This window comes from Carassius gibelio, chromosome B8 (assembly GCF_023724105.1).
Source record: "Carassius gibelio isolate Cgi1373 ecotype wild population from Czech Republic chromosome B8, carGib1.2-hapl.c, whole genome shotgun sequence".
NCBI classification, from domain to species: Eukaryota; Metazoa; Chordata; class Actinopteri; order Cypriniformes; family Cyprinidae; genus Carassius; species Carassius gibelio.
In genome coordinates, this window is record NC_068403.1 from 23,884,068 (window position 1) to 24,028,246 (window position 144,179).

The window sequence follows — 144,179 nt, forward strand, 5'->3', positions numbered from 1 at the left end:
ATACTGTTAATAAACATACTAGACGACTAGTTAGCTTTGGTCTTTATGTTCAGCAGCCTTTTAGTCAGCACTGCCATTGTTAAGTAAACATGCTAATTTGGCAATTTGTATTAATGAGAGACAAGGATAAAGGCATAAAGAGTTCTGATACAGTAGCTAAATTATACGATCACTTACAAACACAGCCAACAATCCTCTTGGTGGTTATGGAGGGGACGATGTGAGGGTCCTGTTTGGAGCCTGCATACTCCTTCGGTTTCAAGATGTTATACGGATCCTAGTGGAGAAGACACCATTGATTGTTGTTAACTCACACAGCACTCTTTATTTCACAAGATGCCACAACAGAACAATAGAGCACGTTACAAGACACTCACAGTTCCTCTCTTGGACGCCTCCAACACAACCTTCTCCAGACCGGTGGCCTGCTCATCATCTGTGGGGATGCCTGAACACAAGTTCCCCAATTAATCTTACTACAGACAAAGAGTGCAAGGTGTACTGATGTTCCACAAGCATTTTATTTTTGTTGTTTTCACAATTTTTGGCAAATCATTTGGCTTGACCTACTTAAAGGTCAAGCCAAACTCGTAAGCAATATATAATCACGCATAGTGTATGAAATAAGTTGAAATTATAACAAACCTATGAGAAAGCCATAGTAAAGACACAAAACATCATAAAGATGTTCTGCTCCTAATTTTCATATACTTGTGACTTTATTTCAATGACAAAAGTATTGTTAGAATTATTGGTATATATTGTAAATTTATGACATAAAACAATATAAATATAATTGAAAATATCAACTCTTTTGTCATAATTTCACGTTAAACATTCGCATTTCATTATTATGGCTTTTGTACTAATTACGACTCACAATTTAGAGCTAATTTTATAACTTCGCACTTTTTTTCTCGCGATTTCTATTTTTCTTTGATCGCATTTACACTTGATCATACACTTCAATTATACTGTTAGTATGCAACAAACCTGCAAGTGTAACTGCGACTAAATTAGCGACTAAGAGGATTAGACTTAGTACGAGCACACTGACAACTCTTCAAGGAGGAAATAACGCTGAAGCATTTCGACGAAAATGATGCAATAGTTGCATTCAAGCCCGTGTGTGTGTGTATAAGTTATATATAAATATATATAACGTTAGTTGAGAGATGCTGTCACTACACAAACAGGCGATATCACTCTCGATCTAAGCTGTATTTTTCAGCGCAAACCGTTCAAACACGCACTCAAAATAAAGGCATTGCTCGAGCAATAGTACCTCCAGACGCCAGTCCCCTGACTAGAGCTTGAGCTGGCCGAGGCTGACGGCTGTAAACGGCAGAAGCAGCACGGGTCGCTGATCTCAAGAGAAGCCTGGCCGCCATTCTGACTGATACACTGCGCATGCGCCATTGCGCCACAGCTTCAGATGAAGAGCGCCGCGGGAAAAGCGCAATGACGCCATCTAGCGGTCTGACGAAAACAGAAAAATAGTAACTTTTATTTCATCAGAAATGTTAAAGTATTTTATTAATACTATAAAAAAACATTTAATTATTTAATAATTTATTATTAAAGTGTCATATTATTATTTAGAAAACAACATAAGCAATAAACAAAAATGTAATCTCGGGTTACAGTCACGTGGAGATAGTCTAAAACAACCTCTTAAATGTACAAAATACAATTAGTTCACACTAAGTGGTAATACACTAATTCACAATGTTCACATTTACACATGATTTCCTGATTACACACAATTCACAGTGTACACATAGAGTTTACAAAATTACAGAATTGTGGAATGAGACTGACGCAAGAGTCCTTACACTGGTTAAAGGGGTCATATGATGTGATTAAAATTTGTCCTTTCTCTTTGGAGTGTTACAAGCTCTTGGTGCATAAAGAAAATCTGTAAAGTTGCGAAGACTAAAGTCTCAGATCCAAAGAGATATTCTTTATAAAAGTTAAGACTCATCCACGCCCTCCTAAAATGGCTCATTTTAATACGCCCCCACATCTCTGTGTCACTGTGTGTAAAGATTTGCATAACACCACCCAGATGTTGTGGAGATGCTGTGTGTTTCATTGTGAAAGCGAATCTACTTTGTTTGGCCTTCAAGGACACAACTAGAAATCAGTGGATAAGTTGTATTTACAATACTTGTGCAGAACAGTTCAAACCAAATATTTAGATGTGTGCATCTCATTTTATGAAGGACTATTTCCTGATCCTGGGAGAGAAGACTACAATGACGGCTGTTCTAACTATTTCTCAGATCACAAATGCAGACATGGTTTTATGTTTGCGCACCATGATGTAGCGCAACGCAACACAATGGCATTATGTCCCATGGATGCAACAAATGCCTCATTTGTCATGGGTTTCATTGTTATTGTCTTGTCGCGCCAGTGGTTCTGACCAGGACACATATTAAAGGATGGTAAGGGGCGTAACATTTCCGTCACACACTTGAGGTATTCGGCCAATCACAACACACTGGATAGCCAATCAGAGCACATCTCGCTTTTCAGAACGATTAGTTTTGTACAGATCAACGCGTTTCAGAAAGACGGCGCATAGAGGAGCAACAATAATGTACAGTATGTGGGAAATAATGTGTTTTTTAACCTTAAACTACATAAACACATTTCATTATACCAAATACACAACATAATGTTCTTTTTAGCAACATCATATGACCCCTTTATAATCAATTACTGGTGCAGAATGTGAACTGGAGAAAAATATCAGGCAGCTAACATCAGTACACTGTAATAAAGAAAGAGGAAAATAGAAGAGGAGAGTGAAAAGAAGAAAAATAGCAAAGCTGCAGAGAACAACGTAATATGAAACATTCACAAATACTGAGATTCTTATTCAAACAGCCTCTTATATATAGCATGACTATATATACCTAATTTCACAGAAACTGAATTCTCTAAATCTTGGTGATTGAGAACTTAAATTATATTCACATTTACATTTATCAGACGCTTTTATCCAAAGCGACTTACAGTGCATTAAGGCTATACATTTTTTTTTTACCAGTGTGTATATTAAATATTTAGATATTGTTAACTTTTAATATATTAATACTATTAACTATATTAAAAATACACTAAGTATATATATATATATATATATATATATATATATATATATATATATATATATATATATATATATATATATGTGTGTGTGTGTATGTATATATATATGTATGTATGTATATATATATATATATATATATGTATGTATATATATATATATATATATAATTATTATATCAAGTATATCACTAAAAAAGTGTATTTTCTTTTATATTGTCTCTATGCTCAATTTTCTTAATTCTAGTTTTATTAACAATATCAATAAAAAGAGACACGTAAACTTTAGAACAAGAACATGTGGTGGATACATAAAAACTAAAAAATATTTACATAATTTAAAATAATACTATTAATACAAATTAGAAACATCATAAACATAGAGTCATAAAATAATTTTACAATCATAAAAGTTACAACTTATTTATGAGTTTTTCTATAAGATTGGATGTAAGCTTCTCTTCTCAGCTTTATTTTGGTGCGCATTGCACAGACTAGCGCGACTTTAACCGGCTTGAGCACGCGCTGACGTCATGACAGTCGACACGTCGTAGGTTTTTTGGCGCGAAATTCCTCATCCGAAGGATCCGTAGTGAACGCGCGTGAGAATGTAAACAGCGCTGAGTTTGGGATCTAGTTTAGCATTTCTTGTGAAGTTTGATTGTCCGGAGTGCCAGTCGCCGAGCTGCTTCCCTGTACAGTTGTCTTGTTACAGCGTCTGTTTGTCGTGTTGAGTGTGTTTGAATGGCAGACGCCAGTGAATTAAGCGGAGGAGAGGAGAGCCAGGAGGAGCTGATGACCCCCGCCGAGCTCATCGCCAAACTAGAGGAGGTTAGACATCTATCCCGAGCTCCAACCGACACTAACACTATCTTCATATACACTCTCGAAGAAGCGGAGAGAAACGACCGAATAAAGTCTAAGTATACAGTAACGTTAACAGTCAGAAGTTTGCACACATCTGTACATATCTACAGGACTAGTGACGTAATCAAAACTATGATAAGACACACAAACTCGTTAAACTTAACATTTTGTGGTCACTACAGTACAAACGTCTGTAAACATTATCATTTTATGTTTTTAATGAAGTCTCGGGATCAGGAAAAAAAAGATTTGAAATAGCCATTTTTATAGTCATATAATTCAAAGTGTTATTTATTTTTGTATACTTTCAACATCATTATTTACTCCAATCTTAAGTGTCACAGGATCCTTCAGAAATCCGTATAATATAGGGCTGCACGATTTTGACAAAAATTATAATTGTCGATTATTCCTTTTATGAATTTTGATTATTTTATTTTATTTATTAATTACGATTATCACTATTTACACTGAATGATGTTTACACCTTTGTTTGATGCAACTGCATGCCGTATTTTTTTATGAAAATAAACAAGCTGAAAACACTTCAGTGCTTTTCTATAGTGTCAAGCCTCAAATGTCAACTATTCATTGGATTGGTTGCTTCTTTAAATTATTTATTTATTTATTTATATATATAAACAATGGTATTATAATGATGTACTAAAATTAAAACAATTGAAAAACCCTTAAGATAACATGCCAAAAGAAAAAAAAAACCTCTTAGGGACACAGAATAACATATAAGTGCACTTTGAACGATTATGTAATTGTGGCATCAGTAATTGTAATTGCAATTAGAAACTCGCAATTAGAAACTTAGTGTTTTATGCTCAGACTTTAGTATTGTTAGTATTTAATAAGTGCTGCACATTATGGGAACAGTGCATGTGTAAAATGAATGCATGCATTAGATCAAGTCTATAATATGAGTCTTCATGCAGAGCAGACAAATGATATGAGGAACAGTGTTTTTGAATGTGTTTCAGGCTTGGCTGAATGAGAAGTTTTCTCCAGAACTGTTGGAGAACAAGTCCGAGTTGGTGGAGTGTGTGATGGAGCAGATCACACACATGGTATGGATCTGTGTTCTCTGCTCAAACATTGCATGTTATATTTAGGTAGCTGACAAATAAAATTTGTAATAATTTTTAGTCACATATTTACTTAAATTGTTAAATGGTTTGTGTCCCAATATATGTATGCACAATAATGCTAAAATCACAAAATTACTTTAGAACAAGTAATTTAAATATACTTTTAATTAGTTTTTACAGTGAGAAAAACGCCCCAGAATATTTCCTCAGCCAGTTACATAAAATGTATATATTTTTATATACATTTATTTAAATTTCTTATCAGTAAGTCATTTATATTTGTTTACGCAGGAGGAAAATCTGCAGCGGGTGAAGAAAGGTGATGTGAAGGCCAGTGTGCATCGCATGGAGATCGATCGCATCCGCTTCGTTCTGAGCAGCTACCTGCGCTCAAGACTTCAGAAGGTATCCTGAACACCACTACCACTACATGACTTCAACTCCACATATTACACACATTAAAGTGATATGTGTCTTTCTCACAGACACAGTTATGATCTAGACCCTGTCAAATATCCAGCTGTCCTTACAGATATATTATAATTCACATTACACACACCGCACGCGAGCACAAAAGAGGATTAGAGCCTGTAGTCGGTGAAGTTGTAACCCTTTGACTCGGATAACTCGTTAAATCCATGAAATAAAAGAGATAGAAATCGAGGAGTTGGTGTCCCACACATTTAATGGCCGCTACACGAAAACGCGCTCTTCTCAAACATGAGAGATTAACTCTTTCTTGGCTTACAAATCAAGTAAAGACAAAATAATAACAAGGCGGCAGAGCGAATTTATCCATAGTGGTTCTCACGTAGTCCTTCTATGGATAAGTTCGCGCTGCCGCCTTGTTATTTTCATGCACACCGTACTATAATGTGATGCATGTAAAATACATAGTTTCAGCCGTTACAAAGTCTCCATCCACAAACAGCCATACATCGTCTGCAGATAAAGAATTTTATTGCACTTTAACAAGTAATCTTTTATTATATATGTGCAGTATTTTAAACAAGCCCTCACTAACTGAGTTTAATGCCACAGTTATGTTAGAGTGCATCTCATTCTTGTTTCTGTGGCGGTGCGTCGGTCTCGTCATGAGGTGCACGTGCCAGAGCGCTGTATGACTGATGCAGCAATTCATTTCAACTTTACTCCAAATATATGAACTTACCCGTTTTAAAGTACTTTATATTTAATGTGTTCATTTATGTACAATAATCGTGTTAAACTGTTGAACTTTAAATCTACTATTGATTTTCACCGTTGACTGATTCTGCAGAACATTTAGACTGTTAACTTCCGTGCGCAGATGCGGCAAATTTGTCACAGGATGAGCGATATGGAAGTTGCATCCAACTATATATAAACCAGCTGTTTTAAATACAGTATTTTGATATTTAATTTTAATTTATCAGTATGTTTGAAAGTATATATTTTTGATTATTGGTGATTCCATAGGCTCTCTCTTGCGCACATGTATGGTTTAAAACACCAAACGGTTATGCTATGACAGGAGCAAAGAGTCTCTCTCTTGCTCCACACACGCACGATAATATCGTGTAGCGTCGATCTCATGGACTGAGGATATGACGATCTGAAAAATGACCATATAGCCCAACACTACTGCAAAGTTTTAGAAAATAAACATACATTGATGCAGGTCCTTGAAAGTGCTTGAATTTATTTTGTGCATGAAGTTTTCTGGATTAAATTCCATATTATTCCCTCTGGTCCGCTAATGTGTTATTTTGGCAACAATTTGTGGCCTATGCATAGAAGCTTGCTTGATTTACATTAGTTACACGCATTTACGAATTACGTTAAGAGTTTGCGCGTGTAGTATTTTGTGTTGTACATTGCCATGATGTTAGAGTGACCATATTTCCTATTTTCCGGACATGTCCTCTTTTTGGACCTATTTTTTGTATTCGAGCACTGTGAGGGACTGTTTTCTTAATCCCGCTCCCACTGAATTCCTGACCATTATTGCCCACTCCCGTGATTTTTTTGTGTCCCTGCAATCATTATAATACGCAGAGTATTAAAACTAACTCAGCCATCTCTCTCTCCTCAACCCGCCAAGTCCACTTTTTTTTCTTCTATGGCTACTTTTAAATTGTTAATGTGTTGATTTTCCCCATTGGTTAGAGGTTTGAAATGTAGATTTAATTGCATTTGACTAAAATGTATTGAAACATTTTGCATTCTGCCTGTGATAAAACTGTTCTAGATGTTAAGTTTTGTGAAGGAGGGCCACTGGCTTGTGTTTATGATAAATATGCATAATAGTGACTGTAAAATATGTATTTTAGGTATGGAAATTACATTTTCACCAGCCAACCACACCCCAGCCCCAACTGTAAAACTGTAACAATGTATCTTACAAGACAACACAATGTAACCTCTTTCTCTCTTGAAATCTGTCCCCACAATTTGAGGGTATTGGACCTAGAAAGTCCTTGAATTTGAAGTTAATCAAGGTGTGGGAACCCTGTATATTCATATATTGGTGTTGTCTCATCTGCAGATAGAGAAGTTTTTCCCTCATGTTTTGGAGAAAGAGAAGTCACGTGCTGATGGAGATCCTTCATTTCTTTCTCCTGAAGAGTTTGCCTTCGCTAAAGAGTGAGTTCACTCTGAATCCTTTCTCTTGTCTGTATCAGAGAGACCATGTGCTAAAGTACAAACAGATCCAGAACAGTCTTTTAATCCCCAGGAGAATGACTGTTCTTGCCTGTGTTTGTGTCATCTAATTCACACAATGCACATTGTGACGTGTGTGGTCTCCAAACCTTATATGTTGTGTGTTTAGGTATCTGGCCAACACAGAGGTGTACCTCCGAAACGTGGCTCTGAAACACATGCCCCCGAACCTGCAGAGCATTGACATGCTGAAGGCTGGTGAGAAACATTTCCTAGAGACAGATAGTTAACCAACATTACTTTTTTCTTGTATGGTGTATATTTATTAGTGTATTTTTCAAAATGTTACTAGCCAGAAAATACTAGAAGTCAAGATCAGCAAGTTGTTTCCCAGAAGGTGTGCTCAATTATAAAAAAAAAAAAAAATCACACACATTATTGTCCTCAAGATACTAGTCGTACGTACCATTTCACTACTTTGAGCTGGTAAATAAGGTACAAAGGTGTACTTTTTGAAAGAGTAGCACTCCAGTGACAGCTTTTTGACCGCTTTTTCTGAGAGTGAAAAACTAGGATGTTTCCACAGCCCGATCAGTCACATAAAATTAATATATTTTATAACCCCTGGATGATGATTACATCTTAATCGAGTCTAAACAGTCCAGAGTGTGCATATATTCACATCTGCATTTATATAAAGAAATGTATCAGAAAAGCATGAACACTAAATTTTTTGTTGAAAGAAATGTATAATTTTATTCAGCAAGGATGCATTAAATGGATAAAAAAAGTAAAACAGTGAAGTCTTTAAAGTCTTTAAATGTTGTCATGAATCACTTAGCCCCATGTCGCTCCAAACCTGTAAAAGCTTTGTTCGTCTTCAGAACACAATTTGATATTTTGGATGAAAACCAGGAGGCTTGTGACTGTCCCATAGACTGCCAAGTAACTTACACTGTCAAGTAGTGCTGTGTGATTAATAGGAATTGTCCTAAAATCGTGATTTGAGCATGCAGGATTTCTAAATTACTTTATAGCTTATTTTTATCCATGCCCCTGACCTCCCACAGTATGTTATACGAACCAATCAGAATGCAGCACGCCAAACATGGATTACACTATAAATGCATTTAATTAATGTCTACTGTTTCACAGTCAACACATGGATTTTGGCTATATTTAAAACAAGGAAAAGTGCACTTTTAGATATACAAGGCAATATATTTGAGTTTAAAGGTGTCTATGAAAGATTGTAAAATTGTACTGTGATCAAATAGAATCATAATGCTGAAAAAGCTTTTTTTTTAAATATATATAACGTTTGGATTTGAAATCAAAATAATGGATAAATGTTTTTGTGGTAAACAGCCGCAGACCAGGAGTCAATGCTGGTTCTGCAACACATGCACATACTGTAGACGCACTGCAGACGGAGTACGTGTGAACATTGTGCAACAAATCTATTTCAACACCCGAGGCTCTATGACCAATGCATTGCAAAAAAATAAATAAATCCCTGGACACAGGATTTTTTGCCATGTCTAGACATTTTGTCACACCTTTACTTAGTGATTATTTTGACTTATGTCTGTTCTAGAGACATGTTACAACTTTTTCATAAAGCTCTAATTGATTTTTCTTTTGGAAATTATTTGATCAATGGAATTATGATTTTATTTTTTATGAAATTTTTTTGTCCATATAGCACAGCTCTACTGTCAAGGTCCAGAAAAGTATATGTAAAACATCGTCAGAATAGTGCACCTGAATCTGTGTATCATCTGATAATTTTAATGAAAAGCAAGAATTCAGCTTAAATTTTAGTTTTTCGTTCAGGGGTAGAAAAATGAATACACAGCTTGGATATATGATTTCTACACATGGGCGGGAATTGAACGCTCCTTTCTGCTGATTGGTCATCTTGAGATCAAATCATGCAGTCCTCAGTTCTTCCGCAGTATCATGCAGCAGAAATATTTTAAACACCAACAAAAAAGGAAATAAAATGATAATAGAATTGTATACGCAATGAGATGCATCAGATTATTTGATTATTAATTAAATTGGCAAGTGCGAGCAGGACATTTTTGTGTTAAGTAATAAGCCTTTAGAACAACATCAAGGTGAGAAGTCACTCCAGTTCACACAGTTCCAATAAATTACGATAGGTTAAATTACGATAGGTTAAATAAACTCAATCTGCAGACAGAATGCGGTGCTTTAGCGCATGGGTCTCAGTCTCCTCGAGCATCTTTCTGGCGCATGCCACAAACATGAACCACAGCGAATACTTGTCTTTTATAAGGCATAATTTAGATCAGGGGTGACCAACCCTGTTCCTGAAGATCTACCTTCCTGCAAAGTTCAGTTACAACCCTGATCAAACACAGCTGTCTGTCATCATCAAGTGCTCCTTCAGACCCTAATTAGTTGGCTCAGTTTGATCAGGATTAGAGCTGAACTCTGCAGGAAGGTTTATCTCCAGCTACAGGGTTCGGCACCCCTGATTTCGATTATTTGACATTTTAAATGCATCATATAAGTCACTTTGCAATAAATCACAGTAGGCATATGTTAATTCATTATGATAAAATAGTGACTTTACAGTCTGGAAACTTTAGACTATAGCTAATTATTTCGGGGACCCCTATCACTTTAAGAACTGCTGGTCTACACAGAAGAAAGCCCTGTCTAGACTCTTCCCCGGTACGAGTTGTGTTAGACTGTTTGCTTAGAAAAATGTAGTTGCAATAAAATGGGTTATTAATCCGTACAACTGCAGCAGTGAAAGATGCATGATACTGCGGAAGAACTGATGACTGCACGGTTTGATCTTCGGCTGACCAATCAGCAGACAGGGGCGTTAAATCAAATATTCAAGCGGTTTATTGATTGAAAAATGAAAATTTAAGCTGAATTGAAAAAACAAACTTTTCTTCACATCCAAAAAGTATTCTAGTTGCTTCATAACGTTACAGTTGAACCACTGATGGCAGATGGACTATTCTGATGACGTCTTTCATACTTTTCATACCTTTCATACTGGTTGTTGTTTAATTGGTGTATGGGTTTGTTTGTTTGTGTGAAGTTCCTGAGCCGTGTCTGGACTCGTTTGTCTTCTTGAGAGTGAAAGAGAGGCAGGAGAATATCCTGGTGGAGCCTGAGACCGATGAGCAGAGGTAAGGCCATTTTCGTTCAGCTCAAACCAGTCACACACTAAGTTTGGGAATCCATCAAACCCATACTGGTTGATGACCACTAATCTGATAATCCAGTAATCAGGTTACAGCCTAGTTAGGATGTGGTGTGGGAGGCCAATAGTTTCTGGAACAATGTTGGTTGTCTCATAACCTATCAATAAACTGAATGATACTTAATAAAATGCCTTGGTTTTTTTAATCAAAATTTACAATGTCCTATAGGGGCAGCATTGCTGTTCATTTTAATGAGCAAATTCAAGCGAATTCATAAATCTATTCCTAAACCGTATTTATTTGGACATCTTTGCTGTTGTCTCTCTCAGGGAGTACGTTGTGGACTTGGATGAAGGTTCGCAGCACCTGATGCGTTACCGTACTATAGCGCCTCTAGTGGCCAGCGGTGCAGTGCAACTCATTTAAACCTGCAGAGAGAGCCTCAGGAACTGAATGAAGACACCACAGAGGAACAGATTGCCTGTGTACTTTATCCTTGCATGCTAAATAGCCAGCTGTTAACATCTGTCAGCCTCTCAACACCTTGAACACATCCATATCTTTGAATCCAAAAGCATTTATATCTTAAAATGCTTAATTCTCATCATGAAACTGAATTAAAAGCAGTATGGATTATTATTATTATTATTATTGAGTTAAAAAAGAAAAGAAAATGCTAACAATCTTTAAAGTATTCCGGAAAATGGATATGTAACCAAACACAGATAGGACGTTCATCTGGATTGTTTTTAATTTGTTGATGTCCAGCAAAATTTCATCACTTATTTACAGCTCAGTTATTGCAGTCTGATCAGAAACTGGTGAACCTGACACTCTTGCTCTGAAACGGAAGCTGTGGTTTTCTCTGTAAGAGGGAAGTTGTTGGTTTGGGCGTATTTGGTCGTTTAAATGGTCATTGGGTTTTTGCTGGTGGTAATGGAATAAATTTGTATTATTTATGTTTCTATTTGGTCCTGTTTTTTATTGTGTTGCCTGCTGCATGTTTTGTAGTGTGTTATATCTAGCTGTCTTGCATGTTAAACTCTTAAGTTTGTCCACAGGATATATGGCATAATGTCAGTTACCACATAAAATAATTTTGTTCCTCGGTTTCCCGAAAAACTAATTTATAGCGACATACTTGAACATAAACCGGGTCAGGCATGTCTATCTTGTATTTTATTACAGGAGTTATTCAGTAAAATCAGTTTTTTTGTGTTTCTAAATCAAAATTCTGTCATTCTGTTCTCATGCCAACATTTATATTTTCAAAGAGTTTCTGTTTTTAAAAAAGAATCAGCATTTTCATGTTTGTTTTGATATGTACCACCTTTTTAAGAGCCTTACAGTTTAAAAGTTCAATTTCAGGAAGACTATAAAACAGTATTTCTAATATTGTTATGAATAACACTATAAAGCCTAGTGTATCATGTTAGATGCATATGTTTCGATGTTCTCTAATTTACCTACATGATCAAAACCGGAAGAAATACTTTTATATTATTAATAATATTTCAGGATGAGCACTTAACTTGGTTATGAGGTTAACTTGATTATGAATACATTAATTTTTAGAAAAAATCTTGACTATGATTCACCAGGCTTCTGAGGATTTGTTAATCTCTCAATCACTGTTTTGCATTATATTATGTGTTTGATCACATAATTGAAAGTACCTCAAATTGGGCAATGTAGAGGGGTTATTTTTATGCCTTTTATTGTACGCAGTCTCTTATACTGTTACAAAAGCTACCACAATATTTAATTTTTTGGTCCTATAAATAATGTGTACACCAAATTGCATATTTTTGCAGTTTGGGCCTCTGAATAAAACACCATTAGCTCTATATTTTCTTATGTGCCATAAAAGCCAGATTAAAAACAAACAAACATATTTTCGTTTCTTCATATGCCAGGTGTTAGGATTAAAATGCCCAGATTTTAGTGGGCCCAAAATTATGAGTTAAAACTATTTATTCAATATAAAATTTTCAATCAACAAGTGCCATCAGTTCTAATAAAATCACACGTACGCCCTGCGTTCACATTGTGACCTGACTCTACTGATTACATTGCTTAATCTCACTCCTATTCCACCTTGAGAAACAAACCTATTGCTCCATATCCTGGGTTGACCCTCTGGTGTTGTGTACAAGATCATTCCTCGGCGTTTACGTGAATTATACACCTGTGGTTATGTGGCAGCTTCACGTGTTGAAACTTCTGTCTACAGGCTTGAACCAACATTAAAAGTATTTTCATTGTAGTTCCAGTATTACGAAATGTGTGATTCACTAAATACCGGTAAAATCAGACTGGAATCTCAACTAAAATTCTGATTCACAACAAGATTAGCCTCTGAATCCTGGAAATGTGGCCAGCTAACAACTGAAGCATGTGTAAACGACACCTGTAATGCAGTAGAAACCGGTTGTTACAATACTTTAACAGATCACTGGTGTAACACAATCTTCAGTCGATGCTATTTTGCAAAAAAAGGTCCATTGTCAATAGTGTAGCGATGTATGAAGCACAGTTCACATCCAAGTAGCTTTCTTTTGCTCAATATGGCGAATTTGAAAGACCAACTGGAAAGCAACCAAACTTATTTGCCCTTGTGCAAAATCCCAGAACGGACTGTTTGCATTAGGCTCTGAATTATGGGTAATACTGTTGTAAATGTTCACTTTCTTGCACAAACTTATCATTTCACTTCATTAGACCTCAATATATCATTAGGTAGCCATTTACTTGTATTTATCAATAACCAAGGACTGTGGTTTCCGATAAAAATCTTCTACTGTTCTACTGAAGAAAAAACGACGAGGAGGACACGAAAGGTTAAGTAGTAACTTTAATGGTTATTGTCATGGTGTAAAGAACAGAAACTGCTATTTGTTAATAATTGGAATCTTCTCTGGGAGCGTCCTAGGCTGTTTCGCGCTGATGGCCTGCACCCCAGCAGAGTCGGAGCGGAGCTTCTCTCTGACAACATCTCCAGGACACTTCGCTCCATGTGACTAGTAAGACAATTCTCAAATAACTATTATGATGACTTTTGTTCTACACACACAAATGATAGAAGTACTTGTGCTGTCCTATCTATTAAGACAATCTATTATTAAAAATATTAAGAAAAAATCTTGTCGTGATTAAACCAGAAACATAAAATAAAATGAACAAAAACTTTTCTTTTTTTTAGTTTTGGCTCGTAAACATTATATCACTCCCACCCAAAGCAGGTATTGTAAATTAAATGATCACAGCTAATAGTTTTGATGTACTCTGCTTGACTGAAATTTGGCTAAAACCAAATGATTATATTGCTCTAAATGAGTCTAATTGAGACTGGTTGTGGCGTTGGTGTTGCAACAATATATAGTGATATTTTCAATTTTACCCAGAAAACAGGATGTTACCCTGTCAGATATGCAAAAGAAATCTATTGTGTCTCTTGCTCTGGCTACTGTGTATAGACCACCAGGGCCGTATGCTGAATTCCTAAAAGATTTTGCAGATTTCCTCTCAGACCTTTTGGTTACAGTTGATAAAGCGCTAATCATGGGAGATTTTAATATTCACATTAATAACACAAATGATGCATTAGGACCTGCGTTTATGACCTAATAAACTCTTTTGGAGTCAAGCAAAATGTCACCGGGCCCACTCATTGTCTTAATCATACACTAAATTAATTATATCACATGGAATTGATCTCCTTGATATAGATATTGTACCTCAAAGTGATGATGTTACAGACCATTTCCTTGTATCGTGCATGCCGCGTATCACTGATATTAACTATATGGCTCAGCGTTACCGTCTGGGAAGAACTATTGCTCCAGCCACCAAAGAAGACCGATTCACAAATATCCTGCCTGATCTATCTCAACTGCTATTTGTACCCAAAAATACACATGAATTAGACGAAATGACTGACAACATGGGCACTACTTTCTCTAATACATTAGAAACTGTTGCCCCCATCAAACTGAAAAAGCTTTAGAGAAAAACGTACTGTGCCATGGTATAACAGTAATACTCACTCTCTCAATAAAGAAACAAATAGTCTTGAATGCAAATGGAGAAAAACTAAATTGGAAGTTTTTAGAATTGCGTGGAAAAACAGTATGTCCAGCTATAGACAGGCTCTAAAAACTGCCAGCGGCGAGCATATAAAATTCATTGAAAATAACCAGAACAATCCAATGTTTTTATTTAGCACAGTTGCTAGATTAACAAATGACCAGATGCCACCTGATTCAAATATTGCATCAACGTTTAATAGCATTGAATTTTATGAATTTCTTCACTGATAAAATAGATAACATCAGAAATACAATAACAAATGTAAATTCAACAGCGTCTAATACTTCAGTTTCATTCATCGCACCCAAAGATAAACTGCAATGCTTTACAACTATAGGACAGGAAGAGCTAAATAAACTTATCACTGCATCTAAACCAACAACATGTTTATTAGATCCTGTACCCACTAAATTAATGAAAGAGTTATAACCTGTAGCCGAAGAACCGCTTCTCAATTTTATTAATTCGTCGTTATCTTTTATGTCACATCCCAAAACCATTTAAGCTGGCGGTTATTAAGCCTCTTTTTAAGATATCACAACTAGATCCTAGTGAACTGGCAAATTATAGGCCTATTTCAAATCTTCCATTTATGTCTAAAATTTTAGGAAAAGTTGTGTCTGCTCAGTTGTGCTCCTTCCTCCAAAAAAATTATCTGTATGAATAATTTCAGTTAGGTTTCAAGCCCCACAATAGCACAGAAACTGCACTTGTTAAAGGCGAGGGAGTGAAATGCTATTTCATGCATACTGAGTTTTTTACACTGTTATAGAGTTGGATTCCCATGCTAAACATGGACAAAGTTTCAGAAATTAAGTTTTTTTTCCCAAAATACTCCTTCCGGTTTGTCACAAGTTTCGGAAAGTTTTTTTCGAGTATGGCTCTGTGTGACGTTAGATGGAGCGGAATTTCCTTATATGGGTCCTGAGGGCACGTCTGCCGGAAGAGCGCGCGCTCCCGTATAGCAGAGCACAGCACAGACATTTCACTGATCAGAGCGAGAGCGTCGCGAAATGTCACAAAAGGAGTGTGTTTTTGGTTGCCAGGGCAAGACAACCCTGCACAGATTACCAAAAGAGAAACAGCATTAAGGGACCAGTGGATGGAGTTTATTTTTACAGAGCATCAACGGAGTTGTGCAAGTGTTTGTGTTTGTTCCCTGCATTTCGAAGATGCTTGTTTTACAAACAAGGCCCAGTTTGACGACGGATTTGCGTATCGTTTATTTCTTAAGGATGATGCAATCCCAATGAAAAAGGGTCACGATCGTGTGTTGGAACCGCAGGCGGTGAGTAAAACTGCTTAAAATATCACTGCCTCCTTGTTAGTGTGTCCGCCTCCCATGCCGGAGACCCGGGTTCGAGCCCCGCTCGGAGCGAAGTCGTTGCTGATGCTGCTCTCGTTCAGTTTCAGCCTCGGGATCTGATTCTGGATCATAAATAAACGGCTGAATCTGACTGTAAGCCATGGTTTGTTTTGGATGATGTTTTTTCCCTCACGGTAATGTCACAGCTTCCACATGCTCTCAACGCAAAAGCCTACTGGCGCTTGTGATTCTTTAGCTCCGCCCACACGTCACGCCTCCAGCCGGTTGTGTTTTTCCGGGAAAAATCGGTACAGAATATCTTTCTCTTATGAATATAATAAAACTAAAGACTTTTTGGAGTTATGAAGGATGCAGTACTACTCTATAGGTACTCAAGATTAACAGGATATTGAGTGAAAACAAGCATTTCACCCCCCCTTTAAAATTACAAATGAATTGCTTCTTGTGTCAGACCAAGGCTGCATCTCATTGCTAGTTTTGCTTGATCTTAGTGTTAGTAATGACATACTCATAGATAGATTACAAAACTATACAGGTATTCAAGGGCAGGCTTTAAGATGGTTTAGATCCTACCTGTCTGATCACTACCATTTTGTTTATTTAAATGTGGAGTCATCTCATTTATCACCAGTAAAATATGGAGTGCCACAAGGATCTGTCCCAGGCCCTCTGCTATTTTCAATATACATGTTGCCCCTTGGTAATATCATAAAAAAAAACACGGGATTCGTTTCCACTGTTATGCTGATGATACTCAACTATACATCTCAATGATACCAGATGAAACTTCTAAATCAAATTTTAAAGACGGATGACCAATAATTTTCTCCTATTAAATTCGGAAGAGACCGAGATATTACTTATCTAAAAAGCTTCTAAAGAGCTTCTGGTAACCATTCCGGCTCTCTAGCCACAGCTGCCCCATCTTTTTAATCTAGATTAAAAACACATCTCTTTCACCAAGCATTCATTCATGCAAATGCGCATTAGTGGGTTAAACTAATTAATTTTACTTGTTTGGAACAGCAGCTACGCTAATTATGTCTCTATTTGTTTCTCTGTTTTGCCACAAGCTCCAGTCTGGATCCAGAACACCTGAGAAGAGATGACGCTGACCCTTCAGAGGACCTCAGATGATGCTAACCCTGAAACAACATACAAAACAAACAAATATTGCTACAAGTGTTATTGCATCATATAATAATTGCTGTTAATAATGTTTATCTTCTGGATGACTACATCTTGTATTAATTTTTCTGAAAATTCCTGTCATATGCGCACAAACTGACAGTCACCACTGATAAGCTACTACTAAATATTGTAGAAATAAAATTTTCTGTAAAGTTGCTTTGCAATGATTTATATTGTAAAAAGCACAATACAAATAAACTTTAATTTAATTTAGATGTCATTCCAAATCTTTATGAAAAATGTTAAATGTGAAATTCAATGGAGTCCATTACAAGATCTAGAACAACACCGCCTTTGATTGTTTTGAGAAAAAAACCTTTAATACGGGTTTTGAATGACATGTAACAATTTTTTTTTCTGTTAACTTTCCCTTCAAAAGATGCTGTAAAATTTTACTTTTTGTCAGACAGTCACGCCCAGAGTTCATTGACGTCAATTAACATAATTCTTGGTAATGTGGGTTTTTTGTAAACTTGATGATAGCTTATTGGCCTCTGTCACAGCTTCCGATTTCACAGTGACTTCCTTAACCCTGAGAGCGGCAGGAAGCCCACACTGTCCATCATCAGTCCTGGCAGAAATCATAGAGAACTGTTCATCTGTTTTCACAAACTATCCAGCTATTGGCTAATGCATTGTACAAATACTGGAATGAAAAGTGAAGTCTTTTGTTATGAAGCACAGGAAGCACACATCGACCGATAATCAGGAAACAAATGAGACATCTAAACTTGCATTACTGACATATAAAACATTGCTTCTGCTCTCCCCGAAATATCATGGATTTCGCTATTAAACTAAACGCAGTTACAAAGTGGGATTCTGTTCTTAAGTTTCAGTTCAAAAGTGAATCATTGCAGTAATGAGTATTATAATGGTGTTACTGATGCTAAATGATATCGATTATGAGTTAATATGAACATGTTTTTGGTTTGGTGATGATGAAGGGGTTCTTGAGTCTCGCTGATGAGTGCATGAGACCAAAATGGATTGGAAACACTGGTCTTGGATATTTTGTCTTTCTCTGAACCCCACAGATCCACTTGAAGTCATCGCAGTGGGATGCATTTAAAAGAGCATTTCTGCCAAAATCATTATTATGCGTTTCCACCACCGTACACCAAGTGTGCAATGTTTAGGTCCAGATCCGCTATTTAGTATTCATTTAATAAATATAAAATTGGACATATGGGCATTTTTGGCCCTGTGGACTTAAACTAAACTTCTGTAAGCATGAGTTTAAGCATAGACTTGGACTTAAAATGTATTTAGTGCCTTGAATGGTATATTCATATTCTGACATTCGCACTGCTTCTCACTACCAAGTTATTTTTGCTACTACTAACTAGAATTTGTTAAGCAAACTGACACTGAGTCAGCTTGCCATTTCTGTTTTTGAGAGACCAATTGGCACGAGTTCAAACCACATTCATGCTACGTGCCATACTACAGACCTGATATGGCAGCTATGGTTATTTTCTCTCTTTGTAAAACAAGCTCAAGCATGAAGAATGAAAGCCTAATGAGCTGAAAAAGCATGCTCACTGGGTTGTTTGGGTAGATGGCCTTGAGGAAATTTCATGCTTTTTCCCATCATCCTAAGGCATAATTATGTTAATTTCACTGTGTTACATAAATTGCATCAAATAGAAATATCATTACTGTCCATCCAGATTTGTCAGAAGTAGTAAAAAATTGCACAAGTGCCACTCATTATGTATAGTAAATGAACCATGTCACTACATTTTTCTTTATTCAGAAAACTATTTTTGTGTATATATATATATATATATATACACACACACACACACACAGACACAGAGAAAATAGATGATTTTAAAAATTTAAAATATATATATATTTTTTTTAAAGTGATGTTTTGCACTGTAATAAGATATAATAATGTACATGGTGTATTTACACCTTAAAAATAATTTAATTCGTCACGATGGACTATTTAAAACTACTTGAGTCACCTGAAATAAATAAATAAATAATTTAAAGAAAAATAAAGGACACAGGAAAAACAATATAGCTGTTTTCCCTAAGCACTCATATGAATGTTAACCTGATATTCATCCAGCTGAATGTTTCCTGATATTTGTCAAGTATCCAAATGTTTTTACCCTAGGATTTAGTCTCCTCCTCTTTAGCCCACAGATCAGGTCATAAATAGCTGGTTAAGTCCTATCTGGTCTTTGCAAAGCTCATTGGCTTGAATTTGGAGGAGGGTTCAATCTACTATAAAAGATGAAGTGACGCAAGATTTCACTCAATGCTTCCTGAAGCTCAGCTGAGCAGGTGGCACAAGACATCTCAAACTTGTCCTTCAATAAAAAAAATATATATAAAAAAGAGAGAGATTATTTTGGAAGGATTTCATCGGATAATCCAATGCTTGAAATTAAAGCACAGTAAGATTTGTTTGTTTTTTTCTCCCAAGTTTGATGAAGAATGTTAAAAATGTTTTAAATTATTAAAACCACTTATGTTTGTTTTTACAGCATCTGCTCACTTTAAAGTTTGTGACTGCTTTGGGAGGAAAAGGGGGGAAAAAAAAGAGTTCTGAAGGAAAATTTCACTATTATATTGCTGAAGATGACTTGTGCAAAGTAAGTTTGTCTTAATACAACTAGGGTTTCCACAGTGATGAAAAATCTGGAAATATTTCAAAAGTGTAGCCTAGTTTCCAGGTCTGAACAAGTCATTAAAAGTGATTTTTAAAATGCTATTTAGTCGTAGGAATTTCTGTAGTCAATATTTCTATTAAACCCTTGTTCTAAATGACTTCTTCAGCTAGAACTCACTGTTTGTGAGTGTAAACATTATATACGTTGGTCAAAAACTGTGGCAACAGAGACCGTGAAGTGTTAAAATGCTAATGTTGTCGTGTTTGTGCACCTCCAGTGTGATGTCGAGGTTTGGGCCACAGGTCTCCGTGAGGTCTATGGACATGACCGTGGGCTTCAGGTGCAGAGGATCGCCAAACATCACACACCTGCGTGGCGTGTCTTCCCCCAAACCCCTGCGGCCCTGCATCGCCCATCAGCCGGTGATTGAGTACAGACACTCCCCTTCCACAGGCCTCGTCAAAGCCAAGAGCAGCCGCAGGGAGAAACGCGTCGCGTTCGCGGACACCAAAGGACTCTCGCTCATCACGGTGCGCCTGTTCTCCGAGAAAGAGGATACAATCCCGCGCGAACCGGTGAAAACCCCACGGCTGAAGAAGCTGGGCTGCGCTAAAGAGACCGTCCATAATACTTCGAGGTTGAGGCTTGGGTTTGAGCAGCCTTGTGGAGACTTCCAGGCGTTCAGGACTCGGATTCAGGAAAGCATGGTGGCGTTGGAGAGCTGTAAAGTCACCAGGTGCTCCATCCTCGGCACCGTGCGCGTCAAGAACGTTTGTTTTGAGAAAGCGGTGCACATCCGGATAACTTTCGACGCCTGGCGCAGCTACCAGGACGTGGCGTGTAGGTACCTGGAGCAGAGTTATGGGGAGCCTGGAACCGACGTGTTTGAGTTCAACATCAGCGTCCCTGAGCGGTTAGAGCCGCGCGAGCGCGTCGAGTTCTGCGTGTCCTACTCGCCCGCTGCGTTCAGTGCTGCTCAATGGGACAATAACAACGGAAAAAACTACTGTATTTATGTGTGTGAAGTGTGACTGAATGTGCGGTTTTCTAACGACACTCGCACTGTTTGTGCAAACACACCAAAAACTACAAACGTTGCACTTTGTGACCTGTTTTCTGACCCGTTCAGCATATACTGACTAAAACATGCCAAGGAATGCTTTTCTGAGCACTCGACTATGCTGTTTTATACATTTTAAATGTATTGGAAATATTTGGCAAATCAACGCGTTTAAGTCTCCCATACTGTGGAAATGTATTGCCTTTTTATACCTTGCGTGCTGTGGGAAAACATTTTGGGATTTGTATCGAATAAATGTCATTTTTATATTTTCTTATACTTTTAAAGATGACTTTAGGAATGTGCCACTTGTTTTGGGAGTCTGCGCACTTTAACATGTTGATGAAACTCTTTCCATACTGTGGGTAATTTAATTTTTTTTTTTAAAGTATCTTATTAAATAAAATAAAGCTCATTGAACTTGCATCCTAATGATTGGTCATTCTCTCTTGCATTTATCTATTGCGTTTTTATATCAAAATTTCCTTTTTTTTTTTTTTTTTAATCTAGTCTAACAAATGTTATGAGCTAAAACGGTTTCGCATGGGACACAAACTATAGGATCAAAGAGGTTCATTCAAATCCCAGGACGTTTTTGTCTTGGACTCTATCAGTATAATCCATTTAAATCCATTAACTCCAAGGACTGGTGCCTGACAGGTCTTTGGATTGATGCAAGAACCCTTGATCGAAAACTGATGTCATTTATGTAGCTTGATTGTTTATCTGAGAATTATGTTTTTTATTGATGTTTTAGGTTTATGATATAACTATTTTAAGTGGGAAAACTAAACGCAATCGAGTTATTTCATTTGACCTCCAGGATATAGGACTGCTGCACAAAATGCTTTGCAGAAACCAAAGAAATCATCCCTGCCGGCAGGGAAATTTAGAGCTTATGTTGTAATTTGTCTTATTCATGTGAGTTTTAAGGATGTGCAATATAAATCCTGCTCTCAGCTGCAGACAGACAGACCTATAGAGATCAGTGCTTGTTCAGTCTGATTATGAATGGCCTGTTCATAATCAACCCTGATCAGATTATGTATTACATACACCAGCCACCTTCAGTGAGCAAATATCTAACATAATGACACAAGTGATTTAATGGCTTTCATATGCTCTGTGTATTATATTATGTTATTTAGAAATGTTTAATTTCAGGCAGTTCTTCCATTTCCTTTTTGGAACAAATTATTATATATTGTGGATTTCATTCAGTTTTTGGAGTTTGAAGCTCAAGCATTCTCACTATCACTCAAATATTGACAATTCGAGGCCTATCATATGTAATTCTGAAACAAAGATGTGAATGTATTTTTCTCCATGATACCTATGCAGTACTATGTTTGATAAGCATCTTGCAAGGTTTTTGTGTGTGTGTGTGTGTGTGTGCATCAAAACCACTAAAACTTGGTCATAGCTGTACTGAAACAACCATTTTCACGCACACAACCTACAACATGCAGAAACTCTCAAAAGTCTTTTATTTAATGTTAAAGCATTCAATACAGTTAATGTAACATATTTATGCATATACATGCACACAACGACACATGAAATGAATTACAGGTGACAATCCAAAAGACTTAATACAAAAAAAAAAAAACATAATCAATTACATAATTCAATAATGTAACCTTTATATACGGTTAGACTCACAAGCTATGGCTTCAGAAGACTTTAAAAATATAACACTAGTCCCATGGACCACTTTTATCGTGCTTTAAAATACAAGTTTTAAAAGACAGTAAGTAAATGATGAAATATTTTGGGGTGAACAGTCTCTTTAAGATCTGAATAGTTTCCTCACAGACCATATGGCTTTGATTCACGACAAGTGGCCAGACTATCATGGCCCCATTCATTTTTTTATATTTTTAATTGCCTCTTTTGTGCAATGCCTTTGGTGTATTTTCAAATTTTCATAAGTGAATATTTATTCAGATCCTCATTATGCCTTTGGGTCCATTTCCAGACCAGAGAGGTTCTCACGATCCGGTTTCCGGTTGCACTTCCAGTGATAGCTGCCATTCACAGCTCAGCGGCCCACGCTGATATTGCACACCTTACAGCTCGGGTCTTTTTTGGCGTTTGCGGTGGAAAGACTCATGAGCTGGTGACGGCCACTGATCTGAGAGAGTATGCCGTGCTCCAGAAGCAAGGGCTCTGTGTAGAGCACCTCCAGAATCACATCACTGGCGTGACAGAAGGCCGGTGCGTCTCCAGGGGTGAATGTCAGGAAGGGATTGCTTGACAGGTCCAGTCGTGGTAGGCGGCTGTTGCAAAAGCTATCCCCCTCCGATCCAGCAGGGGCCAGCACCAGCACTACATAATGGTACGCTGTGTACATGCAGTAGAAGTCAGCAAAGTAGAGGTTTGTACTCAGGGTGAGGACACGATCGGCAGATATTTGGAAACGCAGAGGGCCGTATGGGGAGTCTTTAGGAGGGAGGCCTGTGTCGAACTCTGTGCTGCAGCTGAGGAAGACGCCACGGAGCTTTCCGTTGATGGGGGAGCCGTGACTTCCACTGTTGTCTTTGAAAGATGGGAGCATTGCACCTCCACACTCTGACCTATGGAGAGAGATGTAGAATAATAAAAAATCTGCTGTTTTAATCACTAAAAAGTTGAAATGTTGACATTCAAAGGACAAATCACCTATCATCAGTGCGTGCCCTTATGAAACAAAAATATATTGCAGTATATTGGAAAATATCATGTAATATATTAGGCATATATTCTTATATATATATATATAGTTTTTTTTACAATATATTGCAATATATTGAAAGTGGCAATCATTTGTATATTTTGCAATATATTATATAATATATGTATCGTCAATATATTATTAAATGTATTCAAATATATAAAATATTAGAAAATAAAAAGGGAAAATAATATATTACAATATATCACAATATATTTTAAGAAATATATTGGTGAATATATTTTCCTTTCACAAGGGTGTTTTATTTTTATTTTTTACCTTACTCATTTTAATCAAAATATCATGTTTAATCAATATCAAATATCTTTACATTTTTCCCCGGGCAAAGTACGCTGGACTTCTCCAATCATTTAGTCCATTTAAATCCTGTCCCTTTCCTTACAGTCGACTGCAAGCTTACATTGAGATCTGCCTTCATCTAATCAACAACCAACGCAGTGAACCAAGTTATTGAACCTGCTATAAATATCTGTCACTCCTTCCATTTTTTCATGACTGTACGTGGGATTAGCAACTCATTTTATTTCTGAATGTGATGAACACAGGACTTCAGCATGACACAAATGAAGGACGGGGCTTGGTTTAAAGACCTCTTCAAAGAAATGACAATAACTAACAATTTATGTCAACACCAATGGATGATAACATTCTCACACACTATTATTGCATTTGGTGACTAAAATGCATGACATACTATATGACAAACTCCATGACAAACTGAAACTGCATGGCGAGATATTAAAAGGCAATTCTATTTTGATGTTATATTATGTATAAAGACTAACGTTTTTCAAGTAACATGCAATGAAGAATTCCATGCAATGATACAAGGAACATGAAAGAAGGAGATAGAGTCTGTTTTGATTTCATATCAAGTTCACTAGCCTTCTCAAATCACAAAAACACACAACAGATAAATCAGAAACTGCAGTCTCAGAGCTGTCAAGGAAAGATCTAGAGAGACTGAGGATGACAGATGACACTAACCTGACATATTGGAAGTATTCAGGACTCTGATTGCGGTAGAAGACGGAGAACCTGAGCAGCCTCCCCGCAGCAGCCTGAGCTTTATCTAACAGCTGCTGGAGATGCTCCATGGCATAATCTGCAGAAAAGAACCCATTTAAAACCATCACTATTGAACATAAAACACAAGTGCTTTCTATAAAACACTTATGACACTGAAGGCAAGAAAAAAGCAAGCAAGATGTGTCCAAATTGGTTGTGTCTTCAATCCGACGATAGGTATGTTAAGCCATATGTTCATGAGTTTTTTAGCATTAGTATTCAATAGCAAATGTGTGCGTTGAAGAATAATTTAAGATAATCATGATACTTTATACAGAGTGCTAGTGTGTCATTTTTATGCCAAGTAGTGCAGAAATTATGGTTGTTTCCGAACAGGTTTCCCCAAATAGTCTTCCTGTTTGTTATTGGTTGGAAAAAACTAGCCCCTCCCCTAAACTCACACCATTGGTTGAGCCTGTTGCTGTGTTGACAAATTATTTGATGGAGCTACAGAGTCACAGTGTTTAGCCCTTTTTTAGGGACAAATCTTTTGGTCAGTTGTCTTTGCATATTAAGCTGGAACAAGAGGAACGATTTTAACCCTGAAAACGCTCTGCTCACCTCCAGTGCAGAACTCTACTACTTGGCTCCATTCAGACACATGATAGTCTCCGTCCGGCTGTCTGATGGCAGTCTGAACAGCCACACAGTACTCTGTTCGAGGACTCAGGAACCAGTGGCCTCTCACAGCCATCGGCAGGGGTCCTGCTTTTGTCACTAGCTTGGTGGGGACATCCTGAAAAGCCAAACAACAGAGGGCCCTGATAGTTGATTGTTGGCTTAAAGGGTTTGTGTTCAGCCTTCAAGAAAACAACCAACCCTTTACAATACTTGACCATTTTTTGTTTGTTAAACCCCTACAAGTTGGGTATAAAGTATGGTAGTGTGTGATCCTCAAGCCTAGAGTTTCAAAAACTGTTCAAATTTGAAAAGTCATATAAAAGGATTTTTATACATAGTTTTTAATTGGATCAAAGAAGAGAGATCTGATAGAATCTGAAATTTGCACTGTAGAAACGTCTGGGGGAAAAAACTAAAAAACTAAAATGAACTAAAAAAGTTTTATGAATGGCATTTGATTGACACAAAATGGTAGTCAGATCAGGTCTGGTCTTTTTTATTGAAATTTGAGCTGAAATTAAATCAATTAAATATGAGAATTAGATGAAACTTAAACTTAAACGTTAAAATAAAATAAGTAAAATGTGTGTATATATATATATATATATATATATATATATATATATATATATATATATATATTTAATTAAAACTGTTTTAAAATAAATTAAAATTAAATAGAAATTAAGAAAAAACAAAAAGTTGACCAAAGCACATTTAAATATTAAAATGTTAAATATATTTGAAATTAAATTAAAATCTAAAAATAAAAGCCACTTCATAGTATTAAAAAATACATATTATAATAGTAGTATAATAAAATAACAGGCTAGTTGGATTTTTTTTAAGTTGACTGAAAAATGAACTATAAAAAAAAAAAAAAAAGAATATGAAGAAGAACCAACCAAAGACTGAAAAAATCAAGTATCTTTATAAACGCCAAAATATAATTTATTTGTTGTATATAGTTTAGTCGAATCAAATCAAAAATGATTTATAAAGCACAACAGAACAACAGAACTGTGCAAAATCATCCTAAAAGAGACATAAGAAGTGAATATAAAACAATACAGACCGCAATGCAATGAATTTAATTTAGTCTATAGTATATACGTCTGATTATGTATTTATAAATTTCTAGTGTTATAAAATCAAGTTTGTGATTGACGGATAATAGTTTACCAGTAAAATGAGTCATGGGAAACACTTATTGCCTGATAATTATGTATGCAGCCTAATCAGTGAGATAATATGATTTCTGAGCAGATAACATCTGCATCCGTCTCATCCAGTGCAGTAATCTTACGCCTGTTATCTGTTAGACGAATCTTCTTTCTGAGAGGTGACAGACATTTTCAAACTTCACTAAGCGTAAAGTATTTCCTCTCACATATAAGAGCTCGTTCACAGTTAATTAGTCTTGTTGTGGAGGCTCAAGATCCTGACGAGCAGAACCAATTATGAAATGCTCAGAGGGGCGGAACCATAGCAACTTCCTCAGCAAGTCCTTTCAGCCACAAATGCAATATTAGAGCCGTGGCAAAATCAGAAGTAATTTAGCAGCAATTCATGCCTGTATTATCTTTGGCAGCCAATGAGTGCAGAATAGATGCATGGTAATACTCCTACATTATAGCTTCATTTTGTCAGGAAGAATTTAAAAAACAAGAAACACAATGAAGATTTTCATTCATTCAACTCTGAATATCTCATCAGCATCCTCCTAGCACTTTCTAAATAGTGCACTAAATTGACAATTAAGTCTTGCAAGTGTTGTAGATGTTTCAGTCAAGCAGACTTTGAATGCAGCTTTCAATGAAATGAGTTGGATTTTTGATAATTAAGTTACAGTTATTGTAGATAAAAACAAATATATATATATATATATATATATATATATATATATATATATATATATATATATATATATATACAGTACAGACCAAAAGTCTGGTCACCTTCTCATTCAAAGAGTTTTCTTTATTTTCATGACTATGAAAATTGTAGATTCATACTGAAGGCATCAAAACTATGAATTAACACATCTGGAATTATATATGGAATTATATACATAACAAAAAAGTGTGAAACAACTGAAAATATGTCATATTCTAGGTTCTTCAAAGTAGCCACCTTTTGCTTTGATTACTGCTTTGCACACTCTTGGCTTTCTCTTGATGAGCTTCAAGAGGTAGTCACCTGAAATGGTCTTCCAACAGTCTTGAAGGAGTTCCCCGAGAGATGCTTAGCACTTGTTGTCTGCGGTCCAGCTCACCCCTAAACCATCTGGATTGGGTTCAGGTCCGGTGACTGTGGAGGACAGGTCATCTGGCGCAGCACCCCATCACTCTCCTTCTTGGTCAAATAGCCCTTGATGCCTTCAGTGTGACTCTACAATTTTCATAGTCATGAAAATAAAGAAAACTCTTTGAATGAGAAGGTGTGTCCAAATTTTGGTCTGTACTATATATATATTTCTTTCTTTTTTTTTGAAGACTGCTGCAGACTTTCATGTGTAAGTAGAGAGGAATACTCACAAAAGAAAAAAACTAAACAAATAAAAAATATGCACATGATTCCCAAAATTACTAGTGTACAATTTTTTTTTTCCAAAATAATGTCTAAATTTTATATATGTAGTACTGCTCAAAAATAAAGAGATACAAATTGTAAAACATAATTAAACAAATAATAATAATAATAAAAATACATTTTAGTAGTATCCAATTACTTTTTTTGTTAGTTTTTTTGTCGTCATTTTTCAACTATTGCATCTTTGTTATCTTTGTCTTATTTAGATTTTCTTTCATCATTATTATTATTATTATTAGTAGTAGTAGTAGTAGTAGTAGTAGTAGTAGTATCTATAATAGGCTGCCTGTTTTCGGTTGTTTGTGGAGGGTTTACGAATGTAAAAAAATATGATCTCTGTACAAACAATAGCATTTGTCTTTTGAATAAAAAAAAATAAGTGCATGATGATCAAAATACTAGTGCATTAAATTTAGATATTTGCAAAGCAGTATCTAAATTTTCATGTGTGAGTGTTGAGGACTCAATATAAAAATAATAAATAAAATAAAAAATAATAAAATAAAATAGTTGATTTTCATGTGCAGATGGTGAGGACTCCTACTCAACAATAAACAAATAGGTGCATAAAGCCACAAATTACTAGTAATTTATTATTTATTATTATTAATTTATGTGAAACAATATCCTAATTGTAATACATTTTTTTGTTTGGTTTATTATTTCTTTTTAATTGGTTGGCTATGTTTTTTTAAACACTGTTGTGGACTTTAATGTTCAGATGTGTGAACTTTTTACTGAAAAAATACTGAAAACAAATAAATATTAGGTGCATGATGCCCCAAATTATTAGTGCACTAAATAGTTTTTTTCCAAAGCAATATCCTAGTTTCATACATGCTCTTAAAGGGGTGCTTGGCCTGGGATTGGGGGGTTTGTGTTGTGGTGAGTCATTATCCGCTCATAGCAGCTTTGGTCAAGTTTCTCTGCTGCTGTATTAGAAGTGATGTGAGCATCACCGTAGCCCTGAAGCACTGTCCGATGTGCTCATTACAACACACCTACCACCTTTATCAGCCTGCATCTGCCTCTCCAGCGCCTGCTTTATTTCTCCTTTACTCAGGCAGGAAAGCAGGGGATGCTCCGCTTAAAGAAATATAACATGAAAACAGATCTTAACCCGTCCATTACACTGCAGGTCAATTTGACCGTGGCATACATTTTTGAGTTGTTGGAAATACTGGTTAATCTATGATTTTTCTTGAAGTTCTGTGACTTTTTCTCATTTTGTTTCATGAACATGCCTGCAAAGTTTCAATAGGCTACTCATATTAAATTTATATTAGGATTAGGATGTTCCCTTTCAGTCGGTCACGTTCGACGTTACGAATGGGGATCTCGCCCGAGAGCCCAATCACCTTCGAGTGGTACAAAACGAGCCAATGGTACACAAAGTACCTTGGTCTGTGGAATCTGCATCGCAAGCTCCGCCCCGCAGAGCGGGTATATAATGAGCAACGCGAGCAACTCGCATTCAAGCTTTCGCTTCGGAGCCGAGCACATCGCTTGCTGCAATCACCGGAGTGTTTACAAGCAAGTGCTGGTGTTGGTGTGACGGCGCGATTCAGCGGTTCGTCTGGGTTTCCTGCCACAGCTCCCGTGTTCCCCTGAGCGCTTCAACACCCCTAAAAGAGCAATTTCTCTCACAAAAGAGATACGGGCCGATTTGCGTCTTTTTAAAGATGTCATTTCGCCCGTGTGTTTCTGGGTGCGGTCGATATATCGCTCCTCGTGACGGTCATGATCGCTGTGTCACATGTTTGGGCTTCCAGCACGCTAAGACTGCGTTCGTGGATGGCTCATGTTCTCATTGCGGGGACATGACCATCTCGGCGTTGAGATCGAGACTCGATTACCTTAAAATGTATAGAGTCCCCTCTGCCACACCCCGTTCTAGCTCTTCTCGTAAGAGGGCTACTTCGGCTGGTGGCCAGGGTGATCTGAGGGTTACTGTGTGGGCTTCCCCGATGAGCGAACCTCCTCGGGCCACACCCCCCTCACATACGCCGCAGCCGGTTGAGTTCCCGGAATGAGTTTGCTGGACCCTCTCAGGCTCCTGACATCTCATTCGGGGCTCGCGAAGAGAACCGTATGTCGATCGGCGCATCACAAGGCGGGCTTGAGTCCTCGGGAGATGAGGGTTCGGCTGCGTTGCCTCCCTCGGGAGTGCCAGCATTGTCTGAGTCCGATCCCGAGCTGACGGCTGTGCTTTCCCGGGAAGCGGAGAGCATCGGGCTTGAGTGGAATCCTCCACCCTGTCCCGAGCGCTCAAGGCTGGATGATTGGTTCCTGGGGGCTGCTCATGCGGATCGCCAGCACCCCCCTCTGGTTCCTTTCTTCCCGGAAGTGCACCAGGAAGTAACTAGTTCATGGAAGGCACCTTTAACTGCCCGAAACCGTTCTGGTTCTTCCTCCGCCTTCACTGCTCTCGAAGGCGGGGCGGCCAAGGGGTATGCTGGGATTCCCCCAGTGGAGCGTTCTGTTGCGATGCAACTGTGTCCACATAGCGCCTCCGCTTGGTGTGGTGGTCCCAAGCTGCCCTCCAAAGCCTGTAAGTTTACATCCACGCTTGTGGCCAAGGCTTACAGAGTAGCGGGCCAGGCCGCTTCTGCCCTGCATGCCATGGCCTCACTGCAGGTCTATCAGGCCAAGCTGCTCCGGCAGCTGCACGAGGGCAGTGCTGACCCAGGGGTTTGCAGGAGGCGCGCACTGCTACCGACCTCGCTCTCCGGGCGACGAAGGTCACTGCGCTCCTTGGAACCTGGCAGACATGAGGGAGTCTGATCCGGCTCAGCTCCTCAACTCCCCGGTCTCCCAGGATGGCTTCTTCGGCGACACGGTAGAGAGCTTTGCCCAGCAGTTCTCTGCCGCCCAGAAGCAGTCTGAGGCCATTAGACACATCCTGCCCTGGCGGCCCACTGCTGCTTCCACCCCGCCGCTGGCAGAACCTCAGCCTGCTCGTCGCCGAGGGTGCCCCCCTGCGGCCTCCTCCACTCCCGCTCGGCCACAGCAGCAGCCTTCACCCCGGCCGCAGCGAGGAGATGGCCGCAGAAGGGCGGCGCAACCCGTCTCTGCCCCTAAACCTGCCAAACGCCAGGCCAAGCAGCGTTCCTGAGACGAGCGACCCGGAGTTGGAGACGTCAGCTCATCAGGAGGTGGTAGCAGGACCACTCCTTCCACTCCAAAGAATCCTTTGTTCTCGTTTTCTTTTTGTTCCGCCACTGGCCCTGCGGCCGGTGGTACCCAAACCTTCACTAAGAGCTGTTTCCTCTACCTCCGGGTCCCAAGAGGCCACGAACGACAGCTGGCGATGTGCTTCCTCGCCGCTCTCGTTCTCCTCTCCCCTTGCCAGTTTCCATGCAAAGACGGCTCAAGAACGCTTCGCCTTCTTATGCCCTCTTTGCCACTTGGAGTCAGACGAGTGCCCGCACTCCGCCCCCGCTAAGGGATGCTATGCCTCCCATGCCGGGGCTGTCTGCTCCACCACGCTGCCCCACTGTGGGTATGCCTGTAGTCCCCTTGACCCCGCTGGTTTGGTTCCTGGCTAGAGCTCCCCAGGCCTTCCCGCTGGCTCATCCGGACACTCAGGCTCGGCACGGACGCCCTTGCACACAGCTGGTCGCTGGGCCTGCGCAAGTATGCGTTTCCCCCAGTGAGCCTTCTTGCACAGACGTTGTGCAAGATCAGGGAGGACAAGGAGCAGGTCCTCATGGTTGCGCCTTTTTGGCCCGGCCGGACCTGGTTCCCCGAACTTGTACTCCTCGCAACAGCCCCTCCCTGGCCAATTCCTCTGAGGAAGGACCTTCTTTCTCAGAGACAGGGCACCCTCTGGCACCCACCAAGGTACTTTGTGTACCATTGGCTCGTTTTGTACCACTCGAAGGTGATTGGGCTCTCGGGCGAGATCCCCATTCGTAACGTCTCTGTTCCCTCCTACATACGTAACCAAGACGTTTTGTGTTGAAGACATGTTTAATAGTTCGTCATGTTATTTTTGCTATTTTGAACCGAACCCATTTCATGACGTTGCAAGCACCACTCCCTACTTATGTTGTTTAAAAAAAAAAATCAATCAAAAATCAAAAATTGTTACAGTATCATTTATAATATTCATAATTAAAGAGCCACACAGAAGGGAAATCAAAAATGACCTGTATTACAGTGTATGATGTAGCTGTCCATCAGTGTAAACAATGTGCAAAGTAATTAAACCAAAAAGTACACGATTTATAAAGTTATTGGCTTCTAAAGTAAGGAGTCGACTCTGAATCGCTGAAAGGAGTCGTTATAAATTTCAAATCTTTTGCCCATCTCTATGTACGTCACTAGGAACACTTTGCATAATAATCTCCGCCTAACGTCTTGGGAGAAACGGAACTCTGACCTGCCCCCCCCCCCCACACACACAGACGCTCTGGTTGGTGTGATAGCATCATGTCGAGGAGACAGTGTGTTTTTAATTGTAAAGGCAAGTTTGTTTTATTTTCACTGCCAAAGAATGAAGATCAGAAGAACCAATGGCATTTCACTGATGACTGCTTTTCTAATCTCGGTGAGTTCAAGGCGGGATTTTCAAAGCGTTTGGCCATAAAAGAGGGTTCATTACCAACTACATTTAGACCAACAAGCATCTCCGAATCACAACGCGAAGTATGATTATGAAGTTATGTGTTTGTTTTCTCCCGAGCGTCTTATCAGTATGTCGCGCCAGCACAAACAGTTATATGTTAAAATCCTCTGGAGTCGATTAACGCGGATACGCGTTATGAGTCATTTTCCCCGGAGTGTAACTCCGTGAATACTCAACGAAGAGACATGAGAGAGATATCTATAGAAAGCTTGACATGTTGTCTTTAAAACTAATTAAGTGCTGCCGAAAACAGATATTCGGTGATAAAGTAATCCATATGAAAACAACGTGATGTCCAATCTTTCACGTCTCCCTTCATTATATCTAATGTGACCACGGCCCCGCTCTGAACGCGCTATTCAGATTCAAACTGAAGCGCACGGCTTGAATACACCCACACAGAAGAAAAAGCAGCAAGACTGTTCAAGTTTTTTATTTTACTGTTTGCTTCGCGGTGAGAGGAATAAGACATAATTCACCCCAAAAAGATGCTAACGCATTGTTTACCGTGACGTTGTGTCAGGCCCGGCGCCACAAGGGGGCAGAAGGGGGCAATGCCCCCTCAGATCTGACTTGTGCCCCCTCTGTTTCATTTTTGTATTCATGGTTAAAAATAAAATGTTCAACCTTTTGAGTTAAATAATAATTTAACCTTATCCCCATGGGATTTAGAATGTTCAGTGTTGTAACTCGTGACATTACTGCCAGATTCAAACGTCTTTCGCGTTGGTTGGCGCTGTGCCAGATACGGACGAGCTCAACGCTGTCATTTATTACAACTATGCAGTGTTTTCAACATCATAATGTTTATTTTAGATTTCAGACATTTAAATACACATAAGCACTGGTAAAACAACAGCCTACATTTGGAGTTTGTAAAATACACACTGATGTCTGTGGAAGCAAGTGCTATTGTCGCGTTGGTTGGCGCTGAGCCAGAGACGGATGAGCTTTGCGCTGTCATATCACAACTATGCAGTGTTTTCAACCTCATAATGTTTATTTTAGATTTCATACATTTAAATAGGCTACACATAAGAACTGGTACAACAATAGCCTACATTTGGAGTCTGTGAAAGCAGCAAAAACAATCTATCCAAATATATTTTGCCGACGTGTGTTATTCATATCGGATAAACAAGGCTAACAATAAAGTTTACTCTATTGTTATAAAAAAATTTAAACGACCAAACACACTCACTTACACATATTTGAGAATCGGATAGTTGATGACATGGTAAGTAAGTTTGTGAATATTTCAAATAAAAAAGGAAAAACGAAATGAAGGATAGCCTACATCTGTTATACAGTGTTATTATTGTGGCTGCGGTGTTTCACGTGACAAATATGACGCGTTGCCATGGAAACATTAAGGGGGAACGTTCTAAAATAACTGTCGCCTTGAAAAAATCTTACTCTCGGGAGTCAGTTAGGATATTTTAAACTTAAGTGATTCAGTGCCAAATCAAGGAGACTGCAGCTCTTCTAAAAAGGTATAGGGCATGATCTATCATCATTACACTGTTTAAAATTTGCTAGTCTCTGGTTACCTGCAGTTGCATATGGAGTGTTTTAGAGAGCGCTGTATTTAAAAATCTGTCGTTGCAAAGCGAAATCTCTGTGTGTATTAATCATTGATGGTGTAATAAAGTTAAGCCCCCTTAACAATTTCACATGCCCCCTCAGTAATTTCATCCTGCAGGCGGGCCTGTGTTGTGTGCGGAACAACCAATCAAAACTGACTATGTTAGTTGACCAATCAGAACACAGTATGCTACCGAAAGGTGGGGTTTAAGGAAACTGAATCTTTTGAACAGCTTCGGGCGAACCGTTTGGGGATCTCTGAGAATTGAGGTAATTTTAAAATGATATTTTGACAAAATGACAATGTTTTTTAACCTTGGATGGATTTGAACCTGTTGTACATGACTTATAAACAGTGATAGAAAGCTTAGAATTTTCATCTTACTGGCTCTTTAAAAAAATACACTCGGGTCGACAGCTTATAAATAGTGTTGTGGGCGTGGCCTGAATGCGCGCTCTGTACAGTATATAAAACATGTTCAGGTTTCGTGTGTGGAGAATCATGCACGGGCTAAAATTAAATTATTGTTTGTTGATTCATTGTTTGTTTGTTTTTGTTTTTCATAGTGTGATTGTCCTGAACCCAATTCCAGTCAAATTGACTCACTCCTGAGGAAGAGTCATTAATAAACCTTAGGTGCTTTGGGTTCAATTGCTTATCAAAAATCTACTTAAAAATTGTTTATTAAAAGTAATAATGTCTTCTGACAATGAAAGTCAACAGGGTCCAGTGTTCTCAAGCACCAGTTATCAATCATCACCCTCACTATAGTGTCCTGGTTTAACCCCGGACTGTCCTGAGAGGATTGACCCTCAGTTCAAAGTAAGTTGACAGATTGCACTGACACTGAATCAGGGCTGTGTTTTCTCCTGTGAGATCAACAGGGAAGATACTGACTCTGTGCTTGAAGCGGTTGTGCTCGCTGCCCTCTTTGCGGCTCAAGTCGATGAAGTAATGCGTCACTCGGGACGCGTCCTCAGGGGTCATATCCCAGGTGATCCGGAACGAGTCGCAGGTCACATCGCTGATCTCAATATGATGGGGTGTGGAGAGCAGCTCCACCTCAGCCATCGCCTGCAGGAACACAACACAACACAACAACCTGTCAAACCGAAACATCACAGACGGTTAATGGAGAAAACACACATCTTCTGACTTTTGGCAGCACAGCAGTAGTTTCAGACACAGCCGACTGAATTACTTATTTTTTCATTAACCACCTGGTTTCTATACAAATGGAACAATTGAGGGGAAAATGTGCTTATGTTATGCTTGGAAACTTATGACATCTCCCAGCGACGTCATTATGGCCGACAATGCAACAAATTACACAAAACTGAGAGGTATATGCAAAAAAGTATACAAAAAGTATATCTATACAAAGTATAAATAATGTTGACTTTTATAGATGTTGTCAATACAGACATCTTTCTAAACAAATAAAAAGACCAATAAAATATTAAATATTAAAATATTAAATAATTTCTTTTGAGCGAAGATGCATTAAACTGGTCAAATGGTGACAGTAAAAACATTTATAATATTACAAAATATATTTTAAAACAAATGTTATTATTTTGGACCTTCTGTTAATCACTGGACAAAAATGTATCATGGCGTGCATGAAATATGAAGCAGCACAACTTTTTTCAACATTGAGAATAATCAGAAATGTTTCCTAAGCAGCAAATCATCATATTAAAATGATTTCTGAAGGATCATGGGACAATTGAAGACTGGGGGAATGATGCTGAAAATTATTTTAAAAATATTTTAAATAAATAAAAAATATTTTAAAATATATTCAAATAGGAAACAGTTATTCTGAACTGTAATAATATTTCAAAATGTTACTGTTTTACTTTTTTTTTATTATAGAAATGCAGCCTTGGTAAAATATTTTTTTTTTAAACATTCAAAAACTACGGAGCACATGACGCAGAACCTGATTTTACCAAGTGAGACATGTTCCTGGGACAACATCGTTGTTGACCCTGGAACAACATTGTGATTAACCAATCAGATTTGAAGAACCAGTTTATAGATTTTGTGAAGTTTACGCTTAAAATCAGTGTTTGGTGCTTGTACATCAGTGTCATTCATCTATCATATCCTCTGATTTTAGGGATTACTCATGGTTAAGGTTAGGTTTAGGTGTAGGGATATGGTTAAGAATATATTTTTGGAGTAAAATGTTGTTCCAGGGTCAACAAAATATGTTGACCTAGGAACACATCGGACTTGGCAAAATCAGGACGTGCGCACATGACATGCAGGAAAAAATATAAGGCTAAATCATGTGCATGATTTACTAATTCGTTCCCTCGATTTGCTAAATTGTGCACATGTTTTGGCAAATCGAGGGAATGCAATAGTAATCGTGTGCATGTTTTAGTAAATTGAGGCAACCAATTAGTAAATCGTGCGCACAATTTATTTATTTTTTCTTGCATGTCATGTGCGGGGCTCAGTAAAAAACAAAATTGTACTGACCACAAACTTTTCAACAGTAGCGAGTAGAGTTAAAATACAAAGAAAAAAGTTAAATAAACCACTTCTGGGTCACTGTTAAACCTGTTACCATATGGTACCATATATTATGAAGAAGAAAAAAAAACTATTTTTCCATAATTTGTTGACATGATGACATCGTAATTCTTTCGATAACTAATTGAATAACATCAACCCCATTACCATGATTTTGTACAGTAAACAAATGAACATTACAAAGTGGATACATAGAAAGATCAGAATTGAATTCTGAGTTGCTTTGTAACCATGCAATCTCTAATTAAACTCAACTTTGTTGCCATCCACCCCCATTACATTTAATGAAGACTTCTTTATATCACTAAGTTGAATAACAAAATATCTGAATTTAGCTGGAGACGGCACATTAACAGGTAAACACATTATCTAATCTAATCAAAGCGGTGAAGTATGGTTTGACAGATGCCTCTCAGAGGAGAGATAAGAAAGGTGCTCTCCTCAGAGTGTGATTACTGTCGTGAGTGTGTGTGTGTTTGATTAGCTGTCACTTCCTCTTCCTGTGAGTGCTGACCCTAGAGTAATGTGAAGTCACACCATCTATTATCAGCCCTTGTGCTCCGTGAAGCACTCACTACTCTGAGAGAGAGACGGCAGGGTGATTTATAAACACCTCGCTTTCTTGTCCTCCTTCAGTTTTTTTCCTCATAGCAGTTGTCCTCTTCGATATTTACTCTTTTGACATATACTTCTTAAGTGTCCAAATGCATTTAGGGGGTCAGTAAAATGTATGTGTAAGCTAAATTGTCAGAAATTTGGTGTATTTTGGTGTAAATCTCCCATATGGACAGAGTGCTGAGGCAGCGCAATGCCAAGAGCAATGCTGGACGGCATAAATGTGTGCATGCCAGAAAATGAGAATATGTTTTACAGCAAGTACTTCACACATGAATGCTTTGGCTTAGAGACATGGCATCCCTTGTGAAAGTGCAATAGACTTTAGCAATGTATTAGGAAACATTACACTAGAGTGTGTACTGAATTTAATGTTTTTGGATTCTTAAATGCATGTTATTTATAATGAAATGGATATGTATTATAGTTGACTTACTATTAAATCAGCTGAACTTAAAGAGTGATTTTTAAATGCATCTTTTCATGTAATTTCACAATTACTTTTTGCTGTTTAATACTGGCGAGCATTTATGCCCAACTATATTTCTATTGAAATATTTCTGTTGAACCTTGTATGTGATGCATTATATTTGTAAATGCACATTTGTCGTGATGACGTTGCAATTTAGTGGATTTAAAATATATGAACTTTAAATGTAATAACAAATTATCAAGTACTTTAAATGTGCATTTGTGTATTAGTCAACGCATCAAAATAAGTGTGCTTCTTTAAAATATAACACATATTATTAAAACATAATGGAGTTTTAGGTAAAATTGGTAATTTGACATTATTGCAAAGGGCACTTTTTAAAAATGTGAATAGAGGCAGACACTGTTCTAGTTCACTTAAGCAAACATTTATTTCAGTACAAATACAGATTTGAAGTTCACTATCCAATGCAATTAAGCGCACTCCTTTTTTTTCCACGGAGGACATGTTTAGGTGTGTGTGGCCTGAAGTGATCATCTGCTTTGCCTCAGGATGGAGCATAATTTAAAAAGTAATTTAAGATTAACGAACTGTGAGTTTTGAAATAACCGTCCATCTTACAGGAGGCAGTGACTAATGTCATGGAAACACTTCAGCTCCCCAGACGGCTGCCGCTCAGTCAAAGGCAATGTAGGCCATGACAAACACCCTCAAAGGACTTGAATCAAAGCTGCAAAACACACACACACACACACACACACATGCAGTGGAGCCGCTTGCTTACTATTTTAGAAAAACCTTTGAACATTTTTGAGTTTTGCTCTAGTGCTCAGTAAAAAATCAGGATGCTGCACGCTGTCTGTTATAAAATATGCTTAAAAAATGGCAAGCAAATCTTATGTTTAAGCTACATTTTACCTCATAATGAAAGAAAAAACTGTTATATTTTAAACATAAAAATATAGCATGTTTAAGAACCATAAAGTGTTTTTTTTTTTTTTTTGCATTGTTTTTTTTTTTTTAATGACAATTAAAAGTTATTTTTATGAAGTCTCATTTCAGTAATGTCTCATTACAGCCAGACATTTTACTTTTGGGTTTTTGTGTGTTGTGATTACAATTATTCTGAAAATAAAAACAATAGAGAAAAAAAGAAGTCAGCTAAAATGTATGTAATTATTTTAAAAACATATAATTTTTTTTTGATTCTCATTAAGGCTGATTTGATAATTTATTTCAAATTAAAATATACAAAAGTAACTGTCTGCTCTTCAATATTATACTTAACAAATACAAATGTATTACAAATATATTTTGAAAAAATCTAAATGTTAAATAAAATTTTTTATATTTTTAATGTACATTTAATATAAAAATGACTGTAATACAATATAAATAAAGACAATGTAAACATGCTTATAATCACTATAGAATAAGATTATACCATTTTTCATAATATATCGGCATTATAATAATATAATAAATAAATAATAATGCAAACTATAATTAGGCCTAATTTATTTGTTCAAGCAAACTGCACTATATACTGTATTTTGTTCTTTTGATTTTGGTCTTATGAGATTCACTCAGTGGTATAACAGAGCAGAACAGCATTAATAAACACTGCAGCATGTCAGGAAATTATTGAATGTGTAAATATGTATACACATTAACATATACAACATCACGCTTGTGTGCAGAACTACAGAGATGCAAATCTTAAGATGCAAACTGCTTTTACAGAGTTTTGTGAACTAAGAAACAATTTACCCAAAACTCTTTATCTCCACTTTGATAAGACCTCAACATAAGTGTATTGAGTGACCCATAATACACATAAACGTTCACCGGGTCAGTCTCAGAGAAGTGAATGTGATTCAGGGAGAAACGAGAGGCTGATTCGCACAGTATTAATGACTGTCATGCTTCAGATTTCTCTTCATGAGCGCTTCTCACATGTCTCTGCAATGCAGCTCCACCGTGGTGCCAGTGAAACTATTAAGAGCAACACTGTTCTACATTTCACTGTGATATACACACAACTACAAAAGAGAGAGAAACATAAAACATCAGCGCATGAAAGCACACTTCGGACAAAACGCTCTAATCTGATTATCTGTGCTTCTCTTCTGGACGGTGAACGTCTACAAGGCAGTCCTGACCTCAATTCACACTGCACTCCAGAGGAAAACAACAGTTTTGTGGAGAGAAAAGATATGCAAAAAAATACAAATGAATAATAATGATAAATAAGTAAATAAATGTATTATATTATAATATATTATGTTATAATGTTCATATTTTTCTGAATTCAGTGTTGCTTTTAATGAATAAAAGAGAAAGACGTACCTGTGTGTTCAGAAGCAGTGATGATGATGATGATGATGATAAAGAAGGGATATCTCCACTGACAGAAGCTGAAGAAATTAGTGTGGCTGTAATTCTTCTCTTTCACTGCTGCCAGCTCTTTAAACGAGGATGAAAACTGAGAGCGAGAGGTTTCTCGTTTGCCCACTCGTGCTCTCTCTCTCTCTCTCTCTCTCACTCTCTCTCTCTCTGTTTTTCTACAGCTGTATGCCGAGGGACGTGAACAGCTATGAGAAAGTGCAGCATCACTGAGCTGTAAAAGTGATGTAACGAGCTCCTCGCTCCACCTTCACAGAGACCACCACAGCATGCACTTTTACATCAGCGACAAACCAAGAGTCATGATCATCACACTCATCAGTGGGACTCAAAACCTGCACTTCCATATTCCTGATATTTAACAAAAATGAGTTTGAAGCCTAGAGTTTTAAGATTTCTGGTTGTTGTCTTCTGGTGTCTAAAGCTTTGATGCCTTTAAACTGAAGTTATATAATTTTTTCTCTAAGGGTTAAAAAAAGCTGCTAATGTTGCTAGTAGGTAACAAACTGTTTATCTTGGCAATTGCAAGAATAGTTATGATATAAATGACTTTGATTTTTTTTTATCTTAAAAAAATAGCATGAAGGCTAATGAACAGGATTTATTTAAATGAATGTTAAAAATAATAATAATTCTGTTCCTTCTTTTTCTTTTCTTACAAAACTACATGATGGTCAAAAAAAAAAAAAACTTAGTAAAGCAATGATATTATTAAGGATGATATGATATGATGATATGTATACATATGATATGTATACATATGCAAAATAAAAATTATTATTGTTATATGAAATAATATTAATGGTTTTCTGTATTAATATATTTTAAAATGTAATTTATTTCGGTGATCAAAGCTTTATTTTCTGCATCATTTATTCTGTATTCAGTATTTTGTGACGACTGGGTGAAGGAGGAGCTAGAAGCGAAAATGCGGGTTAACAATGTTTAATGAGAGAAGGCAGACAATACAAAACTGGAACACAAATAACGCTGGGATGAAGGTACTGTCCAAGATGGGGGCGGGAAGTGATGGATCCGGAAAACGGAGGTGAGTTGGCAGCAGGAGAGGGTGGCACAGGAACTGCGGGGAAGTGAGCCAAAGGTAAGTAGTGTTGCTTGATGGTGGTTGCGAAGAGTGGACGGGGTTCTGGGGAAAGACAATGACATCCCACGCAGAAACACGAGAAAGCAAGGCACGAGTTAACAAACAGGAAACAACGCTCGCACTAACACAAGACGTAAGACAAGCCATTATATAGGGATGAGTAATGAGTGACAGCTGTTGCTGATGAAAATTAATGGAGACGCCCACAAACTAATCAGTGCTTACGCGTAACACACAGACTTCACCCACAAAGTGCAAAACCCAGAGATCACGGTTTAACAACTGTGACAGTACCCCCCCCCCCCCAGAAGGGCCTACCTGCTGATTGTAATCATCAATAAGGGAGTGATCCAGTATGTCCCTAGCAGGTACCCAACTCCTCTCCTCCGGACCGTAACCTTCCCAGTTCACCAGGTACTGGAATCCTCATCCCCTCCGACTTGAGTCCAGAATACGATTAACTGAATAGGTCAGTTACCCATCTACGAGACGTGGCGGCGGGGGAACCTGAGTAGGCGGATTAAGATGTGAATAAAACATGGGTTTAATTTTGGACACATAAAAGGCGGGATGTATCCTCCTGTATGCTGGAGGTAGTTTGAGGTGGACTGTCACCGGACTAATGATCTTGGTGATAGTAAACGGGCCGATAAAATTTGGGAGCTAATTTTTTAGAGACGGAACGCAGAGGAATATTGTTTGTAGAAAGCCACACTTTTTGACCCACGATGTAAACGGGAGGCTTTGACTGGTGGCGATCGGCCTTGGCCTTAGTGCGCTCCCTCACCCGGAGTAGAGTCTCGCAGGCTCTGGTCCAGGTGCGGTGGCACCTCTGGACAAATGCGAGAGCGGAGGGGACCGTGACTTCAGATTCCAGACTGGGAAAAACTGGTGGCTGGTAACCTAAGCTGCACTGAAACGGAGAGAGGCCCGTGGCTGAGAGTTGTTGGCTTCAGGAAGAAGGATTCTTGGAGACCAAACGTCGCAACGTCCTCTCTAAATCTTGGTTGGCTCACTCAGACTGCCCATTACTCTGGGGATGATAACCCGAAGACAGGCTAACTGACGCTCTGTTTTGGATATAAAATTTGGATATAAATTGGGATCCCTGTCAGAAACCACGTCTACCGGGAGGCCATGTAGCCGGAAGACGTGATCTAGGACAGTGACGGCTGTCTCCTTGGTGGTCGTTATTTTGGGCAAGGGAATGAAATGTGCCGCCTTCGAGAATCGGTCCACTACGGTCAAAACGACCATCATGCCATTAGAGGGCAGGAGGGCGGTAACAAAATCTAGTGCAATGTGGGACCAGGGTCTCAAAGGGACAGACAGCGGTTGAAGGAGCCCATCAGGAGGCCGGTTAGATGACTTACCACTGGCGCAAACTGAGCAAGCCATAACAAAATTGTGGACGTCACGAGCAGGGTTCTAATTTAACACCCGCCAACCCACCAAATGCGGGTTAAAATTCATTTTGGCGGGTGTTAATTAAAACTTACTAGCCAGTTTGGCTGGTGATGCATGACATGAGGCTCTGTTCTCGGTCATTTATCCCCCTGGCAGCACTTCCTACATTTCCCATGAACACTGTGCTGTAATGCTATGTGATGACGTTTCATATTCCCATTGGCTGCACGCAGTTTGCAGTGAAACCAGTGCGAAAAAACATGGAAAGGAATAGAGAGTCCATCATAAAACACAAGGAAGAAAAACTAATGGAGCCAGAGCATGGAGCATAGACTGAAAGAGGAGGGAGTTAGCTATTAAAGAAAAAAATTAAGATTAAACTAAATGCGGCCTTGATTGGGACAGATTTCTGGGGGCGAAAAGAGGAACGAGGCAGGGGATGAGGATATTACGGAGCCCCGCACATCACCTGTAGGAGAAAAAAAATAAATCCGTGTCGACGGTTTTGCAATCCGTCCCCTCAGTTTATAAAACGTACTCACAAATTCATAAACTGTTCCCTCGGTTAAACAAATCGTACCCACGGATTAACAAACCGTGCCCACGAAATTCCCAATCCGTGCGCTCAGATTTTGTAAACCGTACCCTCGGTTTTTGAATCCGTACCCACGAATTCATATTAATCCGTGCGCACGCTTTCGCAATCCGTTCCCTCGGATTTGTAAACTGAATCGCATATGTAGCTCCGCCCCCACTGGCAGATTCATTTCTGTTTATTAAACATTATTTTTCATAGTATCCAATGAGTCTTTGAGCATTTATTTTACATTAATCACCAATAGGATAAGACACAGCCGCCTGTGTTTTATGGCCAAAAAAATAAACGCTAAAAAGAAGAAAATAAGGGTAAAATGCAAAACAAAACAAATAATATGCCGGTTATGTTTTCATTCCTTTTCTCTCTAACTGAATGCAATGTTATTTTCGGCCTCATTATTTATTAATAACATTAACAGTGAAACATGCATCTAACTCCAGCAGGTGGGGTGGATGGAGCTTAGTATAATAAAATCACAAAAGTAAGTCTTCATGCATATTAAGAAAGAATTGTACACAAGCATTTACAAAACTGTCAAAGTTTATTTAAAAATAAAGCAATTCATGAATTATTTTCTTGTACTCATTTATTTAGCCTACAAATTTAAATTATAAAAATAACTTTATTTTTATCAATAATATATATTATTATACAGGTTATGCATAAGAATCTTTTATCCAAAACAGTTTACAACCGAGGAAAAAATTACTCCAGAGTTAGTCACAATGCCAGGTTTATTGTACAATAATAATCAAGTGCTATTATAAGATTATTCTTTTATTATTATTAAACCTATTCCACATAATAATATTCAATAGAACTGTGTGTTAACAGGAGCTTGCTGCATGAATCCGTGAGTACGGTTTACAGATCCGTGGGAACGGATTGCAAAAGCGTGGGCATGGATTATGAATTTGTGGGTACGGATTCAAAAACCGAGGGTACGGTTAACAAAATCTGTACGCACGGATTGGAAATTCGTGGGCACGATTTGTTAAACCGAGGGAACTGTAACAATTCATCACTAGACGGGGAATCCATTTTGCAGGCTTTATTGAATAGCTCGTGGTCGTACAGGCAGGGATCAGTACCAGCAAACACAATAGTAGAGATAACCAGAATCGTCGTCAAACACATGCAGAAGATCGGGGTAGCAAGCAATATTCAGAATCCAATAAACAATCCAAGGTCAAGAGGCAGGCAGCAATGGTTCAAGAGACGGTTGACAAACAGAACTGGTAAACAGGAAATCAAACACGGGAAATAACGCTTGGAAATGTCAGCCGGAGCAAAACAAGACTTCGCAGTGAGTGAGAGTGAGTGTGCTGCTTATATGTGTGTGTAAATGAGGTGCAGGTGTGGCAAGGAGATTGATTGAGGAATGATGTGCAGGTGTGGCAGGGTGATTGTGATGCAGAGACTAATGGGAAATGTAGTTAGGGTGTGGTGCAACAGATAAGAGGTGCTAGAGTCCGAGTGACATCTGGTTGTGAGTGTGGAATAGTCCTGATTGGAGTGCCCTCTACAAAAGTTCATGGGCACTCCATGTAATGATCGTGACAGGAACAGTTTATAAATTCGTGAGTACGGTTTATAAACTGAGGGGATGGATTGCACAACCGTCGCCATGGATTGATTTTTTTTTCTCCTACAGGTGACGTGCGGGGCTCCGTATGATATCGACAGAGAAACAAACAAAATAAAATGTAATGCCAAATGGCTGACGGGTCATGAATGGCTTGTGTTTGATCACAAGAATGTCGTAATGCTTTGTCAGGATTGCCGCATGTAAGTTACGCCAAAGAAAAAAAACAAAAGAAGCAATTTCGTGGTGGGAACTAATCATTTTAAATTTGAGTCAGTGTATATTTTGTTGTATGCATTGTCCTTTATGTGTGTTTTTCATGCCAACAATGTTAATAAAATGGTCAAATTCATTCAGTGGCACTCATCATTTGTTATTTTTACAGAAAAAAAATGGCTAGTGGAAATTCTGATTGGCTGGTAACTTTAGAGTAAAATCAAAACGACCGAAAAAAAAAGTGCCCACCGAGCCTGCCTGGATTTGAGTCTTTTGGCAGTTCTAATGTACTCTAAATTCTTATGATCAGTCCAAATAATGAAAGGTACACCTGAACCTTCCAACCAGTGATGCCACTCCTCTAAAGCAAATTTGACGGCCAACAATTCTCTGTTTCCAATGTCATAGTTGCGTTCAGCAGGAGATAAACGATAGGAGAAAAACGTGCAGGGATGCATCTTATTGTCCGAGACAGCACGTTGGGAAAGCACTGCTCATACCCCCACCACTGATGCGTCGACCTCCACCACAAACTGCCATGTGGGATCAGGGGCCACAAGGATGGAAGCGGCTCTTGAGGTTGGTAAATGCCGTTTCGGCTGCATCTGACCACCTGAATGGAGTACTGGGGGAGGTCAAGGCCGTCAGAGGTGAGGCTAGTTGGCTGAAATTGCGAATGAAACGTCGATAGAAATTGGCGAACCCCAGAAACTGCTGTAGGGCCTTAAGGGAGTCTGGAGATGGCCAATCTATCACAGCCTTAACTTTGTCAGGGTCCATACGTATTCCCTCGGACGAGACGATATACCCTAGGAAGGGAACAGGCTGTGCATGGAATACGCATTTCTCCGCCTTGACAAAGAGCCAATTCTCAAGTAATCTCTGGAGCACTCGTCTGACGTGTTGAACGTGTTCCTGGAGAGATAAAGAAAAAAATCAGTATGTCATCCAGGTAAACATATATAAACTGATCTACCATGTCTCTCAACACGTCATTCACGAGTGCTTGGAAAACCCCTGGCGAGCCCCAACGGCATTCACCAAGTATTCAAAGTGCCCTCTGGGGGTGTTAAAGGTGGTTTTCCATTCATCCCCCTTCCTGATGCGGACCAAATGATAAGCGTTACGTAAATCAAATTTTGTGAATACGGATGCTCCCTGTAACCTCTCAAAAGCTGAAGATATCAACGGCAAAGGATAGGTGTTCTTTATTGCTCTTGGTAGTCAATACAAGGTCCCAGAGAACCATCCTTCTTACCCACAAAAAAGAATCCTGCCCCCGCTGGAGAAGAGGAAGGACGGATGAACCCAGATGCCAAGGAATCAGAAATGTATTTCTCCATGGCCTCTCTGGAATAGAAAGAGTAAAGTTTGCCTTTAGGCGGAGACTTACCTTGCACTAAATCGATCGCACAGTCGTAGGGACGATGTGGAGGAAGAGAAGCAGCATGGGACTTACTGTACACCTCCTTCAGGTCCAAGTACTCTGCGGGCACGTTTGATAACACCATGTTCTCTTTCTGAAAGACAGAAACAGGCACAACAGGACAAGCAGAAACCAAACAAGACTCATGACAACTTTCACTCCACAATGTGACAGTGTTGGAACCCCAATCCACTCGTGGATTATATTTGATTAACCAGGGGTGACCTTAAACAATGGGAGCTACGGGGGAGTCCATGAGGTAAAAGGATATGGTTTCACTGTGGTTGCCTGAGGTGAGCAGAGTGATGGGTTCAGTGTAGTGGGTGACATGTGGCAGTTCCTGGCCACTGAGTGCGGTGACATGGATGGGATGAGACACATGAAGGACAGGAATGTTCAAGTGACGTGCAATGAGAGATTCAATGAAATTACCTTTGGCTCCAGAGTCCAGAAGGGTGTGACAGTCGTGAGTGTGATTCTCCCACCGCAGTTTCACTGGAAGGAGAGCCAATGATGTTATTGAGGACTTCCCGGCGGAGATCCCACCCTATAGTAGCGTCATCTTTACTACCAGGCTGGCTCTTTTACCGGGCAGGGTTAGATGCAAGGTTAATTAGGCCATTGTGCGTTGGGGGGAAGCTCGAGGAGGTAGATCTCTTTCTGAACACGGTAGGCCGGCCCATGCAGGAATCGATCCCACTGCGCCGCCTCGTTCCACTGGCACGAGGCCGCCAGGGTGCGGAACTGAATGGAATAGTCCGTGACCGAAGATCTTACTTGTCGCAGGTCTGAGATCTCATCGGAGTTGAGATGACAATTAACGGAGACGCCCACAAACTAATCAGTGCTGACGCGTAACACTCAGACTTCACCCACAAAGTGCAAAACCCAGAGATCATATTTATTAACCGTGACATATTTATTTTCGAAACCTGTGATACCTTTTTTGAGGATTCTTTGATCAATTAAAATATGAAAAGAACAGCATTTATTTAAAACAGAAATCTTTTGTAACAATATAAGTCTTTACTATCACTTTTTATCTATTTAACACATCCTTGCTGAATAAAAGAATTCATTACGTTCAAAAAAAGAAAGAAAACAATTTATTGACCCCAAACTTTTGAACGGTAGTGCATATTGTAACAAAAGATTTATATTTTGAATAAATGCTTTTATTTTTCCAAAAAATAAATAAAAAATGAAGCAGCACAACAGTTTCCAACACTAATAAAAGATTCTGAAGGATCATGTGACACTGAAAACTGGAATAATGATGCTGAAAATACAGCTCTGGTTTACAGGAATAAATTATATTTTAATATATTTTCAAATAGAAACTAATATTTTAAATTGCAATAATATTTCACAAAATTACAGTTTTTTAAATGTATTTTTGATCAAATGAATACAGCCTTGATGAGAATAAGAAACCTTGTTAAAAACATTAAAAACATAAAATATTATTATTAAATACTTGTTCTCATTTTCACATAGTCTTACAATGGTGGTGATGTGAACATTGAGTGAGTGTGTGTTCATGTATCTCACACCCCTCTTGAGATGTAGATGGTCTGTAGAACAGGATTTACTGCGGGACCATTTTTATTTTAGGATTTAAAACCATATCTAATATTCTTGCTGTCAGACTCCGAATCTGAGTTTCATAAACAAACTCAAGAATAAGACTTAAAGAGCTCAGACTCTGCAGGAATACACACATGCACAAAGAAATCAAACTGGCTTGAGTCCAGAAGCAGCGAGCACACTATTGAGTGTGTCACCATTACACTGAGGGCCAGACTACACTGGTTCCACTGTGACGCACTATAACTCAAGAACATGCTCGTGTGGATCTGCTACACTGATATCAGTGTCCGCTCCAGCATGTTATTACTCAAGTACAGGACCATCTGATGCTCCAGCATACAGAGGAACTCACCAAATGCTGCACCATATGGTCACACACACACACACACACACACACACACACACACACACACACACACACACACACACACACACACAGCGACACGTCTGACTGAAGCTGTGTGAAGGTCAGATGATCCAGAGCCGTGTTTCTGACTCACTGTGATTGATGGATCACACAGATGACTTGAGTTTTCTCAGGATGGAGAGTAATTAAAGGACCACAGATCATTAAAACACAATAGACCCTGACACACATGCAAGGACAAGCTTCCTCAGAGATGTGCACATTCTGATTTGTCATTTGAAATGCTCTTCTTAGTAGTGGACATGATTGAGATTGTTTAGTATATTGTTATCATATAGACGTGTAGCAGAAATTAAAGGGGGGAGAAATGCTATTTCATGCATACTGAGTTTTTTACACTGTTAAAGAGTTGGATTCCCATGCTAAACATGGACAAAGTTTCAAAAATTAAGTTGTACGTTTGAAGGAGTATTTTTGTTCTGTACTCTGTATTTTTACAGAGTTTTTTTGGAGTATGGCTCTGTGTGACGTTAGATGGAGCGGAATTTCCTTATATGGGTCCTGAGGGCACTTTTGCCGGAAGAGCGCGCGCTCCCGTAGAGCAGAGCAAGGAGGCTGAGCAGCACAGACAATCACTGATCAGAGCGAGAGCGTCGCGAAATGTCACAAAAGGAGTGTGTTTTTGGTTGCCAGGGCAAGACAACCCTGCACAGATTACAAAAAAAAAAAAAAAAAAAACAGCATTAAGGGACCAGTGGATGGAGTTTATTTTTACAGAGCATCAACAGAGTTGTGCAAGTGTTTGTGTTTGTTCCCTGCATTTCGAAGATGCTTGTTTTACAAACAAGGCCCAGTTTGACGCCGGATTTGCACATCGTTTATTTCTTAAGGATAATGCAGTCCCAACGAAAAAGGGTCACGATTGTGTGTTGGAACCGCAAGCAGTGAGTAAAACTGCTTCAAATATCTCTGTGTTGTTAACTTAGCTATCTGCGCGTAAGCACATCAAGTAAACAACATGCGATGTTGTCATCAAACTGCACTCTCCACATGTACAGCTTAAAAAAAAAAAAAAAAAAGAAAAAAAAGAGGACATAAAGTGGAACTTAGTCATTTTCCAAAACCGCTAAGCAAATGTATACAGTTTCAGTACATACCACATAGAGACGTCGTTGCTGATGCTGCTCTTGTTAAATTTCAGCCTCTGGATCTGATTCTGGATCATAAATATACGCTGAATCTGACTGTTAGCCATGGTTTGTTTTGGTTGGTTTTGTCCTCAAGGTAATGTCACAGCTTCCAAACGCTCTCAACGCAAAAGCCTACCGGCGCTCGTGATTCTTTAGCTCCGCCCACACGTCACGCCTCCAGCCGGTCGTGTTTTTCTGGGAAAAAAATCGGTACAGACTATCTTTCTCTCATGAATATAATAAAACGAAAGACTTTTTGGAGTTATGAAGGATGCAGTAATACTCTATAGGTACTCAAGATTAACAGGATATTGAGTGAAAAACGAGCATTTCACCCCCCCCCCCCTTTTTACTGATTATATACAGTAATTATAAAATAATGTACTTGTTTAAGATTAATTTTCCTGTTCTGCCTGTATGTTAGTGATGTTTCTTTCTTTTATAGAACATAAAAGGAGATATTTTGAAGAATGTAATCAAACAGTTGATGGCAGCCATTGGCTTTTAATGGGGGGGGGGGGGGGGGGTTGATCAGTGGAAGTCAATAGTGTTTAATTACCCATCGAAATATTTAATATTCAACATTATGTTCATCGTCATCATTCAATTTTATTCTGAACCTGATTTTTATCCTCACTTTAAACATCTAAATGTGTATATATATATATGTGTGTGTGTGTGTGTAGTTTAATTATTTACTATAAAATTGATTGTGCTTGTTTGAAATGTGAGCGGTCCCGTGTTGGTTAGGCTTTTAAAAAACATCTGCGTAAAGTGGTGCAGAGTTGACGTTCACCAAACACAGCACTGTGTCACACGGGTCAAAGTGTCATTACCATAGACAGTAAAAGAAAGGTCATTACCTTTACTGTCTATGGTCATTACACGTGAAACTCCGCCTTAAATTTACACTAGATATCATCATCGTAAAATCTGGATTTCTTCTGTAGCTCGATTGTATTTTGCAGTAGCCTATTTAGTAAGCTGTGTTTGAGGAATCTCTGCACCAGAGGAAGCGCTCTGGTAAGAGTCCAGTCATGAGTCTGTGTTTGTCTCGCCATGTGTTCGGAAGCGTGAGAATACCGCTGTCTGCTGGACATGTGTGTAAATACATGTGTGGGACTGATGTTCACAGTAACGTGGCGTGTCATCATCTTAGACAAAACATCCGAATGCGATAAAGTTAACAATTAGTACAGAATATCTCTAATCATAATCTGGAACCAATCCAAAATGATCCTAATGGGGATTTTTACTGTGTGTGTGTGTGTGTGTGTGTGTGTGTGTGTGTGTGCGTGTATATATATATATATATATATATATATATATATATATATATATATATTAGTTCAGAAGTCTCTGAATAGGTTCTTTTCATTGCCATTAAAGTGAAATGACAGAACACAAACATAGCAGCCTCAGAAAAATGCTCACTTTAGAAGGAAATTTTAAAAGGTTTTGGACTGGAACGGAACAATGGCATTTAAGCATTTGCTAACAAACCGATGCTAGTTTCTCATAAAAAAAACATTTGCTTATAGATGATTTGAATATGCTTTTCTCAAAGCAAATAGAGTTTGCATGTCAAAATTGACTTGCTGTAACCCTCTCTCATTTTGTCAGTGAGGATGGAGAGCTCTGGTGACCCCAGTGGTCCTCCACGGACGCCGCATGTAGGGGGAGCTAGAGGGCTGCCGATGGGCCGTCGTCTGCCTGCTTCAATCTCTCCGGGACGCCTCCCCACAATGCGCTCCAGAGACCTCACATTAGGAGGAGTCAAAAAGGTCACCATACATAGCTGAACATTACAGTCACGCTAGACATTTCAGATGCCTCATGCTGTAACTCAAAGTGACATCTTCTAATTTGTGCTGCAGAAAACCTTCACGCCCAATATTATTGGTCGAAAATCAAAAGAGGAGTGAGTGACAGACTCTTTTATAATTGGTGTCCATTTACAATCAATATAGAAATTCATCAATATATCGTCAGTAATTCATTGGATGGTGTTTTTTTACTTGGCTGCAGATTAAAGGCTGATGAAAGAACAAGACGGGATAAGAAGGATGTGGATCGAGGTCGGCATCGGGACGGCCGAGGGAGGGGCCGAGGTCGCCCAGGGGTCATCCAGTCTCATTCTATCTTTGAGCAGGGGCCTGCAGAGATGACGGCCAAGAGGAAAGGTAAAGCAGGTCATCAGGGGAGGATCTGAGAAATCCTTTGGCCAAGTACTGAGATTCGAGCCAGAGCATGTTATTTGTTACACTAAATGGCATTAAAGCAGTAATGATTGTTTTGTGCCTCACAGCACCTCTTAAATATAGTGAAATCACAGTAACACACACCTTTGAGAACAACTAGCATGCTGTGTTGTACAAGTGCTGTACAATTTATAAACATCATTAAATGATATCAAAAAGCAATAACAAATAGATAAAAACTCATTAGATACAAATAAAAGCATGCAAGATGAATCATAAACCGCTTTATAATCCCAATATTCTCAGGCAACACCATAGGCTAAAGAGAGTAAATGAGTGTACAACGTGGCTCGGTCACCCTTAGTCTTTAAACGGGACCGGGAACAGAAAGAAGCAATCAGTTACAAGAGCAGAGAGCTCTTGACACAGAGTATATTTTTAAGGAGATCAGCAGTATACTGAGGTGCTAGCCCATGCAGAGCTTTGTAAGCATACAGTAAAACCTTAAAATCGACTGTATTTAACTGGTAACCAATGCAAGGAAGTGAGAGCAGGAGTAATGTGCTCTCTGTTCCTTGTGATTGTCAGATGTCTAGATGCTGCGTTCTGGACCAACTGCAAATTATGTATAGTGGAATGAGATTGACCCATATACAGGTTCTGGTCATATAATTAGAATATCATCAAAAAGTTGATTTATTTCAATAATTCCATTCAAAAAGTGAAAACTTGTATATTATATTCATTCATTACACACAGACTGATATATTTCAAATGTTTATTTCTTTTAATTTTGATGATTATAACTGACAGCTAAGGAAAATCCCAAATTCAGTATCTCAGAAAATTTGAATATTGTGAAAAGGTTCAATATTGAAGACACCTGGTGCAACACTCTAATCAGTTTATTAACTCAAAACACCTGCAAAGGCCTTTAAATGGTCTCTCAGTCTAGTTCTGTAGGCTATACATTCATGGGGAAGACTGCAGACTTGACAGTTTGAAAAAGACGACCATTGACACTTTGCACAAGGAGGGCAAGACACAAAAGGTCATTGTAAAAGAGGCTGGCTGTTCACAGAGTTCTGTGTCCAAGCACATTAATAGAGAGGCGAAGGGAAGGAAAAGATGTGGTAGAAAAAATGTATACAAGCAATAGGGATAACCGCAGGGGCGTAGCAAGCTTTTCAAAAGTGCGGGGGATGGATGTGGTTTGTTTATAAACAATAAAAACAATGAATACAGTGGCAGAGGGGTACAAAATGCCGGGCTTAAAGTTCTCCGGCACTGTGCGGGATTTCCGGCTTGCAGCGTTTGGCTGGGGAAAAAAAATAATCCTACATTAAAAAAAAATAGAAAAGGGCAGTAAAAAAAAACACCCACATAAAGCGTTTTCTATAGTGGTATAAATAATGTAACAATTTACTGTTTTTAAACATTCAAATAATATACAATTTTCTTTCATAGTTTTTCAACAGGTATCCAAACAATGTCATCATTTATCACTTTTTTCTCCTCAACAGGTAACGTTACAATCACACACAACAGGTATCCACAAAAGTATTTAGCTAATCAACAAACAATATCCCAATAATAGCATTAGTCTAAAAAACCAAATATAATACCGAAAACACTCGACATGTCAACAAAACTATAACAGAACATCTTCCCAAAGCTTATTTAAAAACCTCGAAAGCATAAACACTCATTCAAAGTACCTGGAAAAGGGAGACGTAAATAACCATAACAATAAGTCCCCGCCTCCTCAGCACGAGCTGACCAATAACACTCCAAGAGAGGCAGAACAGCCAATCATCAGCCGGTCACACTCAAAGCCGGTGTCACGTACACCGAGAGGGAGGGGGGAAGAGGCAGCCGCAGCGAGCGAAGACACAGAGCGGCAAGAGAAACGGAGGAGCGACTGTAGTAAGGCATTTGTGCAAAACTGCGGAAAACGTGCGGGGGTTGAACCCTCTCACCGGGAAAAGTGTGGGTGTTAAAACACAGAGATATATGGGTGCAACGCCCCTGGATAACCGCACCCTGGAGAAGATTGTGAAACAAAACCCATTCAGAAATGTGGGGGAGATTCACAAAGAGTGGACTGCAGCTGGAGTCAGTGCTTCAAGAACCACTACACACAGACGTATGCAAGACATGGGTTTCAGCTGTCGCATTCCTTGTGTCAAGCCACTCTTGAACAACAGACAGTGTCTCTCAGACAAAAAGGACTGGACTGCTGCTGAGGGGTCCAAAGTTATGTTCTGATGAAAGTAAATTTTGCATTTCATTTGGAAATCAAGGTCCCAGAGTCTAGAGGAGGAGAGGAGAGGCACACAATCCACGTTGCTTGAGGTCCAGTGTAAAGTTTCCACACAGTCAGTGATGGTTTGCGGTGCCATGCCATCTGCTGGTGTTGGTCCACTATGTTTTCTGAGGTCCAGGGTCAACGCAGCCATATAACAGGAAGTTTTAGAGCACGTCATGCTTCCTGCTGCTGACCAACTTTATGGAGATGCAGATTTCATTTTCCAACAGGACTTGGCCCCAGAACACACTACCAAAACCAGTACCTGGTTTAAGGACCTTGGTATCCCTGTTCTTAATTGGCCAGCAAACTCGCCTGACCTTAACCCCATAGAATATATATGGGGTATTGGGAAGAGGAAGATGTGATATGCCAGACCCAAGAACGCAGAAGAGCTGAAGGCCACTAATCAGAGGAACCTGTGCTCTCATAACACCTGAGCAGTGCCACAGACTGATCGACTCCATGCCACGACGCATTGCTGCAGTAATTCAGGCAAAAGTATTGAGTGCTGTACATGTTCATACTTTTCTGTTGGCCAAGATTTCAAAAAAATCCTTTCTTTGTATTGGTCTTAAAGGGTTAGTTCACCCAAATATAAAAATTATCTCATTAATGACCCTCATGTCGTTCCAAACCCGTAAGACCTCTGTTCATCTTCGGAACACAGTTTAAGATATTTTAAGATAACGAACAATAAACTGACTCGTTCACGAGTCAAGAACCGGAAGCATTGGTTTTCGGATCACCAGTAGTTCTTTCGGACAGTTAGATTCAATAAACCGGTTGAATAATATGGTTCACCGGTTCTTTTGCGCTCGACGTAATGGCGTCATTGGCGATGATTGCCCTTGATTCAAGACTTCGGTTTACCCGCGCTCATAATATTAGCACAGAATCAGTTCAGAATCAGTCACCAAAAGAATCAGTTCGGTTCAGATGCTCTGTGTGTCGGTCTGCTCCACGCTGAATCACACATGCACAGTATCATCAGCTCCTCGGTTCTCGAATCAGACACGTCTGACAGAAACGGTTCTTCACTCGTGAACGAGTCAGTCTATTGTTCGTTATCTGGCTCGGCTCTGTGTTCATATTCAGTTCTCTCTTTGCAGCAATTCAGTCAGTGTACTGTTTGAGTACATGAATTACTCCAGGATATTAGTTTGTTTTAACTCAGAGGGAGTGTCAGCCACATTAAAAAAGTTAACAGCTTAAGTCATTTGTTGATTAGTGCGTATTGGAGACGCAAACCATTTAAAATGATTCAGTTCGATTTGGTGAACTGGTTCAAAAATATCAGGTTACATCGATTGATTTGTTCGCAAACCGGATTTCACACACTGCTTTGTTTTGAACTCTCCCACAACAGACACGGAAGAGAAGACAATGCTGAATAAACTCGTCGTTTTTGCTATTTTTGGACCAAAATATATTTTCGATGCTTCAAAATATTCTAACTGACCCTCTGATGTCACATGGACTACTTTGACGATGTTTTTCTTAGCTTTGTTTCAATGGAGGGACAGAAAGCTCTCGGACTAAATCTAAAATATCTTAAACTGTGTTCTGAAGATGAACGGAGGTCTGGAACGACATTTTAATATTTGGGTGAACTAACCCTTTAAGCTACTATAAAATTTTCTGAGATACTGAATTTGGGATTTTCCTTAGTTGTCAGTAATAATCATCAAAATTAAAAGAAAGAAACATTTGATAAACAATATAACAGTCTGTGTGTAATGAATGATTATAATATACAAGTTCCACTTTTTGAATGGAATTAGTGAAATAAATCAACTTTCTGAGGATATTCTAATTATATGACCAGCACCTGTATATTGAATTGCAGTAATAATGTAATAAATACATGGATCACTAATTCTAGGTCTTCCTTTGAGAGGAACTGTTTTAATTTGGCAATGGATCTGAGAGGAAAGAAGCTTCCTTTGATGACAGAATTGATCTGTTTGTCAAATGAATCAAAGACAACGCCTAGGTTCTTGACTCTGTTGTGCAGTGTTAAAGTCAGGGAACCTCTTTGGTTTACAATATTAGTGACACACAATGAAGATCCAGAAGAAATGGTCTCAGTTTTGTCTTCATTAAACTTTAGGACTAGTTTTCTGACAACTACATTTTAACTTCCTCTATCCTAATCTATCCTATCGTGGGATTTTGTAATATCACAAAATATATTACAGCATCATTTTGGCAATTATATCCAACTCAGACCGAAATGGTGACCGAGTATATATCTGTTTTACATGTAAATGCATAGATTCCATGAAAATAATAACAACGAATACACAAAACAGGTTGAAATAATGACTAAATTGCAGCATTGCTTTGCAATCCCTTAACCACACCGGGCACTTTGTGATTATAATTTAAACAAGATAAAGTAAATATATTTACTTTGTATACAATTTTTTTTTTCCTGCTAGTCTTGGTTGGACGTCTTTTCACAACCATGACTAGACGTGTAAAAGACGTCAGTGGATGTCTATTCATATCCTCTTTAAAACCTCTTAAAAACTACTTGGTGCACTTTAATTATTGCAGTATTAATCAAGGTGTAAGCACAGCTTTTGCATATTCCACAAGGATTTCACAGAGGGTCATGATGGACGTGTAATGCACGTGTAAAAGATGTCACCTATTGACGTCCTCTCATAACCGATTCACAACACTGGTAAATATTGAATTACACATAGCTAAAAGTCAAAGAAACAATTATACATGAAACCCCATAGAACGATAGACATGTACAAACCTATCTGAATGCATTTTTAGGAAATGTTCTGTTACATATTTCTACCGATTGATGCCGTCCTACCGCGACTATTTTTGGCCGGGCACACGACGTCGCCGTTGGACCAATGTTTGCTGGGTTGAGGCTGTTTACAGTCAAACAACTTGACATTCAGATCTTTTCAAATATCTGAGACACTAGACTCACTTTAAGTAACAGGTGTATGTACACTGCTGTTTAAAGGTTTGTGGTTGTTGGTACGTTTTTGTTTTTGAAAGAAGTCACTATTGCTCACCAAAACATTGGTAATGCATTTATTTCATTAATAGTACAGTAAAACATGATCCCTCAGAAATCATTCTTATATGCTGATTTGCTGCTGTTTAATGCATCCTTGCTAAATATAAAGTAAACATTTGAATGGTAGTCTGTATTTATTTACAATGGGTTTGAATGTTCATGGAAAAATAACTTTTTAAATAACTTTTTAAATTAATTAAATTAATTAGCATTTTCTGTTGTGACATGTCTTTTGTATCCGTGCTCTCTTAATGTGTTTTATTTGATTAGGTGTATATGATGATACCAGAGAAACCACAAACAGTGGCCCTTCACCCATCATCAACATCAAAAAGGAGAGAGAGACCGAAGAGGGGACCAAAGAAATCCTGCGCAAACTTGAGAAGGACAATGTGTGTTTAAAAAAACTGAAACTTGTTAACTTCTAATTAACTTATTAACTCAAAACTGTGCCCAAAAATCAAAAGGAAGAAATTACGAAAAGAAAAGAAGTCTTACTTAAGGTCCATTTACGTCTTTCCCATTGAGACACAATTTTTTATAATAATTAATCATATTGTTAAAATGAATTCTCATTAATGCACTGACAAAGTTTGATTCACATTACTTTAATACAATAAAATAAAGATTTATTCTTTAAATTGTAAACTATTATACAACATACAAGTTTATTGTACAACTTTTTCATGGATGATGTAAAAATAAAAAATAGTGAATTAATCAATAGAATCACCACGATTGGGAAGGTGCTTTAAACTGATGGCAATTATGTGGAAAAATTTGATTAAGTCATTATGCAAAGACATAATGGTCCTAACAGGCTTAATTATCTGGCAAAATATAATAATTTTTTCCCCTCTTTTTTTGCAGTTTGTTTTCATAGTGAAATATGTCCTTGACCATGCTTTTATGTTTTTTTTTCAACGAAAAATGATCCACTCTCAAGCCTTTGGTTCTGTGTGTGTAGTTTCTGGATGACCCTCACCTGAGAGGAGAAAGAGGAAGCTGTCCTGTGCAGCTGCCGCTGGCTGTGTCGGGATGGGTCTTCAAAGAGGAGTTTAGCGAGGAGACTCTCAAATCAAAAAAAGAGCACCTCAGACCCTGAACCGATGAGCACAGACAACACTGGAGCTGAAGTGAAGAGTAGGAGAAACTTCATCAAACATGCACAAACTAGCAAACATATTCAAGTGTGGTCACTTTTCAAGTTGCTCTGCCAAATTTCACTGGCCAATTTCATACTCAAGAGTTGGTCATATAAAAAAATTGAGAATTTAATTAAATTATAATAAAATAACTTTGGAAAGTCCTGAACCGAAGAAGGCGGAGCCTATATTCAGGCAGCCACCCTTGGCCAAACCTGATTTGCTGCCTGATTTACTGGAGGTGTGGAATCACTGCAAAGAGGAGGAGCTTCTCTTCATGCAGCTTCCTGACTGTCTGCCAGGCCAGCCGCCCACCAGTGACGTCCGGCCCACCAGAACAGAGGTGCAGTCGAGCGACGGACAGGCTGTGATGCAGAAGACCGAGACTCAGGTTGGCGCTGGCTAGGTTTAGATCACAGATTCATGTTAGTTTGCGCAAATACTCATGCATTTTTTGTTCTCGTGTGCATGTGTTTTTTTCAGGATGAATCTCAAGATGAGAACACCTGTTGTCTTAAGGATCTACAGGAGGGTTTGGTGGGAAAGATGCTTGTGAGGAAGTCAGGCAAAGTTCAGCTTATACTGGGTAACGTCACCCTGGATGTGGCCCTGGGAACCCCCTGCGCCTTCCTGCAGGTCAGTTACCCTCTTCAGTCCAGTGTGTCACCCTCAGACCATCCAAGAAATAGGTGAGTTTGTTTGTTTATGGGAACAGATTTGGAGAAATTTAACATCAGAGCACTTGCTGACCAATGGATCCTGTGCAGTGAATGGGTGCCGTCATCCATCGAAAAGATGCGTGTTTATAAGAAAGTTTAATCAACACATTTTTAAATGTCAAACTGTTGCTTCCAGCTAAAATACGAGTCCTTTATATTGCTTTCTCCAATGAAAAAGTCATCTTGTCTGAATCAGGAGAGAAATAGGCACAGATCAAACGACAAATACAAGTGAACTCAATCCAAAACAGTTCTAGAAGTTTTTGGATTTTGATGCGAGAGGACAACTTGGGATGGATCTTTCACTGGAGGAAGCGTTATAATGGATTATGGCCAGAAGCAACTTTTTAAAGTTAAAACGCCTAAATGGATTTGTTTCTCACAAAGCGTTTCGCTTCACATGGTGTTAAGTGATGGACTGGCGTTGTGTGGATTATTGTGATGTTTTCTCATTCTGACGGCACCCATTTACTGCAGAGGATCCACTGGTCAGCAAGTGATTTCATGATACTGTAAATTGTTCCCATGAACAAACAAATTCATCTTAGGCCTGAGGATGAGTAAATTTTCAGCAAATTCTCATTTTTGGTGAACTATTCCTTTAACCTGTTGGTGGGGAATCATCCACTGCTGGGATAAAGATGTTATAACAGCATTTGAAGATCCAAAGGCTAAATAATGTAATGAAATTGGTGACAAATGCTTTATAAGCACATGACCAAGCAGTAATCCTCATGGGACTTTCGGTTTTAATCTGTACTTGCAATTTATACACTATTTAGCTTCTTCATGTATGTCTCATACTTGCTCTTAGGTTTGTGTTACATCGTCTGTTGTTCTTTCTGTGTTTGTAGGAACTGGTCTCAGTGGATACAGAGGGCAGGAGGGGAGACATGTCTGTGCTGGGACACATTAAACACAAGTTGGTTTGTTCACCGGACTTCCAGGCTCTTCTGGGAAACTAGCCAGAAACGCCAATAATTAACTTCAGTGCTGTAAATCAATTTGAGGAAATGTTCCCATGCACCATCACAGATGGACAACTCGGAGAAGACATGCTGGAAAAAAAATGTTGCAAATGTTGTTACATTTAAACTAACCAGTTTTGTTCAAGTCAAATATATTAATGTATTTTTTTATTTTAATTTAATATGACTGAATCAACCTGGGTTTTTAAAGGTCCACTTTTTACATAGTACATGCATACATAGTCTGACTTCATTGTGTTACTAAACTTAATTTAATAAAACATTCATAGGGTTAAGGAGAATGAACACATAATGAATTATCAGCTAGCCTACTTAGATTATAACCACTAAAATAAAATAATAAAAACTGCTGTTACTTCATAAACTGTGATTTGAAGCATGATCAGAAAGAACTGCTCCTCGTGAAGGGACTATTGCTCAGTTTTGCTAATATGTCACCGTGACACTGTACTTCTGAACTACACGGCACTGGCTTTATAAAAGCTTTAAAAACAAGAAGCTGAAGTGACACTATGAGAAGTCATGGCAAATGTGACATTCACAAGCATCTTTCCTTTAGTGCAGATGACTGCTCTTTTGAACTTTCTGTTCATCAAATAATCCTTAAAAAAACGTATCATGGGTTTCGCAAAAATATGAAGCAGAACAACTGTTTTAAACATTGATAATAAATGAGAATGATAAAGAAATGTTTCTTGAGCAGCAAATCATCATATTAGAATGATGTCTGAAGGATCAAGCATCAAAGGAAAAAATTACATTGTAATTTACAATATCATTGTTTAAAAAAAAAAAAAAAAAAAAAAAAAAAAAAAAACATTACATTTGGAACAGGAGCTATTGTATATTTGTCATAGGTTACGTATTCTGAATAAATATGAAAATAATTGCACGCTCTTGCACTTCAAGGGAGCCACCAACTGTAATTCTTCACAACTAGTGAATTTCATATTTTATTGATTAGATATTTAGATATATGATGGGGTCATGAGAATGCACTGCATAGAATCCCACTGTGCAATCATGTATTTATTGACTTCTGCTGTGGGACTGTACAGTAAATAACTAGTCCACTCATTAAGAGTCCTATAAATAGTCGGCTCAATATTGTATTTTATGAATCACTAAATCTGAATGATTTTCTGCTGGGTTCAACTAATTGCATTTATATATTTAAACTGTAATGTATTTTTATTTGATTGCAAATACAAAAATAGACTAACTGCTCGATATCAGCTCACATATATAATTTTGTTAATAAATACTCATAGTAAAAAAAATTGTTTGCTAAAGTCTAATTTTTCATTATTAAACACTTTACTTTTATGTGGCTTTCCAACTAAAATTGTTTACACAAAACATGCAAGTTAAACCTCGATTACTTGATTTCTTGTTTTACTTTAATATATGCATTTTTTTGGTGCACGGTTGTTTTAAATAGTACAATAATTTGAATGATTTCCACTGTGTTGCTATGAAAGTTTGTTTGTGGAAAAGCCATATCGAATAATTGCATTTTCCACCCTCCTGAAGTCGACGAAATTCAGCCTGAGGTTCACTTGTGGATTATAAATTTATATAAAGCCTAGTCTAGATTGCTGATGTTCTAATATTTCACATTACACTTCGTGATAAACGCTGGCCGTGAGAACGCTTCGGAAAATACAAGTTCCTAAAATATTCAGGAACTTCTGGTCTCGTGTGTGGAGAATGCGGCTGCAGTTTTTTGCCAACTCACCCAACAACTCCGTATTTAACCAAACAAACTGGCATAAGCGGTATTTTACTACTGATGTAAACCTGTTTTCCTTCCTTCAAAAAGTACAAACCCCGCCCATCTGATGACTTCCTTCAGAACTTTCAGTTCAGATGCTATATGGAACATATTTTAAGTGAAGGAGCACTGGGTCGCAGAGGGTTTTCTGTGGACCGGTGTGTGTGTGTGGACAGAATGGGCTTCAGCGCGCTCCTGTGCGCGTGTGTTGTTGTTTTGTGCAGCGCAGCTCCGGTTAAACTCCCGCAGAGAAACGACAGACCGATCATCGGTAAACCTCTTACCCACACTGTTTGTATGGCAAGATGATGTGTGCACTAAAGTTTTTCGGCTCGCAAAATTAGATTTACTGAATTTATTCTTATCATGGTAATAAATAGGCTAACAACTAACCTTTAAGCGCACGTGACTCGAGCATAACTCTGTCTTTAGGGATTCTGACGCAAGAGGTTGACAATGAGTCAATGAGAAAGTTTGGAAAGACGTACATCCCTTCATCATATGTGAAGTACATTGAATCTGGGGGAGCTAGAGTTGTGCCGATTAGGTAAGTCTTGTGTGTTTGTTAGCATTAGGTTACGATTCGTGTTTAAAATTCGATTAATCGATTCAAGTAACACCAAAGTAGGCTTTTTCTTCATGGAAAAATAGTACACTCTACATAAAGATGCATAATATACTTATGTGTGAACTTAATTAATGCAATGTTTTAGGACACTTCATGTTAGGCTAGTTTATTGTATTATACTTTACATTTATATTAGGCTAAATACAGATAGTTGAACATAGTAAGAGTGCTTTTTGACCCACGTTAGGGATATTATTTAATAATTTCTTCTCTTTTTTTTCTTTGAAATGAATGTACAGCAAATGTAGGCTGCAAAGTTTTATCTCCATGTCAATCGAGTGATTTACAAACATAAGTCAATTAGTGTGAGTGAGTGATTCATTTGGCCCAAATGAACCGGGAAGGGGAACTGATTCAGAAGAGTCATATTAATAATAACATCAACCATACAGCAAATCCATATTCAAGAGGTGTAATTTCAACGATCACACTTTCTTTGTTACAGGCTAAACCAGAGTTTGGCAGAGCATGAACAGATCTTCAGGTCAATAAATGGGTAAGTTGGGTATGGGTATGTTGTCCATCTTTCTTTCAAAAGTCTATCATGGGGTGTTGACAAGTCCATCAAGTCCATGTCTGAATGTAACTTACAGAAACAAAAGCTGTGGTTCACATTAATGCAATAATATTTCACATACAAAGATCATTTTTGCATAAACTCCCTGTCTGCCCCTCAATCAGACTTCTTCTCATCGGAGGCGCTGTGGATCTGCAGACATCTGAGTTCGCTCACACCGCCGGGATTTACTTCAGACTGGCCCTGAAGGTGAGGGAGTTACAGTGAATCCTGAATAATTCATTGTTAATAAAATGATGGTATTTTTTTTATCATCAACGATGTTTATTGGAGCAGTTGGACTTTATCATGTGCCATTACTGTATCTATTTTAGGAACTAAACTGCTAGACGTTACCAATAGTCTTATCCAGAGTTGTTTTTGTGCCGTCTCAGGCGAATGATGAAGGTGATTACTTTCCCATCTGGGGAACATGCCTGGGATTTCAGCTGCTCACGGTGCTGGTGGCTGGAGAAAACCTGTTGAGTAAGACAACTGCAGAGAATGTGACTTATCCCCTCAACTTCACCGCAGGTACGTCATCCAACATGGTCCACTTTTTTATTTTTGCCGATTATATATTTTTTTATTATTGTGATCAATGGTGCCATGAAGAAACTTTAACATCCATGGAATCTTCACATTCCATAAAAGGTCCTTTTATAGTGGAAAAAAAATATTATTGTTAAAGGTAGATAATTAAAATTTTCTTTAAACTAAAGAAAAATATACATTATATACAAATACAAATATACATATACAAATATCAAAGTTTTGGGCTCAGTAATTGGTTCTTTTCTTAGACTGTTTTTCAGCAAGGATGTGATAAATTGATAAAAAAGGGACAGTAAACACTTATATGGTTAAAAAAAGATTTCTAATTTGTTTTATTCATTGATGTCTCCTGGAAAAGTATCACGTGTACCAAAGAAAATACTAAGCAGCACAAAACTTTTCAAAATTGTTGATAAATCATCATATTATTCTAGGGCTGCACAATTGACCCAATTTCTAATCGCGATTACAATTACAAAAGCCACAATTACATATAACAAAGTCTACTTATGTTATTCTGGATGCTTAAGATGCTTGTTTTCTTTCAAAATGTTATCTATGTTTTAGTGTAAGTTTAATAATATAATACCATGCATATTTGTACCTTTTTTAGAAGAAACCAATCAAATTTGACGTTTGAGACTTAATAATATAGAAAAGCAATAAAAGTGTTTCAGTTTGTGTTTTCAGCTGGTTTATTGTCATAGAAAAATATGGCATGCAGTTGCTTCAAACGAAGGTGTAAACATCATTCATTTAATCACAATGTTTCGATTACCAGAGGCTTCATCCAGTCGTATGTTTACCAACTTCCCATCTGACCTTCGTAAAGCATTGTCCCAGGAACCGCTAACTGGAAATTTCCACCATTATGGAGTGACCAAAGAGGTACATCTTTTATAAGCACACCATATTCATTTAAATACTTCTGATTAAAATAACAAGGAAGGAGAAATAGACCTTAGTCAGGGTAATGCCATAACCTCTAGGCTGTGAAGGATAGAAGTACAGCGCATTCAGATGACAAAAACAACATAAAACAGACTAGAAAGTTGTGTTTTAACAGCTGTATGTGTTCTAGGACCTTTATACAGCATGCACCACTGTAAAGACACTAAGCCTATCCCTCACATCCCTCCGTGTTAATTCAGTATGATGTCTAACCTGATTAAGGTCTATAAGGTCTTCCTCTTTTTCAGGCATTCATGGGAAATGAGAAATTAAGTGGCTTCTTTTCAGTGCTCTCCACAAACATAGCACAGAATGGCCTTGAGTTTGTATCTACCATGGAAGGTAACAAAACCAGACGTTTTTTATATTTAAAACAACCTATACAAGCACTCATACACAGTGTGGATGAAATATCATTGGCCTGCAGGCAGGAAGCACCCTTTCTATGGGGTACAGTGGCATCCGGAAGTGAACCGCTTTCAGTGGGACCCCCGTTACAACTTTCCTCATTCCAGCAATGCTGTGCGCGTGTCGTCCTTACTGGCTGAATTCTTCGTTAATGAGGGTAACTGCAGTCTCATACTTATTTATGTGTTTGCTTGTTCCTCATTTCTATGAATTGGGATGAAACAAATACATGTGTGTATTTCAGGAAGGAGAAGCTCCCACCGCTTCAGTGAAGCAGCAGAAGAGAGCGGCGCGCTCATATACAACTACAACCCTGTATATGTGGCGAATATCTCTGCATATGAACAGACTTATTTCTTCTGACAGGCACAATATAGGAGAACACTGAACAAAACAAAGAAAGAAAAGATGTACCCTCATCACAGACCTCATTTTAGGAATATTGTTTTTAGCTGAGAGACAATTCAAATAATCAGTGTTTTATTAAATGATTTTACATTTATTTTAACACTCATTAATTATGAAGATGGTTACATATTTGATTCCTTTCAAATAGAATCAATATTGTATTATGCATGTTTGTTGCTTTATGTGCCAGAAGAGGGCAGTATTTTCATGTTTATGACACAATCTATTGCTTTTCCCTCATGTTGTTTTGTAAAATATTCTATAATCTATAATATATATATATATATAAACAGTTTTATGTATATTTTACAGTATAACAGTATGCTATATTAAAGTACATACACAGTATATTAGTAATAATAATAATATATGTTAACTATATATATATATATATATATATATATATATATATATATATATATATATATATATATATATATATATATATATATAATTAGTATATATTATAATATGCAATTTAATAAATATTTCCCATCTACAAGCCATGTGTTATTACTGAATAATATAATTTTTTTTACTTGATTTTAAGTTTGCACTAAAACTTTTATTAATCACATTTAAACTAATGTTTTCATATCTTCAAAGGCTTAAACAATGCTTTAAATAAAATTAAAAACAGAAAATTGAGTACTGTGGCTACCAGTCAACTCTGTGTAGATAGATATTTTGGCAGCACAACGTCACAGAGGCACCGGGGTGCTGTGTATTGAGGCCCTCAGGGGCCCCTCAAGATGAGGATATTTCAGAGACATGCTGGGTGTACTCTTTTATACTTGTGACAGTTTAGGGGCCCCTCTAATATCTCAGTACCACCACATTGTGAAGACAAGAGGGTGGGCTCTTTTTAATACCGGCGCCCATTGTGGGCTCTTGAGGGCCACTGTCACATTTCAAACCTAGGCATGAGGGTGGATTGACTAATGCCAGCATACCCCAAAATCCAACACAGTCATGAATGTTGCACTGAAAAAAAAAAATCTTTAGAAAGTGTAATTACACATTGCTATTTTATTTCTTTTTTGATTATATGACATTTAATGTGTCATATGAATGTACAAAATGACAGCCAGAGGACTGTCTTGTTTATGTCTTCATGTGTGAGTCACAGAAGACAGTGGAGAGGAAGATTGGCTCGATTTTGTGCCCATCACTCCGTCTGGGAGGGACTTTAATTCGCTCTTGTTTAGTTCTCAATGGATGCCATCAACATCAGCCACGACACGCGATCAGATGTACAACGAAGGACGGACCTAAACGCAAGCTGAATACGAGTCAGATGTGGTGAATGTGCGCGTATTTACTAGCTGATCAGACCTGAGATCGCGATGAGGACGAGTGAGGAGTGTGTTTAGATGAATCCAGCTGTGCTGCGTGGCAGACAGACAGACTCTGTTTATAAACACGGGGATTGATGCACCCTTTCCAGTGGTGCAACGGTAGGATCCGTCCTCAAATACTGGAGGCTATTTTATATGCTGCTATATTTAAACAGTGAATGAAGATAAAAGCGTGAGGGTTGATATAAACAAACACCGTGTTCATAACAATGAGATGTTTCTATAAATTGGCAAAGAAATATTTTAAAGATCTAATTTAAAACGCACATGCAAGGTCTTAGAAATGTAGGCTAATATTTGTATCCACACTGGTTTGAGACATTTTGAAAAAACAATTATTTCTTAAAAAAAAAAAAAGTTTTACCGAATGACTTTTTGACCGAATGACCGAATGAATTTTTTTACAACCATCACACATTTTGAGTCCTGAATATCCAATAATTATAACAGTATTTTAAGTTTTCTCAGGGTTACTTCATTTGTAAGATTAATTAAATATATATCAAACTTAATGACATTGACATGGAGTGATTGGTCTAAAGGGATCTGTTTATGGTTTTATTGTCATGTTATAAAATGACTTTGATTTGGCAGAAAAAAATAATATTATTAAATGATGGTTCATTTATTATTATATGCCAACAAACAATATAGCTAATAATATAATAACATTGCTAATCTAATTTAAAAAGAAACATACCATTTTTTTTAAACTAGAAACTGAACTTTGTTTTTTTTACATCACTGAACAGATGTTTTAAACCATTTTTATAACTGTATTTTAATAAGTTATCCAAAATCAAAGTTTTTGTTTAGGTTACATAATATATGTGTGTGTACTGCATATTTATTATGTATATATAAAAACACACATGCATGCATATATTAAGAAATATATGCTTTTTATATACTGTATTAAATATATTTATATAATATAAATGATATAAATATATACATGTAAATACATGTAAATCTTTTCATAATATATTTTGTATGAGTGTGTATTTTTATTAGGGGTGCTCCGATCACGATCGGCCGATCGTTATGCGCATCTCCTCAGTAAGGCCGGTTCTCTAATCAGTGGTTAATTCCATCAGGTGCGTGATTTCACATAGAGCAGCTGTTACTACACAGAGCCGTTGTTAATAGAGAAGATGCGCCAATAAACGCTGAAAATGAAGTGGATTTGCGCATCTTCTCTATTAACAACGGCTCTGTGTAGTAACAGCTGCTCTATGTGAAATCATGCACCTGATGGAATTAACCACTGATTAGAGAACCGGCTTTACTGAGGAGATGCGCATAACGATCGGCCGATCGTGATCGGAGCACCCCTAATTTTTATATACATAACAGTACACACACATATATTATGTGAACAAAAACTTTTATATTGGATGCAATTAATCGTCTGACAGCACTAATTTTCATGCATTTTTTAATAGCTTAGGAGATAGTCAAAAGTGTCTTATTATTGACCCATATGCAATATCTATTTTCATATAATACAAGGTTCATTCTAGTCACTCTTCAACAGTCATATACTCAAACCATTAATTAAAGGAGCCTAGATTGATTGTCAGCTTGTCACCTCAAACTGACTTTTGATGATGTTGACATGTAAAGGGACAATCAGCTTGACAGAATACATCTCTCAACAGATTATTAATATTTCCCCAATACACCAAAGCTGTGGCATTCATCTGATTATACTTTTAGATCTGATACTGATCTACATCTCATTCTGTCTGGAGTCACTGAGAGTTGTTCGAATTTTTCGATCATACCCTTGTTTCATATTTATAGGTCATTCCATATTTGTCTTGAAAGCATTTCACAGACGAGAGCCCTCTATAATCTCGTGGGCTTGTTAATATTTAATGCTAAACTCAACTAAAAAGATCAGAATAAGCTGAAATGCACATTTTGGGCCTGCTTTATGTAAAAAAGCAGTCATTTTATTATTACACAGTCAAACATGACTAATACATTCTTGTGTTCCACAAAAGAAGATAAATAATGACAGAATTCTAACTATTTTAATGTCAATGAAACACTGAAGGTTAAAAATATGTACTTACTTGATAACAATTATTTATAATATTAAGGTATCAATGGATTTAGATCGATTGTAACTGTGTCAATGTTGCTGCATCTTTTGATAACAGACAGAGAACAGGAAGCAACCATCTTTTTCAAACCGGCATTATCCTCACAATATAGGTCAGCTGCTTTGCAAAGAGCTCTGTTGGCAAATGCATGGTTTGTTTAAGGGTCTGGTTTGCCAACACAGAAAGCACAGTTTAAATCCCAAGAAGAGGTGACTCAACCCTGCTTTATCAGTGAGAGACTCCTCACCATGTGCTTGCTCCTGCGGGACGGCCTCCGCAAATGGCTTTCTGTTACTGAAGCAAATGTGTCTGTTAAATGGCAAGCAACTCTAGTGACCTAGTTTGAACATTTATACGCCTTCTTGTGTATGTCTCTTCCAAACACCTCTCATCTCACCTCCTGCTTGATTTTTTATTTATGCTTTATTGCGAATAAGAAGTTAATCGTATCGAATGTGCATTTGTAGAATACTACATTTGTTTTTCAAATGTACTTGCAGATGATATAATATTAATAGAACCTTAAAAGTACTTAAAGAGACTATACTATCAAGTACACTTTTTATTATTACCAGATTAATTTGAAATCATTGTGTTTTGTCATAATTTAAAGAATTTATTTTGATGTGCCAACTAACATGCTAAATCACATGTAAAGTACTTAATTATAATTAGAGTTATTCGATATTATCTTTAAAGGAAATATGTACTAAATTGTAACATCATCGTTACAAATGTGTAATTGCAAATATATTTAAATGCATCACAAGTTTCAATAGAAATTACAAGTACCGTATTTTTCTGATTATAAGTCGCACTGGACTATAAATCGCATTTATTTAGACCCAAGAACCAAGAGAAAACATTACCGTCTACAGCCGCGAGAGGGCGCTCTATGTTTTCAGTGTAGACTACAGGAGCACAGAGCAGCATAGAGCGCCCTCTTGCGGCTGTAGACGATAATGTTTTCTATTGGTTCATTTCTCTTGGTTCATGTCAAATTAAGTTTGATAAATTAGTTGCACCTGACTATAAGTCGCAGGACCAGCCGAGCTATGAAAAAAAGTACGACTTATAGTCCGAAAAATACGGTATATAGTTTAGCATGAATGCAATCAACAGCACACGTTTCAAAATAGAATAGAATTATTAATTTGCATGTAAATGTATTTAGGTCATCCTCAAGTTCAACTAATTGCATTTAATATAAATTCAACCTATAAAACATTTATAATTAATTGCAAATACCATGCTAGAAAGTGTTAAGTATTTTATATAAAACATAATTTCTTTTGCACTTCCTGGGTCTGTTTGCCTCTTTAAGATGAATCGCTCGATGTATTCCCCAATTGGATAAAAATGGCTGCAAAATGAATAAATGTAGGCTAAATGAATGCTTAATTACACATTATAAATTATAATCAGATAAATAATGCAATATCAATATTAAAAGAAAACCTTAACTGTAAACTTATTTGGGGAAAAAGCAACAGATTATATTATTAAATGATATTGATAATGATCAAGCATAAGGAAAAGAGCTCATCGATAAACAATTGGAAGCATATGCCAGTACTTGGTAATATTTACACGTTTAAAATAAGTTTTGGACTTCTTTTGGACAAAGCAGTTTTTTCAGTAATATATTCAAAGTACTTTACTGAGGTTCTTGAGAGTGTTGCCAAATCCCAGATTTTCCCGGAAGACACGCCCATGTCAAATACGTCATCTTGTGATTCCCCATCCCCGTACGGGAAACCCAGAAGTACGTTGAAGCAATTTAGGGCAATTTCGGGGGTTCTAAAAAAAATAATGTTGTCCTTCATTTTACTAATACACGTTTTCTTATTTTTTTGTAAAGGATGTCTAGGCTAAAATGGCACAACTTAAATCTAATATATGTAATATTGCTCATATATGGTGCTGATTTAGTCATCATAGCTTGTAAAACACTTGCATTGATTAAATAAGGCTAATTATTAATAATAATAAAAGCTTACCTTGTTCATTTATGTAATGAGATGCATATGACCTACCTAAGGCAAGATTTGAATGTATAAAATTTAAAGGGGACAATTAGATTTTGGTGTTCTAAAGGTAAAACGCATTTTCATTCATTTATAATTGTATTTTAATTATCTAAATATGTGTTCCACTTATCATAAAGTGTTCATATTTGAATGACAGAAGCAACAGTTCTCCATATGCAGTAGGCTACACATAGGCTACATACAGTAGAGATTACTTGCTTTAGTAGATTACACACAGTAAGTAACATGAGGGGTTGTTCATCAAATTGGGTTCTCCACACACTTAAAGATGAATAAAAAAAGACATTCATTGCTTCACTGGGTATTTTTATATTTATTATTTTACAAAAATACAAATACAAATTATAATAATAATTAAAAATGTAACAAAAATGCACTACCAGTCAAAGGTTTTTGATAAGATATATATATAACGCAAAACTGGAGACTTAGGTCTCTGCAGAGCAAAAGTGGGCGTTTATCACCATATGGGTGTTTTGAAACTGCTGGGTGTTTCTGAATCATGCAATCTAAATTATCCCCCTTACCCAACCCCACCCCTAAACCTAACGTCACTATTAAATCAACTAATCAGGTATCATGGTGTAAAAACACCTTGATCTCGTAACTCCCATTACTTTCCTGCAGAGACCTATACTTGGCAAAACTGCAGCGTTTCCACCAGACCCACAAACACTGAACACAGAAATGAATCATTTTATTTAACAAGGATGTTTTACAATGATCAAAATTAATGAGAAAGGCAAAATATTTCAAAAGATTTCTATTTCAGATAAATGCTCTGAACTTTCATTCATCAAAGAAATAATGTATTTTGAGCAGCAAATCAGAATGTTTGAATGATTTCTGAATGATCATGTGATTGGAATAATGATGCTAAAATTACCTTTGAAATCACAGGACACATGACATTTTAAAATACATTTAAATAGAAAACAGTTAAATAGTACAGATATTTCAAAATCATCACAATTAAAAGAAAAACTTAAACTACTTCTGTCTGTGTGCATTGAATTTATTTAATACACAAGTTTCACAATTTGAGTTGATGATCTCAACAAATTAGAATACTTCATAAGAATAATAATAATAATACATTTTTTTTTGTGAATTGTTGGACTTCTGGAAAGTATATTAATTTACTGTACATATACTCAATACTTGGTAGGGGCTCCTTTCACTTTAATTACTTGCTCAATTCGGCGTGGCATGGAGGTGATCAGATTGTGTCACTGCTGACGTGGTCTGGAAGCCCAGGTTTCTTTGACCGTTTTGACAGTTAACTTACTGTTAACATGCTTGGATACAGCACTCTGTGAACAGCCATCTTCTTTGGCAATGAATGTTTGTGGCTTACCCTCCTTGTGAAGGGTGTCAGTGATTGTCTTCTGGACAACTGTCAGATCTGCAGTCTTCCCCATGATTATGTAGCCTAGTGAACCAAACTGAGAGACCATCTTGCTAGCTATGTAATAACGTGCCTATATAAAGTTCAAAACATACTAAGCATGCCAAACCTTTGTTTATACTCATGCACACAAACGATGCACACATTTTTAATGCTGTCAATGTTTTAAGTCTTGGTATAGACCAAATATAATTTTTTTACTTACCGACACGGCAAACAACTTATTTTTTAGTGGTTGGCAAACAATACGACTTAACTTCTTAAGGATGCTTTTTCCTGTTTCAAAATGAATGAGACTGTAACGTATTCGGGCGTGGGTGTGGCTTTCAACGTCACACTTGGATGTGGGCGGGGTTGGATGTCCACCGCAGACTGCAATGAGACGCCTACTTGCCTATGATATTTTTGGAATTCAAATTTTAGAAAGGAAATGTGTATTATACCCACTGGAACGCAATTTTTAACTGGGGACCCCCTCGAAACGCTTGGGCAGGTTTTCTTGTGAAAACCTGGCAACACTGGAGAGGCCATTATCAGTTGTTTTGTCAGCAGGGAGTATGAGAATGAAGTGGAGAGACTGAGACTGCAGCAGTGATCTGCTATCGATTTCCCTTCTAGGAAGCACAACTCTACTTGAGGCAGACGAGTCTCACTTTCAACAGAAATTATGTTAAATGACAATGTTATCGATTTCTGTTGGTCCAGGTAACTTCTGAAGAGCTGACAGAGACAGCAGAAATGAAAGAGCCGGGTGTTTATGTTTTTATTTGATGAATCTCGTACAAGAATACCAAGTGCCATCCAAATGTATTTCTTTTTATTGGTCTTATTATCAGGAAACGATACCGTTATGTGGGTTTACAAGCGCTTGATTCTGAAGCTTTTACACCGGTGTCTTGCACAGATGCACATACATAGAAGGATTACTTTTAAAATGTTATATATTTTTTCTAATAATATATAATAAATAATATCTTTTGTGATATTCTTGGAATTATTTTTCTATATTTAGGTATGAAAAAAGTAAAAAAAAAACTTAACTTACAAATATGATATCAGAAAGCTCAAGCTGCATTTAAATGGGAAAATGTTCCAGCAGAACAGGGCTGAATGTGCAAGGGCAAAAACAAAATCTGCTTTTACATAGAGCTTATTAGAAAAATCAACAGTGTTGTAAACATGCAAAAAATGTTTAATTTGACTATTTTTTGTATTACACACTAAACAGGTAAATATATATTAAATAATATGGTTTGTGCTGTGAATTATATACACGTATATCTAGAGTATACAGTAGGTCATAGAGAAACACATAAGGCACAAAATGGCAAATGATTCCCTGAGAATGGTTTATGAAAATAATAAACATCAGTCTAGCTTTTAAAACACATTTTATTTTTAATCTGATGTCCTCCATTTCTTGATTGTTTTTTACAAGCAGCCAACAAAATGCATGTGAGCATAATGAATGTCTACAATTTATAAGCCACAGGCACCTATTCATTAATAGCAGAGCAGTTTAGGCACTTCTGCTCCTGAACAATATGAAAACAGCAAGTGGGGAAGTTATATGGGCACTCGTCCAATCACAGATCACTGATGTGTTATTAAAGCATGCAATGTCCTCCTGTGTGTTTTAACTTGAGAACAGGCCTATGCATGTTGTGTAATGCTGTGGCAATGCTTGGTGGAATTTCCTTTCAGCCAGCTGCTCAAAATCAGTGATTATTCCAGAGTTACTGAGGGAAATTAGACTCAATCAGCATTCTAATTGCACTTTAAGTGTAGCAGCGACCCACGGGACCTCTTGATAAATGGTAAGGTGAAGAGCTTTGAATCATTCATCAGGTCCAATATCTGTTTTCCTTGCTTTTCTTTTAAAGTCACAGTAACAGACATTTTCCAGTGTGATTTACCGATATAATGCTATACATAATGATATTGTATCTTAAAAATGATTCTAGTATCACATATTAAAGGGATAGTTCACCCAAAAATTAAAATGTGATGTTTATCTGCTTACCCCCAGGGCATCCAAGATGTAGGTGACTTTGTTTTTTCAGTAGAACACCAATGAAGATTTTTAATTCAAACCATTCCAGTATGTCAGTACACATACACAAACAAAACCAAATTAAACCCTGCGGCTCGTGACGATACATTGATGTGTAAAGAGAAAAAACTATTGGTTTGTGCAAGAAACTGAACAGTATTTATATAGTTTTTTTTTTACCTCTGATTCATGGAATGTCTGAAACTTGTTAATGCATTACCGCCACCTATCTCTCAAATGGACCATTGAAACTCTATCTACAATCTCAATTAGGAGTCACAATGATCCATTTGAGAGATAGGTGGCAGCAATTGACTTATAAGTCTGCTATCTGCCATAAAGCAAGAAGAAGAAGAAGACGCGTTACACGCCAGCTGTTGAGAACAGTGTTGGGGAAAGTTACTTTTAAAGGTCCCGTTCTTCGTGATCCCATGTTTCAAACACAAAGATTATTCTTGAAAGATGGAGCAGTTCCCTCTTTGTCTGGAGAAGGCGTTGTTTATGAACCACAACCAGTAAGTGTATTTTATTATTTAAGTTGGTGCGTTTAACAGTTTCTGTAACTTATTACACAAAGGGCAACGTTGTTTAGCTTTGTTAACTAGATGGTAGGGCTGTGCAAAAAATAGAATGCGATTTTCATGCGCATCTCGTCAGTAAAGGCGTTCTGTGATTAGAAGTACATCTCCAGCACGTGTTGAAAACAGCGGTATACAGATAAGCGAATTGTGTGAAAAATACAGTTTTTTTACACGCGAAACATGAACACATGGTATATTGCACACTGTAAACACAATCAAAGCCTCAAAAAAACACGAAAAGTGGGACCTTTAAAAGTGCATTACAATATTGCGTTTCTCCCTAAAAAAGTAAACTAATTACATTACTTAGTTACTTTTTAGGGAAAGTAATGCTTTACGCTACTGTTGCATTAATTTCGCATTACTTTTTAAATATGGGCAGGGTTTGATTGTTTTTAATATAAGAAGTTCTATTTATAGCATATTTAAAAGCCCTTTCACATCAAAAAGTGTTATGTATAAACCTCAGACTGAAGGAAAAGTACATTCACGTCTGTACAGTAGAACACAGTTCAACACTCTTCAGCAATAAAAAAAAACAAAAAAAAAAAAATATGAAGCACAATTATTAGTTTATCTAAAGTCATTTTTGCTTATTAGTATGGTTGAACTGGATCATCAAAGGTCAGCAGCTAAGACATAGTTAATAAAATGGGATTAGATACATTTGTGTTATTTAACATTTAATTGTTGCAGGTTTGCATCATTTTCTGAGATTGTATTTAATTTAATTCATTGAACACTAAATCAGTTTTTTTTTGCAAGTAGGGTGAATTAATGCACATTCACATTTAGTCTAGACCTTAGTCTAGATACTTTGGGGCTAAGCAGATAAACATAAAATTTTTATTTTTAGGTGAACTATCCATTTAATGTCTTTAAAGATTGTTTTGGACCAAAATATGAAGATATAAGTAAAAGAATATTACAAAAAAATATAATTAAATAAAAGATCATATTTAAAAAGTAACCCTTTATTTGTAATTAAAGAGATTATTATAGAGTACAGATATTAAAAAAAAAAAGTTGAACATTTTGTTTTGTTTATCATCAAAGGCCTACATTTATCAGATATATGTGAAATATCTATGATTTATGTCCTGACACTTTGATATTGTAGACTACCATCATACAATATAATTTATTTGATCCCAAAAAAAACTGTAATATAGTGAAATATTAAAATAGCAGTTTTCTATTTGAATATATTGTAAAATGTAATTTATTTCTGTCATGCAAAGCTGAATTTTCACCATAATTACTCGTCTTTAGTGTAACATGATCATTCTAATAGAATGATTTCCTGCTCAAGAAACATTTATAATCATCATCAATGTTGAAAACACTTCTACTGCTTCATATTTTTTTGTTGAAATGTGTACTGTAGCCTATATATAATATTTTTAAACGTTTGACCCCTTTTGAAATGTCTGTTTCAAAAATGTATCATGTTAACGCATTATCTTTTAAATAATCTGATAGCATTTTTAGTTACTCTTGAGTAGCACTGGCAGCAAAGCCAGCAGATTCACTGGCTAATAGTTATGGTAGGCTATGCTAAGCTACAAAGCTAATTGGCTATATCACTATGCTAAGAAAACATGCTTTGTTAGGTATCATTATGGTAAGCTAGCAGGCTAATCAACTAGTGCTAGTCCAACTAGTCACTAAACCAGGGAACAATTTAGTATAGAGATTGCTTATTAGCATGACGTTTATTAAAATATTGTCTGTTTATTAGTACTTATAAAACACATATTCTGCATGACCATATTCGACATCCTTAATCCTCAAAACCTAAACTTAACAACTACCTTACCAACTGATAATAATTAGGGGTTCACCAAAATACAACAGAAGATTAGAAAAAGGTTGCCTGTGACATTTGGATGGTATAGGGTCAGAATTTGGTGTAAACAGCGTTGAAAGCATGGATCCATTCTGCTAGTATCAGTGGTTCACGCTGCTGCTGCTGGGGGTGTAATGGTGTGGGATAATTTCTTGGTAAACTTTTGGCCACTTAGTACTAACCGAGGATCATTTAAAGCCACAGTCTACCTAATTATTGTTGCTGATTATGCCCATCCCTTTATGACCACAGTGTGCCCATATGGCTTCTTCTAGAAGGATAACGCTGCCATGTCACATAGCTCAAATCATCTCAAACTGGTTTCTTGTGCATGGAAATGAATTGACTAAACACAAATGGCCTCCACAGTCACAGATCTCAATCCAATAAAGCAGCTTCAGGATGTGGTGGAATGGGAGATTTGTATAATGGATGTGCAGCTGACAAATCTGCAACCACCGCACAATGCTGTTATGTCAATATAGACCAAAATCTCTGAGGAATGTTTCCAGGTTGCCAGGTTGCCTGTCAAACAAAACTATCCCCATTGCTAATCACGTTTTTTTCCATTGTTTTCCTAGTCTCAGCTTCAGATGTCACGCATACAGACCATCGGCTGAATGTCTGATGCATATGTGTTGGGGGTAAAGCAATACAAGGAACTAGCAAAGTACACATTACTTTTTAATTTAGAAGAAAATTATCTGAGTTACTTATTCAAACAAGTAACGGCAGTTACTTTGTTCCCATGTCTTGACTGACAGCACTCGTGTTGCCATGTTAAGAAGAATTGGGAGTAAGTGCAGAGGTGTTGTGTGCGCTGTGATGTTACTGTAGTTCTAGACTAGTTCTTGACTAAAAATAAACATGTATTTACTTATCTCACCTACACAAAATCAGATTCAGTGTTCCTCAAAATGAATACAAACAGTCAAATGCAAACTCATTTCACTTTTGTTGTGAAAAGGCTTTTACATTTGTAAAATAACTTTTTTTATATATATTAAAAACCAACAAGAAAGCCCCGCCCAGATTTAAAAAGGAACTCAAAAGTAAAGTAACGCATTTCTTCCCATCAAATGTAAATAAGCAACATAATTAGTTACCTTTTAGGGGAGTAACGCAAAATTGTAATGGATTACTTTTAAAAGTAACTTTTCCCAACACTGAATATGGCACAGAAAATTTGAAACACTTAGAGAGTTTCAAAGTCGTCATCTGATTTGTTGAATTATACAGAATTCCCTGGAAGCATGTGGCGCATTCTGGAAACAAAGATACCGTGATGCCAAAGCCCCTAATGAAAGGAGAAAGCCATCGTGTTTACAGCTATGACAATGAGCACTTATAGAATCAACTGAACAGTGGGTCTACAAAAGGATGTGAAATATGTAAAGTTTGTGGAATAGACACTTTAAAATACATCCAAGAAATTTACACAATGGTCTGTCATTTCTATTCCCCTAAACATGACGTGGCACAAAATGAAACATGATTGGTTGTGTAAAGTATGGACTAGTGGTTCGTTTTAGGATGGGAGCACTACAGAAAGATTCCGGCCAGAGAATCCTTTTATCAGCTTTATTTTCAAGATCAGGATGCCAGTATACAAGTTCTTATAAGTGTGTATGTGGTCTAAACAGAGAGAAAGAAAAAGAAATAATGCAATGGTAAGAATAACTGATTAATAAACAAATAAAGGAATTCTATACTATGCTCATTGTCATCATTCACAACAGTACAGTACATAAATAATAATTTACGTTAATACAGTGCAACAAAATATGTTACTATTATGCCTTTTAATGTCTATACTGCTGCACCTTTAATTGGCTATGCAGCCTGACACTGTATCACTATAACGTATATAATCGTCATCCCTGAGCGCGAACAACTGAGCAGTGCGCTACATTCTCTGTCCAGGCTTAGTTCACGTGATGGAGCGTTCACGTGCTTAGAAAACTTCAGCGCTAAACAAATAGACTTTCAGACAAGGCCGCCCCCAACTGTCCACATGGCAGTTGAAAGAGTATGAGAAAGTCTATTTGGTGTTCTCTTCCTCGTCCTTGTCCTCCAGAGCTGGGAGCAGGATGAGCCGGGCGACTGGACGAATGTAGGTGCGGTCCTTCACTTGAACACTGATAGTCCGTACACGTCCATCTGCTCCTGGATGAGTCTTGGTAATCCGTCCTACAGGCCATGACGTTCGGGGGAGTTGGGAATCCACGATTAAAACAACATCGCCTGTGGAGAGTGCCTTACCGTCCTTCCTCCACTTACTGCGCTCTTGTAGCCCTGGTAGGTAGTGACTGATGAAGGATGACCAGAAGCAATCGGCGATGGCTTGGCTATGCCTCCAACGTCTTCTCCCGAGGTCACTGGGATTGTAAACTGCTTGAGGAAGTGACGAGTCATGACGGCCCATGAGGAGGAGGTTAGGCGTGACCGGGTCTGGATCAGAGGCATCTGATGACAAGTAGCCTAAGGGTTTCGCATTCATTATGCCCTCGACCTCCACTAGGATTGTCATCAGGACTGGTTCAGGAACAGTCTGGTCTTTAAGGACAACGCGAAGTGCAGTCTTGATGGATTTCACTTCCCTCTCCCATGTGCCTCCGAAGTGTGGCACACTTGGAGGATTGAATCGGAAGGATATCTGCTGTTCAGCAAGTTGCTCTCTCCACTGAGGTGCCATGGCAGCAACGGCTTCACGTAGCTCTCTCTCTCTACCGACAAAGTTGGTACCATTGTCCATGAGGAGTTTGAACGGTCTACCACGTTGAGAGATGAATCTTCTCAGTGACAGCAGGAAAGCATCGGTATCAAGGCTTTCTAATAGATCCAGATGCACCGAGCGAGTTGTCATGCATTTGTAGACAATGCCCCACCTTTTTTCAGTGCGGCGACCGATCCTCACTTGGAAAGGTCCAAAGCAATCAACTTAGTGAGTCGTAGCCTAGCTGGTGGGTAATCTGCCATCTTCGGTACATCGGGTTTTGCTCTCCATCTCCGGCACTCCAGACATGAATGTTGATGCTTTCGAATAGCCTCTCTACCACGGATAATCCAAAACCTGCGTCTGATCTCGGCAAGAACTCGTTCTGGCCCAGGGTGCAGTAGTGACTCATCCAAATCCTTGACGATAAGCTTTGTCACGGGATGGCTTGGGTCCAGGATAACTGGATGGACAGTATCCAGGTCTAGTCCTTCAGCATACCTTAACCTGCCACCGACTCTGAGTAGCTCCGTGGCTCCTTCATATTCTGGTGACAGAGATGCGAGACGACTGTCTGAAGGAAGAGTACGTCCAGCTTTGAGAGCTCTCAATTCTTCAGCAAAGCAGTCCTCTTGAGCCCTTTGTAACATCAGCTTCTCTGCTTGCAGAAAATCAGCAGCGGGAAAGTGTACTGTAGTATTAGCATCAGCCGACCTGTAAAGGGAGCTAGCAGTTTCCTTAAGAAGCTCTTTCCAGTTGGAGAACTTACTGGGGTCTGGAAGTTGTGTTGGCAAGATGCTGGACATAGTTCCCATGAAGGCAGACTTCCTTAACTCTGTGGTGTCTGGTTCTACCTCAGATGAAGGCATGTTGGGCCACTCCCTCTCAGACAAATGGAGGAAATGTGGACCTTTGTTCCAGCGATAATCCTGTACCATTTATTGCAGAGTGAGTCCGTGGGTTATATCATCAGCTGGATTGTTTAGAGTATGAACATACCACCATTGAACAGGATTGGTCAGGTTCTGGATTTCTGCGACGCGTGTTCCAATGAACACTTTGTAACGGCAGGATTCTGATTTGATCCAATGTAGTACAGTTGTGGAGTCTGACCAAAGAGTGATGTGCTCAGGGGGTACTGCAAGCTCTGTCTCGATCACTCTAGCCAGCTGTGCACCTGTAAGCGCGGCACTGAGCTCAAGACACAGAATAGACATCTGTTTACGGGGCACGACTCTCGATCTGGCAAACATGAAGGAGACATAGACTCGTTGACTCTCATCTGTCGTCTGCATGTAGGCTACTGACCCATAGGCGCGCTCCGAGGCATCACAAAAAAAATGTGGATGTGACGGGTTGCAATGGCAGTATCGGCAGTGGCTGGTGCATAGGGACGAGGCAGCTTGAGATGTTGCAAAGTGGGAATTTCCTGCACCCAATTCAACCATTTCTCCAGAAGGTCAGCAGGTTGGATCTTGTCATCCCAGCTAATGTTGGCCTTCCACATGTCCTGAACCAGTCCTTAACATCTTGTTGTGAATGGCACAATGTAGCCCAATGGGTCGTAAAGCTTGGCAAGGACACTGTAGACGTTACGAGGAGTAGCGTCTGAAGATTCAGTATGGCGATGTTTGTAACTCAGGGTGTCGTTCAGACAGTCCCAGCAGAGTCCAAGCGTGGGCTCTTGGAGGTTGTCACTGGCCTTGGATAGCCATAGCTCTCTGTTAGCCGACTGCGCCTCAGGAGGTAGATGTGCTACAACTTCAGGCATGTTACTAGCCCATTGCCGGATCTCGAAACCTCCCTTGTTCAGAAGTGCTCGCAGATCATCGACTAGAACCTTGGCATACTCAGCTTTACTCACACTGTGGAGGCAATTGTCGACATAGAACGAGTGCTTGATCACATGCATGAGAGGATAGTCTGGTTGTTCTTGGTCTCTGACGTGCTGCTGGAGGGCAAAGACTGCACAACAGGGGCTGCACGTTGTTCCGAATGGTAACACCTCCCATTGGAATATGCGTGGTTCAGATGTCCTCTGCATGTCACGCCACAGGAATTGTAAGAGTGGTTTATCACTGGGCAACAAGCGGATCTGGTGGAACATCGACTTAATATCTCCGCTGATGGCCACAGCATGACATCGAAACTGCATCAGGACTCCAATCATGGTCGGACCGAGCGTTGGTCCTGGCAGGAGTTGGTCATTCAGGGACAGGCCATTAAAGGAGAAGGAACAGTTAAATACTACTCTGTCCTTTCCATTGTGGTGCACCATATGATGAGGTACATACCACGACTCTGTGGACTTTGCTGCCTCTTCTGTAGAAATTTCCGTGACATAACCAGACTGAATAAGTTTATCCATCTCCTTGCAGTATGAGGCTGCTCGAGCGTTATCCTTGGCCAACCGGCGCTCAGTGCTGCGTAGGTTAGGCATCACGGCATCTTGCTGTGCATAAAGGCGGATGACTGGCTGACGACGCAACAGTGGAGTAGCGTAGCACTGGGTACCATCCACAGATACATGTTCTGAGGCTGTCTGTAAGAGGATGAGTGCCTGTTGGTCTTGCTTGGAACGTGTTGCAGTCTTCTCACTGACATAGGGGACTGTGTCAATGTGCCAAAGACGTTCCACATTCATGAGGAGTTCAGTATATGAAGACTCAGTGGCGATGTGCAGACAGGAAGACTGGTGAGAAGAGACTGGTATGATGTCAGAAGGACCTTGCAAGGACCAGCCTAGCCTTGTGCAGATGGCTATAGGACAGCCAGATGGACCTGCTCTGACTGGCTGTGTAGGAGTAAGAAGCTGAGGCATATCAGAGCTGATGAGGAGCAGAGGTTGGGCTCTGTGGATAGGCGTCAAAGGAAGTCCTTTGAGATGCTCATAGCGCTTCTGGAGAGCTGCTACTGGGTATGTGTGTTCAGATAAACTCAGACTGCTTGCAGTGAACGCATTTTGAATCCAAAACTTCTTGTTTGGCTTGAAGACGGGGGATACATGAAAGCTAACTGAGGAACCTTTCAGTTCTTTCACCTCTTGCTGGACTGTCCTCAGATAAAGTGTCTCTGGATGCTGAGAGAGTTGTAGTTGCTCTACAGCTTGTGGGAGGATAATCGTTCTCTCCGAACCATCATCGAGCACTGCAAATGTAGCAGGAGCTGACGACGTAGATAAGAAATCATCATTCGTCCCTGTCAGGTAGGTCTTTACAAGACTGGCAATGTGCATCTCCTTCTCGAGTTTCTTTAAGCGTCTGCGTCTTCCCATCTCTCTAGCTATTCTCTCTTTAGCCAGATGTGCTTCCTCTTGCAGCCGCTGTCCTTCTCTGGCTTATGCATCCAATGCTGCCGCTTCTAAGTCAGCTTTCCTTTCCTCTTCTATTTCCTGTTGTAGGTCAGCTAGCTCCAATCCTTTGATCTCCTCCTCTAAAGCAGCTTCTTGTATATCAGACGTACTTCGAAACAGATGGAGTCCGTAAGATAACTGAGAGGACCGTCGTGAATGTGCAGCTGACCGGTAACTTGTCAAACTCCTAGCTCTAGTTGACTGAGCCTGGTCTGGTTGTCCTACTGGGGTAGAAGAGGCTTGGACCACAGGCTGTTGATAGGGCAGAAAATTGACTTCGTACTGGGCCAAATGTGCAGGTGGACGAGGGTCTCTCTTGGGTCTGTCCGATGACTCCTGTTGCTGACCATCAGTTGCTGACTCCATAGTGTTGGTGGAACCCTAAATCCGGCTCAAAGGACCAATGTAATGTATGGACTAGTGGTTCGTTTTAGGATGGGAGCACTACAGAAAGATTCCGGCCAGAGAATCCTTTTATCAGCTTTATTTTCAAGATCAGGATGCCAATATACAAGTTCTTATAAGTGTGTATGTGGTCTAAACAGAGAGAAAGAAAAAGAAATAATGCAATGGTAAGAATAACTGATTAATAAACAAATAAAGGAATGCTATACTATGCTCATTATCATCATTCACAACAGTACAGTACATAAATAATAATTTACGTTAATACAGTGCAACAAAATATGTTACTATTATGCCTTTTAATGTCTATACTGCTGCACCTTTAATTGGCTATGCAGCCTGACACTGTATCACTATAACACTCGATGCAGGTAGCACCAAATAAACAGTAAATGCACTGCACTGAAACACAGAAGCATATCTCTAAATAACTAACACAAATAAAGTCTAAATCGACATATAGAGGGCTAATTATTGCACACAGGAAACATGTCGCATATTATATCACGCTCTGGCATCATGACTACACTAATTAGTCACGCAGTTCAACAACTAAAACTAGTTCGTATGAACATACATGAATCTCAAAACATTCATCACAATGCAGTACAAACATGCAACAGTAGTAAAAACTTACTTGCTTTTCATAAAACGCACACAAAAGTAACGAAAAGGGTCTCAGAGTCTTCTCTCGTCATCCCTGAGCGCGAACAACTGAGCAGCGCGCTACATTCTCTGTCCAGGCGCAGTTCACGTGATGGAGCGTTCACGCGCTTAGAAAACTTCAGCGCTAAACAAATAGACTTTCAGACAGGTTGCTTTACCTGTCAGTCGAATGGATTCTTGAGTGGTCCTTGGCCATTCAAAGTGGCCAGTTGAAATAGTTTTCCGGCGAGATCGCTTTAACCTGTGTACTAACAACAACTCACAGCAACTGTGCAAAAGTAGCCTAATTCCGCTGGAAATGTGCAGAATTGGCAACCCTGTCCAGCAGCATGTTGAATCTATGCCACAAAGAATTAAAGCGATAGTTCTGCCCAAAAATGAAAATGAATGATTAATGATTTACTCACCCTCAAGCCGTCCTAAGTTTCTTCTTTCAGATGAATACAATCGGAGTTAGGCTATATTAAAAATGTCCTGGCAAGCTTTATAATAGTAAAAGTAAATGGGGGTCAAGATTTTGAAGTCCAATAAAGTGCATCCATGTAACGGGTAAAGTATGATAAGAAGCAAATGCAAGAGTAATGATGATTTAATAGGTATGGAAGCACAGAACGTAAGATAGGGAGCAGGTGTGGAACTGGGCAGCAGGAGAGCATGACGCAGGGACTGGGATGGGCGATCCTGCAATGAGTAGAGGAGGCGAGGATTTCACGGTGAGTCCGGAAGTGAAGCGATCCATGGAGCATGAGAACAGGAGAGAAACAAGGACGAGAAATCAGGCACGGACATGGGAGACTGCAGATTAATACAGGAGTAAACCACAGGTTTGATTTTAGATACATGAAAGGTGGGATGAATTCTCCTGTACGGCGGAGGAAGTTTGAGGCGAACTGTCACCAGACTAATGATCTTGGTGACAGGGAACGAGCCAATAAATTTGGGAGCTAATTTGTTGGAAAAAGTAACGGAATGTTGTTAGTTGAAAGCCACACTTTTTGACCCACTGCGAATACGGGAGGCCTTGACCGGTGGCGATCGGCCTTAGCCTTAGTGCGCGCTCTCACCTGGAGCAGAGTCTCAAGGGCTCTGGTCCATGTGCGGTGGCACCTCTGGAGTAGAGGGGATCGTGACTTCAGATTCAAGACTAGGAAAAACTGGTGGCTGGTAACCTATACTACACTCAAATCCAGGATGAAGGATTCTTGAATACCAAACATCACAACATTCTCTCCAAATCTTGGTTGGCTCGCTCGGACTGATCATTGCTTTGGGGATAATAACCCAAAGACAAGCTTACCGTAGCTCCCAATAATTTACAAAACTCTTGCCAAAACTTAGACACAAATTGGGAATCCCTGTCAGAAAATCTAGTGCGATGTGGGAACAGGGTCTCGAAGGGACAGACAGCATTTGGAGTAACCCATCTGGAGGTCGGTTAGACGTCTTACCACTGGCACAAACTGAGCAAGCCAAAACAAAATCTTGAATATCGCGAGCCATTAATGACCACCAGAATCATTGCTTTACTAAACAGCTAGTAAAGTTTACTCCTGGATGACAAGCCATATTGGAGCAATGACCCCATTGAATCACGTCAAACCATAACCCCTCGGGAACGAATAAAATCGATTCGGTGGGTAACCGGGCGGAGGCATTAACCCTTCTAAAGCCATCTTGGCCTTCAATTCAACCTCCCATATGAGTGTGGAGATAACTAATTTCTTGGGTAAAATGCACTCGGGAGTGTCCGGGCATTCGGATGGATCAAAAATACGAGCTAATGAATCGGGTTTGATGTTTTTGGAACCCGGGCGGTACGAGAGAGAAAAGTCAAAACACTTGAAAAAAAGTGCCCACCGAGCCTGCCTGGACTTGAGTTATTTCACAGATCTAATATACAGTATTTGAGATTCTTATGGTCAGTCCAGACGATAAAAGTTACCCCTGACCCTTCTAACCAATGATGCCATTCATTCCTCCAATACTAACTTGACAGCCAACAATTCTCTGTTACCAGGTGATAGACAATGGGACATTTCTTCCACACTTTCGTTCCCCACAAGGCTGCCCATCCCGTTGATAACATGAGCATGAAAGCTACCTTAAACTCCTCCATCTCAAACGTACGGGGCTGTAATGATAAATGCATATGTAACGATAAAATCTCCATAATCATCGGGAAGAAGGAGGCGGGAACTGGCGCACAATCAAAACATTTTAATATTCAAAATAAATACAAAACAGCACACCAGCCCCTCGCGGACGACTGGTGCGCGCAAATAAAAACCAAAACATAAAATAATGTCCCAGGCCTGGTCCTCTCTCATCCTTCACTATAGTCGCTCCAGTTTTATATCCTTCCATCTCCTACGTGGGACTCAATGCCGGCGGTGGGGCGCAGGTGCAGCTCATCTTCAATCACTACACCTGGCCTCACTCCTCGTTCCCACGCATCTCGGCCCCGCCCCACTCACCACAGCATAGAACATTTATAAAGGAATGCTCTACAGAAGTTCAGCTCACCGGCATAACTCTCAGGAATGGGTAGACGGGGCTTCAGTCGATGGCTTGTCTCAGGGGCAATGCAGGGAACAGACGGGTGACACAGCAGGAATGCGGTGTTGGTGATGCTCTCCTGCTGCTGATCCATCCAGCAGACGCTGTGATGGATGAACTTCCATAAGTGGTCAGATCGTTCTATAATGGGTAAAGTATGAGAGGAAGCAAATGCAAGAGTAGTGATGATTTAATAGGTATGGTAGCACAGAACGTAAGATAATAAACAGTCAGATCAACAGGATGGAAATGGAGAAGGTCACTGGCGGCCAGGGAGCAGGTGTAGAACCGGTCAGCAGGAGAGTGTGACACAGGGACTGAGATTGGCAATCCTGTGATGAGTAGAGGAGGTGAGGAATGCAGGGTGAGTCCGGAAGTGAAGCGATCCATGTAGCGTGAGAACAGGAGAGAAACAAGGATGAGAAACCATGCACAAACACGGGAAACTGCAACAATAATCTGACAAACACAAGATGAAAGACAGGGCAATAAATAAGGAGCAGGAAATTAATGGCAGCTGTTGCAGATGGAACAATTAACTGTGACGCCCACATAAAAATGATTAGTGTAGACGAGACACACACATAACTCCACCCACATCGTAACAGACGATGGTTTTACCATGACAATCCATCCATCATAAAAAGTGCTATAAAAAGTGCTCAACATGACTCCACACTTTAAAAACAACAGAAGCGAATCTTTACTCTTGAACCTAGGCCCTCTCCCTATAGGTTTTTTCAATCATCGAACTTTAAACTCATTGATACAACTCGCCCATTCTTCAAATTAACTTTTAGCTGTTTGGAGGATAGATTAAAGGTTTTGGACTGGCATCTTAGACTGGATGCGACATGTCCCGTGCCTGACTTTCTTTCAGAAATGAAACTAGAAGAAAGTGAAAGTGACTGATATCACCAAAATAAAACAGCTAAATTTAGGTAAAATTAAACTCCTTATAACAAATTGAGTGCAGTGTTAGTTCAGTCAGGCCACGGAGGCATAGGCTGCGACCAGCTGATGCGGTCAGCTGTCAAATAGCTTGAATCATTACCATTCTCCAATTAGACATAGGACATATATACATGGGACTACTGCTCGGTAAATATGCTCAAATGGCTCACAACCCTCCCTCCCTCCCCATTATAAGCATGAGCTTTGTTTCATATCACTAAAGCTTTCAAGTCCCGGTTGGCATGGACTTCACTGAGGTCCACTGAGAGACACTCATCCTCATAACCAAGCAACAGGATAGACGTCCCACTGCTACATCTACACGATTACCACTGTTTGCTTTTAAAGACATTGTTAAGTGTCTTAATTGTCTTCTATTTCCAAGTTGATGGTTTTGGGGGGTTAATGTTTAAGCTCTTGTATGTTCAGTTAATTTGGGAGCAAGAACCCCCATAAGGAACCATCCCGCCAAAGATAAATTATGTTTAATAAACTCAAGTAACTTGCCAAAGTGGTCCTGTCTGAAATGCATCACCACACAATTGGTCCGTGCACAAAACCGACAAATGTCAGGACAGAGGACAGAGCTCACAGCAAACAAATTAATGATAGATATTTCATGACAAACAAGCATGATTTATAATAAATAGTATTATTATTAACACAGCAGCCCAGTAAATGTCCTCACTTACGTTATTTGCGACTTCCATCATGAAACTAATAAGAGCTAATTCACAAGTTCACACTTACATATAATAAACAGAGTAAAGGTAATGCGTATTTGGTATGCTGTTGGAGGGGAGGGCTCTGAAATCAGAATTTTGTCCCAAACCCAGGGTATATATTAATTGCAAATACATAGTACACTAAAAGTGTACATTCAGTAAAGTTAAACACAAAAGATATGGTCCAAAGGGTCACTGGATTATCAGATTCTCTCATGATTCTGGAACCAAATTCTGATGATGTAATGATAGTTGGCAGTCAGTTACCACATCTGCATTTCTGTTGTGTCCCATGTCTGACAGAGAACCTAGACACTCGACTGAGTGAAAGCCCTCAATGTTTCCTGTTTATACCCAGTGCTCAAGTCTGAAACACTTAGATTAGTCATCAAACCTGTCATCAGAGGAGAGGAGAGCTATATCTGTGCTCTAATACAGACCTGTAACTGATGTGTTGTTCTCATGCTGTACGTGTTTCTGATGAGATTTCACTGCCTGTGTAGGGTGCTTCTGCGGTTTGGGACTGATCTACTTCAATAAGACCTGCACTATGTCATCCGTCACCTTCCAGGACCTTCCTCTCAATATCTATATGGTGATCTTCGGCACAGGCATCTTCGTCTTCGTTCTCAGCCTTATATTCTGCTGCTATTTTATAAGGTGAGTCTGATCTCACGCACACACACGACACACACTCAAGCATATGTGTGGTTTGAGGACTGATCAGCTGTAGACGGGCCGGCGGTGAAAGTCAACAGGAAGTTGCAGTGTTGTTGATGATACACTCTCAGACGTCAGCAGGACGCTTCCTGAACACTGTTATTAATGTAACTATTGTATTACAGGCCAATACAAACCACCTCAAATATCCCACCCTTCCCTTTCCTTTCTTTTTATACCTATTTCTCCTTTCTTTCTTTCTTTCTTTCTTTCTTTCTTTCTTTCCTACTATTTTCTTTTCTCTGCTTTTCTTTGTTTCTTCAATCTTTTTTATTTTCTTTTCTTATCTATTCTTTCTTTCTTTCTTTCTTTTCTCTGCTTTTCTTTGTTTCTTCAATCTTTTTTCTTTTCTTTCCTTATCTATTCTTTCTTTCTTTCTTTCTTTTCTCTGCTTTTCTTTGTTTCTTCAATCTTTTTTCTTTTCTTTCCTTATCTATTCTTTCTTTTTTTCTATCCTATTTTTTTCTTTTCTCTGCTTTTCTTTGTTTCTTCAATCTTTTTTCTTTTCTTTCCTTATCTATTCTTTCTTTCTTTCTTTCTTTCTTTTCTCTTCTTTTCTTTGTTTCTTCAATCTTTTTTCATTTCTTTCCTTATCTATTCTTTCCTTTCTTTCTTTCTTTCTTTCTTTCTTTCTTTTTTTCTTTCTTTTTTCTTTTCTCTGCTTTTCTTTGTTTCTTCAATCTTTTTTCTTTTCTTTCCTTATCTATTCTTTCTTTCTTTCCTCCTTGTCTATCTATTTCTTCAAACCTTCTTTTCTTTTTTTTTTTTCTTTTCTTTTTTCTTTTTCCAGTCTTTGATCTGTGTCTTTTGTTGCAAAATGAAGTACAGTATATAAATGGCAAAGCACAGACAGAAGACTTCTATATAGTTATTGGAGATTTCTCTCTTAGCTCTTGACTGTTGGACAGCATGTAAACCATGTCAAATGCAAATGAAAGCTCTTGAAGAGTGCTGTGTGAACAAGTGTTCAGACCCTCAAGAGCTTGTGTCGTGAGCAGTCAAATCAGTGATTCACCAGCAAAATTTAACTCAGGGTTTCGAACCCAGCTCAGAAAATGACTCACGCCTGCATGTATCACCATGATTCATTTTGTTGTGTCCATGTCACAGATTCAGTCTCACTAAGTTTGATTTTATCCTCAATCCCTCTCCTAACATTAGAGAGAGAACACCGTTCAGTCCATAGATGCTAGAGGGACTTGCTGAAAACTGAGTGACTTACATAAACTGTTGTGCATTTCTCATCATTTATCAGTAACTGTATGCTTTATTTTTTTCTTTTTTAATCAATAGTAAGTTGAGACATCAAGCCCAAAGTGAACGCTTTGGATACAGAGAGGTAAGCGAGAGTAAGCAGATATACATTAAAGAGGTCTTCTCTTACATTTTTATCATTAATTTTTTTCTAAGCATTATGTTAATCAAGGCTAATTGTACTAACTGTTAGCATATGGGCAATGCAGGTCATTTTAAAAGGAGATCCAAAGAAGCTGAATCTTCATGGGGTAAGAAACTGCCCTGTCTACATTCCGAATGCTAGAGCTTCCATCGTCCCGGAAAACCAGGAAATATCAGGAATTCCCAGACCTGGAGCAGTCATGGAATACATGCGCACCAAGGCTGCATTTATTAGATAAAAAGTATAGTAAAAATAGTAATATTGTAAAATATTTTCTACTGTAGTATATTTTAAAATGTAATTTGTTCTTGTAATGCATTAATGCAATTTTCAGATGTCACATGATCCTTCTAATATGCTGATTTTATTATTATTCAACAACAATGAAAACAACTGCTTCATATTTATAAGGAAATCGTGTTTTTTTTTTCAGGATTCTGAATAGAACTTTTAAAAGAACAAAATTTATTTGAATTATAAATATACCATCACATTTTAAAAATACATTTTTAATTTTTACTTCATGTATTTTGATCAAATTCTTTCAAAAACATAAAGTTAATTCTTTCAAACTTTTGACCAGTGTGTGTGCACTATACAAATATAAGTAATGTCACAATGTTATAAATAATATATGGTCACACTTTAGTTTGGAGACCTATTCTAACTATTAACTAACTATTAACTATTGCTTTTGCCTCAATAAACTCCTAATTTGCTGCTTATTAGTTAGTAAGGTATTTGTTAAGTAAGGGATCTAAAATATGGTTGTGCAGAATACAGCATTGATATGTGCGTTATAAGTATTAATAAACAGCCAATATGCTAGTGATATGCATGCTAATAAGCAGCAAGTTAAGAATTGGTCCCCAAACTCAAGTGTTACCAAATCGATAATCACTGCAGAAGCATCCAGTGAACCTTTCTCAAACCCATGATCAAATGTGTGTTTTTTTTTTTACTATGCTATTATATATTTGGAAAGCTTTCAAGAGTTATTTTATTTCCACCCATGTCTTTCCACTCTTTTTTTCACTTTTCCTCATTTTTATTTGTGTCTCCACACCCCTGTGGTGCGTGACGTCCCTCCACAGCAGACATGTGCCGTGTGCTTGGAGGACTTTAAGGTGAAAGATGAGCTGGGAGTGTTGCCATGCCAACATGCCTTTCACAGGAGGTGAGTAATGAGCTGGAGTCTGGCAGCTGGTGTTCATAAAGCAGCAGCAGCAGCATCCTGCTATTGTTAGCAGCTCTGCAGACTGATCCTCGATACCTCATGTTTACAGACATGGTCTTTTACTCTTAAACATTCTCCATTTCTCTGTTTAGATCATTCCAGATTATATGCATTAATTATTTGAAATGCAATTATTTGTGATATGTATTCCTTGCCAAATTAGATTTCCTATTAGCCATTAGCGATTAGCCATTAAAGGAGATGTGTTTTGCCCCCATAATGTGAGGTTAAACATGCTGACTGTGAAGTTAACTACTCTCTACTGTTCAGTTTAGTACTTTTAAAACTTATTAACAAAATAATATATGTGAAATATAATAGAAATGTAACATCAGAGCACTTGTTCACCAGTGGATCCTCTGCAGTGAATGGGTGCCGTCGGAATGAGAGGCCAAACAGCTGATAAAAACATTACAATAATCCACAAGTACTCCACACCGCTCCAGCCCATCAATTAATTTATTGTGAATTTTATTTTTTAACTTTAAACCATAGCTTCATAATCCATAATATTTCTATCTCTAGTGAAAAAGTCACCTTGTCTGAATCAGGGGAGAAATATGCACAGATCAAGCATCGTTTACAAGTGAAAATAGTCCATAACAGTTCAAAACACTTTTTTCACTTTTGTATTATTGATCATGGATTTGTATCTTGGTGATTTGTTGATGGACGGATTTGTTTCTTACAAACACATTTCACAACACAAGACTGATTGATGGAGTGGAGTCGAGTGGCATTATTGTGATGTTTTTATCAGCTGTTTGGACTCTCAATCCGACGGCACCCATTTACTGCAGAGGATCCATTGGTAAAACTAAGTGATGCTCCATTTCTCTATATCTTTAAAGTCACATTTGTAATGTGTAGTTTGACATTATTTGAACACAGAACGTGTGTTTGCAGGTGTGTGGTGAAGTGGCTGGAGGTGCGCTGCGTCTGCCCCATGTGTAATAAACCCCTGGCGGGATCCTCCGAACAGCACCAGAGCATAGGCACACTGCTGGATGAGCTGGTGTAGGGACAAGACCCACATCAGCCTTCAAAATCTCTACAGACCTGACTGTGACCCTCACTGTATTGTGAGACTGAACCTCAGATGAGGTCAAGAGGCATGTCTTCTCGATAAAACATTAAGGGAGACCGTAGATTCTCGACTGAAGAAACCTTCGGGCTAAGGCTTTGTATCTTTTGAGTAAAAAAGCCTTTAATTTAACAGTGAATGCTAACTGAGCTGTTCAGTCATAATGTCGGTTCGTATGCTATCCTAGAAGGCTAATTCACCTCCGGATCCCTCAGGAATTAATAAGGGTTTTTAAAACCAAACGGGTTTTGATTTCTGAGTAAAACAAGGCCTGTTTGAAACACTATTTTAAGATTCATGAAGAATTTAAATTGGGAAACTCTTGAGTGCTTTATAAACTCAAGCTGCTACAGTAAGAACTACAACTACCACAAGGATGTGTGTTTACACACATGATGAAACAAACAACCGTTGTAGTCTTTATGTTGTGACTTTTTAAAGCACACAGAAGTTTTACATTTGAGGTATGGATAAGTGTAATTTATGTTGTACAACAAAATGTGCCAAAATGAAATGTAAACAGACCACTGAGAAAACAACTGAAACTCCTATGAGAAATCCTCCGGGTTTTGGGACTACAAGCTAAATATCTGTATTGTAAATGCTCTACATCCGACCAGATGAGGAGGAAACAGGATTTACATCATTCCAGCACTGAACACTGGACCGCAAGTGACAACAGCACAGTACACTGGGCCCAAATCACTTTATCAGTGTGTGTGTGTGTGAGTGTGAGTGTGTTTTACAGTCACCAGTAGTAGTGTTGGATGTCTCGTTCATTCTAGATTATGTGTGCACAAATCATCGACTGTCTTAAGAGATTTTAAACAAACACTACCACAGTTCCCCGAGTCCCGGACACAGAAATGGGCTGCCAGTGAAAACACAAGTGGCTTTCTTTTTGTATTGTGCTTGTTCACTGTAATCTGGTTGCTGTTGTTACTACCTGCTGTGTTTTAGTCAATGTTTTCACACCCAAAAAAAAAAAAAAACATTTTGAAAGCATTTTTCCGTGCAGTATGTTTGATTTTCTATTATGTGTGTGTGTGTGTGTGTGTGTGTGTGAGTGTGTGCATGTCTTTTTTTTTATAGCTAAGTTAAATACTTTCAGTTTAAAAGATATGGTAGAACAGGACCATTACATTTAAAATTACTCAGGGGAAGGATGTTGAACGTGTCATTTGATGCATTTATCATTTTACTTTTCCTTGAGCTAACTTAAAGAAATATTTCACTCAAAAGCTAAGCTATCTGCTGACAACTTACTCATCCTCTGGATATCCTATATGTAAATGAGTTTGTTTCTTCATCAGAACAGATTCAGAGAAATGTTGCATTACATCACATGCTCACCAACTGTAGTGAATGGGTGGCGTCAGAATGAAAGCATTCTCTTATAATTTCACCACATATACTGTAAAACAAAAACACAAAAAGGAAGTCAATTATGTGTATGACCTCCAATAATATCAGACAGCAAACATTCATATGTGAGAAAGAAGCATATTTTGAAGAAAAAATCTACAAGAACCAAAAGTGGAAAAATTATAGTACAGATTTCATTAAGTTAAACTTAACTATATGTAGTGTAAAGTTTTATTTTGATTAGTGAAGATGCAGCTGACTTCATAAGTGAGTAAGCTTCAGATAATTGTAGTCCAGTTATCTGAAAAAGCAAACGAATTATACAGTCAACCAAATAATTAATTATTCAAAACTAAATTGAGCTGAATAATGACACTTGTCTCCTGTAGAGCTGCATATAGCTGAAATCAAATTTGTTTAATAATTATTGAATTTCACTAAATAAATAATTTTCCTGCTCATTATTGTGAAGCTGCTTTGACATAATCTGTATTGTGAAAAGCACTATATAAATATGACTTGACTTAAACAATCAAGAGGAAAGAAAACCAGCCATCAAAAAAATAACAATCTTAAACTTAATACAGTAATCAGAGCAATTTTTGATTTGCCCCCAACCAAGCCCATTTTACTTCCTTTGTAAATATATAAAATGTACATTCAAGGAAAATAAAAAAACATTTTTTTCCTCACACACATTAAAACTTGCTGTAGATGTTCTCACCCTCAGGCCATCCAATATGAAGATGAGTTTTTTTTTCTTCATAGGAACGTATTTGGAGAAATTGAGCATTAAATTATTTGTTCACCAGTGGATCCTCTGCAGTGAATGGGTGCCGTCAGAATAGTCCAAACAGCTGATAAAAAACATTGATATGACTCCAGTCCATCGGTTAACATCTTATGAAGTGTAAAGCTGTGTGTTTGTAAGGAACAAATCTATAATTTATGCATTTTTTACTTTAAAACATTGTTTCAGGATTGAATATGAGTGCTCTATCCATAGTTTTGCTGCTCCAGTGGAAAAAGATTAACCTCGTCTGAATCAGGAGAGATCTGTGCACAGATCAAGCACTGTTTACAAGTGAAAACATTAAACAAAGACTCCGTCCACAGACTCAGACAGACAGGGTATAAATACACGGAAGGATAATGAGGGAACAGGAGACAGGTGGGGAACAATCAATTACACAACAAGGAGGAAGGTGACCAAATAAGGGAACAGGAAGTGATAAGGTGACAGACACCGTGAGAAAGGAGGACACCTAGTGGAATCCCAGGGAACACAACCCAGACACTGTGAGAACTGTTTGCTCTTAGCTACGCAAACACGGACAAAGTCATTGCTAAAACCTTCAGTGCACTTCTGAACAGGATCGAAATTCTTGAGAAGCATGAGTTCAAGGTAAGACGATTATTTTTGCATTAAGGCGTAAGAGAAATGATTTAGCTCTTAAAAATAGTTAAACACAAGTCGAATAAGAGAAGTGTTTGTTTGGCTTAACATACTTTCTGCATAAGTACTAATATGGACTAAAATCAACTGACTTTTATTTTTAATTTCTAGGATGTCAGTAAACCAGTACAAATCCAAACACCTGGAGAAATAGAGAATCCAGTGAGTATTGTGAAATTTTCTCTGTATTACAGAACATCGAAACAATTACTTTACATATAATAATAAGTTGCATTAATGGCTTCTTATGGGACTGTGTTTTTATCACAGTGTGAGTGTGAGGCCTTATTTGCAGAACACCTGGAGCAATTTATGAAGTCTGTTAAAATTGCAATGCCCAGAGGCCAGTATTGGAACATTCTCGACAATGTGAAGGTACTGCAGAAAAATGTAATCAAGGTAAGACTTTTGTTTTGAATTATTTGCACCATCCATTGTTTAACCCCAGAGACACATCACTACGAACTGTTAAACATTCTCATATCGCTTTAACATCTCTGTTCAACTAAAGAAATAATTCTATGTCTTAAGCAGCATTGAAAGATGAACTAGATTATAAATTTAAGGAATAGAATGCATGTATTTTGTCCATGGATTTTTTTCAGAATGGGTCAAAATGTCAACTGTAGTTTCACAATGCATAACCTCATAAAAGTTACGTCAGACAATATCAAGCCTTTGATTCAGGAGGAAATTAATTTCATCCAAAACTGGATTGGGTTCAGCAAACCGAAGAGTTAAAGTCATAAAAGTAACTAAACGGATGTCCTGCTAACACTCTTAGAAGAAAAGGTTCAAGATTGCAACTGTGGGGGAACATTAAAGGTTCATTTTTTAACCTTTTTGAAAAGGTTCTAATTGGAACCTTCACTTAAAGGTGCATTAATGACCCACGCTGGTTCTTTTTCAACCTTCTTCTAGATAGCAATAACATTAGTTTTATTGTTGTTATTATACATTACTAATCCAATTTCACTATAAAGACCATGATTGTCCGTAAACTGTTCAATACATAAATATGTATTACACACAATCGACAAACACAAATAAATAAACAACAATCATCCAAAAATATGTATTACAAACAAACAAACAAACACATAAATAAACAACAAAAAATATCATGCCTTTATATACATAAACATTAATTTAATCAAGTAAAATATATCAAATTGGCCATTGTGGGTGGCATATTGGTTTTGGCATTATAATACATCAAACAGTCTTCAGTGAATGTCAGGGTGTCTCTCAGTATAGCTGTGTTCACAGACCTCCTCCTCTTCTTCCATCAGTATTTCTAAAAGAGACTCTGCATCTAAGGCACAGCCCTTTATAAACAGCACAGGGCTGGGTGTATGTAGTTCCTAAACAAGGAGAGAATAATGTTATACTATTACAATATTTAGTAGTAAACGTGACGTTTATCATTTTAAATCTCATTTAAGTAACTTTTTTAACATACAAATGACCAAGGTATTATATATAGTCCATAGGGATACTGAGTTATTTTATGTTACTTGTGCACGTAACTGCTTTAAGTTGAAAAACAACATTTAAGGGGAAACTGTGTACCAGGGAAGGGGAATTTTTGAGAGTAACCAGGCATCTACCATGAGATGTGCATGTGTTATGAGGTGATGTGCACTAAGCAACATGATTGGCTTAAAGGTCCTAATCTGTCCTTCAATGTATCTTTTTACATACTATAAAAGGTGGGCTATGAGTATGTGTGTTATCTCTTTGCATTCTCTGCAGAGAATTAAAACAATACAAATACAAAACTCTGTTTGGTCAGAATTTCCTCGACATGTTCCAAACCTGTATAACTTTGTCCTTCTGCAGAACACAAAATAAGATATTAAGAATAAGAATGTTACAGGATGTCCATATGATGAAAATCACTGGGGTCCAGAACAACATGTCAGTGATTTTCAGTGACATTCTTGAAAATAATTTCTTTCACAGAACAAAATAAAGTCATACAAGTTTGAAACAACATGAAGGTGAGAAAATGATGTCAGAATTTTAATTTCTGTTTGAATGTTCCCTTTATTTAATCTTCCTGCTGTTACTGTGGAACCTGCATGGACACAAACAGTCCCACAGAATAACCCCCATTCTACACAAATGTTTAGAAGAAATCATAACAAAGAGAAGGGGTTGAAAAATAAAAACACTTATAGATTTAGAGATTATGGATACAAATACACTCACCTCACTGATGACATAAAGAGATCTCAGACTCTCCTTTAACAGAAGTGGAAACAGCAGGAGAGCAGCAACCACTGAGACCTTAAATTGAAAATTTGTTCAATTGAATATGGCATACTATGTTTCTGATCATTGTGATTCTTTGCTTTCCCGTTCATACAAATCAGTGATGTATTACTGTACCTTTGTGTGCCAAATCAATGCAGATTTGTTTTTCTTCATCCAGCTCAGTAACAATATCTCCCCCAACTGCTCTTCTTTGGCACTTGCTAGTCTTTTCTCTCATGAACTCATATTTAGTAACAAGGGCTGAAGACACCTTATTTACCCTCATCATTCTCTAACATTATAAACTTACAGCATGGAAATTACCATGTATATGCGCATTTAATAAAAAAGACCTTGCATTGTTTTTGATCTTGTTTGCTTTGTCCTGTCAAAGAAAAAAATCTCTGGTCTCAAGTCTTTTTTATTATTATTATATTAGTTTTTTTTTTGCTACAGTATGTTGCTACAAACAAGCAATATGTTGTCTTGAGATTGATCCAGGTGAAAATTTCAATAGGAAGTCCTACAAAGAAAGGTTTGCAGAAAGTTCGGCTAAACATATGTGGACACCTGACCTGACCATCACTCCTAATTGAGCATCCCATTAAAAATTAGAAATTGAGCATATAATTTAAGAAATTTTTTACTTTAAAACATTGTTTCAAGATCAAATATGAGTGCTGTATCCATAATTTAGCTTTTTCCAGTGGGAAAAAAGTTGTACTGTCTCAATCAGGAGAGATAAATGCACCGATCAAGCACTTCACAAGTGAAAACAGTTCTAAACAAATATGTGGGAGGATTTTGATGTGAGAGGACAACAGAGGATGGACTTTTTCACTAGAGGCAGTGATAATCAATTATGGACTGCTATTTTGGCTAGAAGCGATGCATTAAAGTTAAAAGACTTAAAGAATTAATTTGTTTCTTGAAAAAAGATGGACTGGAGTCAAGTGGCATTATTGTGATGTATTTATCAGCTGTTTGGACTCTCATTCTGACGGCACCCATTCACTGCAGAGGATCCACTGGTGAACAAGTGATGCAATGTTAAATTTCTCCAAACCTGGTCCGATGAAGAATCAAACTCATCTACATCCTGGATGGCCTGAGGGTGAGTACCGTCAGCTACAATTTTTTTTTTTTTTTGGGGGGGGGGGGGGTGGTTAAACCATTAATTTAAAACAAGAGCAGTGTTAAACATGTTAAAAATTGTGTTTAAATTAAAACAGTAGATACGAAAAACAGAACTTTAAATGCGATTATATCCATGTATATTTTTTTTATTTGCACCCGTAAGATTCCAGATTTTCAAATGGTAGTATCTCAGCCAAATCTGATGCTTATATATCACATATAGGTGCGATTGTTTTTATACCACTTCCTATTTACCTTCTGAAACGCAACAGATCCTCCCGTGATTGGCTCCGGAGGCGCACGTGACCGACGCGACGGCGCAGGATGTCAGCAGCAGAGGGCAGTGTAACCCAGGGAAAGCAGTGACGAGTGATCAGCACAGTACCTCCCAGTCCTTCCAGTGATGTTTATTTCAGGAAACGGGACACAGTCAGTAATTACAGCTACATTCTCGGGTGGTGCACGGATCGCAGACGAAGGCAAGCATGCTGATGTGTGTGTGAACGGGACGTGCTGAAGATGGTGTTTGAGTCGGTGGTGGTCGATGTCCTGAACAGGTTTCTGGGGGACTATGTGGTGAACCTCGACAGCTCGCAGCTAAGCCTCGGCATTTGGGGAGGTAAACGTGCCAGCTGTCAAAGCCGAATGCTTCTTTGCTGTTTGATTTGCTCCAGAGACGTGTTTGCGTACATTCATGATTATACATGAACATATGGTTGCTTACGTTGATAAAGTGAGCTCGAGCTTACCCTGAATCATGCTTTGACATTGAGTACAGGTTTGAACATGCGTTTACAGTAACCCTTAACTCAAAGCTAACCCATGCATAGTGGTTTAAATGGATTGTTATTGAATATAGCATAAACTCATGTCATCTGTTCAGTCCCATGTAGCTCAAACAACATCCAGCTGCTTCTGTACAATGAGAGTTAATGGGGGCTATTGCTGTCAAGATACTAAGTTGAGCAGAATTACCTGGGAAGTAATTAAAGAGACCGCTTTCACTTTTGGATGAGCTTCTTCTTACTGTATAAGAGTTTCATTCAGAGACACTGCATGCAACTTCTGTTTACATGCATTATGGGACATATGTCTTTAGTTTCTAAAGCCAGAATATATTAATTTGGACATTGATCAGAGATTAGCATTGGCAATATTTTGCAACACAGTACCATTTAATTTCGCTTTATTAATAAAAAAGTATCTTAAATAATAATAACAACAGATACAATGTATTTAAATAATGTATTAATAAATATTAAATACTAACATTAACTAAAATGAATACATTATTTACAAATATTATATGTATGTGACTAGCGTTAAACCTTACATTTCTACTATATTCTGTAAAAACTGAGGATCTTAAAATCAAATATTGTCTCTGCTTTTTGTTAATACAATCAGATATGAATGAAAAAGTTACACAGTTGTCCGATAAGTAAAAACACCTCCTGTAGAAACGTCTCTTGTTTATATAATACATATATTATATAATATGTCAACAACATTGGGAAATGTTGTGTCTATGATCAAAGCCAACAAACCATCCGTTTTTAAAACATCCTGTAGTCCAGTGGTTCTCAACCAGGGCCCACAGAATACAGACTCTTTAATTATATTAGAACTTAATTCAAATCCTAAATCGAACACTTTTCCCCCCAAGAAGAAGTATAATTATTTGGCTATACTGTATATCACTCCCAGTTTCTGTTAATAGCAGAAGTGTAGTAGGATAGTCTTGGATAGTCTCACTTGATTCCTTCATTGTAGTGAATGCTAAATTCGTCAGAGGAATGAGGAATACAGGGATGTTCAATCTTCCCTCATCCTGCAGAGTTTTATGATGTGCCATGTGTCTTATTGACTTACTGATAAGAAGCTTTTAATACATGCATTAATGTTTGCTCAGAGATATATTAATTGTTATAGACTGGTAATATTTAGCCCTGTGCATTGTGTCAATGTTTCTTTCGCAGGTGATGCCATATTAAGAAACCTCGAGATAAAAGAAAATGCCTTGGTATGTCGCTTTCTGTTTCTCGGTCATGTCCTGTAATGTGAATCCTTCTAATGCTTTGTTAAGTTGTGCTTCCTGAACTGTTTCTGAAACAGAGTCAACTGGACATTCCTTTCAAAGTCAGAGCGGGACACATAGGTAAGAGAAGAGAAGTGCAGCGTGATGCACTGATGTTGCTTTGTAAAACCAGTTTGCACTGTGGTGGCATAAAGTCAGATCTGAGCTCATGCAGTGGATGTTTGTGTCTTTGTCAGGTCGTTTGGAGTTGAAGATCCCTTGGAAGAAGCTGTACACTCAGTCTGTGGAGGCCACGCTGGATGAAGTTTACCTGCTCATCGTGCCTACAGCTAGTAAGAGCTGAATTTATTGACCCATGAAGATGTCATCAAGGAACTTTACAGCAGGCGGAATAATATAATTATTTCCAGGCGCTGCGTTATATCACTGCGCCCATGCTACAACAGCACAGTTTCTTGATTATTACGCTGGAATGAGAGTCTAGTTCCTAGCCATATCAGCCTAGAAAATCACAACTTTTCTTTTTTTTCGTCGGTCTTATTCCATGGTGTAACTACAGAGTTTTAAATAGGAAAAAATATAGCAACTCTTTGGTCGTTTTTGAGTGAGATGCTAACGGTCTAATCAGATTCAATGATCTATGCTAAGCTACAGCTAAAATGCTACCGCACTTTACACGCAGGTATAAAGTATGACGCAGAGAAGGAGGAGAGACAGCTGCAGGAAGCTCGGCAGAGGGAGCTGCAGCGGATCGAGGAGTCCAAACAGAAAGCCGCAGAAAAAGGTTTTCGAAGCTCACTTTGGCTTTACACCGAGACGGGTAACGTAGTTGCTGAATTTGCATTTGTGTTCTTGTATTTCAGAGAATCCAAAGGCGGAGAAGCAGGATACGTTTGTGGAGAAACTGGTTACACAGGTGATCAAAAACCTGCAGGTGAAGATCTCCAACATACACGTCCGCTATGAGGATGATGTGAGTACTTTTGACTTTTAACCACATTCTCTGCGCTTCTTCAGCTTGGAGCTTTTATATGCAAAAACCTGCGATATACTGTATATTCATCTGTGTTTACATGTGCTTTATTACTGAGTGATATGAAGTGTAGAAGACTCTTTTTTTTTGTCTGTTCTGTGTGCATTATCACTCAAATGTTACCCATGTGTTCAGGTCACCAATCCGAGTGCTCCGCTTTCATTCGGAGTGTCTCTGCAGAACCTCAGTCTCCAGGTAAAACCATAAATAAATTGATTGAATTATGAGATTATCGAATCTCTTAGGGATATTTAACACCAAAATCAAGAAGGGGGAAAAAAGTGCATTTTGCAAAAAGAATATAAAGCATATTTTCTTCTTCTTTCTTTTTTTTAAATGTATTTATTACTATTTTATTATTTCTTAATATATTTTTTTTTATTCTAACAAATTAAGAAAATATTTATACAATATAATATTTTATTAAAATGTATTAAACATTGTGTAATATATTTATTTTAGTTTTTTTTCTTTATACTCCTTAGATTCTGGGGTGAAATACAGTACGACCAAGTCATGCTTTCATATGTTTCCTAATAGACTCTTTGAATAACAATAAACCATGAACATTTCTGTTGAATTTTCCAGACAGCTGATCAGAATTGGAAACCATGTCTTCTGGATGAGAAAGCCAAGCTGTTTTTCAAGGTTCAAACATGTCTTCTTCACTTCCACAGTTATGAGTAGCATTATTAGCCGGTGTTGTTCGCTAAATCCTGTTTGGTACATCGTTTAGCTTGTACGCCTGGACAATCTGTTCGCATACTGGAACGTGAATTCAGAGCTGTACTCCAACCACAACCCTGAGGAGGCTCTGGTAGGCTCTTCAAATTTGATTAAACTTCTAGTCGAAGAAATTGCACATTTTCATTGTTTGTGTGTTTTATTTTTTTTATATAGCGATACCTGAAGCACAGTGTCGACATCCAGAGCACTATCCCTCAGGATTATCATTTCAGTGAGTCCCTGATGAATTTCATGTGTATCCAACACCAACAGTGATTTCTCTATGAAATGCAAACCAACTTTGTGTTTTTGCTTCAGTCTTTCGTCCAATATCTGCAAACGCCAAGCTGCGCATGAATCCGCGCTCCGATGTGGATTTCTCCTCACCGAAAGTGGATCTAGTAGTCAACCTCCCCGAGGTGGCCGTTGAACTCAGCCGGCCACAGGTGTGCACACTTCATTGGCATATTTGTGATTGTAATAATGAATGTGAATTGACTTTTAGTTGTTTTCTAGTACGTCAGCATCCTGGAGCTGTTGGGGTCGGTGGACATGATGACCCGTAACCTCCCGTACAGGAAGTATCGTCCAGATGTGGCCGTTCACACTAATGCACATCAGTGGTAAGTGCATCTGGAGATTGATTCCCTTTGTTATTTAATCTGATGAGGCTCTGTGCTGACGTTTTTGTGGATCTCGTAGGTGGAGATATGTGATCACAGGTGTTTTGGAGGTCAATGTCAAGCCCAGCCTTCACATGTGGTCGTGGAAGCACATCCGTCGACATCGGCAGCATGTGAAAAAGTACAGAGAGATCTATAAGAAAAAAATCACCAGTAAGAAGCCTGCGGAGAGTCTGCTGAAGGAGCTTGAGGTGGGTGAGCAATGATCACGAACACACAATGAAAATCTGCTGTTATTTACTCATTGTCATGTGGTTTCAAACCCATATGCTGCTATTTTTTCTCGGCATATGGCAGCTTTTTGTTTTTTGGTTTAATAGCTGTGATCACAAGGAACTGTCTCTGTGATCTGGCAAATATAGCTGTTTTGTTTTGGAGTTAGGTACAATGAATTGACAAATCTATCTTTGTTTTGCTTTTGTTTTTATGTTTTGTTTGGGAATTTTGAGTCTTTGTGAACTAGCAAATATAGCTTTTTTTAATGGGATCGTTCAAAAGCAAAAAAAGGTCAAAATACATGTTTTTCAGATGTATGCATCAAAACACTGCTCTACCACGCATCAAAGCAGTCAATGCAATACAATCAAGAATAACAAGAATAAAGGGGTTGGCTGTGTTTACTAAACTGAGGAACTTGTTGCTGATTTGAATGGTGCCGTTTGAAGTTAATTTAAGTTTTCCATGTCTGTTTTTCCCGTTTCTCTTGAAATGTGTCCGTTTTGAATCGTTGTTACTAAAGGTGAGACATGAGGAAAAAAATAAACGTCATTTGATGGACTATTGTCATAAATTGCATAGCATTCATTTCTGAAATTTCTACCATATGTTTACTGGAAATTAAATTATAATTTTACGCATCACTCATCTTAGTTCATTGCAATCTCACAATGTTTTGTTATAATCACCTGTCAAAGCTCTCTAAACTACACAATGAATCTCTTATTTACATAAAGTCGCCACTTAAGAGATGATTCACGAGCGTGCAAAACTCTAATAATGTTTCTGATTGGCCAGTGCGTTGAAGAAATCAACATTGGCTATGCTGCTCAGTGCCACAAAAACACATTGGGTAGTTTGCCAGATCTTTAATAGTTTGTGCTTTTGTTTGAGGGTATTTAGCACCGTCTAGTACCCCTGTACAACCGGTCTGCACTGACATTGGGGATTCCATGACTAACCATACGGGGTTTTTAAACTGTCAAATATATAGATTTTTTGTGTATTATTATTATTATTTTTTTAGTTTGTCTTGTTTTGGAGTTGGTCCGCTGTGGTTACTATGAACGGCCTTTGTGAACTGTCAAATATGGCTGTTTTTTTTTTATTTGGTTTGTTTTGTTTTGAAATTTTGTGCACTGAATTGAGAAATATATCTTTGGTTTGTGTGTGTGTTTGTCTTTTAATTTAATGTAATTAATTGTTTTACTTGTTTTGAAGTTAACTGTGGTGACTATGAATTGTCTGTGGGTATAATATGGTTTTGTTTGAATGTTTTGTTTATTTTTGGTTTTGTTTTGGAGTTTGATGGCTGTGGTCATTGAACTGTCTTTGAGAACTGGCAAGAGTTGCATGAAGACTGTTCAAATAATGTTCTTTTTGTAATAAAAAATAGCATTATGTGGGTTTGGAGTGACATGAGAGTGTGCAATACATTAAAAATACACCTCAAGGTGAACATAACACTGCTGCTCTGAAAGAGACGAGCCTCTGCCGACTGATGCATGATCTGTTACTTTACATAATAATGAAAAAAATGCAACATAACTACTTAGTTACTCTTTACAATTAAAAAATGTGATTTTCCATGACTCTGGTATCACTTACAAAAAGGAGGTGTGTTTTGATCACAACAGATCCATTTCTATCCTCTAACCTTTTTAAATTCTTTTGATGAATGTTGAAATGAAGGAAGAACCAAATACCAAATGTTTTCATCTCTGTGACTGCTTTGCTTTGAACAGAATGTTTGTATTTTTGTCCATTCTTTAGGAGACTGAGAGAACCCTGGATATCTTCAACATCACAATGGCGAGACAGCAGGCTGAGATGGAGGTGACGTGAAGGCACATCCACATTTCACTCGTATAATAATATATGGATTTGACTCCTTAATACAAAGTGGCCAATGGCTTATATCACTGGAAATGTGTTCCTGTAGTTCAACTAGTAGAGTATGAAGCTAACAGCATAAAGGTCTCTGATAAAATCTCTGGTTTCTGACTGAATAAAGCCATTTGACTCTTGTATATTCTGTGGCTTGTGTTGTAGGCCTCAAAGGCAGGGTTCAGGATATACCGTCCTGGGGTGCAGGTGGAGGAGGAACAGTCACAGGGCTGGATCGGCTGGATGTGGAGCTGGTCTGGAGACAGCAGCACACAAACCAAAGATGTCAAAACCGGAGGTTTGTCTGTGCACTGCATCTGTTTATTCCTACAGAGAATCTCAGGCAATGTTTTATAAAAAACATTAATGCCCTAGAAGTTGCAAACAGCTTGGGTTTTATATTTAATTTGATTAATTTGATTTAATTTGATATTTTAACTGCTACTATGTAAAAGGCATACTGCTGTAGAAAAGCACCTTATTTGTTTAGTGTTTGTAAACCAAGTGTTATTGCACTTTTGTTAATATAGCAGTACTTTTAAATGAAAAAGTGCACAATACACTACTTTTGAATTCTCTATTGAATTTTGTGCAGAACAACGTGATTAATCGCAGAAAAACCATGCGATTAATCGTGAAAATGTTTTATTGTTGCCCAGTACTAATTTAAATATGCACAGAATTATGTAGATCTGTTTCTGGTAGATTCATTGACCTTCTGGTTCATATCTCTCAGGGTTTGATGAGCTCATGACCCCAGCAGAGAAAGCCAAACTATACGCTGCCATCGGATACAGCGAGACCGCCGTCAATCCAAACCTGCCAAAAAATGTTAGTGACAAACTATCATAACATGAACACCACCTGTCAAAAGTTTTTGAACAGTAAGATTTATAAGGTTTTGTTTTGAAGAAATCTCTTCTGCTCATCAAGCCTGCATTTATTTAATCCAAAATACAGCAAAAAATGTGAAATACTTTTTTAAATAATTGCTTTCTTTTTTTAATAGATTTTAAAATCTATTCCTGTGATTTCAAAGCTATATTCTAGCATCATTGCTCCAGTCTTCAGTGTCACATGATCCATCAGAAATCATTCTAATTGTGCTGCATAAAAGTCAAAAAGCATTTCAGTCCATTGAAGCTACACAACTTAGGTTCATGTAAAGCATCACACCACTGACTTATATTTTTGTTTGCAGTTCGAAAATATGAAGATAAATTTCCAGCTTAATCACCTGTCTCTGTCGATCAAAGAGAGCCGAGAGAAGCCGGAGATCATCAAACTGTCTGTCATTGATCTGAAAGCCATGCTGACTCAAAGACCTGCGGCCCAAGCTATAAAGTACTGCCTTTCTCTTCTCAAGTCCACTCATCTCAGCCACTATTATTTATTTAACTTGAAGGAATTTTCTGTGTTCGATTCGACTTAGTGTCACATACATTTAACTTGTTCCTTAATTGTGAAACAAGGTCAAAAATAATTTACTGTAATGCACTCAAAATGACAGTGGATTGGGCAAGACGTTGCACTGGAAGAAATCTTGCTGTAACTTTCACATGATGTGCACAAGATATACAAGTTGCACATTTGGCTTTTTTAACCCTCCAGAACGTCTTGCCACACACACTTCCTTTTTGTTAGTCAGAGCTCTTGTAACCCAGAGCATGCGGTTGTGTGACGTAATGTTTTACTCGCCAGGATCTCTGCTCTACTGTCATCGTTTGAAGTGTCGGGTCTCCCACGAGGAAAGTCGGCCCCCATCCTGCTGTCTCCACGTCGTGTGGAGGGGATGAAAGATACGACTCTACTGAACCTCATGTTTGAGACGAACCCACTGGACGCCAGTGCGGACCAGAGACTCCGCATCGAGTCCCAGCCGCTAGAGATCATCTATGATGCTGTGAGTGTGAGGGAGCATGCCTCCTTGACGCTTTTGAACCCCTTTCTTGAGATTAAGTTAATATCTCAATAATTTAACAACACACGATGCACGCTGCTGTTGGTTAATGGTCACATGACATGCATGTAAAATTAAATAAAATAACAAATAAAATGTATGCATTTAGCAGACGCTTTTATCCAAAGCCACTTACATTGCATTCAGGTTAACAATTTTCTCCTAACATGTGTTCCCTGGGATTCGAACCCCCAACTAGGGTGACTACCTGCTAATAAGCCCAAAGGGGGGCAAGGGGTATGTTTCTGAGGGACAATGTGGGACACTGCCTTGCGCGGCGGTGTCCCCACCCCATGGGCAGACTCACTGATAGTGGTTTACCTATTTCTAGCACATCCCACCTTACATGATATATTAATAATGCCCTATTCCCCTAAACATGTGTAATTGCTGATGTATGCTCATGACAGAATTGACAGATGCACTTCCACTTACGATTTACTTTAGCTATTTAATTTATTTTTCATTACAACTTATTCAATTTAAATAAATTATAATATAAAATTATAGGATTAAAATGAATTGTAGGTGGTCAACACCACAGGAACAGTTAAAAAAAAAAAGTCTAAACTCACAACTCCAGAGGTTCACGGAACGAGAAGGGGGAGAAATGATGGTGAACTTGCATGTTAGTAAAGGTAGGCGCATGAAAAAAAACCCAATTTGAAACAGGACACACCTTCTCTTTTTTTAATTGATGATGGCGGTGCCTCACTTTCTCCATTTTTTGAATTGGAAAGCGTGCATCTAAAAGTTCCTTCCCAGTGTGTCTGGTATGCATGTGTTTGTGCTGTCATGACAACAAAGAAAAAGTTGACAACAACCTAGTTAGCAGTTAAACTTAGGGGAGGGTGTGGCAACAGTAGCGTGCTGAACTGTCAAGTAATGTTCGTTTGGGGCTCGAGGATATAGAGCGACCAACTTTTTTTGAGCAAGCATTGATTATGTGTGACACAGTCTCAATTTGTGGGACGCATGAATTGGGCTTCAAACGCTGTGCGCGCACGCGCTATGCGGGGCGGGTGGTCACCCTACCCCCAACCTTGCGCTTGGTAATGCAATGCTCTACCACTTGAGCTACAGGAACACTAAAAACAGAAATATTTAATTTCACTTAAGTATTTTTACAGTATAGGACTGCACAAGTTGGTCACAAAATGATATTGTGAATATCGTCATACATAGTGTCATATATGGCCATAGCAATTCGAACTGCTTTTTGATAAACGCTTAATCTTAATTTGAAAATGTCTTTATTTTTTTGTCTACATAGTTCAGCAGCAGTAGTAATATTTAATCTGCCACAGTCTGATGCCAGTAGAATTTTAGAAATATCGGAAAAGTTGAATTATTTATTATTATTACCTTAATTATAAACAAACAAGCAAACGACAACAAAAGAACTGAAAAAGACAGAAATATACATACAGTATAACTCTGTAATAATACAATTGTTCTTTATAGCTAAACATTTTTTTGATACTATAGTCATTTTATTTCATTCTGCAAGTTAAAACACTAATAAACACTCACTTCAAATGTTAAATTCTTAATGTTTTATTTTGGGGGGGAAACTGCCGGAAAGTCTCTTTAATTGTCTTTATGATTACAGGTTTAGAAACGCTTCTTGTGACAAATCTGGTAAAATGGGTCCTGGCCCTTGTTGCGTTCACATATGCAGGCTATCAGAGACTCAAACTTACAGCAGAAGCAGAGATGTTGTTTGTGCAGAGCAGCATTTACTGTAAATCCACTGAATCTGGAGCTGCTCGCATGTAAATGAACACACACCGTGCATTAGAGGGGTTTTATAATCAAGTTAAGCCATGTGCAGACCACTTTATCTATTTTATTGTTTTCGTTTTACCTTTGTATTATGTGAATAATTAATAGTCACAAGCCCCCTGCAGTTCCAACACAAATGTGATAATGGATGGTGTATATTAAGTGTTGCTTGTTCTTTTTGTAGATGACAGTGAACAGTATGTCCGCTTTCTTCATGCCTCCGAAAGACCTGCAGCTGGATGAACTGACCAATGCCACCCTCATGAAGCTGGAGCAGTTCAGAGACAAGACCTCCACAGGTGTGTGCCGATCCACAAGGCTTTACTACTTGCTTTCATTTCCAGATTCAGTGGTGCAGTGTGGATCAGCCAAACAAGCTCTCATAACTCCAGATTTACATGCACCTTTTATAATCTGTGGTTATAAAATAGTAGCTTGTACTAAAACAGTATTGTTCATTGTCCACAGGACTCATGTACATCATTGAGACTCAGAAGGTTCTGGATCTGAAGATAAACCTCATGGCTTCCTATGTCATTGTACCAGAAAATGGCTTCTATGACCCCAAACACAACCTTGCTATTCTGGATTTAGGTCATTTCCAGGTAAAAACAAGCCACTGTCAGTGCACATGGTTCTTTATTCTTTTAAATCATACTTGACGTAGGAGTTTTAATAAGCTAGGTTTCAGTGAAGTGCTTCCAATAATGTATATCAGGCAAAACAACAAACAGAAAGATTTCTTGGGAGTTTTTTTTTCCCTGATGGGTCATACTTGTTTTTGAATCAAGATAAAGTGAAGATAAAAAAAATCCAGCAAGCTGCCAAAACTTTGTTTTCAAAGCCGGCAAAAAATCAGCACCCACCCCCCCATGAGGTGATAAAGTGGTCCACAAAAAATAAAATCAATAAAAATTTATTTTTTCTAGGACTGTCAGAGTTAACTTGTGTATGGGTCTTTGATAATTTTTGTCACAAATCATGAAATTATTGACCGCATCTATTGACATCAATGGCTTTTAATAAGAGAATAGTGTATCTACATATGGTTTTGTGAACATTTATTTTGGTGTCTTAATATAATATCACATTAAATGCATGTATATAAATATACATGAAATGATATGGTTGCCTTATATTCTAAAAAGGGCATTACCAGTGTGGGGATGACAGTGTTTACGTAATTGTCTTAAAGTGTGTGTTTGTTGTGTGTAGATGTCCAGTCAGAGCAGAGCCCACCTGCCTCAGCTGTCTGCGAGCAGCAGCACTATAGAGGACATCATGTCTCGAGCTTACGACAGCTTCGATGTCCAGCTCAGCAGCTTACAGTTCCTCTACACCAAAGCAGGTGCGCAGACTTGCACAGTGCTTGATATGATGCAGACTTCACAGGGATTTACATGCGCTGTGTGTGTTATCAGGTGGTGACTGGAAGCGGGCTCGTCCTCTGAGACAGTCTGCGTTTCACATCCTGGAGCCTGTGGACCTGAAGGTGGTCTTCAGCAGAGCCATGGTGGTGACGGACTCACGGATGCCCAAGTAAGCAGAATATTCCCTGTCTGGTGTGCGTGGGATTGAACTGTCTTGTGCCGCACACATTAGGCATTAAAACATTTGTATCTAATGTTTTTAATTCAGGTTTAAGATTTCCGGTGAGCTCCCTCTGCTGTCTCTGCGAATCTCTGATGATAAAGTGCGTGGTGTCCTGGCATTGCTCAGCAGCATTCCTCTTCCTGAGAGTCGCCCGGCCACACAGACTCGAGCGCCACAAGTTACACCCAAGGTAATTAGAAGAACGCTTATGGGTGTGTCTTCCTAGACAAATATAGATAAGATTGTCATTGTCACTCGACAAACTGACCTTTTGGTTCTTAATTGTTCAACTTAAAATAATAAAATGTAATGCAGAAAATAATGGGTACGAATTATTGAGATTAAATTATGTTGCTGAAATAAAATAATGTATTATGCAGTAAACAACAGTAGACTTTGAAAATGTCAAAAACTAAAACTGAAGCTTCTTTCATTGTAATTTAGTGTAATTTATAATATATGATATTATTTATTATTATTTAATATATTTATTATTAATATTTTCTGGTTTAGTAATTTATTTTTATAATTAGATTTTTTCATTTAAAATTCTACTTTTCTGTTTAGCTTTAATTTAAATGTATTTAAATATTAGTTTTAGTAATTTCACTTCAACTCCAACTCATTTTAAGTTTTTTTTTTTTTAGTTTTTTATTTATTATTATTATTTTTATATTTATGCTTAATTTTTTCCAGCTTCATTTTAAATAATGAAATTTATTTGTAGTTGTTTTAGTTAACTATAACAACTCTGTCTGATATGGAGTCACAGTTATCATCTCATACCCATAAGTTCAAATATTAAAGCTAATAATTGTTTATTTTATTTAATATTCTCATAACTTTTTTATTTATTTTTATTTTTTACTTAAATTAATTTGGTCATCTATTAGAAATTCCCAAATCAATTCACAAGCAGATTTGATTCAGATAAATTTAGATCTGATTTATTTGGACATATTTCTATTTTGCTTGCTCTTATCCACCAATGTTGTTGAGAATAGTTTTTTTTCTTGCAGCTGTGTGATTTTTGTTTTTTTACATTAGGCCTACAAACGAGTGAACACACCTCAGCTCACCCCTCGAAGACCAGCCATAGATGACCTGCGTGCATCCATCATATACGGCTCAGGTCAGATGCACCTTCACACAAACAGTGTTACGTTTGCATGACGAGTGCCACGTCTTCTCTGAACATCAGTGATAAAACATAGAGATCTACTCTAGAAATCAAATATCATGACAATAAAATGCTGCCTTGAATTTTTTTTATAGAGGAGGAGTTGTTCTTCGATGCCCCTAGTTCACCGATTGAGGATCTGCCGTTCTTTGAGGCCTCGTCCGACTCTCTGCAGGGTTCAGCCTCTGATAAGCGTCTGGGCATGGTGCTCAAAGACCCCAAGAAGAACATGACCGAGTTATTCTTGGAATTCCAGATCAACAAGGTCTGATTATGCTCTTTATTAGATTTAAACTGTATAAGTTATATTTCAACTTTACCTTTCTGTCCTTATAGAGATGATAACAGATAAATGTGCATTAACATTTCAAGGCTTCTTAAGTCGAAGTGACATTTTTCCCTCCTTTGTTCTCCTCTAGCTTTCCATTCAGCTGTGTCGCTTGTCAGGCAGACAGGAAGTGAGCGTCATGCATCTGTCCATTGATGGATTAGGGACAGAACTCAAACTTCGTACCTTTGATATGTCATCGTACACCTTCCTGCGTGAGATCTGCCTCGAGTGTTCAGAGTACTTGGGTAAGTGCATTGCACACACTACATTGCGCTACTTTTATTGAGCAAGGATGCATTAAATTTATAAAAAAACAGTAAAGACAATTATTATGTTAAAAAAGATTTCTATTTCAAATAAAAGCTGTCAAGAGTCCTGGAAAAAAAGTTTCTTGGTTTCCACAAAATATTAAGCAGAGCACAACAATTTTCAACATTTGCAGTAGGGCTGTATGATGTGTCGTTTAAGCATCGATATCGCATTGTACAAATCCACGATAGTCACATCGCAGGATGTGCGATGTAGGCTGTCGTAGTTGATCCATTATCCTATTCATTAACTGTACGGACCGGCTGCTCCCCGGCCCTTGACGAATATGATTTGCGGAGCGCGCGCGAGAGAGAGAGCGATCGCAAGAGAGAGAGAGAGATTGTGAGAGAGAGCGAGAGAGAGCGAGAGAGAGTGAGAGATTGCGAGAGAGCGCGAGAGAGCACGAGAGAGAGCGAGAGAGCACGAGAGAGAGGGAGAGAGCGCGAGAGAGCACGAGAGAGAGGGAGAGAGCGCGAGAGATAGAGAACAAGAGAGCGTAAGAGAGCTCACGTGCGTTAGCAAACACACACTTTAAGACAATTAAAACACGAGCGATGTCTTGCTCTCTCTCCCTCGCGCATATTAATCAATTGACACGATGGTGTCGATGTTTAAATAATTTAAAATGAGAATGTAAGTGTGCTCACCCCATTTTTGTTTGTAAGAAAAATTTTGATTAGATTTCATATCGCAATATATATAGCAGAAAAATAAAATATCGCAATGTCATTTTTTTCCAATATCGTGGAGCCCTAAATGGCAGTAATAAAAACATTTCTTGAGGGTCAGATCAGCATGTTAGAATGATTTCTGTATTTAAACAAGCAAGTTATAAGCTCTTTGTGTATTTTTGTGAAGATTCTGAGGACAAGAACGTTCACCTTATCACCACTCTGGATAATACTGAGGAAGATCTGCTTACTTTGGAATATATCAAGGTAAATTTGCTTGAGTGCGTTCACGTGTCATCCTTCTTTGGGTCCAGGTAAATGTATAAGCGCTGTTAAATAATACTCTATTCTTTTTCAGGCGGACAAAAATGCACCAGATTTTAAAGCTGTGTATAAAAATACAGAGCAACTAATCAAGGTGAGCTTCTTCACAGATCAGAGCTCTGAATTTCTCTACAGCTGATGTGAGGCACACAGATCACAAAGCTTATAAACCGCACTCTAAAAGTTCTTAAACTATGCTCTTTGCACCAGGTGAATTTCTCCTCACTGGATGTGCACCTGCACACCGAGGCACTCCTCAACTCCATAAATTTCCTAAATAACCTTCTTCCACCACTGAAGAAAGAGGCACAAGAGGAGCAGCCCGTCCTACCCAAGGAGGAAGAGGAGGAAGAAGAGGAGGCAAATATAGAGGATTCTGCTGTTACCAAGAAATCTTGTAAGAAAGTTCTTTTTCTGTGGTTCATCTTTTGATCTGTCATGGTATAATTTTAATCTCATATAATTGGCTTGCTCTTCAGCCAATAAGAAGTCAAAGTTTGAGGATGTGGTGAATTTGCACATCCGAGCAGACCTCAGCTGCCTCAAGGTCTTCATAAGAGGAGAGAAAGCCAGAATCTCTGAGATCAGCATCGAGGGTAACACACAGTTCTGTAAATGCACATAAACACAGTAAAGTTAGGATATGTCTCAGTACTTCATGTTCTCTTTTATACCAGGGCTTGTTTCTGAAGTTCAGATGAAGAAGAAGTCTGTAGAGATTCTGGCTAACCTGAAGAACATTGTAATTCTGGATTGTGACAAAGAGGCACTATATAAAAAGGTAAATGTGCTGTATTTTCAAGGATTAATAGATCATAGAACGGGAGCTAAATTGGCACAGTAGACAACTAGCACTCATTTTTATATTATTTTAGATAAATAGTTATTATAGTGTTAGAATTAAAAACATTAATAGTGTTTTAACCACAAAACAAACACTTTCATGTTTAACAGTTTATGTTTAATTGGGTTCAAGTAACAGTATTGTTTTTTACATTATACATTTCTTTAAAAAATGTATATGTATATAAAGTAAAATTGTGACATTAAAGAGGTTGATTAAAAAAACTTTATGCTCACAAATTTATGCAAGAATTATGGTAAAAAAAAACTCATATTAATATCAACTTACTGAGCTAAAATAAAATTTGGATTTTTTTTTTTTCGTATCATGAATTAAAAGTGAGAATGTGAGATGGAATTGATTTAAACTAATGATGGAATGATGATTATATAGGCAGTGTCCATCGCGGATAAGGAGGTGTTTGATTTCCGCATGGTGAACCATGTGGATGCAACAGAGGGCGACGCCTACACAGACATGCACATTGTGGACACTAGTGTAACTTTGACTGTGGGCTGCATTCAGGTTATCTTCCTCAACAAGTTTGTGTCCTCAATCCTGGTAAGTATTAATTTCTCATTTACAATTGCATCTACAATTTTTCCTATACAAAGGAAGTTACAGTTGTTGAAAAAGTGCAATAATACTTATACTAATAGTTATCATTTTTATTTTGTTGCACCTGTAAATACTATATATATTACAAAAGAGGAGAGGTCCTAGAACTGAACCTTGGGGGTCACCTACAGTTTTTTTTTTTTTTTTTACAAAATTACAAAAACAAATTGCTGCATAGTTGTTTTTATTTATTTTATTTTATTTTATTTCACCTGTTTTTCAGTATATATTGTGTTACCTACACTTAAGTATCACAGCAAATTTGGAAATGATCATGTGACTTCCTTTTCCTCTGTTTGCTTTTATATTTGTCTTTTTACTAATGGTCTCTCTCGTCTCTCTTCCTCTCTTTATTTTTGCTCCTCAGGCATTTATTAATAATTTCCAAGAGGCTAAAAATGCATTGGCAGAGGTGACAGCCCAGGCAGCAGAGAAAGCAGCCACAGGGGTTTTGGAGCTGGCAGAGAGAAGTACACGTATCTCCCTGGATGTAGACATCAAAGCTCCGGTTGTTTTCCTCCCACAGTCCTCTGTTTCCCAAAATGTCATTGTGGCAGATCTGGGTTTAGTGACTGTAAAGAACCACTTTGAAATTGTCTCCTCGCCAACTCACACCAAGATCCCCCCTGTCATGGACATCATGGCTGTGGCACTGAGCGATCTTAAAATGTACAGGTTAGTTCAGCATTTTTGCATAAATTTACTTGTTTGAATTGATGAATTTATTAATTTAATGTGATTCATTGATTAATTGATGTTTATAATATGTCTTTATTATCCCAGGACCACATTTACTGATGGACAGTTTAGGAGTGAGATTCAGTTACTCAAACCAGTCAACATGGACCTGTCAATCAAACGCAATCTTTCTGCCACCTGGTATCACAGCATACCTGACATCCAGATTAATGCACACCTCAAACCCATGAGTGTAAGTGCATATTTGTGTTTGTTTCTATGTCAGACTTCAGGTGTAGGAGATAACATTAATGTGCATTTTTTGCAGCTAATCTTGAGTCAGGAGGACCTAACTATAGTGCTGAAGACTCTAAGTGAGAATCTGTCTGAGACTTCTGAAGCTCCTCCAGCTCCATCCAGCTCTGATAAAGGAGACATGACTTCTACCAAGGATTCTCAGAGTTCTGGAGGTATAAATTACACACAAATACAGATTCAAAAATGAAGTTCTATTGATTATTAATGCATCAAGCATGCTTTTTGTGTACTTTCTGTGTGTCTTTGGATATCCTGCTGTTTAAGCATGAATTTAGCATCATTCTACATAAACTGATGTAAATAATCTTTTTTGTTATAAATATGAAGTTGCTATGACATTATGTAAAATAATATTTAATGACATTTTAAAATACAATTCAATCTAATAATGGTTTTAATGATAGCCTTACTTTCGATATACTGTACAATTAAGCCTTACACATTAAAATTTCACCGAATTTTAACCTTATTTTGCATGTTTATTTAAAAAAAAAAACACTGTATAACATTGTTTGCTCATTATCATGAGATGTATGTACATAAAATATGTATATACTGTATAATGTATCATTTAAAATGTTTGTTATTATTTTACATTTTAACCAAAGATTCAATCTGTAATATAATATGTAAATGCATTTACAAAAAAATCATCACTCTCTAAAATGTATACAATAATTGTGAATGATTTAAAATATTAGTCAGAAGTTGCATAATTTTAAGACCTTTTTTGTAATAATTAGCACAAATTACTCATATATTTTATTAATATAAACACATTTCCCAATTCAGGATTTGGATGTCTTGGAGTACATCTGGTTAAAAAAATTAATAAACAACTAAAATGTTTTTGGGTTTTTTGTGCATAAACAGTATTTGTGTGTGTGTGTGTGTGTGTTGTAGGGAACACTGTTGTGACCGCAGCAGTGGTGGAGGGCCAGAAAACAGGCAAACTAAAGAACACTCTGAAACTGGACTTCAAGTTTGACTCCATGACACTGGTCCTGTACAGCCCAAACAACGAGGTGACATAATACACTCAGTTTAGTGTAGATCAGAGTGTAATGATTACATGTGAAACCAGGTTTACATTTGTAGCATTCTGGTTCAGTTTTAGCAATCTGTTTGTGTACAGATCCAGTTATCAGACTCCCGTGATGAGAGTTTGAAGTTGGCAGAGTTCACACTGGGCACCATCTCCACCGCTGTGCACATGTTCTCTGACAGCTCCATGAAAGCCTCCCTCAAACTTACAAACTGTCTGCTGGATGACAAGAGACAGAGGGTGAAAATGATCACATCCAGGTAAAACTCGACACACTCCAGTTTGTTTTAATTCATGTTTAATGTGTACAAATTTCCTTCCTGCCCTGTACAACTGACATTAGAGTCGTTTTTCCTACAGTACATAGCTTTAACAACTAATCGATAAATCAAAAATCATCAGTTATTTCGCTCTGTGCATGAAGAACATCTTTATCTGAAATCATTAATATTGTAACATTTGTATCTTAAAACTTTTTTGCACAAAGTACATATTTGATATTCAATAAACTGATTAATCAAAGAAAGATCCAGCTGATTAATTGACTATAAAAAATTCTTATTTGCTTCCTTATGGTAAACAAAGTTAGTTATTCAGTCACTAAATGTCATTAACTGTTAACCCTAATTTAATGCTGGTTTAGGATGATGGCGATGCGTCAGGCCAGGGAAGGGGATGTGATGGTAGACGTCAGTTATAGACAAGGCCGGGACGGCACCGTGCTGGACACCCTGGTTCAGGACCTCTATCTGTGTGCCAGCATGGAGTTCCTGCTCACAGTAGCTGATGTCTTTCTTAAAGCTTTGGCAGATGGCTTCTCTGGTCCCCCTAAAAACAACAAACCTGTTAGTTCATCTAAAGACCCAGGTTAGTGACCGCACTTCATTACTACCTTGATAAAGACAGATCTTCTTCAAGATTATTAGACTAAAGATGTCAAATTTAGCAATTTTGATTATTTTGTTGTTTGAATATTTGAACAGACAATATTTCAAACAAAAGATCAGAAAAAAACAACAAAGCAAACATGTTGGTCTAGCTTCATACAATCTTTTTAACAATACTTGATAAAAACAACGCTTTGAACCGGTGATTATAATTCGAGATGTGAAAGACAAATAATAGTGCCCCCATACGGCATAATAGTGAAAACATGAAATGCTGGAAAATGTCAATGGCAGGGAAGCATTGTGTTATAAATGATAGAAAATTCGATCAATGGTGAATCAATTGTGTCTTTCCTTTGCTAGCGGTTGCTGTGCCAGTGGTTGCCAAAACTGAGATGAACATTGTGGTAAAGAATCCTGAGATCGTTTTCGTGGCCGACCTTACACGTGCTGAAGCTCCGGCTCTCGTTATGACGACGCAGTGTGAGCTGGTGATGAAGAACGAGCCCAGCGGTCAGTCAATGACTGCTGCCATTTCAGACCTGAAGGTGGTGGCATGTCCTCTCCTGCGAGAGAAGCGGGAGCACAATGTGACGACGGTGCTTCAACCCTGTCAGGTGTACTTCCAAAGCAACCAGTCGCCTACCGAGCCTCAGGCCATCAATCTGTCCATCAGCTCGCTCACGCTCAAGGTGAGGCTAAACATCTGAAATTGTGATAATTTCATATTTTGAATTCGTAGAGACTTAAAGGGATAGTTCACCCAAAAATGAAAATTCTGTCATTAACCCTCTCGAGTCTAAGGGTATTTTTGGGGCCTGGAGAAGTTTTGTCATGCCCTGACATTTGTGCTTTTTTCACTTGCTTATACACATCTAAATGGCTAACGCTAATCTCACTGTAATCAGCACAAACTGGGCTATAATAATATGTGAAATGCATGCATGTACATGATTGTGTTTTTGAGAAAAAAAAATGTTATGCATGGTTAGTGAAAAACTAAAAATGTTAAATCACTTGAATAAGGCAAAAAAAACACATACAGAACATTGGTTCCCGGGATTTTGAGACCTGGAGCTTGAAGCCTGGAATTTTTCTTTCTAAATTATGTGAAAATCATCTTGTTTACTCATTCACAGAAACCAATATATTGATTTAAATTTTTTAAGACACTTTTTGTTGGTAAAAGTCATATGTGAGTAGGTGTCAACTATCATGAATATCATTGTGATTTACACCTGAGAAGACAAAGCCCTGCATAATGAGCTGCATAATGAGCCGCATAATGAGCCATTTAGTCAGCTGTGCCACTGAGGGAGAAGAGTTTCAAGAAAGAATGTGAGGACAAAATAAATCTATATAATTTTATGTTTGTAGTTTATTTAGAATATATTTAATTATCCCACAGCATAATTCAATATCCACTTGGGAGTGCAGTTAAACAGTTTATTAGGAACAAACAAAGCTGACTTTCAAACTAATTTTTTTGCATCCAGTCACACAATCCTTCAGAAATCCTTTTAACGATCTTATTTTCTACAAAAAATAATTATCATCATTATTATTATTATTATTATTATTATTATTATTATTATTATTACTAATGTTGAAAAGAGCAGAGAATATTTTTTACAGGTTTTTTAGGGGGGGGGATAAATTGAAAGAACAGCATTGTGTTACATTTGTTATATTTATATTATTTACATCAAGCTTTTGTATTGTATATTGTTATTGAAACTTAATAATATTTCACTTGATTATACATTTAGTCAGGAATTATAGTTTGGAAAAAGTCTTTGGAAAAAGTCTAACTAGTAAAATGTTTACACGTTATGTAAAAAAACTAGTACAAGTATATAAATAAATAAAAAGAGACTTACTCGTGTTTATGATCTCCGCTGAATAAAGTGCTTCATTCTTTTTTTCTGAGGAAATCTCCAATCCTGAGGTAATCCACATCACATATTTTTGGGGTGAATTGTTTTATTCCTCTCATCAGGAAGCAAACAGTAAAATTGAAAAACTTGAACAGTCTCGCTGTGTTGTCTTCAGTTGTGTGGGCGTCTTCAATCCGTGCGCTTCAGTTTGAAACATTCGAATCTGAATAGCGCGTTCAGTGCGGGGGCGTGGTCACATTAGAAGATAATGAAGGGAGACGTGAAAAACGGACATCGCATTGTTTTCATATGGATTAATTTATCACAGAATATTTGTTTTCGGCAACACTTGTTTAGTTTAAAGTAGACATGTCAGGCTTTCTATAGATATCTCTCTCATGTCTCTTCATTGAGTATTCACTGAGTTACAGTTCATTTTAATGACGTGTTTGTAAATGAAGATCAGCGCAGACAAAGGTTGCAGACAGCACACCTTGTTTGTTATCTTTATTTTATAAATGCACAAAGTTTTGTTGTTGTTATGTCTGTATACAAAAAAAAGTAGACCCCGTTACAGATTCGATTGATGTATTGCTCTTATCTGTACGATCAAAACTGAAAGTGTAATTTAGGTTCTTTTAGGGGTTATCAGGAGAAAATGGCTCCTAACGCGTATAACCGTTAATCGACTTCAGAGGGTTAATTACTCACCCTCATTTCGTTCAAAACCTGTAAGACCTTCATTCATCTTCAGATTGTAAATTAAGATATTTTAAAGGAATCTGAGAGCTCTCTGACCCTGCATAGACAGCAAGGGTCCTTACGCGATCAATGTCCAGAAATGCAGCAAGGACTTTGTTAAAATAATCCATGTGACATCAGAGGTTCAACAGTGATTTGAAGCTACGAGAATACTTTTTGGGTACAAAGAAAAAATTATAACATAATTGTCCTTGATATTTTTGTAATATCCTTGCTGTCTATGGAGGATCAGAAAGCTCTCAGATTCCATCAAAAATATCTTAGTTTGTGCTCTGAAGACGAACGAAGGTCTTACGGGTTTGTAACGACATGAGAGTGAGTAATTAAAGACAGAAATCACATTTTTGGGTGAACTAACCCTTTAAAGGAATAGCAACAAACCTGTTTTTTTTTTTAAAGAGCCACACAGATGGGAAATCAAAAATTACCTGTATTACAGTGTATGATAATTAAACCGAAAAGTACACGATTTATAAAGTTATTGGCTTCTAAAGTAAGGAGTCGACTCTGAATCGCTGAAACGAGTCGTTAATAGATTTCAAATCTTTTACCCATCTCTATGTACGTCACTAGGAACACTTTGCATAATAATCTCCGCCTACCGTCTTGAGAGAAACAAAACTCTGACCTGCCCCACCCCCTCACAGACGCTCTGATTGGTGTGAGAGCATCATGTCGAGGAGACCGTTTGTTTTATTTTCACTGCCAAAGATGGAAGATCAGAAGAATCAATGGCTTTTGTTGTGTTCACAACATTTCACTGATGACTTTTCTAATCTCGGTGAGTTCAAGGCGGGATTTTCAAAGCGTTTGGCCATACATGAGGGGTTCATTTCCAACTTTATTTGGACCAACAAGCATTTCCGAATCACAACGCGAAATATGTTTATGAAGTTATGTGTTTGTTTTCTCCCGAGCGTCTTATCAGTATGTGTGCTGTCTGCAGCCTGTCTGCGCTGATCGTCAGTACAAACACGTCATTAAAATGAAGTGTAACTCCGTGAATACTCAACGAAGAGACATGAGAGAGATATCTATAGAAAGCTTGACATGTCTTCTTTAAAACTAAACAAGTGCTGCAGAAAACAGATATTCTGTGATAAAGTAATCCAATTGAAAACAACGCAATGCTGTTGTCCGTTTTTCACGTCTCCCTTCATTATATCTAATGTGACCACGCCCCCGCGCTGAACGCACTATTCAGATTCAAACTGAAGCGCGGCTTGAATACACCCACACAGAAGAAAAAGCAGCGAGACTGTTCAAGTTTTTTATTTTACTGTTTGCTTCGCGGTGAAAGGAATAAGACATAATTCACCCCAAAAAGATGCTAACGCATTGTTTACCATGAAGTTGTGTGCGGAACAACCAATCAAAACTGACTATGTTAGTTGACCAATCAGAACACAGTATGCTACCGAAAGGTGGGGTTTAAGGAAACTGAATCTTTTGAACAGCTTTGCGCGAACCGTTTGGGGATCTCTGAGAATTGAGGTAATTTTAAAATGATATTTTGACAAAATGACAATGTTTTTTAACCTCGGAGGGATTTAAACATGTTGTACAGGACTTATAAACAGTGATAGGAAGCTTAGAATTTTCCTCTTACTGGCTCTTTAAATTCTGAGGGTCAGTAAAAGGGTGTAATATCATTGATAAAATCTACTCTCTTCCTGTTCCCTAAGGTGTCTCCCATCATCATAAACACAGTTATCACCATTCAGTCAGCGCTGAGCCCTGCAGCCGAGACCCCTGAGGAGCTGGAGAGTCCTATGCCCCAGGATCTGTGGGATCGTCGCAACCTGCGAGACCTAAAGCTCTGGTTCCTGGAGGAGGAAGAAGAGAAAGTCACCCGGTCTGTCATTCCACTCGTTCCTCATGGAGAGTCTCTGAAAATGAACATCCAGTCCATCTGCCTGACGTTGGAGGCCGGTGTGGGCCATCGTACTGTGCCCATGCTGCTGGCCAAAGCCTCGTTCAAGGGAGACGTGAAAAACTGGAGTACTCTCATTAACCTGCACTGTCACCTGGACCTGGAGGTAAGAGAATATTGTAATGCATTGTATACGGATCAAGATCATGAAACTTTAGATAGTGCGGGCTGATATGCCCTTTATATGCAGTCTGCTGGCAATCACTTCATTTATTACATAGCATTAGCTCATTGCTAGCATTCTGCAACTGATGAGATTGCTAGCTCAGCATTTAAATAATCTAGCTCAGTTTGGACTGCAAACTTGTCCTGCTGTGTCTATTTGAGTTCCTCTGAAACCCTCCACCTCCCCCAGAACCACCTGTCTAGATCTGCTACTGGATTTATGTATGCATATTTGTGCAGCAGCATATTTTACATGCTTACAGCAGTCTGAGTATCTATTGGCAGTAGCAAGTCCATGCTTGCTCTACATCAGCTGTGTGTAGCAGTGCTAGTGCAAAAAAAGACCAAATATATTAACTTGTCATATATAGTACATTAACATACCAAAACTATTCTGAGAGATATCATGATTGATTTACATTTATGCATTTGAGAAATGCTTATCCAAAGTTGCTTATGAATGATTATTTGAATCCATTATCCATTATGAATGACATGAATAATCATGAACTCCTGGCTAGGGCTCAATGATCAATCAAAATAAAACCAGAGTTTTGATATGGCTTAATGTAATTTATCAAATTGCAAAGCCTGTAATTTAACTAAATAGTATTATTAGGGCTGTTTGTTTTAACGGGTTAACTTAATTAGTTCTAAAAAAAACGCAATTAAAATATTTTAATGCAGTTAATGCACTGACACCGCCCCAGGCCTGTACATTAGTTTTGGGAAATATCGTCATATCTTCAGACCGTGAGATAGACAATACACAATATTATCGTGCATGGGTGGAGCAAGAGAGAGACTCTTTGCTTTTGTCATAACATAACTGTTTGGTGTTTTACAGAGCCTATGGAATCACCAATAATCAAAACATATAATTCAAAGATACTGATAAACTAACGTTGAATATACAAATACTGTATTTAAAACAGCTAGTTCATATATGGCCGGACGCAATCGTGTATCCTGTGACAGCGTCATATCGAGGCGTCCTGTGACAGATTTGCCGCATCTGCGCACGGAAGTTTTCAGTCTAAATGTTCTGCAAAATCAGTCAACAGTAATCGATTCTAGATTTAATTTAAAGTCCAACAGTTTAACACTATTATTGGACATAAATGAACACGTTATATATAAAGTGTTCAAAACAGGTAAGTTAATATATTTGGAAGAAGGTGAAATTAATTGCTGCATCAGTCATACAGCGCTCCGGACTGAGCGCCTTATGACGAGACCAACGCACCGCAACAGAAACAAGTATGAGATGTGGCATTAAACTCAGCTGGTGAGGGCTCATTTAAAATATTGCACATATAGGCCATTCAGATTACTTGTTAAAGTGCAATAAAAGGCTATATAGGCTCTAATCCTATTTTGCGCTTGCGGTGTGTGTGTTTGTGTGTGTTTGTGTGTGTGTGTGTGTGTGTGTGTGTAAAATGCAGTGCTGAAGTGAAATGGCTGGGCAGTTTGATAGACGGATTATAATAGGCCGCCTAATAAATATAATAATAATTATTGTTATTAATAGTGTCAGAAAAATTTTAACTACTTTGCTAGTCTTGCAACTTTAACTTTTAACCTGTGCACCAATTTAAAAGAACTCATGCCATGAGATGCTGAAAAAACTGTGAAATGTAACATTAACAAATTTGATTTTGTACCCTGTAACAAGTTGTTTGTTTCCTGTAGGTGAACTATTATAATGAGATGATGGGTGTATGGGAACCACTTTTGGAGCCGCTGGACGATGAGGAAAAAGATGGCTTCAGACCATGGACTCTAGCAATGAAGGTTGTCTTTCATTTCATGCCTAACCTGTTATTGACAGAACTTTTCATGAGTTCAAAAAACAAATAATGTAATGTCTACAGATGAAGAAGAAGCCAGTATCATATTCTGGAGTATCTGATGAGGTGGACGGTAGTGTGCCTGACTATAAAACGGTCATCAGCTTCACCAGTAAAGACCAGCTCAACGTCACCCTCTCCAAGTGTGGCCTCCACATGCTCAGCAATCTAGGAACGGTAAGAGATTGAGATGTGTTGTTGAGATGGTTAAAAAGGGTCATTCTCTGACAGGTGTTACAGACGAGTGGTTTCTTCTGTTTGGTTTGCAGGCTTTTGCAGAGGCCACGAAGCAGACCGCTGAGTGCTTTCAAACAGACCAGGCTCCGTTTGTGGTGAAGAATAATTTGGGTTTGCCAGTATCAGTGTTGCACAGTGAAGTGTTTAGACCCATCGGTAAAGAGTCCAAAAATCGAGTGGTGGAGCTCCAGCATGGAGAGAGCCTGAATATGGACTACACCCTCACTGCTGAGTCCAGTGACCAGTTCTCAGCCATGACAAGCCTCAGTGCCAAAAACTACATACAGCCCAGTAAGACTCACTAGGGATGTAACGATTAACCCTGAGCCGGTTGAAAATCAAATCAAATATGTATCAATTCAAATTGGTTTAGATGCTAAACATATAGCGATTCAGTTAGGGCAAGGAGTTTATATGAATGTATGTATGAGGGGAACTTACTGTATTTAGAAAAGTTTAGATGGTCATTTTTCTTTTTATCTTGCATCTGTATAATGCATATTAAAGTTCATAAATGCAGCACTGCTTTGTTTACAGCAGAAACCAAGGAAAGCAAGCTCCACCTGCTGGTAGAGAGTGAATCTGCATCTCGTTCAGCTCGTCTGATGTTTCTGTTTCATGCAGATAGTTTTTATATACAGTTTCACAAAACTGAAGTCAGATCTTTTTGTTTTGGCTTCAAATTCGAAATGATACAATCTAATTTAGATTCAAAACTGCGTATGTTGTACAGTATGTATGCAGCATCTTTGTCTGGATCATGATTAAAATCCAGTGGTTGCCTCTCATTTTAAATGGAAAGCACAGACAAAGCCTTGTTTTAAAATTTAAATTTCTTTTTGTTATTTACATTTAGCAGAAGCTTTTATCCAAAGCGATTTTGCAAGTAAGGACAATAGACAACAAAAGAGCAATAATATGCAAGTGTTATATAGATTAGTATATTATGTGTTATTTCAATTTCACAAAGAAACGTGCAGCAATAAATGAACACATTTCATTTATAATTTGTCTTAAATCTCATTTTGAAAAACAAAAAATCATGAATCTAAACAAATCATGACTTGGGTGAATCATTACATCCCTAATAAAAAATCCATGGCCTATACTGTATACTTGACCTTTATGAATCACAAAATTACTTGCACACTCTTAAAAATAATCTTTCCAAAAGGTGGTTTTCACAGTAATGCAATAGAAGAACCATTTTTGGGTTCCCAAAGTGAACAGGTCTTAAAAGAAACAGTGTTGTTGTTTTTTTTGTTTTTTTTTTTTACTTTTTGATAATCTAAAGAACTTTGTTCACTATAAAAAACCTTTTGTGGAATGGAAAAAATCCATCAATGTTAAAGGTTCTTCGTTGAACCATAGATGCTAATAACAAATGTTTATTTTTCAGAGTGTGCACAACATACCGTAGGCATCTATTTTCAAATGACTTGAAATTAATTTAAAACAGCATATTTTATTCATTTTATAGTTGGATTCTGCAAAATTGCAAGATAAAAGCTATTTTTTTCTTTTTTTCTCTTTTCCAGCTCCAGCTGGCCACACTACTGCAAGTGTGATTCCACTAATCAAAACAGGACGGGACATGTACAGCGTCATGCACCATGACTCTGGTGTCACACGCTTCTTTGTCTGTCAGATTTACACCGTCGAGGGAAGCAAATATGTCAAGATTCGCTCTCCTTTCCAGGTGCATATATTTAAAACCTATGCACACACACACACACACAAACACACACATATACAGCAGACCCTTCACTTTAGACTCCTCATTAAAGGTAGAGGTTGTAGGACCTGCCACTAGAGGGCGCACTATCAAAACAATAACAATCGCGTGGTTTGATGACGCTAAGAAGGAGCGTGGAATGATGGGCTTTGTTGTCTTCTACTCAACCGCTGACGGCCATCAAATCAGATGGAAACATAAATCAAGGTTTTAACGCGAGTTCAACAATTTGTGGAGTAGATTACATAGAAAGTCAATGCAAAGACGTGATCAGACGCGATCACCCGCGTTTGGCGTGTATGCCCCATAATACTAACCTTGTTGATCGTTATAATAGCATATGTTATCTGTAAATATATGAATCAATACAACTCACCTGTCGAGTAAAACACAAGCGAGATCGGCATCTCTTTCTAGTTGAAGTTTGTCACGAAGCTACTTCCGCATTTGTCCACGCACTTTTGTCATGTGGTTTCTACGTCAGTAAAGGCGGTAACAAATGGTAACTAATGTCATTAGATTCATATCCCTGCTACATACTCCGATACAGTAGGTGGCGGCATGCACCTGATAAGCCATGGTTGTAATCTGCCATAAAACTAAAAAGAAGAAGAACTAACATCATTGACAGGCGACTGCACTGCCCCATGTCACTGTTTAGAATGGGAATTTTCTCATGATTTACAAGTAGTTGAAAACATTAGAGATATTGTTAGTAATCTGCTAGACAAAATATATAACACTAGCCTAGTGGTTTTTGGATATTTTACTGCAAATATCTTACAAATTGTACCTTTAAGCCTACACACATTTTTACACTGCACTTTTATTGTTTTATTGTATTTATTGTTGACAGACTGGTTGTGGATGAAACTATTGTTTTGTATTTATGTTCTAGATCATCAATCACTTTTCGGTGGCTTTCCGTGTTTATGAGGGATCTGAGTGTCTGGGCATCTCTTTGCCTACAGAGGAGTTCTGTGTGCCTCTGGGTTCCTACAGGTCTGTTACAGCATACTTTCACAAACATACACTCCTTCTAAATCAGTATTTTTGTCTAGAGTATAATAAATAAATTTACTTAGAAAGCAAACATTTTAAGAGTTCTTTCTCGAGAATATACCTTTAATCCAGTTAGAATAATAAATGCTTGTCACAGTTATTATGTTTTATAATTATGAGGGATGTCCACTGTAATAGTACCATATTGGTTATCCTTAATTTATTGGTTTTCATTGGATACAAATTAGCCGATATTGGATATTCACATATACATGCTCATTTCCCCCATTTAAACATTTATATTAATTCTGCCATATCTAACCTTAGGTTTTTCTTTAAAAACAACAATTCTCAAAATAAGTTGTTCATGCTCTATATTATAATGTGATGCCTAAATGTTATTTTAGCATTTAATATTATTTAATATATTTTTTAAAATAACATTGTTCATTAATATTTAATTTATGCTATAGTTTTAAGTTTGAGACAGATAAGCGTGTTTAAATATAAGGGTGAAAGTTGGGATGAAAAATACCCATTAAAAGCTAAAATATTAATTATATTATAGCTTGTATTGAGCCGAATCCATTATTTCATCCTGCATACAGTATGTCCCTTAAATATAAATTTCATTTTCGATTCTGGTTTGATTCTTTCTCAGAGCTGAACTGAGCCTGCAGCCTGTAACCGAAGGCGAGGAGCAGTACGACCACTCCGAGGGTTTCACTTACACTGAGGTGAATCAGAAACCTGGAGAGTGTGTGGTGAAAACCTGCCATCATCATGGAGATAGTGCCCAGATGCTGAAGGTCAACATGGTTCCTGTCCCAGACGCTTTAATGTCACACAGCACTGAGGAGGATTTTGACAAGCCCATCATTCTGCACCTGTGGCCCACTGTTCTCCTCCGTAACCTCCTGCCATACCCCATCACCTTCAAGATAAAGGTACACCTTTAAGTGCCTCTTCACTGAGCCAGATATGTGTGGTTTGAACTGGTGCAGTTATTATCTTTTAGAGTTATCATAGCCTACTATATCTGACTTCAGCTGTGTCTAGGGCTGTGCAAAAAATCGACTGCGATTTTCATGCGCTTCTCGTCAGTAAAGGCGCTCCTGTGATTAGTAGTATACTTCCAGCACGTGCGTTCAGATCAGGGTTGCCAGGTTTTCAAAACAAAACTTGCCAATTGCTTTTTAAAACTGGCCCAATCGCGTTTCATTCCGGACGTTAAAATACAATGCATTCAACCCGCAGGCGTTAAAAACAACCGCATACTTGGTATCCCCCATAATGCAATTTTTTATCAGGGAACCCCCTAGAAATGCGTTTTGGCTAGTTTTGGACTATTTTTGGACCCTTTTTTAGAAGTAGCTGGGCAGGCTTTGTTTTGAAAACCTGGAAACCCTGATGCTGCTGGAGATATACTACTAATCACAGGAGCGCCTTTACTGATGAGATGCGCATGAAAATCGCATTAGATTTTTTGCACAGCCATAGCTACGTCACAATCCGTAAGTACATGATTTAATAATGCGTTTTCTGGAAATGACTTTTTTATTTTGTTAATGTTGTCAAAACACACGTACAATAGCGAGGGGGCATTGATACTATTTTCTACGTAATGACATAAGCCAAGCATAGCAGTGGCCAGTTACTGAGAAGTCTTAAAGGACACGCCCCTTAAAAAGGCTGAAAATAATTATTTGTTTTTGTGCAAAAAAACTTTGTTAACATTTATAAATTAACCTCAAGGAACGTAAAAAACAAACAATCATTGACATTCCATGTCACTGCCCCTTTAATTAAATTATTTAGATATTTTAAAAGGCACTAAATAAAATTGTCAATGTACATCTGGGGTGCTTTGATCTCTTTTCTATAAACATTCTTTTAATTAAAACATGACATTTAGGCTATAAAAAATAAATCTAACAAATATTCGTAAAATTGCATTTTCATTTCAGATGCAGGTATTCTAATTTTTTTTATTGATTCATACAAAATGATATAGAATTATAATCATGTAGATTTATAGGTTATCAGCCATAACATGAATCAAAACATCAGCTCAATGAGTATTAAACATAAATTTTAATGTTAGTGCACCCTGAATAATTATAATCACTTTAACAGTCATTTTAACAATTATTTAGCAAATTATAATTTTTTAAATGGTAAATTATATGGTTATTTTGAAAGCCACTTTTAACTCACAAATGTAAATCTCCATCAACATTATTTAAAATATAAACACTAAAGTAATGAAATTAAAAAAAAAATCTGTTAATTTGATGTCAGTTCCAAGTGTGACGGCTAGCTATAAAAAAGACTGTGATAGTATTTCGTTTTATTTTTTTTAAAGCTGTAATTTTTGGACAGGTGATGCATTTTTCTGCTGACTTTATTATGAAATAGCTGCTGTTGTAAATTCCTCCCCAGTCGAAGTTTGCTTTGAGTTTCTATAGAATATGATGTTGTTTTGCGTATTTTCAGGTAGTGTTGTCATGGTACCAAAATTTCAGTATTCGGTACCGATACCAGTGAAAATCCACGGTTCTTCTCAGTACCAATTTCAGTACCAAAGCAAAACACAAAAATATTCTAAAAAAAAAAAAAAAACTATTTATCTTGTGTTTTAAAGTTTTTCTACAAGTAATATAATTATGAGAAACAGTAAACAAGTTTCACCCAAATTTAATTAGTCTTTAAATTAATGAAATTTAAACATTTAATTTTTTGGTAAAATTAAAACATGGAAGAAATATTGTGTCATATTATTTCTTAAAAAAATTGTTTTATGCATTTTTTCAACAGTAGTAGCAGTATCACAATATTTCTAGCACAATGCCTTTATGTAAAAATGGGGGGAACTTTTATTTTGACACGGGTTTTACTCAAATGAAACGGTAAAATGCTTGACTCAGAACAAATCTGGTGATGTTGTTTATGTATTTACGTCCTCATTACTGCAAGCGTCATGCTTCAGTCTATGTAATAAACAAACCCACATGTCTCTGCCATTCATTCATTTACACAGAGACGCGCAGAACATGCAGGATTCATATTTCAACCAACTTTTGCAGCTTAACATTTACAGATACTGGTCCATATGGAGATTTGATTTGATTAATTTATGCTAACTTTGACAAATTCAGTGACTGTCCATATTAAAATGTAAGTATTATTTTCATGACTGGATTTTGAGATTCCGTCCGCGGAAATTATAGCGCTGTATGCGTGAAGAACCGTGTTGACCGGGTGCTCTGTACCACCGCTACTTAAAGAAACCTGGTACCGCCACATTTTCATTTTTTTTGTACCGACTTGGTACCGAAGGTCTTTTGACAACACTACTTTCAGGGATGTAACAGGTATTAAATTTGTTTTGTTTACAGGGCAATGGAGATGTCCCCTCTTCTGAACTGAAAGCAGGCCACTCCTCCCAGATCCACACGGCGATCATGGATTTCTCCATTCTGGAGCTGAAGCTGCTGGGATACATGCAGCAGGACTGGGAGTCCAAGTACAGTCTGTGCAGCGACTGTGAAGAGATCAGCTTCATCAAATTCCGCTCGCTGCGAGTGGACGAGGAGATGGAGGCCAAGCCGGATCTGGACATCGCTGTCCATGTTAAGAAGGAGGAGGGTCAGCTGGTGGTGGCCGTCCACTCCCCGTACTGGATGGTGAATAAGACGGGCAGACTGCTGCAGTACAAGGCAGATGATCTTCATCGCAAACATGCAAAGGACTACGACATGCCCCTCCTGTTCTCTTTCAAGCCACGCAACTTTCTGCAGAACAACAAGGTTCGGAAGAACATCAAGCATGTTGTAAACTTTCAGCTGTTTTATTGATCAAGTTTCTAACTTTTCATTCTGGCTTTGTTGTTTACAGATTCGCTTGATGATTTCAGAGAGTGAATTGTCAGATGATTTCTCCATCGACACTGTTGGGAGTTATGGTGATGTCAAGTGCAAAGGGAAGCAGAAGGATTACATGGTGACCGTTCTTTCATTACAACCTTCAGATTTTAATACATTTAATCAAAAGAAAATCAAAATTGAATTGACTTACCTTCTTGGTACTTGTTCGTGATCTCATTTCTGGTTCGTTTTTCTCAAAGAAAGTATATAGAGGAAATTGACAACTTTTAAAAAATTTAATGGGTGAAATTTACTACATTCATTATGAGATCTGTAGGAATGGAATCAATGTCTTTGAGCTAAAAGATCCAATATTCTTTTTTTTTTTACTTTTATATTGTTTATTTCTTTTAAAATGTACTTTTATTAAACTGATAATAATAATAATAATAATAATAATAATAATAATAATAATAATAATATATATATATATATATATATATATATATATGTATATATATATATATATATATATATATATATAAACACACACACACACACACACAAACCTAAACCACTAACATCATTAACTGAAATTACACTGAAATAAAATGTTACAATTTTGATATTAAAAAAGTTGAAATGTTTAAGTTTAAAATTACTGCAATTAAATCTGAAATAATAACATATGACACCTAAATAGGAATTACAAAATGCAAAAACGAATTAAAATATCAAAAGCACATCAGAATTATTAAAACTAAACTAAGATTAAAATGAAAACTGAAAATATACAATTAAAAATATGAATTAAAACTATAAAAGTACATAATACTGAATACTAATAGTAAATCATAATAAATCAACATTAGATTGATGAACACTTTAACAGTCCCATCAAATCAAATTACTGATGGATAAAATCAAGTACCATCCTCTTTTATTGAATTTTTTTTGGCATTCAATATGTCTGATTACAAAATTAAAAAAGGATTTCGAATGCCACTTGAATTGAATATTTGTTAAGTGTTGATCGGTTTGCTGTTAGGTGGGAGTGAAGATAGATGCAACCAGTTTCAGTTTGACGCGGTTGGTGACGTTCCTGCCCTTCTACATGCTGGTGAACAGAACCAAGCACATAATCCGAGTCTGTGAGGAAGGTCTGGATCAGTGGACAGAGGCCCGACCCGGACAGGTCAGGAAACTCAACCCAACTGGACCAGGAGAAATGTTCCTTCTCTGAATGCTGAGATTTATCCATCTGTTTCTTAGGCTGCTGTTCCATTCTGGCCAGAAAAAGACTCAAAGAAACTCCGAGTCAAAGTGGAGGGCAGTCAATCCTCACCACGGGCATTTTTCTTCCACCAGCCAGAGAACTGCCTCCTGCTGCATCTGGACAAAACCGTGAGTTCATGTTTCCTACACAGACTGCAAGCACACTCTCCCTCGATTGATCCTCTTCTTGTCTCCTGTTGTTTGTAGTTGGGTGGTATTATTGTGGATGTGAATCTGACAGAACATTCTGCCGTGATCCGCTTCTCTGATTACCACGATGGTGCCGCTCCATTCCTCCTCATCAACCACACTAAAGATGAGACGCTACATTACCACCAGAGGTGAGAAGGACAGACACATGAGATCTGTGATCTAAGATCAAACTTTATAAAGAAACAATGAGAAACAGCTGTGGTCTTTGGCCTTGTTGATCTTAGGGGCCGTTCACATATCGCGTCTTTTGCGCGCGCAAGTTCGTTATTTCCAATGTAGGCGCGCGCGTTTTTCCAGGCGCGTCCGCACCGCATCGAGTTAAAAACATCTCAACTTTTCAGAATGCAAGCGCACCGCGGGTCATGTGACAAAAACTAAACAATCAGCTTCATCCTTTTCCGTAACAACGTTGAAAACTCAGCCAAGATGAAGGAAGCTGACCACAGTTGTATATGGATTGCCATTCTGAAATAAATTTTGTAGCAGAGCTACTGCGAGCGATTTTTAGTGCTGCAAATCCATTTATCCTTTGCTGAAATTTCGGCATCTTCATGGAGAGAGCACATCATGGTTGCTTAGCAAAGGCAGGCGCCTCAGGAGCGCAACTGTCCGAGCGCTTTGGAAAGAAGGAAAAAGCGGCGCGCCTAGCGTTTTCCACCCGTTTTTAGGCGCGATAAGTGAACGGCCCCATATACGGTACATTTATATGTCTTGCAAGGATTTAGTTTTTATTGAGGAATTGGACATTGTGATTGTAAATTCTTCTGAATTAGATGTATCAAAATAGTTATCGTTGGTAGTTTGGGGTTCAAACTGATTGATTTGTCATAGTCTTTGAAGCATCAGGCAAAATATAATGAATTTTTCTGAAAAAATAGTTAAATTGTTAGTTAATCATTTAGGCTACAAGTCAATATTGCCTAAATGGACAGCGATTTAAAAAAAAAAAGAAAAGTGAACTTGGTAAAACTGTGGTGTAAAATGCGATGCGGTCAAAGATTTGGATGCAACTAACATTTGTGAAAAAAAGTTAGGTGCACCAGTGCAACAAGTGCAAAAAAAGTTAGTGTAAACCCCTGCTTTAATTTAATTTTAATTTAACTTTTTTGGTTGGGCCACTGAAAATGTTATTTAAACAAGTAGTACAAAAAGTTAATATCAAAATATCTTTAATATTATAGGAAAATATAATTATTATTATAATTATTGTCATTAAATAATAAATCTCACACTATATTATTTTAAGCTTGATGTTCACTGTTATAGTAGATTAGGAATGTTGCTTCTAAAAATAACACAAAGTGTTTTAATTCAAAAATAAAAATGTAAATAAATCACTTCAGAAATGGGCAAATAAGTAAACATTTATTTAATTTGTTCTTTAAAATATATATATATAAAAATAAGTTTTATATAGTTAACCAATCAAAATTTTGCTTTATGCATTATGCTTTATACATTTTCTTTATGCATTTGTCAAACAAGTTAAAAATGCTTTTGCAGTAGATGGGAGCAGCTAGAAAACCAAAATGTTTCTTTTTTTAATTCTTCTCTGCTTTTTTTTGTATTTATGTTACTAGAGTGTTTTATTTAGTTGCATTTTTGTTGTATCCTTCTTTCTTTGTAGCACCAGTAAGCGGAAAGCTTCTACTTGGCTTCGGGATGAGAGATTGGATCTCTCTTTATCAGTCTGTGAAGAGACTGAATCCCTCTGGTACACACTTTCACACTGACAAACAAAGTGATGTTGGTTGAGATGCATGAAACAGTATTTCTTTCTTCTCCTTGCAAGCTAACGTGGGATTTGGTGAAGGGGAGCTGCTAGACCCCTTCCAAAACACTTTGGGGAAAAACATGAGTACAGTTATTATGGTCTTTAACTCATTTTCCTTCCACAGCTTAAGGTTGCCGTCTGAAGTGAATCTTTCTCTTCTCGGTGATGATTTTGCAGGATGTTTTGCACCTTGTGGACAAAACTACTGTACTTGCTTCCTGATTCTGTGCTTACAGCTGCTTTCATTTCCACTTCCTAACAAATGAAATGTACTGTATTCTCTTGTGTCTCAGTGGAACTGATGAGATACAGGTTCTTTTTTCTCTCATTGGACACTTAGTTATTGTGACTTTGGCTGCTGTTAAAGGGAAGTTAACTGCTTGTGCTTTATATCAAGTGTAAATTATTCTCAGATATTATTTTGTTAATACTATATGCTTATAATTTCTGCATTGTTGTGCAGAATTGGTTGAAGTTTGTTGCAGTTGTTGGATGTTTTGTGAGGATGTTATATATTCTTTAGCAAGTCTGAACTGCTGGTTTTATTCTAGCAGCTCTCAGGCAGAAATGGATGATCTGGCTCCAGGTCAGGCGGTGTACTACACCTGGGCCGAGCCCACCGGCTCAAGGATACTGAGCTGGAAATGGGCCAAATACAAAGGAGAGCTCAAGAGTGAAGAGGTTAGAAATAAAAATCAGATCTGGTGATTGAAAACACAACATGTAATTGTGATAAATTGCATTCAGTTAAATGTGATAACTAAACCTCACTCGTCATTGAAGATGTGCAACGTGATGCTCGTTTGACTCTGTGTTTTTTTTGTTCTATAGGACCAGTTATTGGATGTGAACAAGGAGGGGAAATTGTTTGTTATCTCGTTTTATGAAGGCCTCCAGCGTGTGGTGCTTTTCACCACCGAGCTGCGAGTCTTCAAGAAGATTTACGATAACGAGAAAATGGAGCTGGCTGAACAGGAAACCTGCATCTCGTTACAGAACATGGGCATTTCACTGGTCAACAACACCAACAGCCAGGAAGTGGCCTTCATTGGCATCACCAGGTACTGCTGGGGTCATGGTGGCATACGTCAAAAAAGTGTTATGCACGTTTAAGGCCTTTTCACAACAAGAAAGTTAGCTATATTAGCATCCACTTCAACTTAGAATATATGAAGAGTTTATTTGCCAAAACGGATTACTCAGCTTTTTTCATTGAGCATTCCAGTTAATCTCAGTTAAACTGCAGTTGGGTTATTTTGATTAGGTTAAAAAATAACTAATACACTAAAACATAAAAAAAACACGATTTAAGTAATCTGTTTTTGCAAATAAACTCTTCATATTTTGCTTACTGAAATAGATCAAATGAATTAAATTTGTGTGTGTCGGTCAGTTCTGATGTGGTGTGGGAAACCAAGCCCAAGAAGCGCAGCCGGTGGAAGGTTTTGAGTGGTAAAGAGGCGACGATGTTGGAGCAGCGCTACAGAGATTATATGGAGAGCGGGCCAGTTGACAGCATCGTCATTGACATAGAGAACGACTACCAGGTTAGTGCTTACATGAACCAGTTCACAGCTCTAAAAGGGGACCTTATCATGCCGTTTTTTACAAGATGCAAAATATGTCTCTGATGTCCCCAGAGTGTGTACAGTAGGTGAAGTTTTAGCTCAAAATACCCCACAGATAATTTTTAAACTTGTTTAAGTTGCCACTTTTAGGGTATGAGCCAAAACGCCCCTTTTATTTGTCTTTGTCCCTTTAAATGCAAATGAGCTGGTGCTCCCACCCCCTCACATCTCACATTTATATTTAGGCATTTAGCAGATGCTTTTATCCAAAGCGACTTACAAATGAGGAGAATGGAAGCAACCAAAAGAGCAATGATATACAAGTGCTATAACAAGACTCAGCTTAACGCAGTACACTTAGCAAGGTTTTTTTTTTATTATATAATAATTAAAAAGAAAACAGCTTGTGTTAGAGGCCTTTTTCGGGGTTTGTATGGGTGCTTGAAATGCTTAATTTCAATGTAGTATTTTCAAGGTTTGCAAAGTGTTTACATTTTGTATAATGTGCTTGAACCTGCTTCAAATTGCAATTGCATTTTTACTTTTTAGATAAAATACCTTTTGCATAACAGTATTAAAAGAGACTCGAACCCACAACCTTTCTCTTCCCCACGTTGCTGAATAAAATGGGCTGCAACAAGGACCGAGGTTATTCAGAGAAGGTTCTTTCTGTTTTAATCCGTCTCTGGCTGTGCTGAATGTTCATCAGGTGTTGTTTGCTGCTAACGGGGTGGACATGAGGATAATGCAGCCGTTTGACGCGCCGCTCAGGAGGAACTTCCTGCCAGCACTGAAGGTGGAGTACAGTGTCTCCACCCGCCAGAAGACCTACAGAGTCCAGATCAACAGGATTCAGGTCTGCTTCACCCCAATGAACCAATCCAGCTTCAGACACATTATAAAACCAGAGCGTCCACAGAGCATAGATCAGCACAATTCAATAATTGATGCAGTTATTATGGTCAGTGAACATGAACATGCCCCTGTTTACTCCTCAGATCCAAAATCAGTTGCCTGGAGCCATCTTCCCATTTGTGTTCTACCCCATCAAACCTCCCAAATCAGTCAGCATGGACTCAGGTCAGTCGATCCACGGCCTTGAGGCCTATTCATTTAAAAGCCAATGCAAAAATAATTGCTTTATTTTATTTAATTCGATCTTCTTTTATTTATTTTTCTTTTATTTATTTCTATATTATTGTATTTATTTGTGTCTAACCAGTCTGGCATTTTCTTATTATTTCAGAGCCCAAACCACTCGCTGATGTCAGCATCATCACCAGAGCAGCCGGACATTCAGACATTCTTCGCATCAAGTATGTTTCCTCCTTAATACAATTTCATTTCACCTCTTGCTTTTAAAGAAACTGCAAAACATGCTTCTTTTCTGCTCTGCAGGTATTTTAAAGTGTTGATTCAGGAGATGGACCTGCGGATAGATCTAGGGTTCCTGTATGCCATACTTGAGCTCTTCGCTGCTGAGAACGCCAGTGCTGTCACTTCTGAACAGGAGGTACAGTAATGCTCCCACAGCCCTAAGATCTGCACAGCCATCTGTGAAAGCTACCAGTCACTGATTCTTCTGTATGTGCCGGCAACTCCATACTCTCGTCTATTGATACTTCTCAGTAGAGATGCACCGATCGATCGGCTGATCAGTCTCACATCTTTCTGATTTTGAGCTGATCTGTCTACATCTGGTTGTGAGTGCAAGCACAGCCGCAATGTTGACGTCAAAGCCGCATGCAAACATGTCGCTGGTGTGGAAGTTTTTTACTGTTAGTGAAGAAGACACAAAGTTAGCTATGTGTGAAAGTTGTAAGGCTAAAATAAACCACTTACCATTTCATAGTAGCATTTTGCCTATACATATGTTGGCAACATTTATTACCCGCTAACTGCACTATTATTATTTGGGAGAGTATTATCCACTCAGTGTTGTTCATTCATAGGATCTTTTGGCTTTTGTAAGACGAGTAAAAAAAGTTGCTCAGTAACATTTTTATGACATTTTTTAAAGGCATATGACAATGTGTGATATGTGTGATATGGGCGACAAACATCCTCCCAAATTCGTCATGAGAATCATTTATTAATCTGCTGTTGTCAAAAAAAAAGCACAGAGATCTTCCTGCAGGTTTCTGCCAAAATAAAAGCAGAGAAAAAGCAACAACTCCACTGACATGTATAAATTATAGAATTGTAAATTTTACTGGTGTTCTATAAAATACAATAAAAAAAGTAAGTCAGTAATAATGATGATAATAATAATTTCCTTACAACAGCTCTATTAATAAATTATTATAACATTCACACATAGTGTTGGGATTAGGGATATGGCGGTATCAAGTTCTCCTGTTGCGATTAATTGCTCATGCTTTTATCACGGTAAACGGTATTATCACGATATTGAAATTTAGTTAAAAAAAAAATTTTTCTAATAACAAAAATAACTGAACATTTAAATAAAATAAAACAATAAAGAAAAATATATAAAGTTAAAAGTTTTGCACAGATTAAAGTGCAGAAAAACTATAAAGATCCATAGGTATCACTTTACAATCTCATTAGTTAACCATTAACATTCACCATGACTACAAATGCTGTTCTTTTGAAGTTTCTATTTCAAGGCGACATATCACAATGATTTCTGAAGGATCACGTGACACTGATGACTGGAGTAATGATGCTTTAACCTGTTAAATGTCACCCCGTCCCAAATAAATGCAGCCTGTGTGAGCATAAGAGACATTTGAAGAGATGTGTGTGGTGTTGTACTGTAGGTGGAGTTGTTTGAGAAGGACATTGAGTACCTGAAGACTGAGTTGAATCACAGTTCAGCGACAGACACGTCACCCATCAGCCTGTACGAGTACTTCCACATCTCACCCATCAAGGTCAGTTACCAAAACCTCGGTCCAATTCACTGTAACCACACAAGCACAGAAATAAAAGCTTAAAGGGTTAACTCACCCAAAAAGTAGTCGCCGTCAAGGCATCCTAGGTGTACAGAGTATGACTTTCTTCATTCAGACGAATCCAATCGGATTTATATAAAAAATGGTTCTGGCACTTCTAAGCTCAATCATAGCATGGGCAGGTGCTTTTTATCATCAGTCCACAAGGCATCAAATAAAGTGTGTGCATCCATAATAACAAGTGTCTCACAAGGATCCGGGTGGGGAATAAGGGCCTCCTGAAGGGAACTGATGCATTTTTATAAGAAAAAATTCCATATTTAAAATGTTATAATCACGTCTCTCACTTCATCTAACTGTGAAAAGCTGAAGCCGTTCCAGTGGATGATGTCGGACGTCAGCGTTGTGTGATTAGTGAAGAACCTTTATTGTTTATTACCGTTGAAATATGGATATTTTTCGTATTCAGAGCCCCAGAGCACATTTTATTATGGATGCATGCACTTTATTTGACGTGTTTTGGACTGTTGAACAGAAACACCCACCCACTGCAATGATAGAGCTTTAAAGAGCCAGGAAAATGTGTGTTGATTCGTCTGAAAGAAAAAGGCATATACTGTGTATACATATACTGTGTAACTGTGTTTCTGTGGGGCAGCTTCACTTGAGTTTCTCTCTGAGCACCGGTGGTGAAGACGGGAATAAGAAAGAGCGCGAGACAGAGGTCATTCCCGTTCAGTCTCTCCACCTCCTGCTGAAGAGCATTGGAGCAACACTCACTGACGCTCAGGACGTCCTCTTCAAGTAATTACACACTCTCTCACTGCGGCAGGAAATCTGTAGTTCCAGTCTGAACCCTCACTTCACACATTGGGTTCACATGTGGTTAGAAGCTGTCAACAAAACACACTCCTCACTTCAGTTTTTGTGCTGTCAAACTGCCCTCTAGTGGAAAGACCAAAACAAGCTAGAACTTGTATGTCAAGGGAGCAAAACTGTGCATAAGAAATAAGGATTCAAAATTAGACATGCATTATGTTATGCATATAATTATACATTTAATTTTACATTGTCGTTTTGGTTATTTATTTCCACCTAGTAATTTTAGATAGCTTTATTTTAGATAACATTTTCATTCTTTTAGTTAATTTAGTTGGTTTTAGTATTAATGCTAATAACGATGAGCTGCTTAATTCATTATAAAAATGTAAATGAAACAATGAACCCCTGCAATATGTAGGGTGTAATAATAAATGGCTTGTCAAATTATCACATAGCCTCATGTTCTATCCAGTTATCTTTTCAGAAATGAATGTGGTTACTTTTGTTGGTCGTGCATGTTTGTAAAATAAGAAAAGCAAGATCAAATTGAGTGTAGTGTGGTCTGATTCTGTATTTCTCATTTTGGTGAAAATAGTAGGTTTAGTGGATATTCCTAAATTATATACGGTGTACAGTATGCACACATTATAATGAGTAGTATCCCACTGCATACAGTACATACAAAGTCTCTTATGTGATGTTGAATTGTATATTTATTACCTAGAAATCTGTTTTATTGGAAACCCTTACATTAGTGTCCTGTCATTCGCCAGACTTGCGTTTTTTGAGCTGACGTTCCAGTTCCGCACCACTCAGCAGCTGCAGTCGGAGGTCATCCGCCATTATTCCAAACAGGTGACCTTTGACCTTTGACATTCACCTTCTACTGCTGATTTCAGTGTGTTTTACACATATACATTCATCTGTCTGTGCTTGTGTGCTGTTTGTTTCAGGCTATCAAGCAGATGTATGTTCTGGTTTTGGGTTTAGATGTCCTCGGGAATCCATTCGGACTGATCCGCGGTCTGTCTGAAGGCGTCGAGGCCTTCTTTTATGAGCCTTATCAGGTGAAGCTTCAACTCTTTTGATAGGATTGATAAGAAAAGAATATGTGGCCCTCTAATCTGACAGTTTTCAAAAATAAATTTGTTACTGACACAAATTACTTGTTCTTCTGTGGAAGCCCGTTTTCACCACTAAATAAAACACAAAACAAGGTAATTCCGTCTTTTTTATCTCACAGTTATGACTCTTTTTTTTTTTTTTTTCTCAGAATTGCATGATATAAACAATTCTGAGTTTTTTTTTTTTTCTCTCATTATTTACTTTAAAACTCGGAATTCTGAGAAAAAAAGAAGGTCAGTATTGTGAGATATAAACTCGCAATTGTGAGAAAAAAACTCAGAATTGCGACTTTATATCTCGCAATTTTGACTATATAACTCACAATTGCGTGTTATAAAGTCAGAATTGTAAGATATAAACTCGCAATTCTGAGATAGAAATGTGAGATAAAAAGTCATGATTACCTTGTTTTATTTATTTATTTATTTTTTTTATTCAGTGGCAGAAACGGTCTTCCATATGTTCTTTTATTGAACACAACTGTAATTATTTATTACTAGTTATTGTTGTGTAAATGTCATTATAGTTGACTAAAATTAAAACATGTTAGGTACTTGAAATAAAATAAATATTAAGTGAAAAATAATATAGATAAAATACTAAAAATATCCATTTTATTTTAGCTAGCTGCCAAAGCATCATTTCTTTTTTTTTTTCATGTACAAACTAAAATTGAAATAAAAATGTATAAAAAAAATATGAATAATAATAATAATACAACTGACAAAAACACACACAAATTTACTTAAACTTAACTGAAAAAACAAACCTCTTAATAGTCTCTAGATCTAGAAATAAGAGTGAATGTTGGTTTGTCAGGGTGCCATACAGGGACCAGAGGAGTTTATGGAGGGCATGGCACTCGGTGTGAAGGCTCTGGTTGGAGGAGCTGTGGGTGCGTACTCTCTTTTTGCTCTATTCAATATTACACTAATATTGTGAGGGATCTATGCAGTCATGAACTCTTCAATCAAAAGTTGTCACATGAGGCTCATATCGTTCTTGTTCCACTTAAATTCAGGCGGTCTGGCTGGAGCGGCGTCTCGGATCACGGGAGCGATGGCTAAAGGTGTAGCTGCTATGACCATGGATGAGGAGTATCAGCAGAAGAGACGCGAGGCCATGAACAAGCAGCCCAGTGGACTGAGAGAAGGCCTGACACGAGGAGGGAAGGGACTCGTCTCTGTGAGTTAAACACAGCAGACAGAGACTTTGACCGAACCTACTGTACAGTTCACCCAACAATTTGAACGAATCATTTACTGTATTTTTCGGACTATAAGTCGCACCTGAGTGTAAGTCTCATCATTCCAAAAATACATCATGATGAGGAAAAAAAACATATATAAGTCGCACCGGACTATAAGTCGCATTTATTTAGAACCAAGAACCAAGATAAAACATTACCGTCTCCAGCCGTGAGAGGGCGCTCTATGTTTTCAGTGTAGACTACAGGAGCACTGAGCAGCATAGAGCGCCCTCTCGCGGCTGGAGACGGTAATGTTTTCTCTTGGTTCATTTCTCTCGGTTCATGTCAAATTAATTTTGATGAATAAGTCGCACCTGACTATAAGTCGCCGGACCAGCCAAACTATGAAAAAAGGTGTGACTTATAGTCCGGAAAATACAGTACTCAGCCTTACATTGCTTCAGACCTAATTGACTTCATATATTTTGGTAACCAAAGAGTTTCGGTTCCCATTGAAATACTACTGTATTTTTTTGTATATTTAATGGAATTTAAAGGGAACTGAAACAGTTTAGTTGCTAACATTCTTTAAAATATATTTTTTATGATGTGCAGAATATATTAATCTCACAGGTTTGGATTGACATAATGGCAAGTTTTTAATGTTGAACTTGCTGAGGTGTTGGTCGATGGTCAGAAATTATTTGCCTTTTAAAATTACATTTTTAAAGTTTTTTTTTTTTTTTTTATAATTAGATTTTTATCTACTCATGAGCACCCCACAGTTCCTTTAGTAGTTTTGTTAGTCAGTCTGTTAATATGAACTCTTCTCCTCGTCACACAGGGGTTTGTGAGCGGCATCACAGGCATTGTGACTAAACCCATTAAAGGTAAAGATGTTCAGTTACCTGTTATCTTATTTCACTGTCAAGAATCCAGTTTAACAGGCATCTCGTGTGTGTGTGTGTGTGTGTGTGTGTGTGTTGCTGTAGGAGCTCAGAGGGAAGGAGCGGCAGGTTTCTTTAAGGGGATGGGCAAAGGTTTGGTCGGAGCTCTGACCCGACCAACAGGGGGCATCATAGACATGGCCAGCAGCACCTTCCAAGGCATCAAAAGGTCTGAATGTGTCTGTGTATCTGTGTGTATTGTTAGTCCATGAGTGTGATGTGTTTTCTGACCTGATTTGAATGCAGAGCTGCAGAGACGTCTCAGGATGTGGAGAGTTTACGTCCTCCTCGTTTCATCCATGAGGATGGAGTCATCCGGCCGTATAAGGAGAGAGAGGGCATAGGCAGCCAGATGCTGCAGGTGACGCATGACACTTCACTTCCTGCCGTCACACTCCCCGTGTTCAAGATAATGGCCATGCATTGAGAGAAAATAATAGGAATTGATAATATAATGAAAAAACAGAAATGGGTAGTTGACATGTTCAGCAGTGACAGCAGCCTCCTATATTACAAATGAAAACATCAAAAAATAGGCCTCACCAAAGCTGCATTTATATAATCCGAAATACAGTAAAAACAACAATATTATGAAATATTATTAGAAATGTAAAAAATTTGAATATATTGTAAAATGTAGTTTATTCATGTGATGCAAAGCTGAATTTTCAGCATCATTAATACAGTCTTCATTGTCACATGGTCCTTCATTTTAATATGCTGATTTAC

At 37.9% G+C, this 144,179-nt stretch overlaps 7 protein-coding genes and 1 pseudogene across 12 annotated transcripts in view; 6 read left to right on the top strand and 2 right to left on the bottom strand.

Moving 5' to 3' along the window:
* Positions 1-1,443, bottom strand: part of LOC127963679 (cytochrome c oxidase subunit 5B, mitochondrial) — a 2,170-nt gene extending 727 nt beyond the window's left edge. The window contains exons 1-3 of the mRNA XM_052563706.1: positions 1,286-1,443; positions 378-448; positions 178-277 (exon numbers count right to left, since the gene is read on the bottom strand). Of these exons, the coding sequence (XP_052419666.1) occupies positions 178-277; positions 378-448; positions 1,286-1,412 (298 nt within the window). The 5' untranslated portion in view covers positions 1,413-1,443. The remainder of the gene's footprint in view (positions 1-177; positions 278-377; positions 449-1,285) is intronic.
* Positions 1,444-3,649: 2,206 nt separating this feature from the next.
* gins4 (GINS complex subunit 4 (Sld5 homolog)) lies at positions 3,650-11,882 on the top strand. The gene is made up of 7 exons (XM_052562498.1): positions 3,650-3,948; positions 4,974-5,060; positions 5,373-5,486; positions 7,609-7,706; positions 7,894-7,982; positions 10,813-10,903; positions 11,248-11,882. Exons 1-7 carry the CDS (start codon positions 3,862-3,864, stop codon positions 11,342-11,344), a joined length of 663 nt encoding a protein of 220 aa, XP_052418458.1. The 5' UTR covers positions 3,650-3,861; the 3' UTR covers positions 11,345-11,882.
* A 7,898-nt stretch (positions 11,883-19,780) lies between these two features.
* Positions 19,781-21,647, top strand: ppp1r3c2b (protein phosphatase 1 regulatory subunit 3C2, duplicate b). Its single transcript, XM_052564155.1, has 3 exons — positions 19,781-19,939; positions 20,030-20,137; positions 20,433-21,647. The coding sequence occupies exons 2-3, from the start codon at positions 20,124-20,126 to the stop codon at positions 21,184-21,186; spliced, it is 768 nt and encodes a 255-aa protein (XP_052420115.1). The 5' UTR covers positions 19,781-19,939; positions 20,030-20,123; the 3' UTR covers positions 21,187-21,647.
* A 1,028-nt stretch (positions 21,648-22,675) lies between these two features.
* Positions 22,676-40,614, bottom strand: LOC127964013 (phytanoyl-CoA hydroxylase-interacting protein). The gene is made up of 5 exons (XM_052564154.1): positions 40,390-40,614; positions 35,343-35,519; positions 25,579-25,753; positions 24,937-25,054; positions 22,676-23,791 (listed from the first exon to the last, which is right to left on the bottom strand). Exons 2-5 carry the CDS (start codon positions 35,514-35,516, stop codon positions 23,257-23,259), a joined length of 1,002 nt encoding a protein of 333 aa, XP_052420114.1. The 5' UTR covers positions 35,517-35,519; positions 40,390-40,614; the 3' UTR covers positions 22,676-23,256.
* A 10,203-nt stretch (positions 40,615-50,817) lies between these two features.
* Positions 50,818-60,619, top strand: LOC127963992 (DNA-directed RNA polymerase III subunit RPC4-like; annotated as a pseudogene).
* Positions 60,620-62,029: 1,410 nt separating this feature from the next.
* Positions 62,030-65,964, top strand: LOC127963771 (gamma-glutamyl hydrolase). 2 transcript variants are annotated; one of them, XM_052563848.1, is made up of 9 exons: positions 62,030-62,398; positions 62,554-62,665; positions 63,192-63,242; positions 63,428-63,512; positions 63,698-63,836; positions 64,639-64,745; positions 65,057-65,150; positions 65,236-65,373; positions 65,461-65,964. In XM_052563848.1, the coding sequence occupies exons 1-9, from the start codon at positions 62,221-62,223 to the stop codon at positions 65,577-65,579; spliced, it is 1,023 nt and encodes a 340-aa protein (XP_052419808.1). In that variant the 5' UTR covers positions 62,030-62,220; the 3' UTR covers positions 65,580-65,964. The 2 variants fall into 2 exon arrangements, with proteins under 2 accessions (XP_052419808.1, XP_052419809.1); XM_052563849.1 differs by having other exon boundaries at positions 62,041-62,389; positions 62,551-62,665.
* Positions 65,965-66,817: 853 nt separating this feature from the next.
* On the top strand, positions 66,818-93,819 carry rnf122 (ring finger protein 122). 2 transcript variants are annotated; one of them, XM_052562538.1, is made up of 6 exons: positions 66,818-67,081; positions 88,913-89,069; positions 90,423-90,468; positions 90,593-90,634; positions 91,626-91,705; positions 92,672-93,819. In XM_052562538.1, the coding sequence occupies exons 1-6, from the start codon at positions 67,057-67,059 to the stop codon at positions 92,784-92,786; spliced, it is 465 nt and encodes a 154-aa protein (XP_052418498.1). In that variant the 5' UTR covers positions 66,818-67,056; the 3' UTR covers positions 92,787-93,819. The 2 variants fall into 2 exon arrangements, with proteins under 2 accessions (XP_052418498.1, XP_052418497.1); XM_052562537.1 differs by having other exon boundaries at positions 91,623-91,705; positions 92,672-93,818.
* Positions 93,820-99,421: 5,602 nt separating this feature from the next.
* Positions 99,422-144,179, top strand: part of vps13a (vacuolar protein sorting 13 homolog A) — a 50,675-nt gene continuing 5,917 nt past the window's right edge. Inside the window, exons 1-68 of one of the 4 annotated variants that reach the window (XM_052564081.1) lie at positions 99,422-99,685; positions 101,046-101,089; positions 101,182-101,224; positions 101,341-101,436; positions 101,787-101,888; positions 101,968-102,077; positions 102,273-102,332; positions 102,726-102,785; positions 102,874-102,954; positions 103,038-103,095; positions 103,182-103,309; positions 103,380-103,486; positions 103,566-103,737; positions 105,536-105,598; positions 105,815-105,947; positions 106,386-106,480; positions 106,851-106,993; positions 107,351-107,552; positions 109,579-109,693; positions 109,863-109,999; positions 110,610-110,742; positions 110,816-110,933; positions 111,033-111,177; positions 112,035-112,119; positions 112,263-112,432; positions 112,587-112,743; positions 113,666-113,745; positions 113,837-113,896; positions 114,013-114,199; positions 114,282-114,398; positions 114,480-114,583; positions 115,040-115,207; positions 115,632-115,939; positions 116,048-116,195; positions 116,271-116,412; positions 117,164-117,285; positions 117,396-117,565; positions 117,949-118,172; positions 118,556-118,884; positions 122,517-122,870; positions 124,622-124,723; positions 124,804-124,956; positions 125,049-125,307; positions 126,555-126,715; positions 127,650-127,753; positions 128,415-128,700; positions 131,152-131,562; positions 131,651-131,755; positions 132,668-132,814; positions 132,892-133,023; positions 133,102-133,235; positions 134,735-134,821; positions 135,433-135,562; positions 135,713-135,942; positions 136,275-136,428; positions 137,159-137,305; positions 137,448-137,529; positions 137,696-137,765; positions 137,848-137,962; positions 139,233-139,346; positions 140,026-140,171; positions 140,963-141,044; positions 141,143-141,256; positions 142,134-142,209; positions 142,336-142,499; positions 143,348-143,393; positions 143,496-143,619; positions 143,697-143,811. In XM_052564081.1, coding sequence (XP_052420041.1) covers positions 99,586-99,685; positions 101,046-101,089; positions 101,182-101,224; positions 101,341-101,436; positions 101,787-101,888; positions 101,968-102,077; positions 102,273-102,332; positions 102,726-102,785; positions 102,874-102,954; positions 103,038-103,095; positions 103,182-103,309; positions 103,380-103,486; positions 103,566-103,737; positions 105,536-105,598; positions 105,815-105,947; positions 106,386-106,480; positions 106,851-106,993; positions 107,351-107,552; positions 109,579-109,693; positions 109,863-109,999; positions 110,610-110,742; positions 110,816-110,933; positions 111,033-111,177; positions 112,035-112,119; positions 112,263-112,432; positions 112,587-112,743; positions 113,666-113,745; positions 113,837-113,896; positions 114,013-114,199; positions 114,282-114,398; positions 114,480-114,583; positions 115,040-115,207; positions 115,632-115,939; positions 116,048-116,195; positions 116,271-116,412; positions 117,164-117,285; positions 117,396-117,565; positions 117,949-118,172; positions 118,556-118,884; positions 122,517-122,870; positions 124,622-124,723; positions 124,804-124,956; positions 125,049-125,307; positions 126,555-126,715; positions 127,650-127,753; positions 128,415-128,700; positions 131,152-131,562; positions 131,651-131,755; positions 132,668-132,814; positions 132,892-133,023; positions 133,102-133,235; positions 134,735-134,821; positions 135,433-135,562; positions 135,713-135,942; positions 136,275-136,428; positions 137,159-137,305; positions 137,448-137,529; positions 137,696-137,765; positions 137,848-137,962; positions 139,233-139,346; positions 140,026-140,171; positions 140,963-141,044; positions 141,143-141,256; positions 142,134-142,209; positions 142,336-142,499; positions 143,348-143,393; positions 143,496-143,619; positions 143,697-143,811 — 9,360 coding nt within the window. In that variant the 5' untranslated portion in view covers positions 99,422-99,585. The remainder of the gene's footprint in view (positions 99,686-101,045; positions 101,090-101,181; positions 101,225-101,340; positions 101,437-101,786; positions 101,889-101,967; positions 102,078-102,272; positions 102,333-102,725; positions 102,786-102,873; positions 102,955-103,037; positions 103,096-103,181; positions 103,310-103,379; positions 103,487-103,565; positions 103,738-105,535; positions 105,599-105,814; positions 105,948-106,385; positions 106,481-106,850; positions 106,994-107,350; positions 107,553-109,578; positions 109,694-109,862; positions 110,000-110,609; positions 110,743-110,815; positions 110,934-111,032; positions 111,178-112,034; positions 112,120-112,262; positions 112,433-112,586; positions 112,744-113,665; positions 113,746-113,836; positions 113,897-114,012; positions 114,200-114,281; positions 114,399-114,479; positions 114,584-115,039; positions 115,208-115,631; positions 115,940-116,047; positions 116,196-116,270; positions 116,413-117,163; positions 117,286-117,395; positions 117,566-117,948; positions 118,173-118,555; positions 118,885-122,516; positions 122,871-124,621; positions 124,724-124,803; positions 124,957-125,048; positions 125,308-126,554; positions 126,716-127,649; positions 127,754-128,414; positions 128,701-131,151; positions 131,563-131,650; positions 131,756-132,667; positions 132,815-132,891; positions 133,024-133,101; positions 133,236-134,734; positions 134,822-135,432; positions 135,563-135,712; positions 135,943-136,274; positions 136,429-137,158; positions 137,306-137,447; positions 137,530-137,695; positions 137,766-137,847; positions 137,963-139,232; positions 139,347-140,025; positions 140,172-140,962; positions 141,045-141,142; positions 141,257-142,133; positions 142,210-142,335; positions 142,500-143,347; positions 143,394-143,495; positions 143,620-143,696; positions 143,812-144,179) is intronic. The other 3 variants (XM_052564082.1, XM_052564083.1, XM_052564084.1) reach the window with 3 other exon arrangements.

What these genes read in the sequence shown, in the direction of transcription:
- gins4 (XM_052562498.1), top strand. Translation starts at nt 3,862, where the DNA reads ATGGCAGACGCCAGTGAATTAAGCGGAGGAGAGGAGAGCCAGGAGGAG. An exon ending in GAGTTTGCCTTCGCTAAAGA is followed by an intron (nt 7,707 to 7,893) that starts GTGAGTTCACTC and finishes TTGTGTGTTTAG; the next exon opens with GTATCTGGCCAACACAGAGG. An exon ending in CATTGACATGCTGAAGGCTG is followed by an intron (nt 7,983 to 10,812) that starts GTGAGAAACATT and finishes GTTTGTGTGAAG; the next exon opens with TTCCTGAGCCGTGTCTGGAC.
- rnf122 (XM_052562537.1), top strand. Translation starts at nt 67,057, where the DNA reads ATGCACCCTTTCCAGTGGTGCAACG. An exon ending in CCCTTTCCAGTGGTGCAACG is followed by an intron (nt 67,082 to 88,912) that starts GTAGGATCCGTC and finishes CTGCCTGTGTAG; the next exon opens with GGTGCTTCTGCGGTTTGGGA. An exon ending in CAACATGCCTTTCACAGGAG is followed by an intron (nt 91,706 to 92,671) that starts GTGAGTAATGAG and finishes GTGTGTTTGCAG; the next exon opens with GTGTGTGGTGAAGTGGCTGG.
- LOC127964013 (XM_052564154.1), bottom strand. Translation starts at nt 35,516, where the DNA reads ATGGCTGAGGTGGAGCTGCTCTCCACACCCCATCATATTGAGATCAGC. An exon ending in AGTAGAGTTCTGCACTGGAG is followed by an intron (nt 25,055 to 25,578) that starts GTGAGCAGAGCG and finishes TCTTTTCTGCAG; the next exon opens with ATTATGCCATGGAGCATCTC. An exon ending in GAATACTTCCAATATGTCAG is followed by an intron (nt 23,792 to 24,936) that starts GTTAGTGTCATC and finishes CTCTCTCCATAG; the next exon opens with GTCAGAGTGTGGAGGTGCAA.
- LOC127963771 (XM_052563848.1), top strand. Translation starts at nt 62,221, where the DNA reads ATGGAACATATTTTAAGTGAAGGAGCACTGGGTCGCAGAGGGTTTTCT. An exon ending in GTTTGTATCTACCATGGAAG is followed by an intron (nt 65,151 to 65,235) that starts GTAACAAAACCA and finishes ATTGGCCTGCAG; the next exon opens with GCAGGAAGCACCCTTTCTAT. An exon ending in TGAATTCTTCGTTAATGAGG is followed by an intron (nt 65,374 to 65,460) that starts GTAACTGCAGTC and finishes TGTGTATTTCAG; the next exon opens with GAAGGAGAAGCTCCCACCGC.